Source organism: Schistocerca serialis, chromosome 2 (assembly GCF_023864345.2).
Source record: "Schistocerca serialis cubense isolate TAMUIC-IGC-003099 chromosome 2, iqSchSeri2.2, whole genome shotgun sequence".
Taxonomy (NCBI): domain Eukaryota; kingdom Metazoa; phylum Arthropoda; class Insecta; order Orthoptera; family Acrididae; genus Schistocerca; species Schistocerca serialis.
The window spans coordinates 849,703,453-849,847,631 of NC_064639.1; the positions used below are offsets into that span (position 1 = coordinate 849,703,453).

General features: G+C 41.2%; 2 protein-coding genes across 3 annotated transcripts; one reads left to right on the top strand and one right to left on the bottom strand.

The window, feature by feature from the left end:
- Window positions 1-21,000: 21,000 nt before the first annotated feature.
- On the bottom strand, window positions 21,001-66,735 carry LOC126458131 (superoxide dismutase [Mn], mitochondrial). The gene is made up of 5 exons (XM_050094973.1): window positions 66,545-66,735; window positions 34,614-34,804; window positions 34,421-34,534; window positions 21,735-21,914; window positions 21,001-21,423 (listed from the first exon to the last, which is right to left on the bottom strand). Exons 1-5 carry the CDS (start codon window positions 66,580-66,582, stop codon window positions 21,275-21,277), a joined length of 672 nt encoding a protein of 223 aa, XP_049950930.1. The 5' UTR covers window positions 66,583-66,735; the 3' UTR covers window positions 21,001-21,274.
- A 236-nt stretch (window positions 66,736-66,971) lies between these two features.
- On the top strand, window positions 66,972-107,000 carry LOC126458132 (pre-mRNA-splicing regulator WTAP-like). Of its 2 annotated transcripts, XM_050094974.1 has the most exons (6): window positions 66,972-67,161; window positions 67,298-67,491; window positions 82,561-82,685; window positions 92,527-92,705; window positions 94,733-94,887; window positions 105,811-107,000. In XM_050094974.1, exons 2-6 carry the CDS (start codon window positions 67,308-67,310, stop codon window positions 106,785-106,787), a joined length of 1,620 nt encoding a protein of 539 aa, XP_049950931.1. In that variant the 5' UTR covers window positions 66,972-67,161; window positions 67,298-67,307; the 3' UTR covers window positions 106,788-107,000. The 2 variants fall into 2 exon arrangements, with proteins under 2 accessions (XP_049950931.1, XP_049950932.1); XM_050094975.1 differs by lacking the exons at window positions 66,972-67,161; window positions 67,298-67,491 and adding an exon at window positions 79,043-81,205.
- Window positions 107,001-144,179: the final 37,179 nt, after the last annotated feature.

A 144,179-nucleotide genomic window follows, 5' to 3' on the forward strand; every position in this document is an offset into this window, starting at 1 on the left:
CTTTGTTTACATAACATGTGGAGTATTCTTTTATGTTTACAAGAGATTTTTATAGCTGGTGTAATCCAACTCTTGTTTCTGTTATTATTATTATTATTATTTATTCTTACTGGTTTTTGTGGAAAGGCCTCTTCAAAGTGGTGCATCATTTTGTCAAGAAATATGTTGAATTTCATGTTGACATCATTGGCTGTGTACATCTCCGTCCACTTTTCTTTACTAAGGAGGGCATTTAGCTTGTTCAAGTTCTCTTGGGTGAAAACCTTCATAAAGTTTTAGGTGGGACTGGGTTTGCTGTATCTTTGCTATCATTGACCTTTAGAATGACAGCTTGGTAGTCACTGAATCCTGCATTGTATACTTCTAGTTGGGTTAAGTTTATTTCTATTTGCAAAAATTTGATCTAGAGCTGTCTTGGATGTGGGTGTTATTCTAGTGGGCTCATTTACAAGGCCATGCAGATTATAAGTTTTTGCGATGTTAATCAGTGTTTCCCTGTTTCTGTTGTGGGTGAGAAGGTCTATATTAAAGTCACCACATATAATCACATCCTGTTTCTACTGGATGGAATCAAGTCCATTTGTAACAGAAAATCATTAATACTACTGGAAGGGGGACGGTGAATTGTAGCTACAATTAGATTTAGATCTGTAAGCTTTATGGCTGCACATTCAAAGATCTTGTCTGTTCCTATTTCCTTTAGGGTAGGAAGTGGGCTATATTCAATTTGTTGTTTGATGAAGATGGCAACCCCACCATGTCCATCATTTGATCTGGAGTAGTGTTCACACAATTTGAAGTTTGGTAGTGAGATTAACTTAACTACATCAGTGCAGAGCCAGTGCTTTGCTAGGCATACTACTGAGATATCACTGAGTTCACTGGTCAGCAAAATGCTTAAGTCATCAGTTTTGTTGCTCAAGGATTGGACATTGTGATAATAGATTTTCAGGTCTGAGTGGGGTTAACTCAGGGCCCTTATGTATCCTACCAGGCATGATAACAATAAACACAAATGAAACTAATGCAGCCTGGTGGCCATTCTACCTGCCACAGAGAATTGCAACTCTAAACATTTACATACTTGCCAATGGTGTACAATGAGTGCAGAGTAATATTGACATCTGACCAGGTCTTCTGGGCACTTCTCTTTGTTTGTCAGGCAATGCATAACATTGTGAACATTTGTCCTTAAAATTGTGGATCTCGGCTTGACATTTACTTTCCATAGCAACATCAATTTGATCAGCAAATGAGAACAATGGTAATCTACAGTTGAAGATTTCAGCACCCAAATCAAACAGGAGATAATCACACTCAGGTTCAAAACAACATTTTAGCAAACGCTGTGACATATAGGGTTCCAAAAAGTCGAGGTACCCCTGATGACAATCTTAGATGGGCAAAAAATATTTTGATTGGCTCCAAATTATGAAAACATGACTCTTTTTGATCGGTAAATGGTAGTCTCCTTTTCTGAGTCAGGATTTTTGTTTTATATGATGGACTTGTTGAAAGAACATAATATGGTAAGCGCAATATATAACATCAGTGAACCATAGGAAAGATGCTCTCAGCTGAACTGGCTGCAAGTCCATCCTCATAGTACATGTTCACCCATCCACTTATCAGGTTCTTTTCCTTGCTAAGGGTGAGATTTTTTTTTAGTAAGATAATGGGTAGAAACTTTGAGAAATACAAACGCACCGTCAGCATGTCAAGAATATTGCTCTGATATTCAAAATCTCCACATGTTAACACACTTCAACACTTGGGAACCATCTCAACTAAAGGGTTTACAGTGTAACTGAATTTATTGAGCCACCTCAGTCATTAGCTTTTGCAGTGTGAATCATTCACTACACACTCTTCAACAACATCAGGAAACATTGCAAGCAGCTTGGGTCTACACAAATGTTGAAAACATCTGATTTACTTCCAGGTTGTCTAAGAGAGTGTATAATTAATTTCTACATAGTGCATAATAGATGAAGTCTAAAGTGCTTAACATTTTATGTGAGACATCAACTTAGCTGCATATTGAATGTGTTTCGAATGCTATCGATATGCAGTATATGATTACAGGAAGTTGATAGTAACAAATGTCATCTAATGATGAGCTACAGAGACTAAATCAGAAGTGATCATTATGCAACTTATGTTCACTTAATTGCATAGTGACTATCCATGATCAAAATTTGTCAATTATTTTGTTATCAGCTTCTAATTCTGGAATAAGTTGGAAACTCAATGTGTGACAATCTCTTTTTACAATTTTGGGAAGTGAGGAAATCCCAAATTTTCTTTCTAACACTTATAGGCATATTAAAACTGGACTGCACAAGTACTCAGATCAAAATGTCTTTGAGCAGCAATTTCTTGGATTGCTCTGTACAGTGATAACAACAAGAATAATTTAAGAAGATAAAGCTTTTTACATCTGACAACTGCCAAAAAAGGAAGAGAAAATAAGTACGTAAACCTATCTTGAACCTCACGGTTGTTTTGATCACCAAAGTGCTTTGCCACATTTGTGTCGGAATTACAGAATTATTTACAGAGCAGTCCTTTACAGGGCATTTAACACAGCAATAACTATAGTGATCTGTTGATCACATCTATCATTCTTTTCAGTGTTGTCACAACACTCTGCTACTTCATGTGTTGGCTACCACATTTAGTCGCAGACTACACTTGTGGCTAGTAACATAATTGTTGTGATTAGCTTTGGTTGGTTGGTTTAAAAGGGGGGGAAGGGACCCAACCGCTTGGTCATCAGTCCCTTGTTCCTGTTAAAAAAGTCATACAAGGAAAAGAAGAAAACGAACGAGACATAGAGCACAATGCCGAAAGGAGGGAAATACAACAAGAGTGACAGAAAGGCAACAAACACTATAAAGAACAAAAGAGGACAAGAAAATGAGAGAGAGATGAAAGAAAGAGGAAGAAGAGATTAAAACAAGAAAGCAGATTACCATGGCTGGCTGAACGTGAGAATAAAAAGGAGAAGCCAGCCACTCTGCAACACATTAAAACCTCCACACTAAAAACACTAGGGGGGGGGGGGTGGGGGGGGGGGGAGGACACAGAGAGACAAAGGACATGTGCTGAAACTTAGATCAAATGATAAAACCCACCCTCACAAATAAAACATAGAACTAAAGCTGCTGTTGAAGCATTGTCGTCCAACACCGAAGGTAGGGTGCTGGGAAAGTTAAAAGTCTGCTGGAGAGAGGCTAAAAATGGGCAGTCCAGCAAGAGGTGGGCAACTGTCATTTGTGAGCCACAGTGACACTGAGGTGGGTCCTCATGACAGAGGAGGTAGCCATGTGTTAGCCACGTATGGCCAATAAGGAGCCGACAAAGGACAATTCATTCTCTGCCAGAAGCCCACAGGAAAGACTTCCACACATTCGCAGTCTCCTTAATGACATGCAGTTTGTTGTTCATACTGTTATGCCACTTTGTCTCCCAAAACTGAAAAACCTTGCAGCTTAAGACAGAATGCAGGTCAGTTTCAGAGATGCCCATCTCCAGAAGCGGTTTCTGCGTAACCTGTTTGGCCAGCCTGTCAGCAAGTTCGTTGCCTGGGATTCCGACATGTCCTGGGGTCCACACAAACACCACTGAACGACTGGACCATTCCAGGGCAGAGATGGACTCCTGGATGTTCACTACCAAAGGATGGCGAGAGTAGCACTGGTCAATAGCTTGTAAGCTGCTCAGGGAGCCAGAACAGAGAAGAAACGACTCACCAGAACAGGAACAGATGTACTGAAGTGCACGAGATATGGCCATAAGCTCTGCAGTGAATACACTGCAGCCACCGGGCAAGCAATGCTGTTCAATATGACCTCTGTGGACATAGGAAAAGCCAACATTACCATCAGCCATCAAGCCTTTGGTGTAAACAGCTTCAGAGCCCCGAAACACATCAAGAATCGAGAGGAAGTGACAGGAGAGAGCGGTGGGGTTAATGGAGTCGTTAGGGCCATGTTAAAGGTCCAGAGAAAGCTTCAGCCGAGATGTACACAATGGAGGTGTACATGAATGGGCCTCAAGTAGGGGTGGTAAAGGAAAGGACTCCAGTTCAGACAGAAGGGATTGCATGCGAACCACAATCATTAGCCCTGACCTGGGCCATCGATGCATGAGATGAACTGCCGTGGATGGGAAATATAGATGGTAATTTGGATGCTCAGGAGAACTATGAATGTGTGCAACATAACTGGCGAGCAGTTGTGCACATCAGATCTGCAATGGAGGGACTCTGTCTCTGTCCACAGCTCGTGGTCATGCAGTAGCATTCTCGCTTCCTGCGCCCGGGTTCCCGGTTTCGATTCCCGGCGAGGTCAGGGATTTTCTCTGCCTCGTGATGACTGGGTGTTGTGTGATGTCCTTAGGTTAGTTAGGTTTAAGTAGTTCTAAGTTCTAGGGGACTGATGACCATAGATGTTAAGTCACATAGTGCTCAGAGCCGAGCCGAGCCGACTCCGTCTTCCACCAGGACATTGGTCACTGGACTTGTTCTAAAAGCTCCCATTGCCAGGCGAACGCCATAGAGGTGCACTGGATTGAGTAAATGCAATGCTGAGGGCACTGCCGAACCACAAACTAGATTACCTTAGTCAAGGTGGGATTGAACAAGGGCTCTGTAAAGCTGCAGCAGTGTAGAGCGATCTGCATCCCAATTGGTGTTGCTCAGGCAGTGGAGGGCATTGAGATGCTGACAGCACTTCTTTTTAAGTTGATGAAGGTGAGGTAGCCAAGTCAATTGGGCATCGAAAACCAGTCCTAAGAATCGATATGTCTTCACTACAGTGAGTGGATCATCATTAAGGTAAAGTTCTGGTTCCAGATGAATGATACGACGCTGACAGAAGTGCATGACACACAACTTCGCAGCTGAAAACCGGAAGCCGTGGGCTAGAGCCTATGACTACGCCTTGTGAATGGCTCCCTGTAGGTGCCGCTCAGCAACACCAGTGATGGAGGAGCAGTATGAAATGCAGAAGTCATCTGCATACAGAGATTGTGAGACCAACGGCCCTACAGCTGCTGCTAAACCATTAATAGCCACTACAAAAAGAGAGACACTCAATATGGAGCTCTGCGGAACGCCATTCTCCTGAATATGGGGGGAACTATGGGAGGCACCAACTTGGACATGGAAAGTATGGAGCAACAGGAAGTTTCGGATAAAAATCAGGAGTGGGCCCCAGAGACCCCACTCATACAATGGGGCAAGGATATGATGTCACCAGCTGGCCACTGTGGCCAAACAGCTCTAGGCGCTTCAGTCCAGAACTGCGCTGAAAACTTCCATAACTGGCCACAACACTGCCTGGACTGAAGCACTGCTGCTAGTACTCCTCACCCTGTAACACCAAAGGAAAAGATCAGCGCATCAACTGCCGACCTCATTTATGGATGCCATTCCCTGTAATATATTGAGGAAGTTCAACTGTCTCATATGCCTCAGCATCATGCCATGGCACTGGCAGAGTGTGTGTACATGCTGATCTCCACAGCTGCACATACACCAGGTTGCACATCGAAGCACCGAAGTGGTACAGCAATCACTTTATCCACTGTACTTGGGACTGTACCATGTGATCACCCGCAGCAAAAGAGTGCTCAGTGTCGAATACAATAGCAGGCTGACTTCAGTCTCAATAGACCCAGTCAAGCCAGTTTACATCTTGATCACTCCAGCCACTCCTCAAGATCTGGCAATGAACGACGCTTCCTCTGCCACCGCTGAGGATAAGCCCACACCCAAAGCTGACACTGACACATGGATGCCACAAACTGTCACCATGGAGCCACGAGCACCTCATCCTCACCCATCTCACCCAGTCAGCCAGTACAACTGTCCAGACCAGCACCTAGGCAACCACACCACAGCTGTTGGTGCACTATGTCACTTACACTGGCCGCCACATCCACTTCAAATGCCCAAGCTGCATCATAACAATGGCCCACCATATAACACAGCCCACATGCACCCCAGCCAGCAAACAAGCTAGAATCTGATGCTCCAACTGTGCCTTCCCTAGGGACTCTGCCTCCAGTGTGCTGTGTTATCAGCAAATTGTCTCCAGTAGAGCTCCGTACATCACCTCACACTTCACTGGCTTCTTGTCTGTTGCAGCTTCTGGACCCACTTTGCATCCCTGTGCCTCCACTGCATAGGGCTATGACACTGGATTAACTTCCATGCCAATTTTTGTGTTCACTTTTCCACTGATCTCTGGACATCATCCTCTATGAACCAGGCTTGACCATCGCACTTCTAGTATCTGTGTTTCAATAGGAACGAGACTGTACTCATGTGAGTATAGATACTTCATACAGTATAGACACAACAGCTTTATCAGGTATCAAGGCCCGTGTCATACTTTGCCACAGAATGCGTCAGTGAACTCTGAACAGTGCAGCACATAAAAACTTGAACATTTGTGTTGTTTTGTGTTGCAAACAGTGTAGTTCTTGAATACTTAACTGTCAGCCAGACTCTGTTTTTGTATTGGTGTTCTCAGAGGCCTCACAGTCTCATACTACTATGGACATTTTGCAGTCAGAGCTGCTTGTCATTAGCTAGCTGTGCAAGGACACGCCCACAGTGCACTCAGCGACCCTGCATACTGATGTCACAGGCTGCTGCCCAATCACCACGGAATCACCACAAAGTGCACAAATCCTAAACATATGCTAGCCGCAGGCTGATCATAAACATATGACAGTGCCAGCCTGATTGCCTGCACTTTCTCTGATCACCAAGGGTAGATCTGTGTGCCAGCTGTATCACAGAAATGTGTGAATGGCAGAATTACAATTACAACAAGCCTAAAGCCAGTGGCAACCAGCAATTACGGGGTGCATAGATTTACTGTTAGACCATACTCTGGCAACAGTGTGGCAAACAAAGTGAGGCAAACAAAGCAATGTGAGCTGACGAACAGTACTGTGCAGAAGGATGTTCTTGAGTCAGAATATTCTGGCTGCAGGCAAGATAGGTTGAGCTTAATGCGAGCTCCCCACCAAAACTTATGAAAGTTAATTTGATGACGTCCATTTCATTTCGTCTTTCTTGTGCCCACAAAAGATATGGCACCCCAGGGGTTGAGCACAAAGCTGTTTGTTTTGAAGATGTGCCCATGTTTTCCCGTAGTCACACAATCCAGCAACACACTTGTATCACTGAGGAGTGTGTACCCACGAGGATTAGTGTTCGAGTTGAATTAGTTGTGCAAGTACCATTTACTATGATGAACAGGGTATAGCGTCCCCAGTGCTATATTACGAAAACACTTAAAAAACAGTATTTATAAAGAAGAGACATTTAAAAATTGAATAATATATTTTTATCATGTAGCCGTAAAATAATGATTTCTCTGGGTAGGTTTCGATTGCAAAGGAATAATTTATAACAAAATGATCTAAAGAGATGACAAGATACACTCTTTTGTTAATTTTTTTAGTCGTCTTCACTTCTTCTCTTGTCTTGGTTGTGTGTAGACGGACGTCTTGCGTGTGCTGGCAAATGTAAGCATATCTGTATGAGTTAAGCATATTCATTCATTCATTTCATTGTTGCCCTTATGGACAGTGTTTGAACTCGAAAATCACATGATGACACAATTTTCACTTCTTTCCTTTCTTCCTCTTCTCTTCCCAAAATCTCTTCATCCTTTGGCTGTGCTCCTGTTTCCTTTGCTCTGTCCATAATGTTCCTTTCTTCTTTCTCTCCTTTACAATAAATTTTGCACTCCTAACTTTGTTTCTGAAGTATTTCCTGTCTCCTATCATTTGCCTGTTGATCCCTATCTGCCTTAAGTCTTCGTCTATTTCATGATACCAATTTGTTTTCTTGCTTGAGCTGTTTACTACATCAAAAATTTTCTTTGTAAGTCGGTTGTTGTCCATTCTCTGTATGTGCCCATAGAAAGTTAATCTGCGTTTTCTGATCGCGTCTGTTAGTCTGTCAGTGTGCTGGTACAGCTCTTTGGTAGGTCGCTTCATCCATATGCCATTTCTGTGAATTGGTCCAAATATTTTTCTGAGAATTTTGCGTTCTATTTTTTCTGTGTCTATGATGAGTTAAGGATATAATATATTCATTTAATATTATTGTGCACTTTTAATTTGTAAGAGGTGATCCCGATTTCATGTCCGCCTTCCTTGAATTAACCTGCATTCAAGTAATTTACCGTTCAACAATCGCAGCGGCCGATGCAGCCAACGACGCCATTACGTGGCGATATTAACTTATGAAAAATTAGCGGAAGCGGAAAACTTGCCCGCTATTAACATAATATTAATTTTTCTCCACAGCCACCCGACGTTGCAGAAAATACGTAGCTTTAAGATTCTTATTTTCAGTACCATAGCCGACAGCCAGAGCCAGGACTCCGACTACAATACAATGGTTAACGGAGGTAAGAAAAATACTCTCGCGCGTGTGTGGGCCGCAATTGTAATTAATAACTAAAGATTTCTTGCTTTAAAGTGAACTGACTAGCCGAGGAAATTAATATGAAAAGTTTATTATATTGTTCAACTTATATGCTCATGTTTTAAGATTCAGCGAGTCTAACATTCATTAACATAACAAATAATTTGGGATTAATATTGTTAAAAAGGAGAACTTCAGGAAAGCATTTAATCGCAAATCAAAATTAAAGGAAATATCATTTTTATTAAGGCCCACCACGTAAGTCGGCAACAATCAAAAAATAATAATAACAATAATAATACATTAAATTACGACGGCCGACAGACACGAGAAGGGCACAGATATTACGAACAGAACTTATTGTCAATTGGTCATGTACTGATTTACTACAAATAAATATGCTAATTGTCAGACATACTCTATTAATTCCCCTCCCTATAGCTCCTTGTATCAAAGTAGTGCATAGGTATGGCAATAAAGTTGGCTCGCTGCATGACTGACGTGTAAGCAGTGATCCCCACACTTTCCCACTTCAGCATTTCTAGGTGTATTTAGTTTCTTTGCAGCTACCTTTTATTGCCACTTGATACCTTGTAGGTTGTTTTAATTTTTAACTAGTTTCCATAACTCCACTCTCAGAAAAATCTTTGCTACTCAGTAATTTTAAAAGCAATCTTTGAAAAGACAGCATGATAATCTGTTTCCCCACATTGTCCTGCTAAACTTTTATTCTGGAAGTTTTTCTTTCTTCTGACCTCAGTTTAAAAACTATTGTTTTGAGTTTTAGTATAGTCTTTTCTTTTTTTCTGTAAGCAAATATTGCATAGAATCTGCTTTTTAGTTTTTAAGATGTACTGACATCAATACCCACAATAGTACTCAATGGTTAGTGAACAGTTATCTCAGCTACAATAGCACCTTCTTTATTTAGGCATTATCTACCCACAGCTGAATGAAGGCCTCTTCCACACTTTTCCACTTCAGTTAGTTATGTCCGAGTCATGTTCACTAAGTCATGTCTTCTAACACCTTCCAGTGCTGCTTTTGTTTTCAACAAACTATCTAGAAACAAAAAAGAAAAAGGGTGAGGATGAGAGGGGGAAAGAGATAGATAGATAGGTAGATATGGTTTGTGTGTGTGCGAGTGTATACCCGTCCTTTTTTCCCCCTAAGGTAAGTCTTTCCGCTCCCGGGATTGGAATGACTCCTTACCCTCTCCCTTAAAACCCACATCCTTTCGTCTTTCCCTCTCCTTCCCTCTTTCCTGATGAGGCAACAGTTTGTTGCGAAAGCTTGAACTTTGTGTGTATGTTTGTGTTTGTTTGTGTGTCTGTCGACCTGCCAGCACTTTCATTTGGTAAGTCACTACATCTTTGTTTTTAGATATAGATAGGTAGATAGATAGATAGAGAGAGAGAGAGAGAGAGAGAGAGAGAGAGAATGAATTTGAAGAGTAAGGAGACTGTAAAGACAGTCTCATCTCAAAAAAAAAAATGAGCAGGCTTTCCTCCAGCACCCTCCAACTCACTGAAGGAAGAAAGACAATGACCAGCATGCACCTCTGCATTGTGCACACTGGAATTAATGAATTCTCTTGTTAGTAGGAGCCAATGTTTCTAGATGGCCAATAACTGGTAGAGCACAGGTGGGTCCAGTTGACATGCTATAGGGGCACACTCACTGCTTCTGCTATTTGGGGTGTGGTCTCCTTTACTCCTGAATTATTTAGACACATAGACTTTTTGTGTTTGGGTTTCTCTGAACATCCCTATTCATCAGAATTAACTGAAGCTTTCTGAAGCACTCAGACTCATTCTTGATAGAATTTCTGCAGTTTGGTTGGCTTTCCATAACTAAATTTTAATGCCACTATGAATGTATTCAGAAAGAGCTTCAATAGCTTCATGGCCAATTTTAACTGTGTAGGTGTCTGGACTTAGGACTGGAGTTTTTCCTATTTCATCTGCAGACTCATTGTCACAGTGGCAACTTTCAGATCTTGAATCACTGTTTTTAGTTCTGCCAGGCCTTATAAGCACACTAACTTCAAAAAATTATAGGTGTTTCAGGTACTGCTCATCAATATTAATCTCTCTCATTACCCAAGTCCATGCTTCTGAATACATCTTCCACAGCTGGGCTAGCCAACTTTGAAGTTATTGTGCATCCCCAGGAAAACTCTGTTATCTACTGAAGTACTGTCAATTTTGAGGTATTTACCTATTCTGATAGTAATTATCATTTCTATGTAAATGTGATCAAAGAATAATCTATACTTCTAACTGATATTGGCACTCTCAAGAGTTATCATGATTGTCAACATATCCCTCCAATCAAATGTGTTTTGGCTGTTAATGAATGCTACATTTATATTGCTGCTGTGTTGAATGTACTTTTTCAAGGGGAAGTCAAACGGTCCAAATGGGGTAAATTATCGAAAAAAATTGGTGAAACTTTTCTTGTTTGAATGGTTGGTAGAACTGCAGTTGCTCGGTGAGTCAGGTGGTTATAGCTTCAGCCAGAGGCTTGTAAAGATGTGTTAGAAGACTTACTGGGTGATACATTAAGATTTTCTCCATCCTCTTCTACTACTATAGCATTTTTCCAGGTATTTGGTTTGCTCTCAGATTTAACACATTTATTTATGAATATTGTTATAGCTTCTGACACATCTTTTCTTCCTAGATTTAGCATTTCACTTGTAACCTGATGCACACCTGGAACCCTCTTGTTTTCCACATTGAACAAAGAATTATCTACCTTTCTGAGTGTGTGGTGGTGGTGTTTATATGGTGCACCAATAGCTGAAATGTGCAGTAGAATCACAGTGAAAGTAATATCTTGCTTGGCTGTGACAGACTTGTCCTTCCTTGTTCTTAACTTATTATTTTAACCTACTGTCGGGTTCAAATTGATGCACCTCAAAGTACTGTAAATTATTTGTCAACGAGTGGCAGCACTGACGCCTACTCGCTAGTAGCTAGCCTTTTCCGAACACTTGTCATTGTTGTGTGCTTCAGCGTCGATACGACTGCTCCGTTGTTGATATATGTGCTGATTGATCTGTTTGATACACTGCGCCCGTTCATGTTGCATTTCAATAATTCATTTCTTTGATTATCAACATAACTTAGTAAGTAGTACAATGTTAATATACAATGTGTAATGCACTTATTTTCTTTTTGGACTGTTCAATTGTCAGTTAAGAATGTTTGAGTATCAGGTATCAAATTGATATACTGCGCCTGACTGCGTTATTTTATAGGAATTTTATCATTTTAGGTGTGAGACACTTGATCATGGCAGGCTACAGTAAGACGTACAACCTCCTTGACCCAAATCATGTTGCAGAAATAAAAAAAATGTTGTTCGAAGAGGATAATGATGAAGTTCAAGAGGATTTTGAAGATGAAGTAGACACAGATTGTGACGACGCAGTTGAAGTTCGGCAGGAAGATTCAGAAACAGAGGAAAACGACAGTGAAAACGACGAGGAAGTACTTGAAGAAAGCCAGCATTATTATACTGGAAGGGACAAAGAGACAAAATGGAATAAAGTTCCACCATCGCAGAGAGTACATTTCAGAGTCTACAATATTATTCGAAAGTTACCTGGTCCTATAGGTGCAGCGAAAGCATTGAGAATGCCTTTGGAATGTTGGAATTGCCTCATAGATGACATTTTGTCGATTATAGTTCTGTACACCAATCAGTATATTGAGAGCATCAAAGCTTCTTTTCAGCGAGAGAGAGATGTAAAACCTATAGATATTATTGAATTAAAAGCTTTTGTTGGTCTTCTGTTTCTGGCTGGTGTTAACAAAAGTAACAGACAAAGCTTAGAAGATCTGTGGGGAAGTGATGGGGGATGGGACTGAAAAATTTCGTCTCGTTATGAACATAAAACGTTTCAAATTCATCATGCGGTGCCTTGGATTTGACAATCGTGTGACTCGCGATGAAAGGAGAAGACTAGACAAGATAACAGCGATTCAGGAAATATTTTCTCTGTTTGTACAGAATTGCCAGAAATCCTACACCCTCGGAGAAAACGTTACAGTAGATGAGAAACTTGAAGGATTCCGTGGAAAGTGCAGTTTTCGCCAATACATACCTAGCAAACCAAACAAATATGGAATTAAGATATATGCTCTTGTGGATTCCCAAGTATTTTATCTCTATAATCTGGAAATATATGCTGGGCTGCAGCCAGAAGGATTGTACCATGTTAGCAATAAACCTTCAGACGTTGTTCTGCGACTATGTGACCCAATTTATCAGTCAGGTCGAAATGTGACAGCAGACAATTGGTTTGCTAGTATTGGTTTGATAGAAGAGCTAAGAAGAAAAAATCTTTCTTTTGTTGGGACGATGAAGAAAAACAAGGGTGAGATTCCTCTGGAGTTTGCCACCAGTAAAGGCAGGGCTGTCCGTAGTTCACTTTTTGGCTTCAAGAAAGGCTGTACTCTAGTTTCTTACGTTCCTAAAAAGTGGAAGTTCTCATGAAGATAATTCAGTAGATGCTGACACTGGAGATAAACAGAAGCCATACATTGCAACATTTTACAATAGCACCAAAGGTGGAGTTGACACTACAGATAAGTTGACCACTTCATACAATGTAGCAAGAAATGTGTGCCATTGGCCCATGGTCATATTTTTTTGCAATGATCAAAATGAGTGAAATCAATTCACAAGTAATTTACTATGGCAACAACGAGAATTTTATCCGAAGAAAAGGATTCCTGAAGCAACTCTCACATGCATTAGTTCTACCTCACTTGGTTTGTAGATGCTTGGACACCTCAGGAATTCACAGAGATCTTCAACCTTGGTTACAACAGTATAGGCCAACGTGTGAAGAAGAAGCAGAAGACACAAGCAGAAACGAAGAACAAGGGACTGAGATCAAGAGGAAAAGGTGTAATACCTGCACAGAAAAAAAAGAGTGACAAAATATTGTAGCAAAATTTGTCAGAAGCCTATCTGTTTGATACACATTGAACCTTTTTGCTCTGAATGCGGAAAAATTCCGCATTTGTTACCACAGTCAAAAAGTGACGATGAAACAAATGAATGAGTTGTAATACCATTGTTGTTCTGCTCCAGTCTCATAATAGCCTTTCTGTAAAGATAATTGTCATATGTAATGTGTTTTATTAGTGAAATATAATAAAGAAGCAAATGAAAAAGCGATGTTTTTATCATTTGTTACTAAAGCCCAACATGGACGATAAGAAATCTGAATGATGAATATTTCTACTGCAGTTGTGCTCGTATGTCATCTTTGTCTTTCTTTAAATATATTTGGCACTTATTATATGTTTTGTGAACAGAATTTAATAGATGATCACGTGAATAAATGGTGTGCTCAATTTGATACACCGTGCCCGATCTCGCTGCGACAAACACCGCGCCCGACAGAAGGTTAAATCTTCTGGTTTCCATTCTGGATTGCAAAATTTGTGCTTTGATTTGTTTCTGGAGCAGTCCACCTAAAGTATATAAATTGTTCAGAAGAAATGGGTAGTAATAATATCCCATAATCTTACTTCTGCAGAAGCCTTTTCAGGGGGTTTGGAAATCCTACATTCATTTCAAAAATTATGTTTCAATGATGTATTTGTCTTTTGTTACCTTATACCCTGATTCTTTAGACAACCCAGAAAATTCTCCTCCTTGATTGGATCTCTCGAACTCAATGAAGTAAAGTGTAAAAGAATTAAATAATATTCTATAGTTTGTATGATTTGATGGTGGTAAAATTTCTCTCTCATTCTTCTTTATTTCATTCCCGTTTGTGTTTTTGATAGCTTTATACTTAGCTGCATTTCTCTCTCAATTGTCTCTTCAGTGAGGTGGAGGGTGCCAATAGGAAGCCAACTGTTGTAGTTTTGTTTCTGAGAAAAGGTCAGCTTTGCCGTCTCCTGAATATACAGTTATTCTTTCAGGCAGTTCATCGAATTCTAATAATGTCTGATTTTCCATTCAGTCAAGCTTCCAAAACGCTTTGCCGTCTCCTGAATATACAGTTATTCTTTCAGGCAGTTCATCGAATTCTAATAATGTCTGATTTTCCATTCAGTCAAGCTTCCAAAAAGAGCTTTTTGGAATGATGCATATGTCACTCACATTAGGTCAGAAATGAAATTTCCTTCTTTGCTAATTCCGAGCCCACTTAGTTAAGGTTGAAGGTGAAAACTGGCTGAATTAGTCTGATCACTACCAGTGTTAAACTTGTTCAGTAAACATCTTTATAATATTCCTTTCTGTTAGGATTAAGTCTATACTATGTTTTCAAGGCTTTGTCAAAAATATGTAGTGGCTGCAGTCTGCCATGGTCTCTCTGTTCCACACTACAGCATCAAACATAAGATGGGTGCTCACACTAGACTGCTCTTGCCTATGGAAAATAGCTGGCAGTTTGTGGCAGGCAAGTGTGAGAAATGTCAGAAGAAACTGAAAGACTAATTGATTTGAACGTGAAAAACATTTTTTCTGATACACATTACACCAAATATAAAAAGCGTAGAAGAGTGCACAACATGAAAGGAAGTAGGTGCAAGTCTGAATCAAACAGCTATTAATTTACTTACAAATAAATACATCCTTGCATAATATATTGTGTAACATATAGTTCAATTGATAATATGCTTGCACTCTCAAAGACAGCAATTGTATGTCATAACTCATCCTTTGCGGAGACTAGGCTTGGACATAGCAATAACGCAATGCTATTTTGGAGGATTATTAAATAAAATTATGAAATGTCTTATTCTCTCTTCCCATCTTTTGACTAGATAGTTAATGATGCACAGCTGATGAGGAATTAGTCAAGATTTTATGTCTGATGAGCTTCTGTCACATTTCAAATTATTGGTGAAATTACGAAAATAACTTAAGAAACTGTCTTAACAAGTGCACATTTCCTTGCAAATACAGAGAAATTCTCCATGGTCTGCTAGTCTATTATTAATATGGTTCAACAACTTTCTTCATTCTCTTATGAAGAGTGCAATTAAAAGCAACTGTTTGTCATCATTGGCACTACTATTCATGTTGCTGCAGAGCAGCCGACTCTCTCCAACAAGCACCATTCAGATATCTTGATCAGAGACATGTCTGCACTTTATTTGACCACAGGCAACTATGGTTGGCAACCTGCTTGCTGGCTGAGCCTTTGGGGTATCTATCTTTTTGCTATTCCATTTTTGGACATCTATCATGATTGTTATAAAATGTGTCTTTCTGTGTTTTCGCTTTGGTAATGTCTTCATATAGCTGTTCAACTTCCCCCTCTCCTCAGCTGCTGGAGGAAGCATACACGTGGATACCCCGGATATAAATCTATGTTCAGGCTGAATATAACACACGACTGAAGACATATGCAGACCACTTTTGCAAAAGACTCTTTGTGTTCTTATTTATTAACACTGTGTATGGGTACATCTCATTGTTATGCAGGATGATGTGACCTGATTGGTTTCAGCATGTTCTCATCATAGTCAGTTTCACAGATCCAGGGGCATCCCATATTGTGGCTTATAGATCCTTTCTCACCCTTTCGAGGTCCCTCCAGAGTCTTGTTATTTTTTTATGATGCATATGTCATTACTGTTATATTCTGTTCTCAAATTTTTGCCTCACGAGAATCCTTGACATAGACTGTTGCCTAATAGTGTGAGATAATGACCAGGCCACTACTTACCCACAATATTTTCATTTGAAAACTCGCGCCCAAGTTACATGTACAGATGGTAAATGGCATTTTTCTGCCTTGTGCGTCCTGAATGGTTTGTACACACTAAAGAAGTAAGACTTGAAGAGAACTTTACTAAAACTCTACAGGTCCAGGTAAAGTAAAGTAAGGGTGATAAGTGGCAGGAAAATGACACAACTAAGGAATCACACCTTAATATCATCTGTGTCAGAACCCACCACCAGTTGGCCAAGGGAGACACATACAGAAAAAAGTTAGGAGTTTGGCACTAGAAAGGGAACTAATGCCAAAAACTCAGCTAGAGTAAGCTGATTGCCAAAGCATGTTCTGTACAATTTGCACAGCTTTCACAAAATTACTTTCCATTTTACATGATTTTAAATACAGTTTTTTCTATGCAATATCGATGTTCCAATTTCTACATGCTTACCCATATTTTCTAAAAGGCTGCCTCTCTCTCTCTCTCTCTCTCTCTCTCTCTCTCTCTCTGACATGTTGTTGTTGTGGTCTTCAGTCCAAAGATGGGTTTGATGGAGCTCTCCATGCTGCGAAAGCCTCTTCATCTCGAAGAAACTACTGCAACCTACATCCTTCTTAATCTGCTTACTGTAGTCACACCTTAGTCTCCTACGATTTTTATCCCCACACTTCCCTCCAGTACTAAATTGGTGGTCCCGTGACACCTCAGAATGTGTCCTACCAACTGATCCCTTCTTTTAGTCAGGTTGTACCACAAATTTCTGTTTTCCCCAGTTCTATTCAGTACCTCCTCATTAGTTACATGATCTACCCATCTAATTTGCAGCATTCTTCTGTAACACCACATTTTGAAAGCTTCTATCCTCTTCTTGTCTAAACTGTTTATCGTCCACATTTCACTTCCATACACACTCCATACAAATACTTTCAGAAAGTACTTCCTAACACTTAAATCTATACTCAATGTTAACAAATTTCCCTTATTCAGAAACACTTTTCTTGCCATTGCCAGACTGCATTTTATATCCTCTCTAATAAAACCAACCATCATCAGATATTTTGCTTTCCAAATAACAAAACTCATCTACTACTTTAAGTGTCTCATTTCTTAATCTAATTCCCTCGGCATCACCCGACTCAATTCGACTACATTCCATTATCCTTGGTTTGCTTTTTTATGTTCATCTTATATCCTCTTTTCCAGACACTGTCCATTCCATTCAAGTGCTCTTCCAAGTCATTTGCTGTCTCTGACAATGACATCAACAAACCTCAAAGTTTTTATTTCTTCTCCCTGAACTTTAATTCCTACTCCAAATTTTTCTTTGGTTTCTTTTACTGCTTGCTCAATATACAGATTGAATAACATTGGGGATACGCTACAACCCTGTCTCACTCCCTTCCCAACCGCTGCTTCCCTTTCATGCCCCTCAACTCTTTACAAGTGCCATCTGTTTTCTGTACATATTGTAAATAGCATTTTACTCCTGCCACCTTTAGAATTTGAAAGTGAGTACTCCAGTCAACACTGTCGAAAGCATTCTCTAAGTCTATGAATGCTATAAATGTATGTTTGCCTCCCCTTAACATGTCTTCTATGAGAAGTCATAGGGTCAGTATTGCCTCACGTGTTCCTACCTTTCTCTGGAATTCCAAACCGATTGTCCCCGAAGTCTACTTCTACCAGTCTTTCCATTCTTCTGTAAAGTATTCATGTTAGTATTTTGCAGCCATGACTTATTAAACTGATAATTCGGTAATTTTCAGACTTGTCAGGACTTGCTTTCTTTGGAATTGTTATATTCTTCTTGAAGTCTGAGAGTATTTCATCTGTTTTGTGCATCTTGCTCACCAGATGGAAGGGTTTTGTCATGGCTCACTCTCGCAAGGCTATCAGTAGCTTTAACAGAATGTTGTCTATTCCCGGGTCCTTGTTCTCACTTGTCTTTCAGTGCTTTGTCAAATTCTTCACGCAGTATTATACCTCCCGTCTCCATCTTCATCTACGTCCTCTTCCATTTCCATGATATTGCCCTGAAGTGCATCTCCCTCATATAGACCCTCTATATACTCCTTCCACCTTTCTGCTTTCCCTTCTTCACTTAAGACTGGTTTTCTATCTGAGCTCTTGGTTCTTTTTTCTCCAACGGTCTCTCTAATTTTTCTGTAGGCACCATCCATCTTACCCCTAGTGATATACAAGGTGTGAGGTGTGTTCAAAAATAAATAGCGTGCCAACTAGCAGAGAGAGCGTGTTGCAGCTACTGAGCGCACCTAGCAGCCAGTTTAGATGCAATTAGCAAGCGAACCACAGCCGCTGAAGTAAGCATATGTACAGCCCGCTTGTCGGGAGGGAGAGGGAGGGAGGGGGAGAGAGAGAGAGAGAGAGAGAGAGAGAGAGAGAGAGAGTGTGTGTGTGTGTGTGTGTGTGTGTGTGTGTGTGTGTGTGTGTGTGTGTGTGTGTGTAATTCTCCTACAAACTTGGCAAAACTTTCACAGAGACATCTCAAATTCTTATCCAAGCATACAGGGAGGATTGTATGAGTTGCATGTAGTGCTACGAGTAGTTTAAAAGTTTTCAACAGAGCAGAATATCGGTCTGTGATGATTCCAAGTCTGGACGTCCTTCCACATCAACAGATGATGATCATGTGGATAGCATTTGTGCTGTGATTCGCAGAAATTGTCATGTAACTGTTCGGGAAGTTGCTGAGGAAGTGGGCATCGGCATAGCATTGTGCCATCAAATTTTGAGTGAAAAGATTGAGATGCATTGTCAGTGCAGAATTCGCACGCTTGTTGACGGAAGATCAGAAATAGACCCATGCTGAAATGTGCGAGGAGCTGCTTGCTGATGTTACCAATAAATTGTGGCCAGACTCCACATCTGCACCTGGAAATGTCTTACAATTTAAAACCTGATTCCAAAACTTCTGTCTTACCATAATATAATTAATCTGAAACCTTCTAGTGTCTTCAGGTCTCTTCCATGTATACAACCTTCTTTCATAATTCTTAAACCAAGTGTTAGCTATAATTAAATTATGCTGTGTGCAAAATTCTACCAGGCGGCTTCCTTTTTTATTCCTTTGCCTCAGTCCATATTCATCTTCTACTTTTCCTTCTCTTCCTTTTCCTGCTATCGAATTCCAGTCCCCCATGACTATTAAATTTTCATCTCTCTTAACTATTTGAATAATTTCTTTTACCTCCTCATACATTTCCTCAATCTTCTCCTCACCTGCGAAGCTAGTAGGCATATAAACTTTTACTACTGTGGTGGGTATGGGCTTCGTGTCTATCTGGGATACAATAATGTGTTCATTATGTTGTTCATAGTAGCTTATCCATGTTCCCGTTTATTTATTTATTTTTATTAGACCCTCTCCTGCATTACCACTATTTGATTTTGTATTCTTAGCTTAGTATTCACCTGATCAGAAATCCTGTACTTCCTACCACCGAACTTCACAAATTCCCATTGTATCTAGCTTTAACCTATCCAGTTCCCTTTTTAAATTTTCTAACCCCCAATTAAGGGATCCACACTCTGATCCGTATTACGCCAGTTTTGTTTCTCATGATAACGATGTCCTCCTGAGTAGTCCCCAGGCAGAGATCCGAATGGGGGACTATTTTATCTCTGGAATATTTTACCAACGAGGATGTCATCATCATTTAACTACGCAGTAGAGCTGCACGCCCTTGTGAAAAATTACAACTGTAGTTTCCCCTTTCTTTCAGACATTCACAGTACCAGCACAGCAAGGCCATTTTGGTTGATGTTACAAGGCCAGTTCAGTCAGTCATCCAGATTGTTGTCCCTGCAACTACTCAAAAGACTGCTGCCCCTGTTCTGTAGCCACACATTTGTCTGGCCTCTCAACAGATACCCCTCCATTGAGGTTGCACGTATGGTACGGCTATCTATATCACTGAGACATGCAAGCCTCTCTACCAACAGCAAGGTCCATGACTCATCGGGAGGTTCTCTGATGTAATGAGACTTAAAGGGAAGGTTGTACTGATTATTAATGTATGCAAAAAGTTAATACATTCATGGAAAAAATCATCTATTTGAAAAGGAGCTTGTTATAGAGAACTTCAATTTTGTTGAATGCATTTCCTTACCTCCAGGCATGTTTTGATGTTTGTCAAAAAACATTTTTATTTAGACCAAATGCTGTGGCTTTGGAAATGCAATTAGAAACAATTGGTTTACAAAATTGCACTGTGCTCAAACACAGGTATCATGGCTACATGAATTTGTTACAATGGTACGACGATGTTCACACAGAAGAATTTCCCCAACAACATTTTCGATAAAGTATATAACTGCAGAAAGGTGTGATGTGAAATATTTTGTGAATTGTAACTTGCAAGTAAAAAGAAATTTCATGTTTCACAAATACAATAAAATGCTAGTATTTTTACTTAGGTTGAATTTTTCTGTTAAACATGACACTTTATAATTGTATTAATTTATTCAGTGTAAGTTAACTCCAAAGCCAGTATTGTTCTGTGCAAAGTGTTGACTGCCCATACATGTGCAGTCTGCCCAATCATCTGCTGGCACTCACCCCAGATCTAGAATCCCATAGGCAACTGTCTGGCTGCCTGCTCAGAAGCTGTTTTCTCACCTCTGCCTGTAGGTGCCCTTATCCCTACATATGCGGAATGGAAGCTGGAAGTTTGATTTAAAGGATTGTTTCAATTGAGAGAGGACTTGCAGCAGACTGAATATAAATATTTCTTAGTGAGACTTATAATACACCTTTGGATGAATTGGTATGATACCATGTAAGGAAAGTAATGATAAAAAAAAGAAAAACATTGAACAACATATTTTTAAATATCCCATGAAAATTTATTTTTGCTTAAAGGTAAATTTTATTTTACACTGTACAGAGCCTTCGGCATGTGTGTATCATCTTACATAACGTTACCAACATACACTACTCTCTCAATATAAAAATCAAATGTGTTCACATTTTATTGACGACTGTGTATATAGGTAAGACAAAAATAACAAAATGCATATAGCAACATCAGTTCAGTTGATGATGAGAAACATACAGAATAATACTATGGCAATTCTTACATGCCCATAGACAGTCTTAGCTACACTTCGCCTTTGCGTACCTTTCAGATACATCCTTCCAGTTGACTACATCAAAAATAGCCTTTACATAATCTGCTCTAACATTCTTGTATTGCAAATAATATGCATGTTCCCAAACATCAATACCAAACAGAGGTATCAGACCTGAGAAGAGAAGAAATCAGTAAACAGCAATTAGAACCAGGTACAAACAATATTTCAAAAGTGCTTTCTCACTGTAACTGAATGATATTTTCACTATTAATTACTCAACTAGTTCATCTGCTCATTGCAATCTCCAGCAGTATATATAAAAATTAATATTTTCACAAGTTAACATATGCTACTTAAAAACACACTGAGAATGTGAAACTTCTGAAACTTTGTTAAGGCTATCTCCTAAATAAGTTGAATGCCACTAACTCAGAATAAATTACCACATTCTACTTTAACAAAACTTATTAGCCAAGACCTACCAGTAGTAGCTTGTAGAGGGTCTTGGTTTGCACATGCAGCCAGCTGCAATCTCTGTGTTTCTTTATTGTAGCCCAGCCAGCCCCAACCTGAGCCCTGTACTCCAACAGCAGCAGCAGATAACTTTGCCTTCATGTTTTCCAGTGATCCAAAGTCTCTTTTTATTGCTTCTAACAGCTCACCTTTAAGCATGAAAGACATAATGTTACAGTTATTTACTACTATTACAATATTACAATAATTATGACACTTATTACATGCTTCAGTATATACCCATACCTGACATATGAGCTGAAAAACCGAGATGGTGGAAAGAAAATGTGACAGGATAAAGACAGCAGTCAGAATGTTATACCACATGCAGCTATCTCACAACACACAGAGAAAAATCTATCTACCTACTGAAAACACAGCACTGAGACAAAGTTTACACATTTTCTCTACAAAAATAAAGCAGCTTTCACACACAAATGAACGAGTCAGCTGAATAATTCCTGAAGAATACTCAGCACGAGGATTCAAGCATTGACTCCAAGAAGAATGGCATTTACAAAATAGTTAAATTCACGGTCAGATGAGTTGACCATTACTTGCTTTCAGGAGCCAATATCCAATATGGCCGACAGAAACACACAAATAGGTAACAGGCACCCTGGCCTCCACATTGTTTATTCAGCTAGGAAAAAGGAACTGTGATAAAAGCTGTATCTCTCATTCATTCAAATGGTGTTTTATTTTTCAAATGCACTTTAAACTATCAAAAGTACAACAAACACATGCTCTTGGTGTGTGTGTGTATTTTTTTTGAAAGTGAGACCTGCGAGTCAAAGCACATAATGTTTCATACTTAAAAGGGATCTAGTGTGTTATTTGCCTGACAACAGACAACTTTTATCACCCTATTTGTAAGATGCATTTCTATTAATTGGTGTTTTGTTGAGTTTGAAGCACTATACTCCTACCCCACCCCCACTATACTTGATAAATAAAAATCTGAATAAACTGAATGGTGTAATCACCACCATTTTCAGTGTGGTGTCATCGCCAGACACCACACTTGCTAGGTGGTAGCCTTTAAATCGGCCGCGGTCCGTTAGTAAACGTCGGACCCGCATGTCGCCACTGTAAGTGATTGCAGACCGAGCGCCGCCACACGGCAGGACTAGAGAGACGTCCTAGCACTCATCCCAGTTGTACAGCCGACTTTGCTAGCGATGGTTCACTGACAAAATATGCTCTCATTTGCCAAGACTATAGTTAGCATAGCCTTCAGCTACGTCATTTGCTACGACCTAGCAAGGCGCCATTATCAATTGCTATTTATCTTGTGATGCATGTACCGTCAGACCGATGTTCACCAATTATGGATTAAAGCTAAGTATTCCAGAAGCTACATACCTTTTTTGCTAGTCTCAATTCCTTGTCATTTTCCAGACCTCACGCCAGCCTGCGTGAGCTTAAACACGTGCCCTTCGGCCTCCCGTCCTCGTGGATTGGCTGTCTTGCCAGTCCACAAAATTCAGAATGTAATTATCAGCTACTGGTACTGATTATATGATGTTTTACAGTCAAGAATTCAAAAAACTTCTGCACACTTTAAGTCTTTGTTGGGTACCAGGTACCTGTCCAGGATTGTTATTTCTTTTGATGCCCAGTACTCCCCACCTAGTCTCCATGAACCACCTTCATGCCTTTCAGGCATGATTCTGTGTGCATGTGGTGAGATGGACTGTCCTGGTGTCGTATGGATGTTGTGTCTTGTATTGTGTTTGATTTCCTTAGAGTGAACCTGTTCTTGCAACATGTTTGCTGATTCTGCTGTGCACTCGTCTTACGGCTTCTATGTTTCAGCTATTTACATTCCTTCAATGGGAATGTATTGTCAGTTCTCTGTAACACTGCGTAAGTCAATTGACCTTAACTTCCTGACACTGCAGTGTTGACCATTAAGTGAAACAATCATGCCCCCTTTTGTCAAATGCTAGCACAAAATGTGTTCAGAAGTCTGTGCCTAATATAGGTTCTGAGATATTAGCAATAACAAAAGACCACATGAACTGACTGGAGAAACCACAGCGATAGCACACACCTTTTGTCCAGAGGTGCTGATTAATGAATTATTAACTGCACTCAACTATGGTTGAACATATTATTTGTTCCGAGATGCATGACTGACAGGGAGTCTTCTGATGTTGGAGCCAGTGTCTACAGAGAACCTCATACTGCTATGTTTGTCTGATGCATACACATTTCAACATGGTAGAATATGCATGCGAGGGTGGGTGTTGTCAATGGCATGTAGACACGGCACTGTTGCTGCAGACACCTTTGTCCTTTAGGTACACACATGCTGATGTGCATTTAGTGGCATCTTGGCCACAACACTTATGATACCAGCACACTTCACGCAAGTCTTCCCGCAGGTCTCATGTTTCGTATTTCAACATTGCTTGTTGTTGTTATATTTATCGTGCAAAAACAAGTAGAGTCATAAATGTCCATGTCAAAACTGCAGAACACGAAGACAAAGAGAGGAGTTAAAAACGACTATACATCAATTCCATCGACAGAAAAGAAGACAGCCAAAAACAGGGATGTTGAGAAAGGTCTATAAAATACGTCACATAGAAACGGAGGTCTAGAACTAAAAATTAAATGGCCTTGGTGATACTGTTAAAACAGATAAAAAGTAAAATGTGGTCCACATCCTGCGCACTGTTTGCTAAAACGGCTGATAACTCAGTCAACAAACACAAACGAGAACGTAAGCAATTAAAAAAAGGGCATTTCATGAGTAAATGGCGGACTGTCAAAAGTTGAGTGCAATGTGCACAAATTGATGGGGGAGCACCATTTAAAAAGTGGCGATGGCTAAAAAGTGTCCAATATGCAACCTAGTTAAAATGATCTCGCGGCAAGAGGGCCAAGAGGAGGTCGCCCAAGCCGCTGGGAGACGCTTAATAATCTGGAACTTGTTACCATGAAGGAAGGACCAGTGGTGATGCCAAAGTGATGCCACCTGCTGACAGACGGCAACACAGAGATCATTGGAGGGAATGTAAGAACTAGTGGGCTGAGATACGAAGACTGCAGCCTTGGCAGCAGTGTCAGCAGTCTTGTTTCCTGTCAGACCAAATAAACATGACAGTGGTTCCATCAAGAGCTAGCAAGTGACAGCATTCTTGGACCCATTGTCCTAAGGGATGGACGGTGTACAGCACACAGAGGCTTTGAAAGGCACTAAGAATCTGAGCAATGACGCAATTGAAAAGCCTGTGTCATTGGGTGTACTCCATGGCCTGATACAGGGCGAAGAGGTCTGCTGGTTGTAAATATCGAGCAGTGTTCCTGAAGCCAACACTGAAAAACATCAGCGCCAATGACGAAGTCACACCCAACACCACAGTCAGTCCGAGGACCATCAGTGTACACAGAGATACTATCGCAAAGTTCTTCATGAAGGTCGTGAAACTGAAGGCGATAGAGCAAGGCTGGAGTAGTGTCCTTCAGATCAAATGAAGGCCATGGTGAACATGGACTGACAAAGCCAAGGTGGTGAAGAGTTCAAACCCACCAAGTTGCACGTAGCGGGAGCAAGAGCCAAAAGCGAACTCCAGGAAGTAACAGAGAAGGGGGACGCACCCCATACTGGTGGTCAAAGGAGTCATCGAAGAAGGATGCAAAAGATGGGCAGCCATGCATGGCAATCAAATGGCATGCCTATCTGCTGACGAGAAAGTCGCGATATGTATAAGGCACCATTGGCCAAACAGATACTACGATGGTGGATAATATTAAGAAGGCATCAGACGGATGGTCGGGCGGATTCACAAACGAAACACCCATAATCTTCCTGCTCCCCAGGAAGTACCACTGAGGACACACAGAACACTGAAGGATCGCATACAGCAGTCTGCAAGGTAACACACGTGGGAGGATCAAGGAAGTTTCCTATAGAGCATGAACAGCAGGAATTTCTAAGTTTCAACGAACAGAAGAGCAACAGGCCCAAGATGTAAAGACGTTGGAAGAAACCAATTGTGGCGCAAGAAATCCATGCTGTTTTGTTAGTGGAAAAACAAGTCATTCTCAACGCAATGAGTAAAGACAATCGAGACACCACTGAAGACACCGATCACTGAGACAAGCCCGTGGAGAACTAAAATAGATGGCAAATTTGTCAACAAAAAGGGAGCTGGAGATGCCCGGCGGGAGACAGGCCATTATAGGGTTAATGGCGATAAAGAGGATGTCACTCAGGACTGAACACTTATGCACACTGTTTTCCTGGATATATGTGTCTGACAAGGCAAAACCCACACGTACCTTAAAAACTCTATCTTTTAAAAATTCCTGAAGGAAACGAGGCTTGTGGCCCTGGAAGCCGCATGTGTAGAGGGTATGGAGGATGCCAGTCCTTCAGCAGGTGTTGTACGCTTTCTCCGAATCAAAAAACATGGCCACAGTCTGGGATTTCCGCAGAAAACCATTCACGGTATGGGTGGACAAAGTGATGAGATGCTAAACGGCAGAACAGTATTCGAAATCCACACTGTGCAGTGGTTAGTAAATAGCTATACTCAAGCCACCATGCCAGTTGGTCAAGAATCATATGTTCCATCTTCATGCAAATACAGCTGATGACAGAAATGGGGTGGTAGCTGGAAGGAACGTGTCTGTCCTTACCAGGCTTACATATGGGTATGACAGTGGCTGCACGTCAACATCTGGGAAACATGCCCTCCAACCAGATGCCATTGAACGTATAAAGCAGACAGTGCTTGTCCGCAAGAGAAAGGTGCTGCAACATCTGAATGTGAACATCATCTGGCCCTGGGGCAGAGAATCGGGATAAATTGAGAACATGATTGAGCTCCTTCACAGTAAAGGCAGCACTGTAACACTCGTGATACTGAGAAGGGAAGGCTATCACCAGAACTTCCTCCACTTGTTTCCAATAGAGGAAGGCAGGGTGATAATGGGAGGAGCTCGAAGTCTCCGCAAAATGGCAGCCCAAGGTGTTGGAGATATCAGTAGGGTCCACAATGATGTCTGCTACTGTCAAGCCACAAATTGGAAAACAGACCTTGGTCCCAGAGAGCTGTCGGAGGTTGGCCCACATGACGGAAGAGGGAGTGGAACTGTTAAAAGAATTAGCAATTGAAATCCAGCTAGCTTCTTCATTATAGCAAAGAATGCAAGGACACTGCACGCAAATGTTTGCAATGAATGCAGTTTGCCATCATAGGATGACGGTTAAAAATGTGGAGAGTATGTGTTCACGCACGAATTGCGTCACAGCACACCTCAGACCTCCAAGGGACCGGAACACGGTGTGGTAAAGAGGAAGTGCAAAGAATGGAATATTTTGCAGTGGAAAGGATAATGTTTGTAAGATATTCTATCTGGTCATCACAACTGAGGTAATGTTGTTCATCGAAGGTCCCCAGGGAGGACTAAGCCTCCATCGGCCTTAGCAATCTGCCACATGGGTGTGCACGTAGGTGGGATAGGGGTTAGTAAATGGACAGCACACGGGAAATGGTTGCTCGAGTACCTGTCAGAGAACAGACCACTTGAGACGATGGGCAAGCTGGGCAGTGCGAAGGATAGGCCCAATACGACCAAACGGGAATTGGTGTATGTGGAGTCTGAAAGGAACGTGGGTGCTCCTGTGTAAGGCAGAGGAGGTTAAGCTGATTGAGAAGGTTAGTCAAGAGAAACCTATCTGACAGTTTCTGAGGAAACTTAGTGACATCAAATGATGGAGGGATGTAAATGGTACAAAGGGAAAAGGTGAAGTGAGTAAGGAAATGGCATACTGCAACAGCTTGAAGGCAGATAAATCAGGGAGATGGGTTGACTATGAACATCATCCGATTTGAGCAGCATGACTCCCCCATGAGATGGATTGCCATCCTTGGGGAGAAGGTAAAATGGACTGGGAAGAAATGCGAGAGCTCAAAGCAGTCCTGAGGACGCAATTTTGTTTCCCGAAGGCAAGAGGTAGATGCTACAATTGTAAGAGCACCCATAAATCCTCTTTGTTGGATCAAAGACAGCAAACATTCTATTGGAAGAGAGTCATGATGAGGAAAAAATGAAGGGGTATCACCTCGGTGGCTGCCGAGTACCAGCCTTCGAAGACTCGCTGCTACAGGGCACAGAGGCAGGAGGATCTTGCTCCGTGAGGTCTACACAAGTGTCCAGCATTCTTCAGTTGGCCTGTGGAGCCCAGGGCAGAAAAATGGTTGGTGGTGCGCACCGGCAACGCAGAGGTCGGCCAGGTGAGGATATCTAGTGGCGACACCGTTGAAGATTATCTTCGAGTCAGCGAAGGAGAAGACCATCAGCCTTTGTTTGACTTCTTAGAGCCTTTCCAACTGGCAGAGGAAGACTCATATGTCTGTTGGCTGGACGAATGTACGAAGTATTCACGCGAGTATTCCTTCTGTCCTTTCTGCCCTGCCAGTTGTGTAGCTGGTGACTTTGCTCCATGAGGCAAAAAATTGGTGGCTAGATGCACAGCTGGAGGAGGAGACAGGGATGCTGCCATGATGCAGGGAGGTTTCTCAACTGCAATGCTAAATTTCAGGTCACATGTCTGCGTGTCCATGTCCTCCGTGGAGTGAGATGTAGTAAGAACAGTACTGTAGGTGCCAGATGGTAGAATTTGGTTTCAAACTAGTCAACAACTTGTGAGCGACCTGGTAAGGCACTTTTTCCTTCACTCGGATCTCCTGGACAGCCAGCTGATCAAGATACACGGGAAAATCGTGGGAGGAGGTAGCACAGTCACCATTGCAGTTGGTGCAGTGGGGAAAAGGAGATTGAACAATCGCCCACATGGGCATCCCTCATCCCACCAAATGATACACATTTGGCTGGTTGTTGAAAAGAACCTAGAGTGCAGTTGTAAGGATGACACTGGTAGCAGCACATCGGGTTCAGAATATACTGTCTGACTGCGATAACTTCATAACCTACTTTGATCTTTGATGGAAGAGCCACACAACCAAATGTGTGTGTGTGAGAGAGAGAGAGAGAGAGTTTGGGCACTAAGGAGGCATCTACTTTTTTCATCACCTGATGCACTGCAATGACACCCTGATCAGAGAAGTATGTTTGGATTTCTGCCATGGTCAGAGCATCAAGCAGTCTAGTGTAACATCATGGGAAGAATTGAGCATTCAATGGGCCTTGACACAAACAGGACAGCCATGGAGGTGTGAAGCTGCAAGCAGTTGTTGTGCTTGAGAATCAGAAGTGGTCTCCAAAGGCAAAGTGCCATTGCGTAAATAAGAGCAGGATTCTACAGGGCCAGTAATTGAATAATAAACGGTTTTACCACAGCAAAAGGCTGACCATCTTAAGTACATGAATCCACAAGGACCCGTGGTGCAGGTCAGAGGGTCTTTGAATCGATAGCCCTATTTCGTTTACATTTTGTAGTCACTGACTGTGAAGATGATTGGCTCATTGTGAAAAAATTCCCCACGATTGCCAGTGTCTCCGATGGCATACTCCTTCCAACTGGGGGCCCCCTTCAGAAGGGGGTGCACCCACCTTAGGTGATTGTTCACACCTCAGGTCACACCTCCCGAACACCTGACAGAGGGACCAATCAGCAATTTGGGAAGGTAGGAACTCAGGCAGTCACCCCTCTCTAGACTTGGCCTGTGCCAGGGGGAACGTGTGAACTCTACCTGTTGACCCAGGGCTGGGAAGTACACGTTATGCACTCACCTCTTAAGCGTCAAACACATGGGCCGGCCTTCAGGAGTGCACTGGGAGGAAGAATGAAAAGAGGAACCTCAAATGCCGACAGGATACATTTCCAAAAACATCCCAGACATGTTCCCCAGGAAGGGGAAAAAGAACAGCAAGTAGATAGACATGCAGCATGGAAGGGAAAAGATGCTGCAAAGGCTGGGGCCTCAAGGTAGCCACGTACAAACCTGCCATTTAGAAGCAAGCCACTTGGGGGGGGGGGGGGGGGGTCAACATTGCTTGTTGGAACTAATCTCTATTTCTGTAATTTTAGAATTGTCATTGCTGGTGCATGAATAAATGCCTTATCAGTGCCTCCATTGTGGTTCTTAAGACCCTGATCTTATCTGAAACATTTCATGGGAATAGTAGTGATATTGAACACAGTCCAGTGTTTTAGTTTCAGTTGAGTTTGACTGATTGCAGTTGATTCCATTTGACACATCCGACAATGTAACTGAAGTTGACTTGAGAGCAACAAGCTCTATTTGCAGCCTGCAGTAATTTTCTGTACGATCTCTCTTCATATACTGCTGATGCAATCTGCTTTGGTGCCAGAAGTAGTTACAGCCAAACATGTAACAAGTAACTTTCTGAAACTGCGTAGCTGTCTAACAAGTTAAGCAGGTGTCGCCAGGACACCAACTGTGTTCTTTCATCTTGCTTTTCCTGATATAGCACCTGCCTGACTCTGAGCTCAATAGACTTTGTGCGGCAGGAGATTAGTTGTTCTTTCAGCTTGCTGTACGGTCCCTGCCAGTGTGCCAGTGGATGCACTACAATGTTAATGTTGTGGTTTGCTGGTTTAAGTTGTTTAAGTTGCTTTTAACCAAGGTGAACTGCTTGTGGTCACTGGTCAACTTCTGTTATCAGAATGTTTTCCATCACCACAAACTATGTGTGTTATTGAGAAGGTGTGTGCGATAGCAGCAACAGTTGCAAGTGCTGCAGGGGATAAATGCTGAAACTGATGAATTCACACTGTAACCTTGTCTCTGCTATAGCAGTCACCATTACAGCTGGTCATGAAGTTATATGTATTACCTGAGCCTGCAGATACTAATCTTGCTTATCATCATCCTGCACTCTGTCAAAAGTATCCGCTGTGTTGCAATACACGTGTCTCATTGAATTCACACTGTCTTTGTTGCCCTATATAGGTTTCACACTTGTATTTATCTGAATGACAAGTTCCAAAGCTTTTACTACATTATGTAGCCTGCTAATTTCCTCAGCAACAGTGTAGAGGTGCTAGCCATCTTTGCTCAGTATCTCATTCATAACTTGGCTGCTCACTATTTATGCTGTCTGCTGAACAGTATGAAAACTTTTAAATGGGATCATCAGTAATGTGACTTCATAAAACATCCACATAAATTACAGCACATAGTTCCAGAACGTACAGAATTCTTTATTACCGATTGCAAATGTTACAAACTGATAAAAAGAAAAAGGAAACTAAAACTATTAACCACACAGCTAATTATTAAGTGGCAGAGATCACAATGCAAACTTGATACTTCAGTTGTGCAACTTGGGCACCACTGCCACAGATCCAGATGTGAAACCGCATACCCAAAATTTAATGGCACAGTCGTTGCACCTTGAAAACACAAAGTGGCAGACCACATATGTTTTGTTCATAAACACAAGTTTAGTAGTTCAAATTGATCATGACTAATCAGTTTCTATGTAATAAAACATTATCGCCAGTCTTATAATTGCATTACATATATCAGTATCTTGCTTAGACAAACCCATTATCAATAGTGTCTGCACTACCACATGAAAAAACGAGGCATTGCGTGAATCTACCACAACACAATTAGTTTCTCTTTCCTCTATGAAGAAGGAACTCTTATCTCAAAAAGCTAGGAAAGTTAGTTAATATCCATTGTTGTGTGTTTTGAGTTGTACCTCCTGAAGAGGAATTATGGCCATCCCATAAGTATGTATATTATTTTTACTATTTTTAGAAGAAGAAAACAGTATAACAACTGAGAAGACTTCACTGTTTTTGACAATGGCCACAAAAGCTTGAAAACCTAAATAGTACAATGAAACTTTAGACACTGCAGGTAACTAGCAGTTATATTCTGAGGCTATCACAAAGGGCATTATTTTATGCAAAGCAGATCTCAGTTGATTGCAATGACTAATGCTTGCTCCAGAAAAGTGATAATCTTGATTAAAAAATACTGATAATCAGAAAACAATGAATATTGGTCCCATAGACATTCTTCTAGATAAATATAAATGCCTCAATAGTCATGGTTCTTATCTGGCTATGTGATGCTCTTCAGACAGGTTCTTTGCATTCCCAGTTGAGTCATTCTGACTGCCTCAAAATCTTTGTATTAGCAGTTTACATTTTGGAAACGTGCTGTGGCAGCAGTCTATGCTCTGACCCTCTCTCTGTATTTGACTTTTATCTCTTTCAACTATATACTAAAAAATGCTAATAATCCATCTCATCTCATACCAGTGCAACAGATCTTTCCATGCACATACATGGAATTTCAGATTTTAAACATTTGGATATACATCTTAGACATATTTCTTGTAGCTTCAGCTCACAATGAATGATATGAACTTAATTGTGAGGATGACAATTGCAACATTTTACTCGCAGTTACACATTTTCTGTTGGATTCAGATCAAGTTATTTGATGTGCCGGACATTGTGCAATGGGATGCCCGAGTGTTTGTCAAACTGAGACTGTAAAAGTAGAAGCCTGTGAACAAGGCTGTTGTCCTCTTGGAAGATGGGAATCTTGACAGCATACTCATCATGAAGATGTAGAAGAAAGGCCAGTACTTGGTCACCAAAATGTTGAGAAACATCCTGGTTCACATTCAAAGTAACCTGAATGTGTGGGTCAATATGTCTGAACTACACCCTCCACTCTCTGCAGTTCAAACAAATCTTTGTGCTGTTGGTGCTCTTGATATCTTGCATGATTTCGAAAGAGACAAAACTGTAACTCAAATGCCACACTACATGCATCAATTCAGCTGCTGCTGAATGTGTGTGTTGTTTAGCCACCTGAAGATGTGCCGTCATGAGGAAGAGCCTGTTACAAGGTATCAACCTCCAAATGTCCATTTCCTGTCATGTTTGAAACCATTGTTATTGACAAGTTGTGACAACTGTCTCTGCTCTCTGTCAGTTAACAGCCTTTTACAAACAGTGTTCTTATGCCTTGTTAGATGGCTGTAAGTGCTACTCCATTCCTAACACATTTGATAGTTTGCACTGTCAGCACTTGCCCGTCATGTATGATGGGAACAAAAGAAGATGTGTCAGCTGTTTGTGTTATGCAGCCAATGAGAGAACAGCAAGTAGCAGACATGCTTTGAAGTAATACATTTGGAAGAAAGAGTGAAATATTGCTGGAAACAAGAATTATAAATTTGATTGCTCCATGTTTGTGTCACAGATATTTAAACTGTGATAGTATCAGTAAACCAAAGACAGCTTTGCAACTCACGATACATTCAAAAAAGCAGTGAAACATTTCTCTGCTCTGTGTTGCTATGCAATTGATATGTGTGAGCACACTGAGTAAGTGGATCAATGCTTTTTAATCAAATCATGGGGGAAGGTAGGAGCATCAATGTTTATTAATGTATCGAACATGTCATTATTATTAACAACATTGATCAATGTACCTTCTCCCATGACTGAATTAAAAAACACTGATACATTTACTCTCAAGGTGGTAGCTTCTGCTAAAATAATTCAGGAAAATTGCATCTTCACCTCCAGTTTAAATATAATACTACTTAAAATAAGCTAACAGCATACCAATTCATTCTAAAACTACATTGCATTAATATGCAATTCTTCTGCCCACATCCTCAATCTTCAGTAAAGCAGTCCTTAATGCTCAATTGCTTTATCTTATGACAATGAATATTTCAATCTAAATTCCACAGCCATTCAGTATAATCATTCCAACACACTTCAGCTGTCTCCGTACAGCCACTCATCTATGTTATCACTATTTCATTCATCGGCACTTGTAAACTACAACAGGTGGGGTACCACTTGGAGACAGTGTGCACTGTATACAAGTGTTCTCAATGAAAAACATCTTCAGTTCTTTCATTTTGAAATTTAATAAGAGAAAAAGCTGTATTTATCAATAAATGTAGCTCCTGCATGTCACTTCAAGCTGAACATAACCAACATACAAGTAGTGATTCTTCTGGCAGATACCAAAGTCCCCATCACTTCTAATCTAATACCTACTTCTAATAAGTTCCCCTGGTACATCTTATATCACTTTAAACCTTAAAAAAACTGACTAACAGGTAACTGCAAGGAATCTCTTCAGGATAGCTTCTGGCTTCTGTAAAAGATCCACTTACTATCAGCACAGAGTTATCTCACACCATAAGATGCTCGTACAACTGAATGAAAGTAAGTAAGACCACTTATCTTCAAATAATCTTAAGAAATTAAAAGTATTTATTACAATAGCCCACAAGCGTATCCTCTCATCATATATATTTTCTGAAACTCTACAATGGCAAAAACAACAAAAAGGAAATTGGGTAAGTTTAGGTATAACAGCCCTTGCTCAGTCAAACAAGAATTGGAAAGAAATTGACCACGACCTTTCAAAAGAAATCATTCCAGCACATGCTGAAGTACTTTAAGAAAACTACAGAAACCAATGGCTGAATGGACAGATGCAGATTTGAACCCAATTACACCATAGTACAGTGACTTACCACACAGCACGGGCAGAAAAATTTATTCTATACTGTTCACTTATCATGAAATACTGAAGTGTGATTTAGTTACATAACACACTGCATATGTTAGTCACAAGGCAGAAATGCTATCACACACAAGATGCAGGTATTCATAGCAGGGGTAATACTATAATAAAGTGTGTAATGAACTCACCTTCTGCACTGCCACCACATGGAGACAGATTTTGCCAAAATATTGTGTGATTGATGTGGCCACCACCATTAAATTTCAGTGCTGGGGCTAAGCTTATTATTGTACTAATATCATCTGAAACCAACAAACTAAGTTTGATTCTACATTTATTTATTTTGGAATATTACTTCACTTCTGCAGTAAGTCAACAAACTTTTTGCCTTCGCTTCCTGAAGTTTCTCTTCTGCAACATTCAAATTATTTACGTATGTTGCATGGTGTTTGGAATGATGAAGTTTCATGATTTCTGCACTGATGACTGGCTCCAATGCATTGTAATCATATGGCAAATCTGGTAAAGTATGCTTTTGACGTTTCTCAGCAGACATCACATTTGCATTATATCTGAAAAATAAGAGTCCAGTTACATTTCTGTTACACCAGAAATACAAATGTCTTCATTAAGTTTGTTTTAGGCATTTTTCACATGTAATAATAGGAACTACTTTCCAACTACTAAAGGCATTGCTACCTTTACTGTCCTCCTGTGATGACAATGAGCTAACATCCTGAAATCTCACCTCAACCCTTCATTAGTTTCCCAGTTGTTGCTTACTCTAACAAACTCAACATATTTAAGCCAAGAAATGTTAATTACAAAAATTAAGCAAAACTCGAACACATTAATTACATTTATAAATAAAAATTCCTGTTATTAGCTAACAATGTAAATTTAAGTCCTGGCTAGAGTGACTGAAATACCGAACATTCGCTATTGGGTACTGGCTTTGACCCATGGCATCAGCAAAATGACAGACACAAGCAACTCCTGCAAACCCAAAATGGCAACCAAGAAATCACTGGACAGATGGTATACATAGGCACAAGAGAGGTAATAGAAGAAAACCTTCAACTAATTGATGAAAGATGGAAATACAAAAATGATTATGGAAAGAAAGGAGAGCAAGAGGAATATTCGATACTAGTCTGTGGCTTTGACCTGTGACAATTTAATGGGCGCTGTGACCTCACCTTTTAGTGTGTATTTTCACAGTTCGGTTGTTAGCTGTCAAAGCCAACGAATGTGAAAGCAGAAAACCTGGTGTGGTGACAGATTGGTCTGTAAGCTTAGCACCTTGGGGGAGAAAGGTGGAGAGATGGGGAGGGAATTGGTAATTATATCATGTTGCAGCTGCCATATTGTTCACAGCATTTGTTGCACATTTCTTATGTCACTGGTCAAAGGCAACTACTAGTATCACATATTCATCTTCATCCAGGACAGAAATGAAATAATATTTGTCAATTACAAATGAAATAAACAGGAAAAGTAGGGAAGCCAAGGTGAAAAGACTGCAGACAACACGGAAAAAAAAAAAAGTGATGTTAAAAGCAAAGGCTTTTATCATCTGTAATGCAAGATTAATTCCACTGTTAAACAGAGGAGTGATCAACTAAATGAAAAGTGTACACAGGCGGCCTCTCAGTGGAAGGTCTTGACTGACGATGTGATAGAAGATTTAATGGGGGCGGATACAGAAGGATCCAATATTATAGTCTTAGTTTAACAGAGCTGTGATCAAATAAGGAAGAAGGCACAGAATATTTTTTGGAATTTCTAGAGTCACTGGGGGAAGTAGCAACCAAATGACTACTGAAGTTGATGTGAAGAATCTGTGAGACAGGATGTAAAATTATTCATGCCACCCAAAAGACAGCAAGGAGAGATAATTGCGAGAACCATAGAGCTACCAGGTTAACAGCTCATGCATCCAAATTGCTAGCAAGAATAATGTACAGCACAATGGAAAAGAAAATTAGGATCAGTTAGATGATGGTCTATTTGGCTTTAGGGAGGATACAATGACCACCAGAGTGGCAGTTTTGTCGTTGTGCTTGATAATGGAAGCAAGACTTGAGAGACCTCAAAGAAATTTTCATACGATTTCTCAAACTAGAAAAAGGAATCGACAACCTAAAGTAGAACAAGATGTGCAAAATTCTCAGAAAAACTGGAGTAAGCTATAAGGAAAGACTGGTAATACACAATATGTATAAGAACCAAGAAGGATAACAAGGATGGAATACCAAGAACAAAATGCTCACATTAAAAACAGAGTAAGACTGGATGCAGTCTGTCTCACCCACTGTTCATTCTCTACACTGAAGAAGAAATGGTAGAAATACAAAAAAGATCCAGGATTGAGATTAAAATTCAGGTGGAAAGGATATCAATGTCAAGACTTACTGATGAAATTGCTAAAGTGAGGAAGAATTACAGGATCTGTTGAATGGAATGAATAGTCATGGAGCATCCACTGTGGACTGTGTGTATTATGAAGAAAGATGAAATAATGAGGAATAGCAGAAACAAGATTAGTGAGAAACTTACTATCGAAACTGGGGACCAAGAAGTTTGCAAAGTGAAGGAATTTTGATACCTTGGAAGCAAAATAACATGACAGGCAAAGCAAGGACAACACAAGAAATGGACTAGCCACACAAAGAAGGCATTACTGGACAAAAGACACCTAGTAGAATCAAGCAACAGCCTTAATTTGAGGAAGAAATTTCTGAGGGTGTGTGCTTGGAATGCAGCATTATATGGAAATGAATCATGGACCACAGGAAAATAAAGGAGTTCTGCATCTGGGATGTGGTGGATGCTATAGAAAGATGCTGAAAATTAGGAGGAATGATAAATGAGGTTTTACACAAAATCAGCAGTGAGAGAAACATGAGAAAAACACTGAAGAACATGGTGCAGAATGACAGGAGATGTTACAACATCAGGGGCAAACTTCCATGGTACTAGTGATAGCTGTAAAGGGTAAAGATTGTAGGAGAATACATCCAACAAATAACAGAGTACACTGCATCCAAGTCCTACTCTGAGATGAAGAGGATGGCACAGGAGATGAATTCATAACAAGCCGCACCAAATCATTCAGTAAACTGAAAATTGTAAGTCTCATGCAACTGTAATAAACACTAGACAACAGCAATTCAATCATAAAAAATATATTCATAATAATTTAAACACAAATATGACAACCCCCCCCCCCCCCCCAACTCCAATGAAACAAGGAACAAATATAAAAGTTAAAAAAGAATCCATTAATCTCATATGATAAATCTTTCTGTTCTAACCCAAGAATGCCAATTTATCACTCAAACAGTTCACACACAGGGAAGACAAGGTACAATACAATTAGCAATATACAACTAACTAATGGCCTATACAGCCAACAGTTCCAACAGGAGGTGCACCTGCCATATTGCACACGCACTGCAGTCAATATACAAACCAAATAACAAAAAATAAATAAGACTAAATAACACCACTTTCCCTCAGACAAGCAAGCAACAACACATTAAGTCGTGCAAACAACATTGTAACCTGCCAGTCAAATTTATTTAGAAAACAGCTTACTCTTGAATCAGAGCTGAGAAAACCATGGATATTTTTTAAAAACCCAAACCAATGTATAAAATTGGGTTTTTATGGGTTGTATTGTATTTTTTTCTTTTTTTTGTATTGACAAACAGTTAAGTTCAAATTCTTGTGATAAAGTTACTAAAATCACTAACCCATTCTTACAACTACCTTATTAGTGCCTCATTTCTTTCCCTACCGGCACTGCATCTACTGAGAAATTCTTCTCCACCTACAGACATGTTTGGCCAAAATCAATAAATGGCTGATTCCATGTGAAACTGAGCCTCAGACTTATTTTAATTCTCTTGACTTTAGCTTGGGAATGAGAAAACCCAATAAATACATCTAGTGACCAGTAAAGCAGTGTTTAATGTGCAAATAACTACATATAAGTGTTGAAAGTAAGTATATCCCATCTGGGACACTTTTTTTGTATTATTACTGAAATCTAAACCATTTAACACTCGGTATTTTTAAGTTACATTGCTTGGTGTAACAAGCGAATTAATGGTTTAACCAAAAATGACTTCTTATTTATTCAGAAAACGGGAAAAACAATGTCAGCACAAAACAGAGAGAACTTTGAGAAAAGTTCAGAAAGATGCCAGGAAAGACACCTTATCCATAAAAATAAAGAAAGAGACAATAATAGAAAAAGACGGGAAAACATGAAGACTAAGGCATCTTATTTCAAAAAATTTTAATTGAACATTGTAAGAACAAAGCTGAAATGAAAAGGAAGTACAGGCTTAAGTTAAAATCCACAGTGAGTGAAGATGAGTTGGTGACCTGAGCTTCTCAGGTATGGTCATATGTCTTCAGCCCCCGCCATGTAGTTTCTCGGGTACAGAAGGTGCTTCCTTGCAGCCACTCAAAAAAATCAGCTTGTATGGGAAAGCCTGCCTAGAAGGTAGCAAGTGGATTTTCTTAGGAGACAAGAAAACACCTTGTAAACTTACAGGTATTAATCTGCTCAGAATACAATACTTTTTCACAAGTGATTTTGTTACCTTGTACGAAGGGTATCAAGTCTATTATATAGGCCCAGCAGCTGGCAAAATAGTTTGCAGAAACATTACATGAATATGACAGTAAAGGAAGATTTTCTTTTTTTAAGTACAAATATCCACATATTGAAATCAAGTTTTTCAAATTACACCTGGAGTATACTCTCTCATCTACACAAATTCTGAGATGAGTGATGAACAACTATAATTTGAAGACTTGTAGACAAATTATCTTGGACATGTTACAGGTCAGAATCCCATGTCTACAAGATCATGCCAAGAACTTTTTGTTCGAGTTTCAAAATGCAAGATATCAGCCAAATACAACTGTGCAACTGCACAGAGGACTTTTCTTGGAGAAAACTGAGAAATACAGATAATGTGACAATACAATGAAAAGAGTAACCGCCACTCAGCATATAGCAAACATATTGAGTTGCAGGAAGGTACAACAATAAGACTGTCAGAAAAAAAGCTTTTGACCAACAAAGCCTTCATAAGAAATAGGCACCACACACACAAACTATGATATCAAAAGTATCTGGACACCTGGCTGAAAATGACTTACAAGTTCGTGGCGGCGCCCTCCATTGGTAATGCTGGAATTCAATACGGGTGGGCCCACCCTTAGGCTTGATGACAGTTTCCACTAACGCAGGCATATGTTCAATCAGGTGCTGGAAGGCTTCTTGGGGAACGGCAGCCAATTCTTCATGGAGTGCTGCACTGAGGAGAGGTATTGATGTCAGTCGGTGAGGCCTGGTACGAAGTCGGCGTTCCAAAACGTCCCAAAGTTGTTCTATAGGATTCGGGTCAAGACTCTGTGCAGGCCAGTCTATTACAGGCATGTTATTATCAAGTAACCACTCCACGTCAGGCCGTGCATCTCAATCAGGTGCCCAATCATGTTGAAAGAGGCAATCACCATCCCCGAACAGCTCTTCAACAGTGGGAAGCTAGAAAGTGCTTAAAACATCAGTGTAGGCCTCTGCTGTGATAGTGCCATGCACCCCAACAAGGGGTGGAACCCCCCTCCATGAAAAACACGCCCACACGATAACACCACTGCCTCCAAATTTTACTATTGGCACTACACACACTGGCAGATGACGTTTACTGGGCATTCTCCACACACTCATCCTGCCATCGGATCGCCACATTGTGTACCATGATTTATCACGCCACACAACGTTCTTCCACAGTTCAATCGCCCAATGTTTTCACTCCTTACACCAAGCAAGGCGTCATTTGGCGTTTACCAGCATGATGTGTGGCTTATGAACAGCCACTCGACCATGAAATCCAAGTTTTCACACCTCCCACCCAACTGTCATAGTACTTGCAGTGGATCCTGATGCAGTTTGGAATTCCTGTGAGATTGTCTGCACAGATGTCTTCCTATTACACATTACAACCCTCTTCAACTGCCCGCGGTCTCTGTCAGTCAACAGATGAGGTCGGCCTATACGCTTTTGTGCTGTATGTGTCCCTTCACGTTTCCACTTCACTATCACATCGGAAACTAAACCTAGAGATGTTTAGGGGTTTGAAAATCTCGCTTAAACATGTATGACACAAGTGACACTCAATCACCTGACTCGTTCGAAGTCCATGAGTTCCAAGAAGTAACCCATTCTGCTCTCTCGCGCGATGTCTAATGACTATTGAGGTCGCTGACATGGAGTACCTGGCCGTAGGTGGCTGCACAATGCACCTAATATGAAAAACTTATGTTTTTGGGGGTGTCCGGATACTTTTGATCTCACAGTGTATGATCCCTCTCTCTCTCTCTCTCTCTCTCTCTCTCTCTCTCTCTCTCTCTCTCTCTCTCTCTCTCTCTCTCTCACACACACACACACACACACACACACACACACACACACAGAGAGAGAGAGAGAGAGAGAGAGAGAGAGAGAGAGAGAGAGAGAGAGAGAGAGAGAAGACGGACAAGGTGGATAAAGGGTAGGGCAGCTAGGCAAGTCGGGAGGGAGGGGGTTGGTTGTAAGATGGGTGGCAGAATGCGGAGGGGGAGGGGGAGTAAGAGAAAAGGAGAGAAGTGAAAGGACAATGGGTGTGTTGGTGGAACAGAGGGCTGTGTTGTGTTGGAAGGGGTTAAATGGGTAAGATGGAGGAAACGAGGGTTACGGGAACATAGGATATATTGCAGCGAGAATTCCCACCTGCACAGTTGAGAAAAGCTGGTGGGTGGGAAGGATCCAGATGCCTCAGGCTGTGACGGCAGTCACTGAAATGAAGACATCAAGATGGGCAGCGTGCTCAGCAACAGGGTGCTCCAGCTGTTTCTTGGACACAGTTTATCGGAAGCCATTGATGCGGACAGACAGCTTGTTGATTGTCATGCCCACGTTGAACACAGCAGAATGGTTGTAGCTTAGCTTGTAGATCACATGACTGGTTTCACAGGTAGCCCTGTCTTTGATGGGATAGGTGATGCTTGTAACTGGACTGGAGTAGGTGGTGGTGGTGGTGGTGGTGGTGGTGGTGGTGGTGGGAGGATGTATGGGACAGGTCTTGCCTCTAGATCTGCTACAGGGATATGAGCCACGAGGCAAACAGTTGGGAGCAGGGGTTGTATAGGGATGGACAAGGATATTGTGTAGGTTCAATTGGCGGTGGAATACCACTGTGGGAGGGGTGGGAAGGATCGTGGGTCGGATATTCCTCATTTTAGGGCACAATGAGAGATAGTCAAACCCTGGTGAAGAATGTTATTCAGCTGTTCCAGTCCTGAGTGGTACTGAGTCATGAGGGGGATGCTCCTCTGTGGCCCGATGGTGGGACTTTGAGAGTTGGTCGGTGACTGGAGAGAAGGCATAGGATTTGTTTTTGATCAATGTTGCGGGGGGTTAATTACAGTTTTTTTTTTTTTTTTTTTTGGTTGGGTTTAAGGGCGCTCAACTGCTGAGGTCATTAGTGCCCAGTCACTGTTGTGAGAGCACATGGAATCTGGTAAAACTCAAGGGGATGGGGGGGACACCAGAAGGACCTGACAAAGATGCAGATAAAATAAGTAAAAAGCTTAAATGTCTTTGGAGAAGCCAGTTAAAGTTATAAAACGCAGAATACGAGCAGCTGCTCGAGCGTCATCAGCTAAAACATCCGGTAAAGTAGATGGCAGGGACAGGACAACACGAAATTGACTAAAACGGGGACACGACAATAAAACATGGCGCACTGTTAATGCCTGACCACAAGGGCACTGCGGGGCTGGGTCACCGGAGAGCAGATAGCGTTGGCGAAACCGGCAATGCCCAATCCGCAACCTGGTCAGAAGGACCTCCTCGCGCCGAGATGGTCGGGAGGATGTTGTCCAAGCAGTTGGGAGCAGTTTTACTGCCCGGAGCTTGTTTCCTTGGAGGGATGACCAAGCATCCCACCACAACGACACAAGCCTCTTACATACATCCGCACGAACGTCAGATGACGGGACACAATGGGAGGCTGGCCGAGGCAGGACGACTGCAGCCTTGGCTGCAGCATCCGCAGCCTCATTCCCAGGCACTCCTACATGTCCGGGAACCCACAGAAAGCTGACAGAACCACCATTATCAGCGAAAGAATGGAGGGACTGCTGTACCCGTTGGATCAAGGGATGGACCGGATAGGGAGCTCCAAGGCTCTGAAGAGCACTGAGTGAGTCAGAGCAGAGTACACATAATGAATGGCAGTGGCGGCGGGCATACTGAACGGCCTGATGGAGAGCAAAAAGCTCGGCCGTAAAGCTGGAACATTGGTCGAGGAGCCGGTATTTAAAGGTGGCGGCCCCGACGACAAAGGCACAGCCGACACCATCATCAGTTTTGGAGCCATCGGTGTAAATAAAGGTGTGACCGGCAAGTCGAGCGCGAAGTTCGACAAACCGGGAGCAATACACTGCAGCTGGAGTACCCTCCTTCGGGAGTGAGCTGAGGTCGAGATAAATATGAACCGGAGCCTGGAGCCAAGGTGGTGTCGGGCTCTCACCCTCTCTGAAGGTGGTAGGGAGGGCAAAATCCAATTGTCGAAGCAGGCGACGGAAGCGGACTCCGGGGGGCAGCAGGGCAGACACATACAACCCGTACTGACGGTCGAGAGAATTGGCGAAGAAGGACTTGTAAGAGGGGTGGTCGGGCATAGACAACAGCCGGCAGGCATACCGACACAGCAGTACGTCGCGCCGGTAGATCAATGGTAACTCGGTAGCTTCAGCATAAAGACTCTCAACAGGACTAGTGTAGAAGGCTCCGGTCGCAAGACGTATCCCCCGATGGTGAATGGAGTTGAGCCGGTGTAAGAGGGATGGCCGAGCGGACGAGTAGACGAAGCTCCCATAATCCAGCTTCGATCGGACTATGGACCGATACAGGCGAAGCAGGACAGTGCGATCCGCTCCCCAAGATGAACCGCTAAGAACTCTGAGGACATTAATGGAACGTGTACAACGGGCCGCCAAATAAGAGACATGTGGAGACCAACACAGTTTCCTGTCCAATGTGAGCCCTAGAAACTTAGTTGTGTCCACGAATGGGAGAACAACGGGACCGAGATGTAAGGATGGCAGAAGGAACGCTTTATATCACCAAAAGTTGATACAAACCGTCTTCTCTTCAGAGAACCGGAAGCCATTTGCCACGCTCCATGAGTAGAGGCTGTCTAGACAACGCTGAAGGCAGCGCTCCAGGAGGCATGTTCTCTGGGCACTGCAGTAGATCGCGAAGTCATCGACAAAGAGAGAGCCTGAGACATTAGGTGGAATGCAATCCATAATTGGATTGATCGCGATGGCAAAAAGGGCTACGCTCAAGATGGAGCCCTGAGGCACTCCGTTCTCCTGGAGGAAGACGTCGGACAATACGGAACCCACACGTACCCTAAACTTTCGATCCGTTAAAAAGGAATCAATAAAAAGGGGCAGGCGACCGCGTAGGCCCCACCTGTGCATAGTGCGGAGGATACCTCCTCTCGAACAGGTATCATAAGCCTTCTCCAAGTCGAAGAACACGGCTACCGTTTGGCGCCTTCGCAAAAAGTTGTTCATGATGAATGCCGACAAGGTCACAAGGTGGTCAACAGCGGAGCGGCGGCGACGAAAGCCGCATTGGACATTAGTAAGTAGCCGTCGAGATTCAAGAATCCAGACTAACCGAGCATTAACCATGCGCTCCATCACCTTACAGACACAGCTTGTAAGAGAAATGGGGCGGTAACTAGAAGGAAGGTGTCTATCCTTCCCGGGTTTGGGTATAGGAACAATAACGGCGTCACGCCAACGCATGGGGACTTGACCTTCGGTCCAGACGCGATTGTAGGTACGAAGAAGGAAGCTTTTGCCCGCCGGAGAAAGGTGTGCCAGCATCTGAACGTGAATGGCATCTGGCCCCGGAGCAGAGGACCGGGACAGGGCAAGCGCACGTTCGAGTTCCCGCGTAGTAAAGGGGGCATTATAAGTTTCCAGATTCAGCGAGTGGAAGGAAGGTCGCTGAGCCTCTTCTGCCTCTTTCCTGGGAAGGAAGGCAAGATGGTAATGGGCGGAGCTTGAAACCTCCGCGAAAAAGCGGCCAAAGGCGTTGGAGACAGCCACAGGATCAACAAGGACCTCATTACCTGAGGTCAGGCCAGGTACCGAGGAGTGGGCCTTAATGCCCGACAGCCGGCGCAGGCTACCCCAAACGACGGAAGAGGGAGTAAAACTGTTAAAGGAGCTGGTGAAAGAGGCCCAACAAGCGTTTTTGCTGTCTTTGATGACTCTACGGCATTGCGCTCGGAGTCGTTTGTATTCAATACAATTCGCCAACGTAGGATGGCGGCGAAAGGTGCGTAAAGCACGTCGTCGAGCACGGATAGCGTCCCTACAAGCCTCGTTCCACCAGGGGACGGAAACGCGACATGAAGAAGAAGTAGTATGAGGAATGGAACGTTCGGCACCATTGATGATAACAGCCGTGAGGTATTCGACCTGACTGTCACAACTGGGAAAATCGTGGTCCGGAAAGGCCGCCAGGGAGGAGTAAAGTCCCCAGTCAGCTTTCAGTATGTTCCAGCTCGAAGGACGTGGGGATGGGGTGTGGTGCAGGAGACGAACAACACAGGGGAAGTGGTCGCTCGAATAGGTGTCAGAAAGGACATACCACTCGAACCGACGGGCAAGAGTGGTAGAACAGATCGAGAGGTCCAAGTGGGAGTAGGTATGAGTAGAGTCCGAGAGGAAAGTCGGGGCGCCAGTATTGAGGCAGACAAGATTGAGATGCTTGAAGACATCCGCCAAGAGTGAGCCTCTTTGACAGGATGGAGGAGAGCCCCAAAGGGGATGATGGGCATTGAAGTCGCCAAACAATAAAAACGGCGGGGGAAGCTGAACGATCAGGTGCATCATGTCAGCCCGACTAACAGCAGATGACGGTGGAGTGTAGATGGTACAAACTGTAAAAGTAAAAGCAGAAAGAGTAATGCGGACAGCTATTGCTTGGAGTGGGGTGGTCAATGGGATGGGACGGTAATAGACATCGCCCCGAACGAGCAACATGACCCCACCATGAGCTGGGATACCGTCCACAGGGGTGAGGTCATACCGCTCCGAGGTATAGTGGGTAAAGGCAATACGGTCAGTCGGGCGCAACTTGGTTTCCTGGAGACCAAGGACGAGCGGACAGTGCAGGCGGAGGAGCAGTTGTAATTCCTCCCGATTAGATCAAATACCTCTTATGTTCCAATGAAAGAACGCCATCGCTAGTCAAAAAGTTGGGGGAACGAGACGGGGGAAGAGCTGGTCACCTCGACGGCTGCGGAGGGCCAGGGTGCGAGGGAACAACGCTACAACCGATGGGAGGCGGATCCGGTTCCATCGACTCGTCGCCAGCTGCGGCCGCTGTCCCTGGTTGTGTAGGAGGGGCAGCATCATTTGCCGACGAAAGGCCAGCTGAGCGCCTGGCAGCAGAGCGTCCCGGCGAAACTGAGGACGGCCGGGAGCAGCGACTCACGGATGGAGCGTCAGACGAAACGCGCCAGGGTGGAGAGGGGGATAGAGACTTCTTCTTGGAGGCCTTCTTGGAAGGCCGAGGAGGCACAGGGACGGTGGGCTGGACCCGAAGAAGGTCCTCACGCGCGGGGTCCGTTTTGGAACGCCGGACCTCGGAAGCCGGGGTCCGGAACGTTTCCCCGATGGTCGCCTGAGAAGAGGATCGCTTCTCAGGTGGTGTGGGGGGAGGAGGAGGAGGAAGGGTGGCCCCTGGGGCAGAGGGAGTGGGGGCCACGGGGGAGGAGGATTTGGAAGGGAGGGATTTGGGAGGCGGAGGCGGAGGCAGAGCCCCCGGATGGGCGGAGGAGGCGGAGGGGGGACAGGATAGGGGTGAGGATACCGCGGAAGGAGTGGACACTACTGAGGCAAACGAAGTGGTCAATGGCACGGGATGGAGGCAGTCATACTCCTTCCTGGCCTCAGAATAAGAGAGCCGATCCAAAGTTTTGATTTCTTGTATCTTCTTCTCCTTCTGATATGCGGGGCAGTCTGAGGATCTAGGCAAGTGGACGCCAGGACAATTGCTGCACCGAGGTGGTGGGGTGCATGTATGTTCCTCACGAAGAGGACGTCCACAATCGCCACAAAGGGGCTCAGCCTCACACCGTGACGACATGTGCCCAAAGCGCAAACACCTAAACCAGCGCATAGGAGGCGGGACGTAAGGTCGCACGTCACACCGGTAGCACATCACCTTTACCTTTTCCGGGAGAACGTCCCCCTCGAAGGCGAGGATAAAGGCCCCGGTGTCGATGCGACGGTCTTTGGGGCCGCGCTGGACTCGCCGGACGAAATGCACGCCTCGGCGCTCCAGGTTGGCCCTGAGCTCCTCATCAGATTGTAGCAGGAGGTCACGATGAAAAATAACCCCCTGCGTCCAATTTAGTGCCAGATGTGGGACAATGGATACTGGGATGTCCCCTAGGCGGTCGCACGCCTGGAGCGCCGCCGACTGTGTGGCGGAGGTGGTCTTGATAAGAACGGACCCTGAACGCATCTTGCTGAGAGCCTCGATTTCCCCGAAGATGTCCTCAATGTGCTGAACAAAGAACATGGGCTTGGAGGTGGCGAATGTCCCGCCATCGGTTCGAGAACAGACCAAATAGCGGGGGAAGTACTTCGCCCCAAGCCGGCGGGCCTGTCCCTCCTCCCATGGAGTGGCCAAGGGGGAAAGGGCAGGAGAACCAGAACTAGAAACGGTACCTTTTCTTTTGAAAGACTCGGCCGCAGAGCGACCTGATACGTGTTGACGTTTCATCTGTGAAACGTCCGCCCCGATACCACCCACTCCGACCAGGGGCTCTCCCCACGGGCGCCACCCAGCCGCAGCAAGGGCCACCTGGCAGGATGACCATTGCCGGGAGTCCTGATGCCCCAAGGAGACGGGCATCTACTCCTTGGCCGACGTGGGGAGGGTGCAGCTCAGGTATCGGCAGTACGATCCCTGTGTTGTCAGGGGACTACAACCTAGAGGGTACATGACGACCCCACCACAACGGGCTGGCTACTGTGCTGGATTTCTGGTGCCATGGAAAGTCCATCATGATCGCTGGTGCAGATGGAGATGCACTATGGGCGTAACTTGGACAACCCATCAGGCGTTTAGGCCCAATTTGAGGAATAGTGAGTATGGTTACAATGCCGGTGCAATGCTGAGTGCCAAGGTCTTAGTGCACTTAGGACCAGTGGTACACCACGTAAGGTGTCCTTCCCCAAAAGGCTCGTACTTCTGTAGAATTTTGAAAAATGGAGGTCAAACCCCAAGGGGGACCATCACATGGAAGGCCGAAACGGTTGAAACTCCTTTTAGTCGCCTCGCACGACAGGCAGGAATACCTCGGGCCTATTCTTACCCCGGACCCGCAGGGGGAATTACAGTTTGTGAAAGCCTCAGTGAGACACGTGGTATATCTCGAGAGGGACCATTCGTCACTACAATTGCAACAGCCACTGGTAGCCAGGCTATATGGACGGGACTTCTTCATATGTAATGGGTGGCAGCTAGCAAAGTGGATGTATTGATGGTAGTTAGTAGGTTTAATATTGATGGAGATACTGATGTGGCCATCTCTGAGGTTGAGTGGGGCCAGGTGTAGCAAATGGGGAAGAATGTGTTGAGGTTCTAAAGGAATGTGGATAGGTTGTCTTCAACCTCAATTCAAATCATGAGGATGTCATCAACGAATCTGAAACAGGTGAGAGGTTTGGGATTCTGAACATCTAAGAAGGATTCCTCTAGATGGTCCATGAATATGTTGGCATAGGATGCTGCCATGTAGCTGTAACCCAGATTTGTTTGTATGTGATGCCTTCAAAGGAAAAGTAAGGGTGGGTGAAGATACAGTGTCATGGCGACTAGGAAGGTGGCTGAAGGTTTGGAATATTTTGGAAACTGGGAAATTTAGTGTTATACAGTGGTAAGGCCATGGTATCAGAGATGTTAATGTAAATGGAGGTGGCATCAATAGTGATAAGCAGGGCACCATATTGTAAAGGAAGAGGAACTGAGGAGTGTCTGCAGAGGAAATGGTTGGTATCTTTTATATAGGAGGGTAGGTTGTGGGAACTAGGCTGAAGGTGTTGGCCTATGAAATCAGATATTGTGGCACAGTAACCAGTCGTGAGGGGATGTCCCGAGTGGTTGGGTTTATGGAATTTAGGTAGCATGCAGAATGTAAGAGTTGTGTTTGAGTGTGCAAGTGTGTGTGTTTTGTTTTTTGTTTTAGGATGCAAAAACTTGGGTCATTCGCGCCCATGTCACAACCATAAATACAAAGACAAAAAGGGAGTTAAAACTGAGTATGCATTACACCCAATTGATGGAAGGAGAGACAGCTAAAAACAGATACTAGGAGAAAGGTTCATAAAATACGCCACAGAGAAACAAGTTTCCTGAACTAAAGATTAAATGTCCTTCGCCATATTGCTATGATGGATGAAAGGCAAAACGCAGTCGACAGCCCGCACATCGCTCATTAATACAGTCAATAACTCAGACTGCAAACATAAATGAGAATATAAGTGGTTAAAAAACGGGCATTGCATCAGGAAATGGCAAACTGCCAAAGGTTGAGGGAATGAGCACATAGTCATGGTGGAGCACCACTTAACAAATGGCGATGGCTAAAAAGACTGAGCCCAATATGCAACCTAGCTAAAATTATCTCCTCACAGAGAGAGAGCCGGGAGGATGTCGTCCAAGCTGCTGGGAGAGGCTTAATTCCCCAGAGCTTGTTGCCATGAAGGGAGGACCAGTGGTGATGCTAAAGTGACACCACCTGCGGACAGATGGCAACATGAAGGTCATCAGAGGGAATGGAAGAACTAGTGGGCTGAGGTACGAGGACTGCAGCCTTGGCAGCAGTGTCAGCGGCCTTATTTCCCACCAGACCAACATAAATCACAGTGGCTCCATCAAGATTGAGCAAGTGACAGCTTTCCTGGACTCATTGCACTAAGGGATGGATGGTGTACAGCACACAGAGGCTCTGAAGGGCACAAAGAGAGTCAGAGCGAATGACGCATTTGAAAAGCCTTTGTCACTGGATGTAGTGCGTGGTGTGATACAAGGCAAAGAGCTCTGCTGTAAATAATGAGCAACATTCCAGAAGCCAATACTGAAAATAATCTGCACATATGACAAATGCGCACCTGACACCATAGTCATTCCAAGAACTATGGAAGTACACAAAGGTACTATCGTGAGGTTCCACGTGAAGGTCGTGGAACTTATGGTGATTGAGTGAGGCTGGAGTACAGCCTTAGAAAGCTAAGGAGGCCAAATAGAGCTTGGACCACCTTAAGAAGACAAGGTGGTGAAGGGTTCACACCCATCAAGAGGCAGGTAGTGTGAAGTTAAACTGCCAGAACAAGAGCCAAAAGTGAACTCCTGGAGGTAACAGACAAGAGGGACGCGCATCATACTGGCGACCAAAGGATTCATCAGAGGACACATAGGACGGGTGGCCGTCACGGTGGGATGACAATAGTAGTTCGGCACCTTCTGAATATGGACTCTCAATCAAACTAGTCTAAAGGCACCAGTGGCCAAACGAATGCCATGATGATGGATAGTATTCAGACAGCGGAAGAGGGACGGACATGCAAAGGCATAAACGAAACACCTGTAGTCTAGTTTCGAATGGACAACGTTTTGGTTTAGTTTTGCTTTAGGGCACAAAGACTTTGAAGGGCGCTGAGTGAGTCTGAGCAGAGGACACAATTGAAAAGGCTCTGTCACTGGCTGTACTCCAAGGCTTGATACAGGGTGAAGGGCTCAACTGTAAATACGGAGCAGTGGGCCGGAAGCTGATATCGAAAGACACGCATGCCAGTGATGAAGGCACACCCGACGTCATGTCAGTCCGGGAGCCATCAGTGTATACATAGGTACCATTGTGAAGTTCCATGCGAAGGTCATGAAACTGAAGGAGATAGACTGAGGCTGGATTAGTGTCCTTCAGAAACGAATGAAGGCCAAGGTTAACATGGGCAGCTTCACAAAGCCAAGGTGGTGAAGGGTTCACACCAACTGGGAAAGTTGCACGTAGTGTGATGTTAAGCCACCGTAGCAGGTGCCGAAAGCGGACTCCAGGAAGTAACACAGAAGAGGGACGCACCCCATACTGGCGATCAAAGGAACCATCGAAGCAGCAGCAGCAGAAGAAGAAGAAGAAGAAGAAGAAGAAGAAGAAGAAGAAGAAGAAGAAGGTATAGGATGGGTGGCCATGCATGGTAGTCAAACATCATGCCTACCTGCTGACGAGAAAGTCACGGCATTATGACAGCAGTAGTTTGGCAGCTTCTGCATAAGCACCCACAATCAAGTTTCAAGTGGACAAGGGGCCGGTACAAACAGAGGTGGGTGGTCCAATACACTATGCAGGAAGTACTGCTGAGTGCACGTAGGACACTGAGGAACTGCATGCAGTGAGCTGCCAGGTAACACACGTGGGAGGTCCGAGAGAGTTTCCTATTAAGCATCAGCCCCAGGAATTTCGTAGTGTCAATAAACAAAGAGCAACCGGACCAAGATGTGAAGATGGTGGAAGAAACCAACTGCACCATCAGAAATTGATACAAACGGTTTTGTCATTGGAAAAGCGAAATCCATTGTCATTGCTCCATGAGTAGAGACAATCCAAACGTCGCTAAAGCTGCTGCTCAAGGAGACAAGTCCATGGAGAACTGCAAGAGGTCCCAAAATCATCAATGAAAAGGGAGCCGGAAATGCCCAGCGGGAGACACGCCATAATAGGGTTAACAGCAATAGTAAAGAGGATGATGTTCAGAACAGAACCCTGAGGCACGCCGTTTTCCTGTATACAGGTGTCCAACAAGGCAAAACCCACACATACCATGAAAACTCCGTCATATAAAAATTTCTGAAGGAAACTGGGCATGCGGCCTCTTGGGCTCCACATGTAGAGTGTATGGTGGATACCAGTCCACCAGCAGGTGTTGTAGGCTTTCTCCAAATCGAAAAACACAGTCACAGTCCGGTACTTCCGCAGAAAACCATTCATGATATGGGTGGAAAAAGTGACGAGATGGTCAACTGCAGAACAGCAGGCTAGAAATCCACACTGTGAAGTGGTTAGTAAATTGCGAGACTCAAGCCAGGGATGAATCAAATGTTTCACCACCTTGTAAACACATCTGGTGAGAGAGATGGTGTGATAACTAGAAGGAAAGTGTGTCCCCTTACCTGGTTTAGGTATGGTTATGACAGTGGCTTCACACCAGCATGGGAAATGTGCCCTCTGCCCAGATGTGGTTGTACGTATAAAGCAGAAAGTGCTTGCCCGCTAGAGAAAGGTTCTGCAACATCTGAATGTGAACATCATCTGGCCCTGGGGCGGAAGTTCATTGTTAAGTGATAGCATGATCTAACTCCCTCATAGTAAAGGCGGCACTGTAGCACTCATGGTTCTGAGAAGAGAAGGGTATCGCCTGAAGTGGAGCCGGCAGCTAGGCTGTGAGAATGTCAGAAAGGAACACGCATGTGCAAACTGAGAAATTGTCCTCTTCCATGTGATTGGCATAAAATGTGTTACGAAAGTGATCTGATGACCAGGTCAAACGCGCAGGAAGTTAATGCGTGTGTACGTATAATGTCCTAGCTCGAGGACAATTTTATAGAACTATAGAACATGGATAGGCTTAAACTATATATGTGGGATAGCAAATTCCACGGATGGTCAAAATGCATGCACGCAGGACAGACAAAATACCATCAGCTAGAAGCAGGCTAAATATATGGGGGATGAATAACCCATTTTTCAATTACTTAGGGATGGTGATAGTATTTGATGACTATGGTTGGATAAGCGTGTAAAGTTACTATCTTAAATTCTAAGTGCTATTGACCAGAAGAGGGCCAAATCAGTATGACAGGCTTAATGTAATTGCGTGAAAGGACGCACAACGTCGCCTTCATCGCCCTTAATATCTAACAACTGACAGAGGTCATTTTGAATAGTGTTATGGGATACGAACCAAAACAGTGTAAAAAGAACCTAAAGCTAAACTTGTTTCTTAAAATCAGGTACTTGAGGTACTGAATCATGAGGCTTGATCAAGTGAGGTCTGTGAATGCTTATAGCATGGAACAGACAAACAACCTTTATGTTCTAATAGCTGTTGACGTGAAAGGTCAAATAATGTAACGGGCTTAATATACATGCGTGAAAGGACGTACAACATTGCTTTCATCGCCCTTATTATCTACTGACCGACAGAGGTCAAAGTGATTAGTGCTATCAGCTTTATAATCATTAGTAAAGGAAATCCAGCTAGCTTTTCTGCTATACTGAAGAATGCGATGACACTGTGCACACAACTGTTTATCATGAATGCAGTCTGCCACTGCAGGATGACAGTTAAAAATGTGGAGAGCATGTCTTCACGGGTGGATTGTGTAGCGGCACGTCTCAGTCCACCAAGAGGCCAGGATATGGCAAAGTAAAGAAGAAATGCGACGAACGGAATGTTTTGTGGTGCTAAGGATAACATTTGTAAGTTATTCTACCTGGTCATCACAACTGGGGAAATGTTTGTTGATCCCCAGGGAGGGGTAAAGCTCCCAGCTGGCTTAGTAAGCTGTCACTTGGGTGTGCACGTAGGTGGGATAGGAGTCAGCAAATGGACACCACATGGGAAATGGTCACTCAAGTATGTGTCTGAGAGAACAGACCACTTGAAACAATGGGCAAGCTGGGCAGTGTAGAATGAGAGGTCCAAACAGGAATAGGTGTGCATGGAGTCTGAAAGGAACGTATGTGCTGCCACATTAAGGGGATGAAGTTTAGGTGAACGCATTAAAGTCCCTCAGCAGCACAATGGGACAAGGGAGTTGCGAATAAGCTGGAGGAAGTTTGGCCCGTTGACTCCAAATGATGGAAGGTTGTGAACGATACGAAGGGAAAAGGTCAAGTGAGGAAAGAAAATGCAGACTGCAACTGTTTGATAGTCAGGGAGATGGGCTGACTACGAACATCAGCCTGGATGAGCAGCATGACGCCCCCATGGGACGGAATACTATCCAAGGAGGGGGCGGGCGAGGGGAGGGAGGTCAAAGCAGCCAGGAAGAAATGCAAGAGCTCAAACCGGTTGTGAGGACACAATTTTGCTCCCTGGACACAGAGAATAAGTGGACGCTGTAATTCCAAGGGCAGCTGTAAGACCTCTTTGTTGGATCAAAGGCCTGAACGTTCCATTGGAGGAGAGTCATGACGAAAAAAGGGAGTGGGAAAAAATGAAGGGGTGTCACCTCAGTGGCTGCCGAGTGCCAGCCTTTGAAAACTCATTGGTACAGGGGGCAGGGGCTGAAGGATCCAGCTCCATGAGATCTACAGAGGTGTCTGCATTCTCCTTCTGTTGGTCTCTGGGGTTCAGGGCAGTAAAATGGTTGGTGGTGCACACCGGCGACATGGAGGTCAGCTGGGCGAGGGTATCACATGGCGACACCATCAAACAGGATATCCGAGTCAGTGAAGGAGAAGACCGTTTGTCTTTGTTTGACTTCTTAAAGCCTTTCCGGTTGGCAGAAGAAGGCTCAGATGTTGGTTCATTGGAGTGATGAAGGAAGTCTTCGTGGAAGTATTTCTTCTGTCCTTTCTGGCCTGCCAGTTGTGTAGCTGGTGACTTCACCCCATGACGTGAAAGTTTGGTGGCGAGTTTCACAGCTGGAGGAGGAGACGAGGATGCTGCCACGACATTGGGTGATTTTATAATCACGATGCTGAATCTGAGGTCGCATGGCTGCTTGGCCATGTCCTTCGTGAAGGGAGATGTAGCAAGAACAGTACTGGCATAATCTGTATCACTCTAGGCAGGGGGTGGGATTACCTTCATAGTCTCAGATGTTACTGAATTTAGCATATGTTACAATTCAGGAGTAAGTAAGAAACAAGTATTTTTTTGTTTTCTCCAAAACTATTCCTGTCCCGAGATACCGACCTCCAAAGATGACACTCAGAACACCATTTTGGAGATGTGAATTTCGGAAATTTTTCTAAAATGTTTTAGCTCTGTAACAATTCTCGATATTTTGTCAGAGTTTTCTTTTTATTTGAAAGATAATTGCTTTATGATTACAATGGTATCCTCCGTTTGGACATATCTGTCAAACTTCTTTTATTGTCTCCTTTGGAATTTTTTTATAATTTACAGAAAACTTTTGTTTTCAGAAATGTCAATCCAGAAAAGTTAGATTTTTTTTCTGTCGATTACTACCATGTAGTACTATATTCCCCCTAAAGGAGAGCTTTCACTTTTAAGTTTGACAGGTTTTATTTTAAAAAATCTTTTTTCTTTTTAACTTTCAAGGGTAATATATATCTTCAATGAAGTTGTTTATTACTAATTTCTTTGTTACAATGTTTATTTCTATTGCCTTTGTTGCAGTTATTTCTTATCACTTTCTTTGTTGCAGTTATTTCTTTTCACTTTCATTGTTGCAGTTATTTCTTTTCACTTTCATTGTTGCAGTTATTTCTTACACTTGTGTAGTTTCTTGTCAGTTTCTTTTTCATGGTTGTTCATTGAAGGTTTCTGTATTGTAGTTGTTCAGTACAATGTGTTAACTGTAAGACGGCAGAGTTGTGAGGGGAGTGCGGGGAGAGGAGGAAGCAAGCATTGGCTGGTGAGGGGAGAGGAGCCGGGGGTGGAGGGAGGGGGGAGGGGGGGACAAGGCACGCCTACCAGTTGCAGTGCTGGCACTACAAATTGCGCGTCATGCTTACACGAAAGCAGACGAAAGGCTTGGAAGTAAAAGTCGCTTTAAATGTTGTTCATAAACGAAACTGAAATCGTCATGTACATTAAAATCTATATATATAAAAATGAATGTATGTATGTTTGTCTACTACGCGCTCACAAACCATTCATCCGATTGCAATGAAATCATCAATCATTACTTCAATTTCTCCACTTCTTTTCCTAAGTTAAAAGAGCGAGAAAGATTTATAAGAAAATGCCTTCTGCACTGCAAGTATTTTTTTTTGAATTTGGAAATGTACTGTAATATGAATGTGTTTCGAAATAATACAGTAACCAGTGGTGTTTCCATACAAAGCAATACGGTAGCAAGGAAAAATGAAATATAAGGTAATTTGGACGAAATAGGGGGCTTCTTCAAAGTGATCGCGAACAAAATATCTGAAATGGAAACTTACTTTTTCTTGCCAGGCGTTTGTGGTGATACGCCAGGATGATTCTTGGAAAACTGTTTGAATCTTCCAATGCTACGCATGCTTTGTCCTGTGTATGTAGCAGCTCTCACTGAAGATTTGTAAATGGGGTGAAGCAATTTTTTCTGCTCCCTTTCTCTTTAGCAGCATTCAATCACACGCAATATAATTTTGCGAGCATCACTACGTAATACTGGTTTCCTTCTAACTGTAGGCCTACCGGTAGGGGTTGTTGGCGACTCCCGAGATGGGCCAGCAACTGCCTCTTCATTCATTTTGATAATGTTTAGCACAATAAAAACACGCAGAACAGTACAGCGCAAAACAATAACGAAGCAGACGACAATGGCTACCTTGTACAACACAGTCAGCTACGTAATGTTGGCAGCAGTCGAAACTGCGTGCCTACCAAAGCCTCCCGACGTTTACCGACTTCTACCGATTCAGGACTAGGGAGAGGTCTGCCATCTAAAAGTTTACACACTGTACTAATTTGTTTACTGTAGAGGCTTCTAAGAAATCTGAGACCATCCAGTGAGTTCTGAGGAATTTGCCAGCTGACACAGTTGCAGTGTGTTTTGTGAAAAGGACTGTTTGAAATGTCTTCCGACTGGGGCCACAGGAGAGTGAAGTGTGCTGACTATTTGTATATCCATAAAAAAGTGATATATGTAAGACAAACAAACATACGTTGTTTAGGTTGGGAATAAGTGTTCTCATTTGAAGACTCTGTTCCAAAGTGAAGATGTTTCCAATGATGACTTTATGTGTTCTAAATGTTTTGACAGAACAACAACAATGATAGTATCTGAACAAGGTGAAGCCTTGCATGGTGCAGATTTTGCATCAATATAGGAAGAATTAAATATCCTGAATCATTCAACTACAGAGGCAGGTTTTAGTCCTGTTAAGAAACCGTGGTCAGTGAAATCGAGTCATAAGCTCTATGGCTCAAGAAAGTGCAGAGAAATTACTAAAGCTATGGATGAATACACTACAGCAAAACTGACCACACTCTTCAAAGTAGAAATTCCACCTTCAGAAGAAAATGAACCAAAGCACTCTTGCTCCTCTTGCCAGGTATTTTTCACAAATATCAATTCAGCTGTTTAATATTGTGCATACTACAGTGGAAAAGTGCAAGTTTTAAGTACTGTTCCAGAGACACTTTCAAAGGAAACAATTCTGAATCACGTTCCATAAGTATCAAAGTACATGGTAGACAAATCAAGAAATGTGAGGTCTGTCAAAGGAGTCTTTGGAAGACCAGATCCCTATTATGGTCATCCTGTGAAAGCAGCTCAAGTTCAAATAGTGCAGTAATTTTATCTGGAAGATAAATGGGACTGTTCTCGCCAGAGTGCTAACAAAAAAGACACTATAACTGTAACAGTTGAAGGTCAAAAAGTAGTGACAGTGAAGACCTATATGACTCACAGTATTAAAGAAACTTTTGCAATTTATAAGAGCAATTATACAACTTCACATGTTGCAAGATCAAAATTTTATGCACTAAAACCTAAGTGGGTAGTTCCACACCCACCTAGAGATGTCTGTTTATGTGTGTACAGCACGAATTTTGAACTTTGTGTGGTAAAGTTTGAAGAACTTACTGGAGCATGTAACAAATGACGCCTTCGATGGGAGTGTGAAGTCACTAGTAGTCTGTGACGTAAAGGGTGAGACTCTTTTGTTTCAAAAATGTGGTGTTTCTCTGGAAAGGGAAGAAGTGGCAGATAACTTTGCAGAAATTACATGTGCGACACGGGAGGAAAATAAACTAATTAAGAAAACTGTTGCCTTTGACAGTTTCATTGATGAACTTGGTAAATGGTCAGTAAAAGCAGTAACACACTGGCATCTGAAGAAATTGCATCTATAACGCATTGCAGAAGTGAAAGGGTATGTACAGGCTCAAGAATTATGTTCAGAGCTTCACTGTGATTTTGCTGAGAACTAGCCTGTAATTCTCCCACAAGATGTACAAAAGTATCACTGGAGTAATGACCCTGTTTCGATTTTTACAGGAGTGACATTGTTTCAAACCAAGACCACAAGTATATGTGATGAGACAGGACATGACTCAGCACATGCTTTGCTAGCAATGTGCAATTCTTCAACTGCAAACAGGGGCAGAGAAGATCATCATTATATCTGATGGTTTTCCTAGTCATTTTAAAAATCGTTACCAGCTGTTTGAATTGAGTAAGTCGCTTGAGCCAACTGACTGGGTATACAGTGTTACTGGTCATGGGATGGGGCCTTGTGATGGTGTAGGAGGCCTACTGAAGCATCATGCTACAAAACAATCTTTCCAGACCAAATACAGCTGTGATTCAGAATGCTGAGGATTTTATGAGAGTCGTGAAATCTTACACATCCACTGCCCTCATTCTTTTGTCCAAAGAGGAAATCAAAGAATTCCATGAGCAGAAAAAAGAAGAATGGTCCAAACAAGGAATTCAGATGGGCGAACTCATACTGCATGCACCTTAAAGAGCAAGAGAGAAGAAATTTTGTTCGTTTGGCCAACACCTCAGAAACATCAGGATAATATTCAGATTCACAACCTGAGAAGGTGTGTGTGTGTGTGTGTGTGTGTGTGTGTGTGTGTGTGTGTGTGTGTGTGTCTGGTGGATTGCACAGATGATGAGTTAAACGAAACAGTAGTGAACTTTATGCTACCGCATAGACCAGCTGCTGGATATACGTTTCCAGCTGAAGGACAGCAACAATGCCATCAGTGCTCATCTATCCACTTACAAACCCTACCTCAGTGTCCCAATTCCAGAAATCCAGTATGATCTCCAGTCTATCCTCAACCTTAGGCCCATCCCAGAACCTCTCCCCGGAGTCCATCTCTCTCCTTATCCCTGCCACTCCCCACACTCCTACCTCCTACATACTTCCTAAAGTCCATAAACACAACCACCCAGGATGCCCCATTGTGGCCGGTTACTGTATCCCCATTGAAAGAATCTCTGCTCTTGTAGACCAACACCTTCAGCATATTTCCTGTAACCTACTCTCCTATATAAATGATACCAACCATTTCCTCCACAGACTCTCCACAGTTCCTTTTCCTTTACCATATGGTGCCCTGTTCGTCACTAGTGATAGCACCTCCTCTACATTAACATCCCCAATGTCCATAGTCTTACCACTATTTAACATTACCTTTCCCAAAGTCCGATGGATTCCAAACCTACAATCTCCTTCCAAATTGTCATGATCCACTACATCCTCACCCACAATTACTTCTCCTTTGAAGCCATCACCTATGAACCAATCGAGGGTATGGCTACATGCACTCATGTGGCACCATCCTATGCCGATCTAGAGGAACCCTTCCTAAACACCCAGAATCCCAAACCCTACACCTAGTTCAGATTCACTGATGACATCTCCATGATAAGGATCAAGGGTGGGGACACCTTATCCACATTCCTCTTGAACCTCAACGCTTTCTTCCCCATTTGCTTCACCTAATCCTATTCAACCCAGCAAGCCACCTTTGATATTGACTTCCACCTCAAAGATGGCCACATCAGTATCTTCATCTATATCAAACCTACCAACCACCAGCAACGCCTCCACTATTCCATACCAAGACGTCCCTTCCATTCAGCCTGGCCACCTGCGGCCATCGCATCTGTAGGATGCGTGGTCCCTCTCAAAATATACCAAGGGACTCACTGAGGCTTTCACAAACCGTAATTACTCCCCCCCCCCCCCCCCCTGCATCCTTGTTCAAAAACAAATCTCCCATGCCTTATCTCTCCAGTCACTGACCAACTCTCAAAGTCCCACCATCAGGCCACAGAGGAGCATTCCCCTCATGACTCAATACCACCCAGGACTGGAACAGCTGAATAACATTCAACACCAGGGTTTGATTAACTCTCATTGTGGCCTCAAATGAGGAATATCCTACCCGCAATCCTTCCCACCCCTTCCTATGGTGGGTTTCCACCACCCGCTGAACCTACACAATATCCTCATCCATCCCTACACAACCCTTGCTCCCAACTGCTTGTCTCATAGCTCATATCCCCATAGTAGACCTAGATACAAGACCTGTCCCATGCACCCTCCCAGCACCACCTACTCCAGTCCGGTCACAAACATCATCTATCCCATCCCTGTGAAACTAGTCATGATCTACAAGCTAAACTTCAAAGAAGTGTTCAATGTGGGCAATGACAACCAACAAGCTGTCTGCCTGCATCAATGGCCACCAACAAACTGTGGCCAAGAAAAAGCTGGAGCACTCCGTTGCTGAGCGTGCCACAGAACACAACATTCTTCATTTCGATGACTGCTTCACAGCATATGCCACCTGTATCCTTCCCATTAACACCCACTTTTCTTAAGTGTGCAGGTGAGAAGTCTCCCTGCAGTATATCCTAAGTTCTCATAACCCTCCTGGCCTCAACTTTTGTTAGTCATCGTCCTTACCCGTCTAACCCTTTCCCTGTTCCCATTCCAGCATTACACAGCCGTCTATTCCACCAATGCACCCATTTCCCTCCCCCTCCCCACCCTCCTGCCTAACTCCCACCGTCCAGTTGCTTCTACCATCATACACTGCTACTCACAGTCTGGCCTCAGCAGCCAGATGACTCAGCATCTCAGTTATATGCTGATTATCAACTATCCTTTTCATAACACTGTCACATCCCATCCTGGATTTTCCATTGTTAGAAATACAGATTATATGTATGAGGTATCTAGGGCAATCAGTAAAGGTGTTCAAAGTTGACGAGGTGGATGTATCCCACATCAGGTTGGAACAACGTCTTGCTATTTCCCCAAATCTATGCATCAAACATCTGTGGAGTTCCTTATATTATGAATTTTCAGGAAATTTATACAATTTGCAAAGTGGAAGAGTAGTAATCTGCAAAGTTTTTTTAATTAAAATATGTAAGCACTCTGGACTTTATAGTAATACTGTACTGAAACTTATCATATTTACAGATAGCAAAAGTTTCCTACAAGACTACTTAAATAGGAAGTGACACCTAAATACGGCATCTTCTGATTAATCTATAAATTTATATAATTTTAATTAGTAAGAACAGATTCTACCTCACAAGTTCCACCCCTGACAATTCCTTGCCCCACACAAGATGGTCTTCAATTGCAATTTTTGTAAGTAAATATTAATAATACTACATTTATTGATATTTCATCACATTGAGAATTGTTTTAATAGTGTGAATTCAATGTTTTATAAAGAAAATGAGGACATAATTTGCAGAGTTTTTGTAAAGTGTTGATGGGCATCCAATGCTGTGTCTATTTGCTGCCTCACCTGTGGCAAAGTTTTTAAGGCAAGGTAAGACAACAATTCGTATGATCGATCAATCAATCAATCTTTACTTTATTTCTGTTTTGACTTTTTGTTATTTACGCTGTTGACTGCTGAAAAACATAACTATCCCAGCCATGACGCTGGAATCCCCCAAATAATTTTGGAGAGAAAAGACCAAAAAAATTAGTGAAGATCTATATAAATTTGCACATGCTTCCAAAAAGTTGTGTTAATTGTACTTTACCAGTTTACATGGAGTTCAAGTGTTTTTTTTTATTTCCTTTTTTTCTGGAAGCGTAAGTGTTCTTTACCTGTGTTTCTTATATCGCAAGAAAACTTAATATGATAGCTCTTTTTTAATTTGTGTAAGACTAATTAAGCAACATATTGTACATTAAATTTTTTTTTAAAAGGTACAGGTGTTTTTGGAATCAGATTAAATTACAACCACTCTGCCCTGTGTCCATCTTCACATATTGTGCTCCTGACACCGTTACCTAAAACCATTACAACTGTGAGGAGTAATTTTAACCACTTCCATAGGTTTTCCACATTTTTGACATATTGCACCAACACACCATATTTCTGCATGTCATATTAGTCATCTCCGCTGTCAAAAAATGTCTCAATAATTTATTGTTAGATCAATCACACAAATGATACACTCAATCAACTTTCACAAACACCAGTTCACACAACATCCCTGACATTTACCGTAAGACAGTATCACCTCAAGTAATCACCATCTACGGAAAACCCTCTTCTCAACACCAACTTTCAAGTACAATGCTCCTACATGATGCCACAGTGTCATTATGTCAATGGTCAAAGCTGACACCTCGTACTGAACACTTTGGATGACCCAGAATAGCAGCTCTGTTAAATTGAGAGAGAGAGAGAGAGAGAGAGAGAGAGAGAGAGAGAGAGAGAGAGAAGTGCACCATACATACTCAAACAATCCAGCTTGATAAGAAAGACAAACATCAGTGATAAGTAAACACGAATCTGCATCAGGACTCCACCTTCTTGATCAGAAGGACTCAGTCTTCTTGATGGCTGAATGAATGTTACTCATTATCTTCTTATAGTCTTCAGTTTATTATCCCTCTCAAGGAAATATAATATCCGATTGACAAATAACAGTACACGGCAAGGTAACTAAATTCTGATGGACAGCACATAAGCCCCAGTCTGCTTCTTACAAGCCTCTTTCGCCACTATCAGCTACCTCATCTTCTATATTGAGAAATGGGTCATCATCCCACAGAATTCAGTATCAAATACAGTACATTCATCAGGAGGAAAAATCTTTATGACACAATTATGGAAGTGGTTGCACAGTCAAGAGTGACATCTGGTTCAACCTCTGTGCAAATAGTCTCTGTTGATCCATTGTGAACACGGGACAGCAGCCGGTCAATTGTTTAACAAAGAAATTAGCCAAACAGCCATTTTTAAGAAGTTATTTTATTTTATTTTCACTACAAGTTTTGGCAATTTAATATCCCATCTGCTGTCAAGTCTTTGAAAGAAGCACTTGAGAATTCATGACATCTAGAAACATATGTCAATACTGATCATTTTTGAGAAGTGCATATGGGACTTGAAGGTTGCATATTGAATTGTTGAAACTGGAAGTGAAAATAATATAACTTTTCAACTCGCATAATTGTCTCGTGAATTTCTTTGTTAAGGTATGTGTTAACACGTTAAAATTACAGTACTTCTTCCCATTATAAAACAACAAAAGTATTAATGTAAAATCATTGTTTTGAGTACGGGTCATAACCCAGTACCTACAAAATTGCCTTAAGCTTTTCTTGCAGTTAGGCTGGAGACTACTCCAACGCCAATATGAGGTGTGTGTGCACGCCATCTGTGTAGAGAAGTTTTAGTTGCCCAGATCACAGCAACTACACGTATGGCCTTCTAGTTTCAATAAACTTTAATTGCTATCTTCAGTTCATCAACATGCATCAAACATTGTGCCACTATGTAGTGCACTCATCTAGTCATGAACATATAGGCACTAAACTCGCCGGAACAAATGCACCAGTGTAGTGTCAAGTACCAGTATAAAGACATAACTGTGGTAAACACAAAAGTCACTAACAAGATACATTTGGGACACACAAGGGGTTACTTGCTCCCTCCGTGCTAACAGCTGATTTGGACAGAGCAAGTAATACCTTCTGTACCAAATGTATTTTATTAATAACTTTTGTATCACTTGCTTAAGTGTACCAGATGTATTTTGTGTTTAACACAGTTATGTTTGTATTACTTGACGTATGACACTACACTGATGCTTCTGTTCCAACGAGTTTAGTGCCTATATGTTCATGACTAGATGACGGTGCACTATGTAGTGGCACAATGTTTGATGCCTGTTGACGAACTGAAGATGGCAAAGTTTGCTGAAACTAGTAGTCCTTACATGTAATTATGTGATCTGGGTGAGAAATCTTCTTTAACAAGAAGATTATATTTTTCTTAATAAAAGATTGCTCTCCTGGTGACGTCAGGTAACCGTATCTTAGTAGATGTGTGTTTCACTCGACTGGCAATGGATCTTGGGACTTTATTCACATTGGATATTTAACCACTCTGTATGAGGGTGGACAGCTGGTTTATATACAAATGACTGCAGAATGAATCAAAATTATATGTCTATTGTGTCCTGAAGAATTAGTATTGGATGGAAAGGGGATAAAACATCAACCTTAGTACAAAAATTAGATAGGATGCTTGTAACGTAACCCCAGAAAAAAATGTCACTATGATAAACCGCATCCAAAATCTTTTGTCCTTTGTCTTTGCTGTGGTTGGGTGCAATGTCTACTGCTGGGAGTGGCAAGACGACTTCTCAGCTCTTACTCATAAATATCTACTTCTGAAACTTTGTCTACATCATAGAAAAGTGTGATAGTATCCAAAAGATACACTACAGCCACACAGGTCAAGAGAAATATTCGATATTAGTCACAGGCATTGATCAGTGACAATGTTAATGGCTGCTGTGAAATCACATTTTGGTACACATGTTCACAGTTTGCTTATTAATTGGTGGAGTGAACTAACGTGAAAGCAAAAAACCTGATTGTGGTGACAGATTGATCTTAGCCAATATTTTTCTTTATCCAGCCACTTTACACCTATACCAGTATTTTCTTGCAGGTTTTCTCCTTAAATGAAATGCCTCTTTTGAATGGGACATTTGTGTGTTATATGCTTCATGATTGTCTCAGTATTGAATTTATTTGTCTGGGAGTTGTTGAAGACATAGGAACCATTATAGAGTGCATGCACGTACATTTACCTGAACTGCCCCCAACGAGTGTTTGCTTCAGATATACACATTTCAATGGTGTAGCAGAAGAATTAGTAATGCTTGGTTGCTGCATTGTTTTTAACACTTTAGTTCAAAATACAGTATAGGAAATATGAAGCATTCCACTTTACAGTATCTAAACCTTCCCTTCAGACACTGTGTATGGCAATTTTCTGTGCTGTATTTAAAGAGGTGGAAAGAGGGGAGGGGGAGGGAGAGAGGAAGCTCCAGCTGGCACCAAGGAGATTGGTACAGAGTGCATGATATAATCTTCAACACACTGATTCAGTGTTGACAACTGTTTTGGGCTTCATGCAGAGCACCTAGGAGTTAAATGACTACACAGAGGAGATTACCACTTCTGAGTTTCATTGACAGAGACCCATAATGACATTCCCATAAAAGAGAGGGGGAGGGGGGGAGAAAGCGAGAGCGAGAGAGAGAGAGAGAGAGAGAGAGAGAGAGAGAGAGAGAGAGATTTCACACTGGCGTGGCTGTTAGAGTATTATAGTAGTGTCTCAGATGTTGCTGAACCAAATTATTCTGCTATTAAATATCTAATCTTCCTCAGCCATATTCAGTCCAGAGTTTCACAATGTTCAAAATAATATAACTGTGAACTCCGTAAGTCACAATGGGTCCCAGTTACGTTTTTCTTCAGGAAGAAGGGTTGGAAACGGGTGGAGGCTGAACTGATACTCATCACAAAATATATTATGAACCTTTGCCTTGAATTTTACCTAACCAGTTTGTGTGTTTTAACAACACTTCTCTCCAAGTACAAAAATAAGATACTAACTGAACAAACAGTGCAACTAACAGGCTCTGCTAGCTTCTCTTGGGGAAATACGGAAGCGTCCGATCCCACCCGTCTGCTTTGACCCATGACGTCACAAATATGGCGGAAACAAAAACAAACACACACACACACACTTTCCACAAGAAGCCTAATGACACTAACGGGACAAGCGCGGGAAATGGGGTGTTTTGGGTGGGGGGCAAACTAAATATAAACAAATTTAGACGCCTTGCGTAGCTACAACGTGTAAGTGAAGACAGCTTGCATGAATATCCACCCACCTCCCCAGGGGTCGTAACCCCTGCAACCCATAGAAGATAAAGATGCTTCAGTAGCTGATTAGTGTTTTTTGTCTTTTTTAAAAAAAAATCTCACGGGATAGAACGAACAGATCAGAAAGATAAATATAATAAACTAAAACAGAAATTCGAGGAAACAGATAATTAAAATGAGTAATAAGTGTTTTTAAATTAAAAAAAAAAAAATCTCACGAGATAGAACGAACAGATCAGAAAAGTAAATAAAATAAGATAAAACAGAACTGGAGACAGCCACACTCAAACCAAACTCCGCGCCGTCATGACGTCACACACGACAACACCCTTACGTCACGGGTAAAGCCGACGCGTGGGATCGGACGCTTCTGTCGACCCTCTCTTGGGGGTATTTACTAATCATGTGCAAGAAGACAGGCAGTGTTTGCGTGTTGCCAGAAGATGGGACCATTACAATGTGATGCTTCAATTTGTTTTACACGCACTGTAGTAGAGCGATCACCTAAGATTTCTCATACCTCCCCTGAATATTTATTGCAATACAGCCCATCTAACACATAATTCCATGTAACTGTCCAAATGGCCACGTTCTCAGTTCTTGGCTGAACCTTGAGAGAAGCACAAGCTGCTCTTATCTTAAGTCAAAAATGAGAAATTCTTTGTCCCAGACTATTAAATGTTTATATTAGGTAATGCAGAAGCTTTTAGTGCAAGGAATCAAATAGTTTCCAGAGGCTCCACCGAACTATAAAACATTACGCGTCAAACTAAATACTTAAATATAGAAGGTCTTTAATCAATAGTTTTCTTGCTCAAGTTGGGACCTCGCCCTTTGCCCAACCGTGAGCTAAGAATCTCGGACTTTTACAATTTTCAGTAGTCTTAGTAGGCGTTCAGGTTTAATGAAATTCTGTCTCGCAGAGTGCCTTCCCCCTGCCTACTGACAAAATGTTTGACATGACGCACAGATTGCCATTTCTCTATTGAGTGAAATACGGTCCTACTCTGCATTGCCACCGGCACGAAAGCAAGCAACAGACGTAACGTCTCGATATATAGGCCTACGTTCTTCATGGATATTTCCCTACGACGATGGATTTAATAGCAATGCTGCAACAGACTTTAAAAAAAAGACAGGGACTCATCATTCTAAGTGTTGTGGAACTATTGATTTAATAGTGATTATATTTTCGACACATCAAACATTGGCACCCACAGAAAAAATTTGACCGCTGTATTACGCAATTCTGCAGTTTCCAGTAAGTCTTACCTTAGGAATGTTAAGGCAGACCGCCGACATGCCAACATTTTTAATATTCAAGCGAAATCGGTATCACTGGTGTACAAAAGCAAAAGCTTCCTTCGATCCCAACAATAAAAACCTACCACCTTCGATCTTACACCTTCCCCCACTCTATTCCTTTCGTCCTCCGCACTCAAACTTGAGTTCGACAGTCACTTGACCGATTACGAAAGAGTGCAACGGTAAAGATATACACTAGGGACAGCCAAGGATTTACTATCGACTACGGCAGATTTCCCAAAATATTTATGATTACGTATTATAAGTTAATATTGGCTGCGCTAATGTATTGGAAAGAACATATGAATGACTCAGCTCAAATATTGCTCAAGATTTCTTCCGTTTTTTATCTTTGCCTATGTTTTCAATATTGTTTGATCTCTGACTATCCAAATGTGTGTTTTTTACTTTGGACTGGAAAAGAGGGAAGAAAATGGATATAGTTTAATGATTGGTGTGTTTGATGGTGTGTATCGTGTATATTATAACTACGAATAAAGTTATCGAAGAGCTGACATGATGCACCAGTGATGGATAAAATCTGCAGTTTAGCAGCATAAAAGTGATTCTGCTGTGTTGAGAGTGTGGGTGTTCAAATACAGACCCTATATTTCATTATTTGCTAATGCCACGGCAAATATACCATGAACGTAATAAGGAATACTTTTCTACCCAACAAATTATTTAGTGCTCATGAACTAATTTCGCCATTTCACACAGGTTATCCATAATGGCAGACGAAGGAGGCGTTATTCTAACCTCTCCAGCGTCTGGAGTACATGGGCGCCACAGTCGAAGAATAAAATTAAGTGATCAGCAGTTGGAATCAATAACACGGGAAGAACTTGTAAGAAATTGGAGAGAACTGGACTCGTACGTCGATGTACTTGAATCTCAAGTAGCAAACCAGGAAGGTAGATGCATAGTCTGAAACTGAATTTTTTTTTTACTTGAAGTTTGTCGGGAATTAGCTTTTGTCGTGATTTGAGTGAACTGACGTTATTAATCATGTGGCAGATGACTGCCTTATTCATTCTATGTGTTACTGCAAAATATTTTGAATGTAAGAGTTGGCATTTATTGTGAAGGTAATTACTTTAAAAGAAAAGTTCGCCATCCTGTGCAGGATGTAAAGTCTCCTTCACAATTTGAGCTGTCAGTGTAAAGTTATATTTCTTTGTAACTGTATTTATTGGATTTCAGTTGGACTGCATATGACAGTGGTCATTGTAGAAATATATTGATTGTAATGGGTTCACAGTGGTGTGTTCACTTAATTAGTATTATATGATGAACTTTCATGGTCACTGATCCATTGAAGTTTAATGTGGAACTCAGAATTTTTGAAACAAAACAAGGAGCAGTTTGACAGTTGAACTGTCATCCACTGTATGTGTATTTTGAGTGACATTTTCCTACCACATTAATTTCACATATTCAGCTAAAGAAACTGTATTTTTCCTGCTTGTCTTAAAGTTGCATAGACAATTATGTTTCTGATACAGTAACAGCTGTTTAGAAACAATCAGGATGATGGCAGTATTGGTACCAAATTAGTTTTAGGCTCAGATATATGAGAACTGGGATATTTTGAAAATAATAAAATTACAGTATTAACTTTACGCGGAGGGTGCAGATTTGTACATTGTCATTCATCATGAACTAGTACATGTAAGTTATTCTACATTATTAGAAAGGTTTCCATCTATTCTGTTTTGGTGTTAAATAAACTTTCTGTTCATTGTTGAAAATGACACAGTTATTTGCCTAAGGAACATAGGCCTAGTAGTTCAAACCAGTGACATGTTCTTTTGATATTAATTGATCATGATAAATGCATAAATTCGAAGTATACCCATCACCAAGAGATGTTTTAAACTGTAATGCTAGTGGAATAATATGTTGACAGCCATCACTGTAATTAATTTCACAACTTAATTTTAAAAAGAGTGGTGATAGCAGCTCCTATAATTTGTAAATTAGGCCTACTTTACATTAGTTATTTTCCATGGATCCCATGGAGAGTGATCTCAGGGATATGGAAAAAGTCATGCAAGGAGGTGTAATTTTTTAGCTTAATCTACTATAACACACTGAACTAGTTCAGTGTGAAACTCCTTTGTTTAGGTGAATTTTGTAACTGGTTAAAATCACAATTTAAGATTTGTGTCACGGCCCCAAATTGAACTTTGGTTTCCTGAAATTTGTGAACGGTTGTTGACCATAGACTGTCCAAGCATGCCTCCTGGCATACCCCAAATTAAGTATCACTGAATGTTCCACTATGTGTCGAACACTTGTCTGTAGATGTTCCCTCATCACAAGATGAACACTACTGGAAAAGAACAAGTACAGAGGACCTTGGCTGATTTACAAAAACCTGTGTGTAACTGAGAGTAGTGGGGGTTGCACCATTTCTCTGCTGTGATTGCTCTTATATTTATTTTGCGGATTGTACCATAGGTAGCTCTTTACAGTGAACATCTTTAAAGTACTGTACCAAATTCCTGTACCATAAGAAAGGAACCTTTTAAATCTGTTGATCATCACTCTCGCATTTCGATTCTACTTAAAACTGATTGAAAACAGAAAATGTAGTTTACTGTATTCATTATTGTACAGCTTTGTGAGACATGTTATTGTAATGCAAAACATTAGTGTTCTTAATTGTAGCTGAATTTGTCGTATGGTTTCCTTTTCATTGAGGCACTATCAAAAAATCAATAATTTGAGAGAGTATGTACAGGGATGACAGAGTTACAGTTGCAAGATGCTTGTGGGCTTCATGAATTTGCCCTAAGGTAAAAGCCGCAGTTTCAGATCAAAGGCAGATCTCTTCTTTGTAGAGCGAGATGCATTGCATTGTACCCTAGGGTAGATATGTAATTGTGTGTACAGACCTTCTAAAATCTTTCAGTTCCAATTCACTTACTTTCAAGATCTTGGGTCTGACTCCATTTAATATTGGTTGATGTAGCTGCTAATAGTAAACAATATGTTTATTGGATCAACTGAAGCTACTGATACCAGATGTCATCCTTATCCCATGACACTGTTGTTGTGGGCATGTGATGTCATATGTGTGCAGACAGAAGGAGAACAGAAAACTGACAACATTGTTTTGAGTCTATTGTTTTTTTAGAATGTAAGTTGTAAGAGACTCATCTACAGCATAGCCTGAAGTATAGGTTACATTCAAAGATGACAAATAGGTTGTGAGTTTGTGGACAGGATCTTAGTTGCAGTGATATGATTATCTGCAGTGTTACCCAAGGTCGTAAGTTCGATTGAAAGGTGACAGTTTGGGTGAGAATTTGCGAAGCATTGTCAGAGGCTTCAAATAATCCTGTTTGTACATAGGGCCTATGTGAATTGTGTCATCTTGATCCACAAATGGTAAGACTTTTTAGCTGAGGAGAAATGTCTCTAAGCCTGGGGCAGTGATTGCAAACACAGTTGGAGATGAAGAGAAATATTTGGTACAAGTTGACTCTGACCAGTGAAGTAATTTTAATAGCTTCTGTGACTTTACATTTTGGTGCATGTACTCGCAGTTTTATTGTTTGTTGGCAAAGCCAATGAGTGTGAAGAAGGCAAAAAGAGCCTGGTTGTATTGACAGATTGATATGTAGCCCAAGGTCTAGGTTAGGTTGGAAGGTGACAGTTTGGTTGTGATTTGGAAAAACCATCAGTTCCAGAAAGCATTTGACCCAGTGCTCCATTACAGGCTGTTAACAAAGGTACGAGCATATGGAATGAGTTTGCAGATCTGTGACTGGCTTCTTAAGTTAGTGAACCCAGTATGTTGTCCTTGAGGCCAGTGTTCATCAGAGACAAGGGTATCTTCAGGAGTGCCCCAGTGCCTCAATATACATAAATGATTTGCAAGCAGAGTGGGCAGCAATCTGCAGTTGTTTGCTGCTGATGCTGTGGTGTACGATAAGGTTTTGAAGTTGAGTGACTGTAGGAACATACAAGACAACATTTCTAGTTGGTGTGATGAATGGGAACTAGCCCTAAATGTGGAAAAAATCTACGTTAAAGCAGATGAGTAGGAAGGATAAACCTATAATGTTCAGATACAGTATTACTAGTATCATGCTGGACACAGACAAGTCGTTAAAGTATCTGATTGTAAAGTTTCAAAGTGATGTGAAATGTAACGAGCGTATGAGAACAGTGGTAGGGAAGGCGAATGGTTGATTTCAGGTTATTGGGAGAATTTTAGGCCAGAGTGGGTCAACCATAGAGGAGACTGCATATAAGATACCGGTATGACCTATTCTTGAGTACTGCTTGAGTGTTTGGGATCTGTACCAGGTCCAATTGAAAGAAGACATCAAAGCAATTCAGAGCGGGCTGCTAGATTTGTTATTGGTAGCTTCAAACAACACGTAAGTGTTATGGATATGCTTCAGAAACCCAAATGGGGATCTATGAAGAGAAGGCGACATTCTTTTCGAAAAACACTCCTGAAAAAAATAAGAAAACCAGCATTTGAAGCTGACTGCCAAATGATTCTACTGCTGCCAACATACAATGCACATAAGGACCACGAAGGTGATACAAGAAATTGGGCTCATATAGAGGCATGTAGACATCATTTTTCCCTCGCTCTATTTGCGAGTGGAACAGGAAAGGAAATGACTAGAAATCGTATAGGGTACCCTCCACCACACGCTGTGTGGTTGCTTTCAGAGTGTCGATAGATGTCAACGTAGATTTAACCTTGCTTCATTTTTAAGTAGAATTGGGTTAGATTTCCTGCCTGTCTGCTAGGATAATTTATGCTTAAGAGCCAAAGAAACTGACACACCTGCCTAATATCGTGTCTGGCCTCTGCGAGCACACAGAAGTGTCACAACACAACGTAGCATGGACTTGACTAATGTCTGAAGTAGTGCTGGGGAGAATTGACACCATGAATCCTGTAGGGCTGTTCATAAATCCATAAGAATACGAAGGAGCGGAGATCTCTTCTGAACAGCATGTTGCCAGGCATCCCAGTTATGATCAGTAATGTTCATGTCTGGGGAGTTTGGTGGCCAGCAGAAGTGTTTAAACTCACTAGTGTGTTCATGGAGCCACACTTAGCAATTCTTGAAGTGTGGAATGTTGCATTGTCCTGCTGGATTTGCCCAAGTCCGTCGTAATGCACAAAGGACATGAATGAATGCATGCAAGTGACCAGACAGGGTGCTTATGTGCATGTCACCTGTCAAAGGTCATATCTAAACATACCAGGAGTCCCATATCACTCCAACTGCATACAACCCCACCATTACAGAGCCTCCATCAGTTTGAACAGTGCCCTGCGGATATGCAGGGTCCATAGATTCATGAGGTGGTTTCCATATCCGTACACATCTATCCATTCGATACAATTTGAAATGAGATTCGTCTGACCAAGGCAACATGTTTCCAGTCATCAGTAGTCCAGTGTCGGTGTTGACGGGCCCAGGCAAGAGATAAAGCTTTGTGTTGTGCAGTCATCAAGGGTACTTGAGTGGGCCTTTGACTCCAAAAGCCCATATGAATGATGTGTCGTTGAATGGTTGGTGGCCCAGGATTGAAATCTGTAGCAATTTGGGGAAGGGTTGCACTTCTGTCAAGTTGAACAATTCTCTTCAGTTTTCGTTGGTCCCATTCTTGCAGGATCTTTTTCCGGCCGCAGTGATGTTGGAGATATGATGTTTTACTGGATTCCTGATATTCACAGTACAAGCGTGAAATGGTCGTATGGGAAGATGCCCGCTTCATCGCTATCTCAGTAAGTTGCTGTATCCCATTGCTCGTGTGGCAACTACAACACCATGTTGAAACTCACTTAAATCTTGGTAACCTGGCATTGTAGTAGCAGTAACCAATCTAACTACTGCGCCTGACACTTGCTGTCTTATATAGGTGTTGCCAGTTGCAGCATCATATTCTGCCATTTTACATATCTTTGTATTTGAATACGCATGTCTATACCAGTTTCTTTGGCATTTCAGTGTTGATATTCAGCTTGTCGAACCAACTTCAGGTCAATGTGAAGATGCTTCCTACAGCTGTTTTGATTGATTTCTCCTTAGACCAGAACAAACATTTCAACTACTTGACTTTTTCCTTCATGGTGGGGAATTAGTGTCTAAGGCAGTGCAACTGATTTGTCCTGCTTTTCACATTGTCATAGAGGTGTACATGTAAGAAGACAACTATGTGATGTGTTCTGTACAGAGAGAGAGAGAGAGAGAGAGAGAATACTCTGCAGGATCACTAATCTTTCTCACATATCACAAGGTACAGCTGTTGCCTACCCTGATAACTGGCAGTGCTGCTGTGTGCAATACATTGTGCCACTATTTCTTCTTGTGACTACTCCTAGTAGAATTTATATGTTCCAGAAGCTGTCACTGTCACCTCTTTATCTAATACTTGCCATGTTTGCCTTATGCCATCATAATGAACATACTTAGCCCCTCACCACACCTACCCTACTACGAGAAACAACAATAATGCCCCCCCTCCCCCCCCCCCCCCCCCCACACACACACACTGAAGTGCATGCTGTAGCCAAACACTACAGAATGACGCCATTGGGTGGAGCATCAGCTGATGGCAGATAATGTTGTTGTTGGTGAGAAAGCTGAAATGCCAGGAAATTGCACTTAGGTAATGAAAGACCTGCGGAAGATCAAAGCTTGGCAGAGGGACAGAAAGTTGGCTCTCAACACGAATACACTGATCAGGCAGAACATTATGACCACCTACCAAATAGCCGGTATGTCCACCTTTGGCATTTACAACAGTGGTAACACATCATGGTGTGGAAGCAATGAGACCTTGGTAGGTCACTGGAGGGATTTGGCACCATGCTTGCACACACAAGTTGCCTAATTCTCATAAATTCTGCAGAGGGGGGGGGGGCAATGAGCTCAGACGCCACATTTAATCACACCCCAGATGTGTTCAATCGCCTTCAGATCTGGCAATTTGGGGGGCCAGCACATCAATTGGAACTCACCACTGTTTTTCTCCAACCATTTCATCACACTCTTGGCCTTGTAACATTGTGCATTATGTTGTTGAAAAATGCCACTGCTTTCAGGAAACACTATTGTCGTGAAGGGTTGTACGTGGTCTGCAACCAGTGTGCAATACTCTTCAGCTTTCATGTTACCCTACACAGACTCCACTGGACCCACACGTGATGTTCTCCGGAGCATAATGGAACTGGCACTGGCTTGTCTTCATCCCTCAGTACAGGTGTCGAGGAGCTGTTCCTCTGGAAGACAATGGATTCGAGCCCTCCCATTAGCATGATGAAGAAGGTATCGGGATTAATCAGGTCATGCAGCGCTTTGCCACGGTGCCAACATCCAGTGGCGATGATCATGTGCCTATTTCAGCATAGTTGTCAATATGTGTTAACTTTGGCACAAGCGTGGGTCATCAGCTATGGAGTCCCATCATTAGGAGTGTTCGGTGCACTGTGTGTTCAGACACACTTGTACTCTGCCCAACATTATAGTCTGATGTTAGTTCCACCACAGTTCACTGCCTGTCCTGTTTTACCATTCTGCCCAGCCTGATGTGCGACAGCTGTCATGAGGGGCGGCTGCCCGATACCATGATGTCTGGACGTGCTTTTGCCTCAGTTTTGTCACGTGTTAAAGACATTAACCACAGCACTCCTCGAACATCCAACAAATCCTGCAGTTCCTGAAATGCTTGTGCCAGGCCATCACAATCTGCCCTCAGTCAAACTCAGTCAGATCGCACATCTTCCCCATTCTACACACAGAAGCACGCTCACTGATACTACATGCACCATGTGTGTGTCTGACTAACAGTGGTTCATCATCAGGTGATGCTGCTATCACCTGCATGGGTTTATATCGATAGTAGGTCAGTGGTCATAATGTTGTGGCTGATCAGTGTAATTATTATGTATTGCACATAAATACACAGAAATGTGGATTATCATTTTATTACATTATTGGTGAGAAATCACTGGAAACAGTAGCAATAGTAACATATCTGAGAGTAACTGCCCTGAGTGATCCAAAGTGGAATGACCACATGAAACCAGTTGTAGGAAAAGCCATTGCCTGGCTGAGGTTTGTTTAAAGAATCTTAATGTAATGTTATTAACCTTTGACAGGTGTGGTTTATAATAACCTTGTTTGACTTATTTCTCTGTTTTGCTTATCAATTTTGGACCCTTACTGGGCAGCATTAGTAGCAAAGATCCGAAGAAGAGTGACACATTTTGTCGCTGATTTGTGTAGTAAGCTTGATAACATCATGGAGGGTATTCTCTAAACTCTAGTGGCAGGCAGTGCTCGAGATAATTTTTTTTTCTCACAGACAGATTTACTGTTAAAATTCCCAGAAGCCAGTCAACATATTACATCTTCCCACAGCTCGCCAAGTATTCATGATGTAAGAATCAGAGAAATTAGAAATTGAACAAAAACTTATCACCAGTCATTCTTCTTGATTCATGATTGATAGTGGTGCCAGAAGAATCTTTTGCACACGCAGGAAGGTAGCTTGTAGAGTGTAGGTGGTGGTGGTGGTGGTGGTGATTCAGTGTGGTTAAACAACCCGGTGCAAGCCTTTCAGTTGGGTGCCACTTTGGTAATTTGTATGCTTCCTACTCTACTCCACACTCATACTGGGATAAGGGACTGACAGTTCAGAACAGTGTCATGTTCTTGGTAAATCTTCACGTCGTTGAAAGGTGAGGACTAGGTTGAAGGCAGATTGGAATATTTCATGGTCCAAGCGGTGTTTGGTCTCACTATCTTTTGCTTCCAAAGTGTAGATGTAGATGATTTACATAGGATTTGAGCTCCTAATGAGTACACCATATGGAGTTGTATTGCATAACCTATCACCACCAATAAGGATTTGTTAGCATGACAGTGTTATGGATGAGTGTGCACTAATATCTGCAGTAATAATCTGAGAAAGGTATTTAAAAAAAAAATTGTATGGATTCTTTGTTTACCTCCCTATCCTTGTGTAGCTTGCTTACAGGAAATAATTTTTCAAATGGTGTATGTTCATTATATTTTTGTAAAGTATCCTGATACACTCTGCAAATATCCTCATTCTCAGCTAACAAATCATAAATCCCATTTCATTAAATTCTTACTAAGGCCACATGTTTTTATACCCCTCCCACCCCACCCCCATCCCCCTGTGGTATAGCATTGCACAAAGATTTTTACTTTGGAACAGGCAGCACAAAGAGTAAGAATAGTAGTAAATGGAAACAACATATTTGTTTATAAACTTCTGGATCACGTATAATAAACAAATCATCTTGTTAAATTTATTGTATGTTACATTGATGAATGGTGTCGGTTGCACCTAAGGGTACCCTATGTCTTTTACTATTGGGGTGTAATAATGTATCGTGCAATGTCACACAAGCACAAACAGAAAGAAAACAGAACTCTGACAACAATTTTGCATCTACATTATTTTTGGAATGTGGGTTGTTGTAATGGATTGACCTGTATTATAGTTCAATGTGTGCATTGGATTAAAAGATTTTTAAGATTTTCTCCTGTTGAAGTTTAAGCTCATTTTGTTTTGAGTTGGCGAAGCCAGTGTATGCTGATACGAAATCTTTGTTGTGGTGACATACTGTTCCATAGCATAGCCCAGGGTATATGTTAGGTTGAATGGTGACTTGACTGAGTGTTGACAAAGCAGTATTTTGAAGGCTTCTGTTGATGCAGAGGCTTTGCTGGCTACATGGTGTCAGAAACTTGATGTCAGTTCCATTTTTAACTTTAATTATTTATAGTTATTACTTCTTACTGTTTGGGTTTGTGGAATGTTGTTGTTGTGGTCTTCAGTCCTGAGACTGGTTTGATGCAGCTCTACCTGCTACTCTATTGTGGAATGTAACCATGGTATAATTTTTAGAGTTTTGGGTAATTAATTGTATTAATAGAACAAATATTCGATTTTAGGTGAAGCCTTTGGGATTGATGTAGTGTCATGTTCGCTGGTCTATCACAAGTAAACTTTTTTGTTGCCATACCAAAAGAACGTCATTAAAGACACATTTTTGTGTGTCTGCAGACCATCCATGATCTAATTAGCAGTGAGTCTGTAACTGATCCCTCATGAGCTTCTTTGCCCTCAGTTTCTGAATGCTTATGCATATTGACAAAATTGTATGTGCTTGGATGATTAAAATACCTTTGAAGGTTCCATATCATATGTTGTAGGCAAGCTTTTATACAGCTTTCATCACACACATAGCTCCTTATATATATGGCACCAGAACTAAACACTAATTTATTTTTATTCCACTGCAAATGGTTATCTACATAACAGCAATATATGTCCAGGGAAACTCCCCCAAGTTTTTGATATAGCAAAACTGAAAAACTGATTGTTCGTGTTGTAAGGTTGTGCTGTGGTGTTGCTGTGAAGTTATCTGCTGCACAACAGGTTCTGTATTATTTTTCTGTCTTTGTGGTTGACCAAATATCAGACTCAGAGGATACATTTTTTTAGCTTGATTAGGTGTAGTAAGTAGGTACACAGACTAAGTGCGGCTACTCATGGAGGTCCAGTGTGGGCTGCAATTATCATATGGCAGTGAAACTTGGTATAAATCGTTAATGGGAAACAGATTTATGCTGGAAAAAAGTTAGTTCCAATTTTGGCCACTAGATGCAAGTCAGGCATTGTGAATGCAAGAAAGATGTATAGAAATATTTTCATATGTAATGGTTTAGGAATGGGATATGGGCAGAAAAGGTCAAACGAGTAGAAAGGCATAATGTTAATTTTTGTCATTAAGCACCACCTATACAGTTTGTTCAATATGACCACCAGTGGTGTTGACGAGATGCTGTACAGTGCCAAATTTGCACCTGGTGGCCAAATTGTTACTAATTTTTTTTTTACAGCATAAATCGATTCCACATTAACGCATTAGCATATCTACAAAGTTTCACTGCCTTATGATAATTACAGTCCACACTGGACCTTCATGAGTAGCTGCTCTTTAACTATAACCACCCAGTTCTTGTGTACAGACAGCAATTACCAAACTTTGATCACCTTCAGTCCTGCTTTAGAATGAGGTATGGTGTTGAGCAATGTGAACTGTTAATGTTTGGATGGCAGGAGGCTGGTTCAGTTGTTCATCTATCACTTTGTTTCTATTAGTAGACTATCTTTGTGTATGACAGATGTCCAAAGAAGCATATACAGTGCATTACATGCTGTTGATAATATTTTTGTGATGATGGCTGTTTGCTTCTATGAGCCCCAGTTTTATGGCTTTCTATGGGGGCTTACATTTGCACTATGAACATCTGTGGTCAGTTTTTGGGAATAAGTGTGGTTCATACATTTTGCAACATGATTTGATGCAAGTAAATTGTGCACAGTTGAACAAATGGGTATGGAATTCTGGAAGCAGTTCGTAAGTTGGGTGTATCCATTCTGTTGTGAATTGCAGCAATGTAACAGTCTGAGGGTGGTCAAATTAATGTTGATAATGTATGTAAATGCATTTCTTGTCTTCAGATTACCATTTAAATGCTCATGAATATCATAAATCATAAAATCTCAAAGCATAAACAAACCTTATCATAAAATTATATTTTACAGAAGCAATTCTAATACCAGTCTTATCAGCTGTTTTCCAACTATCCCGTACCACTCACTTACCAGACAATTTTTCCTTGATATAATTCACAATTTTCAAAATTCTGGGTTTAGCAATACAGTTCTAGCACAAAGTATTTTGATGTTTTCTAGTCATTTCTGTTGAATGGGGTGGCACAGTGGTTAGCACACTGGACTCGATTCGGGAGGATAACTATTCAAACCTGCGTCTGGCCATCCTGATTTAGGTTTTATGCGATTTCCCTAAATCACTTCAGGCAACTGCCAGGTGGCTGCTTTGATAGAGAGCATTGCCTACTTCCTTCCCCAGCCTTTCCTAATCCGAGCTTTTGTTCGATCTCCAATGACCTCATTGTTGACAGGGCATTAAACACTAATCTCCTCCTCCTCCTAGTCATTTCTGTAAGGCAGTTGTTGACATCAGTTAAATTGCTCGGTGTCTAAGGCAGATAAATGAGTCGAGATAATGTGTGTGTAAAGTGAAGCCTGCAACTGGCTTAGGTGTGTCAGTATATCCACATAAATCATTACAGGAAGACCACAGATATTTTCTGGACCTCTCCTTCTCAACATCTCCAGCTTCTCTCAAAACAAAATATTGAAGCAAGCACATATTACCAGCATAATCATTTAGTTCACTTGTAGACCAGTAACCCTACATATTTAAAAAGTTCCTCAGTTTCATCTTCCTTTGTCATCACTTGTACCAAATTGATTGAAAAAGGTATTATGTCTACTTAGAGCTTACTTACTATGCATTATGAAGATTGTCTGCCTATTATAGTTAATAACATTATTATTTTTTATTTTGGTGATAGTGCAATGCTACATTCTGTTTGGTGATATAATGTGTTAAAAGATTGTAGACTTCAAACCAGCCTTTGACAATGACACAGGTTCCTCTTTCAACGTTCTGACATATATAGTTAAAACTTTATTTAAGACATGTGCTTCCTCTGGGGAAGCAATGCTGTTAGTGCACCATGTTATTTTTCAAGAACATAGATTACTTTGTAATTAAATTTTTAAAGTCTCCTAAAGAGTGTAGTCAACAGGAGGTGTACTTGTTCACACCCCAATTGAAAGTTTGAACCTGGCATTTCCCCTCTTATGCTGTTTTGTAGTGGTCCAGGTTCTAATTGTGTTCATTGGTATATTTGAAAGAAAGCAAGACAGCTTCACTTGCACTAATGTTTAATAATGCACATAATTGAAACTGCAGCATCCTTTTTCTTCTTTAATAGTATTGAAATTGGTACTTGTTAAAGTTGAATGAAATTATAAATAATGGATTTGTGAAATTTTGGAACTAGAAGAGAAAGTCACAAGTGACTAAAAATTTGTGTGTGGGTACCAGGTGGTCACGAAACAATGCAACTCCTCTGAGACTTTGACAATTGTAACTCAACTGCTTGCAGCACATTGTCAGTATATTTACAATAGTTTTCAGTTTTCATGTTCAGCGTTTGTGGAAATTTTTATTTTGTAACCTGTGTTCCTAACCAGGGATCATACTCATTTGGGGAAAGTGCTCCTTTAATTCAGTCTTCCTATTGTCACCAATGCATGACTTGAAAACAAGGAAAAATGGCACTCGAGGAGTTTACAAAGGCCAAATCACAGTATCCTTGTTGTACCTCATCTTCGAGTATGAGATTTCTTTTGCATACCTATTCTTAATAGGAAATTACAATTGTAAAAAAGTATTTGCATATTTCTCAAATTCCTAGAATCATGTTTTTTCCATTTCAATATTTCTTCTGAACAAACTGTGTGCAGTGTATGAAAAGGAACCACTGAGATTCTGACACTGCTATCCTCAGGTGATCTGATAAACAAAATGTTTCTGAGTACATCCATCAGAAATAGAGTTTTGTGTTGATCTATATATGAATAGAGGAAAAGTTACTTATTTTTAGGATGCCTGGATTTTGTACACATTTTCTCCCTGGAAGTAGCAACTTTTGCTCTCCTGAGAACCCGTGCTTTTTTTTAAAATTATGGTTAATCAGTCGGTTGATTGCAGCACTTTGCAAACAATACATTGTACTCTTGATAGCTAAATAAGTATTCCCTGCCAGCCGGTGGGGCCAAGTGGTTCTAGGTGCTACAGTTTGGAACCGCGCGACCACTACGGTCACAGGTTCGACTCCTGCCTCGGGCAATGTGTGTGATGTCCTTAGGTTAGTTAGGTTTAAGTAGTTCTAAGTTCTAGGGGACTGATGACCTCAGATGTTGAGTCCCATAGTGCTCAGAGCCATTTGAGCCAAGTATTCCCCTTACTTTCCACCTTTTGTTAAATGTATGATCGTTATAATCAAGATATATAGAGTGACAATTGCATTTTGTGCTGAAGAGAACATGGAAATGGATTTCAGTGTATTATTTGCAAAATTATTCACAATCCTTCCATTTTTGACATGTTCATTGCATGTCAAAGAACATTTAATACAATAAGTAGTGAAGAAAGGAAAAGGCTGAAGCATATTTACTCATTTAATATATCTGAAAATTTGTTTAATATGTATATACTTTTAAATTTTACATTACATTGATCTATTGTGTTTTGCAAAACTTTTATATGTATGAAATACAAGAAATGGAAGAACACATTGTCTCTCGCTGTTATGCTGCATTGGTTTGTGTTGTGACAAAAGTGTGGTGCTTGTTTGTTCTACTGTTGGGGGTAAAATGCAGAGGTGAAAGTGCATTGAATATGGTTTTCAAGTGGCATTTAAGTGATACCTACATAGATGGTGTACAGTGCAAGATATGGGTGCATGTGCAAAGCTGAAACATCATGAAGGCTTCGAGATTGCTGTGCCTGCTTAGAAAATTTCATCCTCTGTGAGCTGGAAGCCATCATACTTCAGTCTTATAGTACATTTATGTGTATTGGTGCACACATGGTGCATGCAGTTCCACGAAGGCAGTTGTGTGGCTGGGAAGTGAAACATTACCATACACATAAATGAAGTAAGTTGCAATTCTAATGTAAGGATTGGCTATTCAAGTAGTGCAATAGGTTATTGAGCATTTCAGTGGAGCTGCAGAACATTTTGAGTGTCATAGGAGAAACCTTTTTTTGGTAAAGGCTATAAAAACTATTTTTATTGTAATTTCGACATATTTATCCCAAGTTCATGTAGGGCAGGAAACAGCGTTGACTATCTGATTAAAAATGTTCGTGTTGTATTAGTTCCTTTATCTGTGCTTGGTGATATAAAGCAAAAAAAGTTTTAAAGTTTATGCCTAGCTTTCCTGCCATTATGTTAGTGGTTCTATATGTCATTCCTAAATTATTTATTTGCAAAAGAACCTAGCTCTAAATTAAAAAATATGAATAATATATCTTAATTGTTACTATGACACTATATATGTAAGTCAAATCCTTTAAGGAAAAAATTAGAACAGTTTCTTAAATGTCATTGTAAGTTTTTATTTGTAAATTTATCAATATCTTCATGTCTTCATTCTATTTATTCTCATGCAGACTGGTGTTAGGAGCCAGTGTCTTGAGGAGTTTTGTGACCTGTACTTCACACGTATGCACTTCGTCCTTCTGATTGGAATACCTTGTAAACATATTGTGTTCAGCTAGAAGCTACTTTTGTAATCCTTTACTTCAGCTAATTTTGTGGTTTCATATTTTGTATCCAGCAGAATCATACAGTTAAGTCAGAAATGTTCTGTTAATGTCTGTTTCAGATAAATTATAAGTTGAAATTACCTTCCAGATTTTAAAGATGCCTTAGAGTCGATTTTTAAACTGGCAGTGCATTTAGCAGTGAGACATAACCACATGAACTATTATTCCCTAGTATTTGAGAAAGTCTGGTTCTCTTGTTAATTATAGGAACAATAGTTGAAAAATATGGGTTCCTCATTTAGGTAATATGATGTGTAGGATGTAGGAAGGTATTACAAAGTAGGAAACAAGTGCTAAATCCATGAATAAATGACAAGGAATGTAGGAACCATGAAATGGATTTCATCTTTAAACGCATTCAAGTTATGAATATGTATTTAATGCTTATTTATGACTGTACTGAATGTGCCTTTACATTGCAAAGAGTAATCGCATTGTTATTTTCTGTTCACTACAAAGTGTATTTAACAATATAAAAAGGAAAGATATAGCAGTAAAAGCACAAAGACAGAAAAACATTCATTGGATAATGCTCAGTAAAGTTGGTGTCAGAATCTGTTTTGTGGTTGGAGAGGAAGAGAGAAAATAAGAAGATGTTCAGTTATTGTAAGACAAGCTATAATGTAATGTAATGTGATGTATTTCTCATGACTGAAAAAAAATTTCCAATTTTTGGTTTCAGCTGAATTGAATAATCTGCGAGAATCGGAGGATCGTATAAGACAGCAACATATTGAATCCTCGCACAGGGAGAAAGTTTTGGTGCGGCGACTTGCCACCAAGGAACAGGAAATGCAGGAATATGCTGTAAGTTATTTGAAAATAACAGGTTGTACTATACTGATGGTTTCTTCCAAATTATGTGTTAAATACAACTGGCAGCTACTGGTAAATTATATTCTGTACATTGTTCTAGTACTATATTTTGCAACTTTGTTAACTGCCGAGTCACCCTATTTAAGAAGTATGTATCTTCATAATTTATGTAGAGGAAGTATGGTACATCAAAGTCATAAGTATCTTTCAGTGACAACTGGCTGCAATCCCAGTTGTGGACCAATCAAGGTGATGCAGTGGATAATAGACTGGACTCGCATTCACGAGAATGGTGGTTCAAACCCACGTCCAGCCATCCTGATTTAGGTTTTCCCTGGTTTCACTAAATTGCTTCAGGCAAATGCCAGGATGGTGCCTTTGAAAAGGACATGGCTGACTTCCTTCCCTGTCTGTTAGTGACATATGAAATTTCAGATGATTCTACCACAGAACTACACCCACTACTGTTAGTTCCCTGTTTGAGGTTAGTTTCAACTTGGCATAGTCTACTGTCATACTTATCCAACCTACTTTCCATGTCTTCTACTTGGTTAATTAGCAGAAGAACATTTTTATCAGGCTCATCCATTTGTTCAGGCACAGTTGTTACTTCATTCATACATTTGTCAGATACAGAACTGATTTTACTGGCTAACACTTTGTGATCAGTTTCACATACAGGTTCTACAGCCACTATTTTAACCTGTACTTTTTGTATACCTTCTTTAATTTCATCTACTCTTTGTTTGTTTCCAACAGCAACTGTTTTCAGAGCCTCTGTTAATTTACCTTTTACAGTGCTGACAGATCTTTTGCAATTATTCTCAACTCGAGAAATTTTGTAATCTACTTCATTTTCTAATGATTTCAATTCATTTTCCCTCATTTCTTTTAAAACAGCAGTCTGCTTTTCAAGTTTTTCTTTAAACCCACTATTAAGTTGACTAATTTTTTCATTAAAAGCATTGTCAAGTTTACTAATTTTTTCAGTAAAACCACTGTCAAGTTTTTCAAGTTTACTATTAATTTTTTCAGCCAAATTAGTTTTTCCTTGTATAGAGCCCATTAAAGCTGCAAACATTTCCTGCATACTTCCAAGTTCCACTTTTGGCATCATTGTTTCTTGTTTATCTTGTTCCACCGGAACTATACCAAATTTGGTATCCACATTTGATTCAGTAACATTACCAACACTATCATCACACACACTATCAATCATCACACAACTGATCATTACTGAGTTCATGCTTAATGTCACTTTTGGGATTAGTATTATCCCCACTAATTACATTAACAGACATACTTGAAGCAGACTCAATTCCCCTGTCTGTAAATAACATAGAAATATCATCAAAAACATCCCCTCTTATTTTAACATCTACTCCTTCTCTCTGTTCAGGCGTGCTGGTGTGTGAAGCACTCACACTGAAAGAACGTGTCTTTCAGCACACAGATGTAACAAAGTTGACTTATCTTTTGTCGAATACTGCAGCCTCGGTGTGTTGAAACTGTGAGTACGATCCCCTGTGGCTGCCTTAACAGTTTCTGGGCCCCCGCTCGCGTGTAGGCTGGCCGCGCTGCCCCGTTGTACTGCTCACCACCACTGCTAAGATGCCACCTGCTGCTTTGCTGTGTTCCCGTCGCTACTGCAGCCATTGCGGATCATCTTCTTTCTTGCAGTTCCAGCAACTCAAAACGGGTTCCGTTCAAGCTTCTGCTAGTACCGGTTCACTAAATTCTTTTCTCTAATATTCACTGTGCAGTCCATCAAAATCTTTCTCTCAACTGCGGATTCAAAATACTACGGCTTTAGTGTTTCCCAGCCGATGCAACACATGCGGCAGTGTGGTTCCATCTGTCCCTTTATGATGAACCTGCACCTACCTGTGAACATTGCCTCAGCAGATCATCGGTAGGGAAGCCGAGTGAAACCTACTGTACTTCGACGTGAACCAGGCTGCAATTAGTCACTAATCCGTGTTTCGGTAGAAAGTTTTCACATGAAATGAAAGGTTGGAAATTTTGTCCTTAATTAATATATTCTGAAACTTAGGTGAACAAGTATCACTGCCAAGCCTGTACTAGTCTTAACACAGTCACTCACAATCCCTTTCACTCATGTTAGCAAATTTATGGTGTTGCATTTGCCGAAAACGTAATAGCTACAAAATATGGATTGTTTTTGATTGAGAATGCTCGACAAATATTAAAGTCTGTCGGTACCTAATGCAGTCACAGTTTTTAGCCACGACCTGATCAATACGCCACACGGAATTTATGTTTTTCTCGTCACAAAATTCACTTAAAAATTCCGAAATTTCTACAACCCATCGGAATAATTATGCTGTCACTTTACAACACTTTTGATTTATGAAACACTGCTAGATCCGGCAACTTATCATTTCCATCGGAACTACTACTACACACGTCCGAACTGTTTCATGGCTAGGCTCCGACTCCTCTCTAGAATACACTAAGTCTTCTCTACCAGCAGAGAAAGGAGCAGGAAGAATATTGCTTTATTTTATTCAACAGCCAATAGCAAAACAACATTCTCGCGTGTCAGTCTGTGCTTTTCATCAGTAACCAATCACAAAATAGTAAACCTAACGACTGCACTTTTTACCAATGTAATTATCTAATATGCTGAAGTTTTGTTTATGCATAAAGTTATTTACTATTGTTATTTATACCTGAATTAACTTTCCCTTTACCATAAACTTACTATACAAATCTATTCTACAAAAATCCCCGTTGTCCACATCCATACTTCTTCGAAATGTTCCCACACTAAATCCCACTACATAACTCGTTAAACAACTATCTTCATACTAACCTTAAACCACACTCAAGCATAATTCATACTGCTAAAACACATTTATAACAGTTTACATACACAAAAAGACATAATAACACTTTATGAAAATACTAGAACAGTTTATGAAAAACATTCTATTACTTTAGTGCACTCTAGTGGGCATAATTGAAACCAAATCACAGTCCCCTATCCAATACTGTCCTATCTCGACTGATACATAAACTACGTGTGCGTCCAGTCTCGCGTCACCATCTGTCACTATCCAGCTCTGAGACACATCTCCCACTTAACGGCCTCCAAGGCAGGATCGGTATACGGCGCTACGCCTTAAGCAATCCCCTAAAGTGAGAGGGCAAGCAGACAAAGAAGTCTGCTAAGAAAAAGGACCCTTCAGTGGCCCCAACACTACCACTCCCTACCAGTTCTGCACCTGAGGATAAGGTGGAGATCTTAGCATCCCCTGAGGACCTGAAGCTCACTGATGCCTCGTCCACAATAGGAATGGATACAAATACTCAGTCGGTGGCAGCAGGTGACCCTGAGGCATAACCTGCTGCCTTGCGTGCTTCATGCCTTTCCAGCCTCATGATAATGTCATCCTCTAGTTAAATTGCTGCGGTTTTTTCCACCACCTGGCTGAGCCACGGCAACTGTTAAACTTTACACCTGCTTTCTGCATTGCCCTCCGGCAAACCTGATTCCTGACAATGCGGACCCCTGCCCTCCACAGCTGTAGGGGATATTACGAGAACCATAGCGACTATAATAGTGTGTCAGGTGGAGTTTGTGCCTATGTCCTGAACTCAGTATGCAGTGAACCTGTGCCCCTTCAAACCCCTGTTGAAGCTGTGGTTGTCAGGGTAAGGGCAACTCAGGAAATAACTGTCTGCAACGTATAACTTCCTCCAGATGGTGCAGTATCCCTGAACGCATTGGCTGCACTGATTCATCACCTCCCTAAACCTTTCCTACCTTGGGAGATTTTAATGCCCATAACCCCTTGTGGGGTGGCACCTTGCTTACTGGCAGAGGTAGAGATGTCGAAACTTTCCTGTCTCAACTTGACCTCTGCCTCTTAAATGCTGGGGCCCCCACACATTTCATTGTAGCTCATGGCACTTACTCGGCCATTGATTTATCCCTCTACAGCCCAGGACTTCTCCCATCTGTCCACTGGAGAGCCCACGATGACTTGTGTGGTAGTGACCACTTTCCCATCTTCCTGTCACTCCCCAAGGACCATTCCCCCAGTCGTCTACCAAGATGAACTTTAAGCAAGGCATACTGGGAATCTTTCACCTCTGCTGTCACTGTTTAATCTCTCCCACACTGTACCATCAATGTGGTAGTTGAGTGGGTCACTAGAACGATCGTTTCTGCGGCGGAAAAAAGGATCCCTTGTTGTTTAGGGTGCCCGCGATGAAAGTGAATACCTTGGTCGCTGGAAATCGCTGAGGCCATTAAAGAGCGTCATAAGCGGTATAAGCACATAAGCATCACTCTTCCTGGAGCACCTAATAGCTTTTAAACAGCTCCGTGCCCGCGTTCGTCAGCTTATAAAAAGACAGAAACAGGAATGTTGGGAGAGGTACGTCTCGACCATTGGGTGCCATACGTCACCTTCCCATGTCTGGACGGAGATCATGCATGTTTGTGGGTACCAGATCCCGACAGGTGTCACTGGCATTAACATCAATGGTGTGTTACCTACTGATGCACATGCAGTTGCTGAGCGCTTTGCTGAGCACTATGCTCGAGCCTCCTTGTCGGAGAATTATCCCCCAGCATTTCGCACCCTCAAAAGGTGGATGGAAATGAAACCCCTCTTGTTCATTGAATGTCACAGTGAACCTTATAATGCTCCATTTACAGAGTGGGAGCTCCTCAGTGTCCTTGTACATTGCCCCGACACAGCTCCTGGGCCAGATCGGATCCACAGTCAGATAATCAAACATCTCTCTTCTGACTAAAAGTGACATCTCCTCGTCATCTTCAACTAGATCTGGTGTGATGGCATTTTTCCATCGCATTGGCGAGAGAGCACCATCATTCCAATGCTCAAAACTGGCAAATACCCGCTTGATATGGATAGCTATCGACCCATCAGCCTTCTTTGTAAGCTGTTAGGACATACAGTAAGTCGGTGGTTATGTTGGGTCTTGGAGTCATGTGGCCTGCTGGCTCTATGCCAGGGCGGTTTCTGCCAGGGTTGCTCTACCACTGATAATCTAGTTTCCCTCGAGTCTGCCATCCAAACAGCCTTTTCCATATGCCAATGCCTGGTTGCTGTCTTTTTTTGATTTACGAAAAGCTGACGACGCAACCTGGTGACATATCCTTGCCACATTTTATGAGTGGGGTCTCTGGGCTTCACTTCAGATTTTTACCCAAAATTTCCTATCGCTCTGTACTTTCCGTGTCCAAGTTGGTGCCTCCCATAGTTCCCTCCATATGCTGGAGAATGGGGTCCCACTGGGCTCTGTATTGAGTGTATCTCTATTTTTTGTGGCCATTAACGGTCTAACAGCAGCTGTCGGGCATTCTGTCTTACCTTCCCTGTATGCAGGTGATTTCTGCATTCTGTACTGTCCACCAGTACTGAATGTTGTTGAGCGGCGCCTCTGGGGAGCCATCCACAAAGTGCAGTCTTGGGCTCTAGCCCATGGCTTCCAGTTTTCAGCCCCAAAGTCATGTATCATGCACTTCTGTTGGCATCATACCGTTCATCTGGAACCAGAACTTTACCTTAATGAGGAACCACTCACTGTAGTGGAGACATATTGATCCTTAGGACTGGTTTTCGACGCCCGATTGACATGGCTTCCTCATCATCATCAGCAGCACCTCAATCCCCTGCACTGCCTGAGCAACACCAACTGGGGTGCAGATCGCTCTATGCTGCTGCAGCTCTACAGAGCCCTTGTTCAATCCTGCCTTGACTATGGGAGTCTGGTTTATGGGTCGGCAGCGCCCTCAGCTTTGCATTTACTTGACCCAGTGCACCACTGGCAACAGGAGCCTTTAGGACGAGTCCGGTGACCAGCGTTGTGGTGGAGGCTGAGTCCCTCCATTGAAGGTCAGGTGTGCACAACTGCCCGCCAGTTACGTTGCACACATTTGTAGTTCTCCTAAGCATCCGTTTCACTGTCTCCTTTTCTCACCCATGGCAGTTCATCTCCTGCATTGGAGGCCCAGGTGAGGGCTAATGATTGTGGTTGGTGTCCAATCTTTTGTGTCTGAAATGGAGTCCTTGGTTTTCCCACCTATACTCGAGGTCCATTCATGTACACCTCCATGATGTACACCAAGCCCGAAGCTTTGCCTACACCTTCCAAATGTTTCTAAGGACTCAGTTAACCCCAGCAGCTCTCCTCTGTCACTTCCTCTCGATTCTTGACATGTGCCTGGACCATGAAGTGGTTTACACCGATGGCTTGATGGCTGATGGTCACATTGGCTTCGCATATGTTCATAGAAACATATTGAACAGCACTTCTTGCCAGATAGCTGTAGTCGTTTCACTGCAGAGCTGGTGGCCATTTCTCGTGCTGTTGAGCGCATCCGCTCATGCCCTGGCGAGCTGTTTCTTCTCTGTACTGACCCCTTGAGCAGTCTACAAGCTATCGACTAGTGCTACCCCCACCATCCTTTGGTAGCGACCATCCAGGAGTTCACCTATGCCCTGGAACAGTCCAGTTGTTCCGTGGTGTTTTTGTGGACCCCAGGCCACGTCAGAATAACAGGAAATGAACTTGCCGACAGGGTGGCCAAACAGGCTACACGGAAACCATTTCTGGAGATCATCATCCCCGTAACTGACCTGCAATCATTATTACGCCGCAAGTTTTTTCAGCTTTGGGAGACGGAATGGTATAATCTTAGTACACACAACAAATTGTGTGCCATTAAGGGGACAACGAATGTATGGAAGCCGTCCATGCAGGCCTCTCGCAGGGACTATGTGGTTCTCTGCCGGCTCTGCATTGGCCATAAGCGCCTAATACATTGGTACCTCCTCCATCGTGAGGACCCACCTCGGTGCCACTGTGGCTCACATATGACTGTCGTCCACATCTTGCTGGACTGCCCACTTTTAGCCGCTATGTGGCAGACCTTTAACCTTTCCAGCACCCTACCTTCGGTGTTGGGCAACAATGCCTCAACAGCAGCTTTAGTTTTACGTTTTATTCATGAGGGGGTATTTATCGTACCATTGAAGGGTGGGCATTTAGCCTTCTCTCAGAAGCTGCCACCCTTCCTCCATTTTAACTCTGTCACACTTCGTTTGCATTTGTTTGTCGTGGTGGTCTCTTTTTTCCCATCATATGTTCATCTCGCCTTGTCTTTTTGGAGTGGGCATTTTAATGTGATTCAGAGTGGCTGTCTCATCCTCTATTATTGTGATCAGCCAGCCCAGACTATCTGATCTATGTTTTTAATACCTTCTTCTACTTTTCCTTGTGGTGTATGTTTTCCCCGTTTTTCTTTTTAGGTGTGGGTCCCCATTCCTTTTCCCCCTTTTATTTTCTCAAATGTACTTTGGGTGTTTTTGTACCTTGAGCCTTGCTTGCATCAGGAAAAAGGGACTGATGGCCCAGTAGTTTGGTCCCTTTATACCCCCAACCAGCCAACCAACAATAGTAACAGGGCACCAATAGAGATTAAAGATCGTAAAGTAAGGATGCAGTCCTTCTCCCCTGTTCCTCAACTGTATTTTGTAGAAGCAATGAAGAAAATAAGAGTAGCAATAAACTTAACCTACAAATTGGAGATAACATGAATTGGAGGAATTCTTCTGCTTTGGAAGCAGATTAATGAATTACAGATGAAGCAAGGACATAAGGACTAGACTAGCACAGCCAGAGGAAGCTTTTTCATCAGATCATGTCTACTAATATCAAACATAGTCCTTAATTTGAGAAAGAAATCTCTGAGAATGTGTGTCTGGATTACAGCATTGTATGGAAGTGAAACCAGGACTGTGGGAAAACTGTAAAAGAAGAGACTTAAGTGTTTGACATGTGGTCCTCTAGGCCAATGCTGAAAATGAAGTTAAGAATGAGGACATTCACAGCAAAATTGTATAGGAAAGGAGTATGTGGGAAACACTATCTAGAAATAGGGACAAGATGAGAGGTAATGTGTTAACATTCAGGTAACAACTTCTGTGGCTGCAGGTACTAGTACAATTTCTGTAATATTCAGTGTTAAAAACTAATGTAATGTGTGAGGTGAAACTTACACAGAAATAAATATCACAATAGTGAATATGGAAAAAAACCACTTAGAAACACAGTCTAAACGTAACTAAATAAAAGCGGTATGAATACATACACAAACATACGTACAACATAATTTTAGCCACAAAAAATTATTGCAGAAACCTGGTCTCTTCTCAAAGACCTCAAAATACTATCTCAGTAATTTCTTTAAGTCATCTCTGTATTGGGCATCCAGATGGTGTCACTACCAATTTTGTCCCAATTACCTTATGAATCCATAGTGGTACTTTATTCTGAAATGGCGCACATCTGTGATGGGGTCCATACCACCTGTAATTTACCTGCTTATGTTGCAGCCCATGTCCAGTAGTGGGTTTCAATAATTTGATCACAAGATTGCAATCACCTAACCTCAAACCATTTATTTGTCCTTGGATAAAGTCAGACTTTGTCTTACTCCCCGCTCAGCCCCCCCCCCCCCCCCCCCAAAAGAGTCCACTGTTCCACAATACCTGGTAGTTTGGTAACAAACTCCCAAAAAATGATGCTGAGATAGGCAGTTTTGTCCTGCTACACTAGTTAGAATCCCATTTGTCTTACTAAGGATCACTGACTCTTTTGTGTAGACTTCTGCTCAGGTTCAACCAGAAGTTAATACTCCATCAGTTTCCCATGGTACTGAATCAATCATATCTTAAGATACATTCTCCCAATTCCTATGTTGACTATATCTACAGGGTCCTTCTACTCGTATTATTTTCCCTGTAGCCGAAATTCAGTTTTCTCTTGATTGTCCTTATATTCTAATGTGTATCGTGTTTGTTCTGCCTGCTGTTCATAACTTTTTGGTCTTCAGTTACTGTATCCAAGTCCATATTGTTGCGTACTGTACCATAGTTCATTTGTTGCTCGATTCTGTCCAGGGCTATCTCCCTGATCTTAATTTCCGTGCCACTCTGGCTGTACATCAAAACAACTACCCTCCTCTATTCTGATGCCATGCAATTGGCCATATTGCCGTACTCACATGTAACACTGTGATTTTACGATTGAATTTGCAGCCAGGAGTGCATCCTGTTGCTACACCATGAGACCTAATTAATCGAGTATAACAGAATAAGTAAAGTTGTCAACATTTGACATTGTGTAAATTTCTGCTAGCTATGTAACTGGAGTGGATGTGCACACAAATGGCTCGTTAGTTGATACTTATATATGTAAAGAACCTGTAGAATTCCTCATACTGAAGTAAACCATAAATTTAAGCTGTAGAGATTGTAAACAAAGTCACAAATTTTTATTCGATTTACGGTTGTAATCATAACGTGTGAAATAATTGATTTCTTTAGGGTTTTGACAAAACTTAGAGAAATTGTAACTAATCTTATTGCCACGAAGGAAAGGAACTGAGGTTCCATTCTGATGATGTAACAGTATATACCTTTTTTTATTTCAGACAGCAGACAGCTGATTTAAAATGTCTAAATATTTTTTAATGATATTGAAGTATCATCTATAATAAGTACATGCCAGTCCACTCGATTTTGCTTAAAACAATATATTCGAGAAAATCGCATAAGCAGCTGTAAGGTTCTTGAAGACCTGTCTGCTTTGCTTTTTAATTAGTAAAAACTTCGAGTATGTCTCAGAAATTGTGTAGTGTATTCATGCTTAGCAAGAAAAAACTATAAAAATCAATGAGCATTCTCATATTTACAAGTGCATGATAATTATACCATCAGTTTAAATAATAATAATAATAATAATAATGATAATGATAATAATCTTCCAGAATCAGATTGCTGAGCTGAAAGCTGCCCAAGCTCCAGGAGCAACGGCTCTGCGCACTGCACTTCTTGATCCTTCAGTGAATCTGCTACTTCAGCGGCTGCGCCAGGAACTGCTGTCCACAAGGGCACGCTTGGAAGAGACACAGAATGAGCTCAGTGCTTGGAAATTCACACCAGACAGGTTAGGTTTGCTACAGACATACTCTATACAAAAGCTCTTTATTAGACCTTTATAGTGTATTACTTTCCAGATACGTTCAATAGATCTACATTTTCTGATACAAATAAATATTAATAAAATATCCAATATCTTGAACAAAATGAAATTGTTGACATTTTTTTCAGAATGTTAAAGATAGTTGCCATCATCATTTATAAACATCTCTCAGCTTGATAAGTAAATGACAGAAAATCACTGAGCTCAAATAATTTAAAATACATTGACTTCTTGCTCCATAATCATCCCACATGAAATTTACACTAAAGAGCCAAAGAAACTGGTACACCTGCCTAATATTGTGTAGGACCCCTGTGAGCACGCAGAAGTGCATGACGTGGCATGTATTAGACTAATGTCTGAAGTAGTACTAGAGATCTCTTCTGAACAGCACATTGCAAGGCATCCCAGATGTGCTCAATAATGTTCATGTCTGCGGAGTTTGGTGCCTACTGGAAATGTTTAAACTCGGAAGAGTGTGCCAGGAGCCACTCTGTAGCAATGCTGGATGTGTGGGGTGTCGCATTGTCCTGCTGAAATTGCCCTAGTCCATCAAAATGCACAATTGACATGAATGGATGCATATGATCATACAGGATGCTTACATGTGTGTCACCTGTCAGTCATATCTAGACATATCAGAGGTGCCATATCACTCCAACTGCACATGCCCCAGATAATTAGAGAGCCTGCCCCAGCTTGAACAGTACCCTGCTGACATGAAGGGTCCCTGGATTCATGAGGTTGTCTCCATACCCATACACGTCCATCCGCTCGATACAATTTGAAATGAGACTCGCCTGACCAGGCAACATGTTTTCAGTTGTCAACAGTCCAATGTTAGTGTTGACAGGCCCCGATGAAGCGTAAAGCTTTGTGTTGTGCAGTCATCAGGGTACCGAATGGCCCTTCGGCTCCAAAAGCCCATATCGATGATGTTTCATTGAATGGTTTGCATGCTGACACTTGTTGGTGTTTCAGCATTGCAATTTGTGGAAGGGTTGCACTTCTGTAATGTTAAACAATTCTCTTTAGTTGTCATTGGTCCCATTTTTGCAGGATCTTTTTCCAGCCACTGCGATGTCGGCGATTTGATGTTTCGCCAGATTCCCGATATTCACGATGCACTTGTGAAATGGTTATACGGCAAAAATCCTCCTTCATGACTACCTCGGAGATGCTATCTCCCATAGCTCATGTGCCAACTATAACACCAAGTTCAGACTCACTTAAATCTTGATAACTTGCCATTGTAGAAGCAGTAACCAGTCTAACAACTGTGCCAGACACTTGTTGTCCTACATAGGTGTTACCAACTACGTCACCATATTCTGCCTGTTCAAATCTCTCTGTATTTGAAAGTTCTTACCTGTACCAGTTTTTTGGCACTTCCGTGTAGATTACTGTAGTCATAAAATGTATTTAATTCACTACATGTTAGAGTCCCCATAGAATTATTGACAATAGGAGATACTTACGATAATGAATAGATCACAGCATACACAGTCTGCAGAACAGTTTACATTCATTCATTTCACTGTGTCCTGCGTATTCCAGGTAGGTTCTTATTTTGCTGGTGTTAGATGGTTCGAATTTCAAGGGAAGTTGTGGAGGAATTTATTTCCATTCACCCTGAAACTTTGTAAATAGTTCCTAGATTCTCAGTGAAATTGATGTGACAACCCGTTTGTGCTCTAATTTGTTTTAAAGCTATTTGATGGGGGTTCAAGTCACCATTTTGGACTGTCCAGTCCAGCAAATCCATCCGCTTTCCTTTGAAGCATATTACAACTGACTGGGACTCATATATGACATTGTTTAATACCTATATCTCGTATCTTGTTTGTGAACTATCTGTGTGTGTGATCGAACATGTACTAATGACCAGAGTGCATAAGGGAAAGTTTTAAAATTTAGTCTATAACAATGTATGCCATACTTTTAAACCAGATTTTTTCTTTTTAATTAATTATTTATATTATTGGTTCTAGCAATACTGGTAAAAGGCTAATGGCCAAATGCAGGCTTCTTTATCAAGAGAATGAAGAACTGGGACGTATGATTTCTAGTGGCAGACTTGCAAAACTTGAGGGAGATTTAGCACTGCAAAAAAGCTTTAGTGAAGAAGTGAAAAAATCCCAGTCTGGTAAGTATTTTTAATTTCCTGAAATGAAATTGACATCAGAATGTTTCTTATAACATTAATATAGTTGGTGGTGGTGGTGTTGGTGGTATGTGTAATTAGTATAAGTTCTTTCAGTAAAGAAAAGCCACTCATTTAGACATTACTTACATTTGATATGAAAATTCACATTATTACACCCTGTTAAAGTGTTGTTCGACACCTATATACTTCTTGTGAACAAAGAAGTTTAAAACACAAAATACGCCTATTCCACCACACACACACACACACACACACACACACACACACACACACACACACAGAGGAAAACTGTTTCTGGTTTTGAAGCACTCCTTTCAGTGTCAAAAAATTTAAAACTAAGGGTCGACAAAAACCTGCTGTCTTTCTGTATCTCAGACATCAACATGTTGCAACTTCCTGACAGATTGAAACTGTGTGCTGGTCCAGGACTTGAATGTGGGATCTCTGCCTTTCATGGGCAAATACCCTCCAACAGAGCTGTCAAAGTGCAACTCAACCCACCTTCACAGCTTTACTTCCACTAGTATCTCTCCTAACTTTCAAACTTGTGAGAAGTTCTCCTGCATACCTTGCAAGACTTACTATTTCTGGAGAAATGAGTCGATATGTTGAAGTTTTTTACATAACTAGAATTGTGCTGAGAATTAGTGGAAGTTTGTTTTTTAGGTTTCTTTTAACATTCAGAAGAATGTTGAGCGTATGAATTTCAGTAGATTTGGGATTCAAATATACCAGGTGATATATAAATTTTGAAAACTTAATAAACCACTAAATAATGTAGATAGAGAGGTAAAAATTGACACACATGCTTGGAATGACATGGGGTTTTATTGGGTGGGGGCGAGGGGGGAGTATTGCTAGACACGTGAAAGATCTCTTGCGCATGTCGTTTGGCGATGATCGTGTGCTCAGCTGCCACTTTCGTCATGCTTGGCCTCCCAGGTCCCCAGACCTCAGTCCGTGCAATTATTGGCTTTGGGGTTACCTGAAGTCGCAAGTGTATCGTGATCGACCGACATCTCTAGAGATGCTGAAAGACAACATCTAATGCCAACGCCTCACCATAACTCTGGACATGCTTTACAGTGCTGTTCACATTATTCCTCGACTACAGCTATTGTTGAGGAATGATGGTGGGCATATTGAGCATTTCCTGTAAAGAATATCATCTTTGCTTTGTCTTACTTGGTTATGCTAATTATTGCTATTCTGATCAGATGAAGCGCCATCTGTCGGACGTTTTTTGAACATTCGTATTTTTTTGGTTCTAATAAAACCCCATGTCTTCAGAATGAGATTTTCACTCTGCAGCGGAGTGTGCGCTTATATGAAACTTCCTGGCAGATCAAAACTGTGTGCCCGACCGAGACTCGAACTCGGGACCTTTGCCTTTCGCGGGCAAGTGCTCTACCAACTGAGCTACCGAAGCACGACTCACGCCCGGTACTCACAGCTTTACTTCTGCCAGTACCTCGTCTCCTACCTTCCAAACTTTACAGAAGCTCTCCTGCGAACCTTGCAGAACTAGCACTCCTGAAAGAAAGGATATTGCGGAGACATGGCTTAGCCACAGCCTGGGGGATGTTTCCAGAATGAGATTTTCACTCTGCAGCGGAGTGCGCGCTGCAAGGTTCGCAGGAGAGCTTCTGTAAAGTTTGGAAGGTAGGAGACGAGGTAATGGCATAAGTAAAGCTGTGAGTACCGGGCGTGAGTCGTGCTCCGGTAGCTCAGTTGGTAGAGCACTTGCCCGCGAAAGGCAAAGGTCCCGAGTTCGAGTCTCAGTCGGGCACATAGTTTTAATCTGCCAGGAAGTTTCATATCAGCGCACACTCCGCTGCAGAGTGAAAATTTTATTCTGGAAACATCCCCCAGGCTGTGGCTAAGCCATGTCTCCACAATATCCTTTCTTTCAGGAGTGCTAGTTCTGCAAGGTTCGCAGGAGAGCTTCTGTAAAGTTTGGAAGGTAGGAGACGAGGTACTGGCAGAAGTAAAGTTGCGAGTACCGGGCGTGAGTCGTGCTTCGGTAGCTCAGTTGGTAGAGCACTTGCCCGCGAAAGGCAAAGGTCCCGAGTTCGAGTCTCGGTCGGGCACACAGTTTTAATCTGCCAGGAAGTTTCAAAACCCCATGTCATTTCAAGCATGTGTGTCAATTTGTACCTCTCTATCTACATTATTCCATGATTTATTCAATTTTCGAATTTATACTGACTTTTTGATCACCCGGTATAACTGAGAACAGCACACTTCCCCTAAGTATTTACTGGCAGCAAACACATCCTTGGAAATACATCTTTCCTCCATATGCACCCTCATAGCTAGTTAAAACCTCTCTTCTACATTATCTGTGGGTAAGCTCCTCTTGATGTAGAATAAAAAAATGTTTATTGTTGCAATACACTATGTACTGTTAAGGATGCTAGACTGGCTTACAAATTCCGTGCTTCTATCCAGATTTAGGTTTTCCATTGTTTCTTAAATTTAGCAGGCACGTGCTGGTATGGTTAATTTGCAAGACCACATAGATTCCTGTTCCATTTCTCTTTAAACCAAGCTGCTGTTCCATACCTAATAAAGTCATTGCTGATGTGATCTTGATCTTCCATTTCCAAGTGTTAATGGTTTACTGACAAAACCATAAGATCAAAATGAATACACAAGAAGAATGTGTCTGTAATTGTGAAAGTGATTGTGGCAGCATATGTTGACAACAAACACCATGTGCTCTGTATCAGATCATAGTTTATGATCAAGCCTTAGATTTTTCTCATTTGTCTTAATGAGAGATAAAATAACGTAATGTATGTATATCGTTTAGAAGAGCAGGTATATTGTTATCATTACCTGAAACTGAAAAATAATAATATTCCTATGCATCTTTAAATGTGTAGCGGTAAAGGTAAAGGTATCAGTCGCTGCTCCTCCAGCAAAGTTCTCTCTCTCTCTCTCTCTCTCTCTCTCTCTCTCTCTCTCTCTCTCTCTCTGTGTGTGTGTGTGTGTAGATAGATAGATAGATAGATAGATAGATAGATAGATAGATAGAGAGAGAGAGAGAGAGAGAGAGAGAGAGAGAGAGAGAGAGAGAAATTTTTGTTGGAGGAGCAGCGACTGATACCTTTACCTTCACCATGAGATATCTACACTCATGCTCATAAATTAAGGATAATTACAGAATGTGGTGCCACACAACGTGGCATTACACAAACTGGTGGTAATAGCATAGGCACATAGGGAACACACACAACACAGATCTGTAAATCCACAGTATTGGTGATAAGTTGAGAAAACCGTCCCGAAACATGTGCTACAAAACGCCACTGTTTCCTGTGCATGTACCCCGACATCAGTATGGGATATGATCACCATTCACACGTACACAGGCCGCACAACGGGTTGGCATACTCTGGATCAGGTGGTCGAGCAGCTGCTGGGGTATAGCCTCCCATTCTTGCACCAGTGCCTGTCAGAGCTCCTGAAGTGTTGTAGGGGTTTGAAGACGTGCAGCGATACGTTGACCGAGAGCATCCCAGACGTGCTCCATGGGGTCTAGGTCTAGAGAACAGGCAGACCACTCCATTCGCCTGATATCTTCTGTTTCAAGGTACTCCTCCACGTTGACAGCTCAGTGGGGCCGTGCATTATCATCCATCAGGAGGAAGGTGGGACCCACTGCACCCCTGGAAAGGCGGACATACTAGTGCAAAATGACGTCCCGATACACCTGACCTGTTACAGTTCCTCTGTCAAAGACATGCAGGGGTGTACGTGCACTAATCATAATCCCCCCCCCCCCCCACACACACACCATCAAACCACAACCTCCATATAGGTCCCTTTCAAGGACGTTACGGTATTGGTATCTGGTTCCTGGTTCATGTCAGATGAAAACCCGGCAAGAATCACTGTTCATACTATACCTGGACTCGTCCATTTTACTGTGTGTCTGGAGACAACTGTTCCAGTGGCTGGCGTAAGGTCCCAAGCAAGGCTACCTGCAGTACTCCGTGGCCGTCTGAGGGCACTGATGGTGAGATATCGCTCTTCTTGTGGTGTTGTACACTGTGGACGTCCTGTACTGTAGCGCCAGGACACGTTTCCTGTCTGCTGGAATTGTTGGCATAATCTTGAGATCACACTTTGTGGCACACGGAGGGCCCGTGCTACGACCTGCTGTGTTTGACCAGCCTCCAGTCGCCCCAGTATTCTACCCTTCATAACATCATCAACATGTGTTCTTTGAGCCATTTTCAACACGCAGTCACCATTAGCACGTCTGAAAATGTCTGCACACTTACTGCACCGTACTCTGACGTGCACCAAGACACCTCTGTGTATATGGACTGCTGCCATTACCACCGTGCGATGATGTCAGGTCAAATGCACCATGTATCAGCATTATCCTTAATTTATGAGCATGAGTTTACCTACCTACCTACCTACCTACCTACCTCTCCGAGGCTGTTTTCTGCATCAGCATGTAGGTTTTGTGATAAACTCAAGTTTCATGTTACATTAAGGCTGGATGCTATATTCAGACACAATGAGACTTTTCTGATCATTGAATGGTACATTGTGTATTCGAAGCTCATTAGGAAAAAATTATTTGTTTATTTGGTTTAAAAAATAGTTTCTAAAGATAGGCATGATGATAGTTTTTTCTCTGTGTTTGGTGAGAGTATGACTTTTTTGCCAGATGTTTCTTAGAAAGGACAAGTTTTCTTTAATTTATCATATTGGCTTATTAGATTACTCATTCTTTGTCTGAAGTAGTATTGATTTCAACAATTCACATACTGCTTCCTTTGGCATGATTGTGATGTGACTAGTTTCACATTTCAACATTACCTTGGCTAAAATAGTCTTCATTTCATTTCTCCAAAAATTCAGAATGCTAATTTTACATACACTGTGGTTTAAATTGCTCGCTTGAACTACAGGCATGTGTAGTGTCTGTCATTAGGTATGTCCAAGAAATGTATGATACCAATGTTTTCCTGTTTCATGTTTTCCATTGTGTGTGTGTGTGTGTGTGTGTGTGTGTGTGTGTGTGTGTGTGTGTGTGTGTGTTTGCTCTGTGATATACAGACTAGTTGCACAGCATTTCATCAGACAGCAAGCCTCTTGCATTTGGTTTTCCCTATTGGATTCTTATTAGCATGTCTTTGTTTCGTTACTCTTATTTGTCGCTAATGTAGTGCACTTGAAAGTGTTTCTAAGTTCTTCTAAAATTTTGTCAGTTCTTAGAACAATTTACACTAACCAGTAAAATTAGCAACTCATTTGCAACTTTTTGTCATTGAATTGCGATGTAGTTTGTGTCCGTTGATAATACAGTGGTGTGTTTTGCATGATCTGACAGTTGTTAAACAGAAATAGCCTTCACTTCGTCACAGCCAGACAAGAGCCCATATTCATTTTTTTCCCCATTTCTAACTTCTAGTGTTGGAGGTCGCAAATTCCTTTTGTTATGCTAGTATTGTTGGTCATCCAGATACTGATGTTCCAAGCTACTAGGTGGTACTGGTACTCCTCTATGCAACTGAAATGTGTGGCACTGTGGTAAGACAATGGAATAACATTTAGAAGCACAGCAGCTTAAATCCCAATCCAGCCATCCATTCATTTTCATAAATTGTTCGAGGCAGATACGAAAATGTTTTCATTTGAGAAAGAAGCATATGATTTGCTTTGTCATCCTTCCACATCCTCAGCTTGTGCTTTGTCTCTGATGACCTCAACATCAGTGGGATGTTAAACCCTAATCTTCCTTACTTTCTTCCCTTTATTAGAGTTGACATTATAAATAGTACTAATTTTAAAACCAGAGTGAAATGCTCAAAAGTTAATACAGAAGCAATGATGGGTGGTAACGCCAGTTTGTAATCCTGAGGAGCAAAGTTAGTGATATGTTCCAGAAAGTATTTCATATTCTGAGTGTCTTGTGGTGCTCATTATTCACAGCAGCTGTGTATAAATTACAGTATTTACAAGAAAAACTCCGTTTGCATGGTGCTAATTACTTTTTTGTTTTATTTATCCACCCAGCTATTTTTGGTTTTTTTTTCACAAGGCATCTTCATTGTGTGTCCTGAAGTACTATGTGTGTTTTTGGGTCACTTATTGGATATACATTTAAAACCAGTTCATGGCACTTTCTTTATAATAAACTAGAGAAATACCTACAGTAAACATGTCATAATTCATTATTTAAAAACTATGCAATTTCTCTTCATGTAGGAAACTAATTGAAAGCCTCCACTTTTTTGTGTAGTCACCATGGTTTTTATAACAACATTTCAATGCATTTTTGATGTCTTATGTCATTTGCTTTTGTAAGTGTTGCCAACTTTCCTGATTCTGGTGTGTGTGTGTGTGTGTGTGTGTGTGTGTGTGTGTGTGTGTGAGAGAGAGAGAGAGAGAGAGAGAGAGAGAGAGAGAGAGAGATATGCACATTTCTTTTTAATTATATGCTTATGAGGGAAATGTTATTTGTGATCATTTAGTAGGATGTTTATCAGTTATGTATTGTGTTGGTGTTTGCATTGAGTACTTCGTCATATTCGCTTGATCTTTTAGTAGTTGTTTCTTTTCTATCTTTGTTTTGATTATGTGGTAATTTTCTTGTAAAGTTATCATTAGCTATCTTTCATTTTTTATTCTATTTTCATGTCTTTGTCTCTTGTATTGACTGGTGATTCATTTCTCTTGAACTTTGTCAAAAAGTTGATTTTCTTGTCCCACATTTTAGTTCCTGGGGTAGGAATCAAGATCTGGGAATGTCAGATGGGGTGACAGGAGGCGACAGTGGGTAATGTGGGAAATATATCAAGGAGAGGGAATTTAATGTCAGAGCTTGATTTGAGAAAATCATAGACTTGTCGAAGTAGATTATTGATGCCTTGGTGGTTCTGAGTGACAAGGTGGCTGCTTCTAAGACTTTTTACAAGTTTTAGGGCAAGAGGTGGTTTGTGCACTTGTTGTGTGAAAGGAAAGCCTGGTTGAGATGATTAATGTAGTTGTTCAGATATTCAGTGGCGGAGCAGAGTAATTCACCATGGATGCTCCAGGTGAATTTGGAGTGAGAAAAGTGAGTTTAGCTGTTGCAAGATGTGGAGGAGTTCTTGACCATGAGTCAAGATCAGAAAAATATCAATGAATATGTAGCTATATAGAGTGAAGAAAAATTCACACACTTGGACTTTGCAGTGCAATTCTTCACATACTGACAAAACAAAAATGTCTCACCAAATTTCACCATGTGCATATTTTGGCCAGTAAATGGACATTAACGGCTGGCAATTTGGTTGCACTGTAATCGCATGTATACTAACTACTTTTGTCAGCATATAGAGCAGTGCTGTGCAGTGGGTTAGCATGGAGGAGGTCAAAGATTCAGTTCTGGGTCGAGGCTTATTTGTTTTTATTTGCTAAAAATAGTCTGTGTGGTACAGTATCTGGTGCCTTAGTCGTCATACAGTGATGACCAATGGGTCTTCTACAAAACATTCGCAGTTACATACTGCATACACAGAAATGAAAGTACAATTGTTTTCATGTATCAGCTTTTAAAGATGCCTTTTGCATGTCATGGATGCGAATTGTTTCACACCACTGCATCTACTAGATTCCAAACCTGTTTTCTGTGTACCTTCCCCCAAATGGTCCCATCAAAATTATGTGCAAAGCACGTTGCTAGCCCTCTTGATGACGTAAGGCTCTAATGAAATGTAATGGTTCTGAACATGGCAAGAGTAATAGTTGGTATTAATCAGTGGGACCATTGGGGGAGGGTACACACAAAACAAGTTTGGAATCTAGTAGATGCACGGGTGTGAAACAATTTGTGTCTACAACATACTAAAGGTTTCTTTAAAAGCTGCCAATGAAAACAATTGTATTTCCATTTCTGTGTTCATAGTACGCAACTGCAAATATTTTGTAAAAGACATGCTGTAATCACTGTACGATGATTAATATGCCAGATACCGCACCATGCAGACTATATTTACCAAATAAAAACAAATATGCCTAGACTCAGAATCGAACCCTTGACCTCCTGCATGCTAACCCAAAACACCAGCCACTAAACCAATTGCACAGCACTGCTGCTATATGCTGACAGTGGTAGCTACTGTACCTGTGATTACAGTGTTGCCAGATTGCCAATCTTTAACATCCATTTACTTCTCGAAATATATGCAGGGCAAAATTTGAGGAAGACATTTTTGTATTGGTAGGATGTGAGAAATTGCGCTAAGAAGTCAGAGTGCATGAATTTTTCTTCGCCCTGTATATTCATCAGCATTTAGTAGTGACATGTATGACGCTAAATGAAAATGCATTTATCAAATAATGTATTCTTGACAAGAGCTTAATAAAGGAAGAAACAGTAACTCCACTAATGAGAAACTGTGAACAATGTGTTCACGCGCAAATCTAACACATCTTCTCATTTGCCTGTTAAAAATGAGTCTGCGTTCCTTCATAGTGAAGATTTTGTACATCATGAGATAAAAATGTTGATATCATCCTGGACAAAGATAGGGTTAAGATGTACAAATGTGCCTGAGAACAAAAAATGTATTTTGTTATTCATTTTTTATTTCAGTCGTTTTTAAATTAACCTGTACTTCAAATTACTGAAATAGTCCTGCTAACCATTATTAAAATATAATGTAACTGAATAGATAAAGAATTTACTCTTTTTTGTCAGTACAGTTACATTATGTTTTCAAAAATTGATTCTTTTTGTTGGTATATTGTTTTTGCCTGATTATAAGATGAGGTTTTTTCCCAAATTTGTCATTCGAAAAATACGGGGTCGTCTTACATTTTCAGATTAAATTATGGCTGCTGAGATCAATTTTTTTTATTTTATTTTTTATTTTATTTTTTTTATTGTGTAATAGTTTAATTAAGGGGCATCTTATATTTACAATTGAAGTTTTGTCTACTGCGGTTTCATACAAATTTATTTTGAAGAATTCTCAAGGGTAGAGCTTAGCAAACAATGCTTTTGTTCGATAGGCTTGAGATTTTTCGATATGCAGAATCATTCGATACAGTATCGTACTCGCTCAGATAATCGCTTGACACTTGACTTGCAGTGGTAGGACAAAGGATACACATGAAACTATGAACTAGCCACTTTGAACAGGTTTACAATAAAGGTCCTCATACATGTGTGGATACCATATACATACATTTACGCTGGATTTTAAGTAAAGGTAACATTCAAAGGGGAAAATCTTGTTCTCCAAAAACCATTACATGATTCTGAACCCAAGTCAGTATTTTATTTGGGTATGAGAAAGTGTAATGATTTTGCATGTGGGTTGCAAGTGACAAATTCTGCCGTTGTTCACATAGTAGAAACTGGGGAAAAATGTCACCAGCTTTTAATCATCTTTAGAACAAGATGGTGACAGATGAAACAAGAAAGAAAATTAATCCAGAATTGACTGCTAACAAATGAAATAAATCGCATTGAACTGACTACAGTTGTTATCGGAAGAATAAATTACAGTGGAAAGTCATGTTGTGGAGGTAGTACCAACAGACGTCACTAGATCGCAGGCTGAGCGAAGTTAAATTGGACTGAATCATGATTGTGATCTTTTGTTTATGTACTAGTCAACAATAGCATACTTTTCTCCAGGAGATGCTAAAAGTCTAGATTGGGTGCAGTGGCGCGCTTGCGTATTTTATGTAGCAATGTTATCAGCACTCGCCATTAGGTATGATGAGAACAATGGGGGGTATGTCAGCTACTGGTTATACGCAGCTAATGGGGCAGCAGCTGGCAGATGGTATGTTTGGGAACAAGGGACAGAGTAACATTCTCAGATGAGTATAGAAGCGAAATCTGCTGTGTGTTCAGAAAAAACGTGTTGTTTCCTCAGGTCCAACCGTAACCATAACCTCAGAAATAGCAACATATTTGGAAGAAATGGCCAAATATTTGTGACAATGGAGATATATGTTTCACAGCTGTCGTGTTGGGATGACGTTGATTATGATTAAAAATAATGATACGACAGATGCCAGCAAACAAAAAAAGGCTGTGAAGATAATGTAAACCATTTCTTTTTATTTTATTTCTCCTTGTATTATCAAAATTTAGACAGTGAATAAAGGCATAAGCTTAGAGTAGATGCATTGTTAACTTTTTAGTTAGATATGTCAATAAAAATTTGTAATTCTGATTAATCAGAATATGTTAAAACTAATTTTTCTCAAGGAGCCTCTTAAAAAAGGGGAGAGGGTCGTGCTATATTCAGGGTCATCTTACTCTCGGATACATACTGTATTAGATCTTGTAACCATTATTGAACTGTGTTTTAGTTGCTTTAATAAATGTAATCTGTTTCAGTTATCTTTCAACTGTCTTGGGTGGTTTATTGTATAATATTATTTCTTTATATAAAAGGCCATCGTGACTAATTAATATTTTTAACTTGAAAATGTAATTGTGTGTGGAAGTATTATGTAATATTAGGAATGTTTTTCTTAATAGTGAGATAATTATTTTTGGCAAAGAACAGTACATAGGGAAAAATGTGTGTATAATGACTAGTTTTTCACAGTTCACTTTTGTAAGTGTGCTGATTCTTTTGAAAGAGCACTATGATGCGTGGAGTATATAAGCTGAACAGAGTCAGATGTATGTTTTATCTGCAACAGAAACCTTGTGGATTTGTGAGATATGCAGGGGTATCCCTTCAGTTGTGTTCATTTTAGTGTTTCAAACTAGCTTAATTGCTACTGTACCACCAAACATACAGCTTAATTAGTGTTCATGCCAGTTGATGTTTTATTGTTTATTTTTTCTCCATCCAATTTACCCACTTCCACATTTTTCCCGATTGTTTTGTTCCTAATATTCTCTTTTTTGCATTTTTCCAGAACTAGATGAATTTCTTCAAGATTTGGATGAAGACGTGGAAGGAATGCAGGGTACAATATATTTTTTACAACAGGAACTGCGTAAAGCAAAGGAATCAAATGCTGCCCTACAGCAAGAGAATTCTGCTTTGAAATCTGGTGGAGTGACAACAACAGAGCATAATACTGGTTTACGGACAAGTGAGGTGGGAAGGGAATCGAGGCCACGGACGCCTTTGTGTCATAATGGGATAAGGGAGAAAGGGGAGGATGACTCTAGAGGTTGGGATGAGCGGACTCAAGGGTCAGATAGGCCACTAACCAGGGACACATCCTCATCCCAGTCACCAGGTACTGAAAATGCAGCAGACCGTCCGGCAGGCCGAGATGGGTCTCATCCACCACAGCAGCCACCTCCTGAGGAAGACAGTGTGTCTTGTGATGCTAGGTCCCCAGAAGATACCCGTCTGTCCCCTCAGCGTAGACCTCATAGTCAGTATGAGGAATCGAACGATTCAACGAATGTACATTCCAGCATCCCCCCTAGGACGTCTCAGAATAGTGAGAGGAACTGGCAAAAAGTTATCGTTGAGCAAGATGACTCTTCTAGTGACTCAAGTGAATTAATACTTAAGATTGAATCTGAAGACATCGCTGATGATGATTTGGATCCCCAGAGTTCTGATGCTGGAGCTGAAACCAACAAAGTGGGTAACAGTGTGAATGAGAGAGACAGGAGTGTGCCCATTAGTGCAGATAGGACTGCAGATCGTACTGATGTCATAAAAGAGCAGTCGAGGGATGGCAGAGACTCCCCATCATCCAGGAAAAGAACATGTTCAAATGATGACAGCAGTAATGATAGTGACAATGTACCATTGATAAAAAAGGTACGCCGTGATTCAGAAATTTCCCTTCATTATAATGAGGAGGAGGATGATGCAGGCCTGACAAATGGAGAGAGTGGTGTTTCAGGTAGTAGGACTAGTGGGAAGTAATGCATAATTATTTTGCATAATCACATGTGTAGTATTTATCAGCATAACGTGATATGTTTTATTCCCAGTTTATTTAAGTGCAGTCTCACAAATTTTATAATATGTTTTGAACATCCAGATTTATTGTGGTAGAAAGTTGTCAGCTATAATTTTGTATACAGTATGTGTAAAGTTACATGCAGATGTAAAATAAAATGTTTTATGAATATTGAACAGCCAGTTTTACCTTCAGTGTTAAAACTGTAACATATGAAGGTCATAATGTCACAAACTTTCACACACACATATAGTTAATTTAATCATATTTTAGAATCTTTCTGTTGGTAGAACACCATTAATTTGTGTCTAGTTACATTTTCTGCTCATCGTATTTGGTCATACAAAGTCTTCAATAATTACTTTATCATGCAAAGATATAAAGCAGGCAATCTTTTAATTTCTTGCACAGGACTTTATAAATTGTGTTTTAATATGTTATGTGATTTTTCACTGTATTGTTGCATCCCTTCTCAGTAATCTCCTCCTAAGAGAAATTGCATTACTTATTCTACAGTGCACATGTATGCACCAAGTGGAAAGCAGCTCAAATATCTCCTTACACCCTTCTCACAAGTACAGTGGATTTACAAACATTGGAAATGCTGGTACAGACCAAAATCGTCTTTCAGTGAGAGCGTGACTGTAGAGTTCTGTCGCATAAGATGTGACTACAGAATGGAAATACAGTCATGGGGCAATTTACTAGAGGACATCTGTGACAACACCCTTGAGCAAATGTAAATATCCCCTAAAAAGCATCATATTACACTTCAGGGCCATATGTATCCACATTCCCCCCCCCTTTCCCCTTCTCCAGGAAAAATCGTCCAATCGTAACCTCTCCTTGTATGAAATTACACTAAAAGTGATCTCAATGCTGTGAGTGCATACTGTGAAAATCATTTATGTACTCCTGGTCGGATCTCTTCTCATGAACAGCCTTTTTTCTCGATACGATCTCTCACACTGGACATTTGTGGAATAAAATTCAGTGAAGAGAAGTAGTATTCCACTCCCCCCGGCTGTCTTGAATTGGAGGACTGGATGTATCTGTGCAAAGGAGGCTCTTCTCTTGTTGAGAGCCCTTCCTGGCCCAAAGTAACAATGCAGACGTGATCAAAACGCAGTATTGACCATCTAAGCATAGTTGAACTATGGTCAACACGAGCCGTGTACCTCCTTCCTGGTTGAATGACAGGAACTGGTCAGCTGTTGGACCCCCTCTGTCTAATAGTCGCTGCTCATGCATGGTTGTTTACATCTTTGGGCAGATTTAGTGACACCTCTGAAAAGTCGGACTGTCTGTGATACAATGTCCACAGTTGACATCTATCTTCAGGAGTTCTGGGAACTAGGGTGATACAAAACTTTTTTCCCACGCGCACACGCAAAACTGTTCTGACTTATATGATTATGACTGTGCTCTACCTCAAAGTTTGAAACCAAACTGCAGTACATGCATTTTAATTGAAGATGGTAGTGAAAATTGATCTGTATAATAGCTTGAAATAATAACTATTCAGTTGATCTTTAACATGATCTTTTTGCAGATGTAGTTGACTGTATTGCGTGGTCCATAATGGATGAGTGTCATCTGTCTGAAATTAATCAGATAAGCTGAAGTATTGTGGTATGAGTGGGGCAGTGCAAAAATGGTTTAATTCATGTTTAACTGGAAGAATGCAGAAGTTTGAAATTAACAGTACAGGCAATCTGCAAAAAGCAGCAGAGTCTCTAATTGGGGAGGTACCAAAAATGATGTCCCACTGGGTTCAGTCTTGGGTCCCTTTTTGATCTTAATATATATTAATGACGTACCACTCTATTTGATGAAGATGCAAAACTATTTCTTTTTGCTGATGATACAAGTGTAGTATTCATGCCTAACAAGCAAGAATTAGTCAAGGAAATTGTAAATAACGTCTTCCAGAAAATTATTAAGTGGTTCTCTACAAATGGACTGTCACTAAATTTTGAGAAAACACAGTATATACAGTAAATGGCATGACACCATTGATAAATATAAACTGAACAGCTGTTGCTAAGGTAGAATATTCAAAATATCTGAGTGTGTGCACTGATGAGAAATTGAAGTGCAAGAAAAGGCTAGGTTCAGCTACTTATTCTATTAAGGTTATTGCAAATTTTGGTGATAAACATATAAGTAAATTACCCTACTATGCCTGCTTTCATTCACTGCTTTTATATGGCATCAAATTTTGGGTAATTCATCATTAAGGGAAAAAGTATTCATCGCACAAAAGCATGTAATCAGAATAATAGCCGGAGTCCACCCAAGATCACCTAGAAGACATTTTTTTAAGGAACTCTGGATATTCACAGCACCTTCACAATACATATAAGTTTGAAATTTGTTACTGACAAGCCAGCCCAGTTCAGAAATAACAGTGATGTGCATTGCTACAACACTAGAAGAAAGGATGGTCTTCACTATTGTGGGTTAAATCTAACTTGGGCATGGAAGGGATGAATTATGCTGCCACAAAAATCTTGTAGTCATTTGCCAAATAGCATTAAAAGTCTGACAGATAGCCAGCCAACATTTAAAAACAAATTTAAAAAATTTCTGAATGGCAACTCCTCCTATTCAATAGATGAATTTTAAGATATGTTCATGATATATGGAACAAGTATTAATGTAATTTAGCGATGAATTATATGCTTTATTTTTATTTTATTTTATTTTACACATCTAGTTCCGTAGTACCAAATTGAGGAGCAAATCTCCAAGGTCATGATACATGTCAGTACATGAAATTACAACATAAAAGCAAAAACAGATAAAATGAAATGTTTATTAACCCCAAAAAAGACAATCAACAATGTAACATAGGAATCAGCTTAATTTTTCAAGGAACTCGTCGACAGAATAAAAGGAGCGATCCATGAGGAAACTCTTCAGTTTCGATTTGAAAGCATGTGGATTACTGCTAAGATTTTTGAATTCTTGTGGTAGCTTGTTAAAAATGGATGCAGCAGTGTACTTCGCACCTTTCTGCACAAGAGTCAAGGAAGTGCAATCCAAATGCAGATTGGATTTATGCTTAGATTAACTGAGTGAAAAGTGCTAATTCTTGGGAATAACCTGTTATTGTTAACAAAAAACGACAGAATATGTATATATTGAAGGCCAGTGTCAGAATACCCAGACTAGTGAACAGGTTTCCACAAGAGGTTTGCAAACTTAAACCACTTATTGCCCGTTTGTGAGCCAAATATATCCTTTGAGAATGGGAAGATGCCACAAAATATAATACCCTACTACAAAAGCGAATGGAAAATAAGCAAAGTAGATTACTTTTCGTGTCAAACTATCGCAAATTCAGATCCTGTTTGAATAGTAAAAATGGCAGCATTAAGTCTTTGAACAAGATCCTGAATGTGGGCTTTCCACGACAGTTTACTGTCTACCTGAACACCTAGAAATTTGAACTGTTCAGTTTCACTAATCGTCTGCCCATTTGCTGAAATTAAAATGTCTGGTTATGTTGAATTATGTATTAGAAACTGTAAAAACTGAGTCTTACAGTGATTAAGCATTAATTTATTTTCTACAAGCCATGAACTTGTCATGAACCGCACTTTTTGAAACGGAGCCGATGTTGCAAACATCCTTTACCACCAAGCTTGCTTGTGTCATCAGCAGACAGAAATATTCTGGAATTACCTGTTATACTAGATAGCATATTATTTATATAAATAAGCACTGATCCCTGGGCAACCCCCATTTAACCGTGCCTCACTCAGACCCCACAACACTGAATAATGCTCTTTTGATGTCTGTTGTTAAAGCAAAAGGTGAATCAATTGTAAGCTACTCCCCATATTCCATAATGGTCCAACTTCTGGAGCAATATTTTTTGATTCACACACACACACACACACACACACACACACACACACACACACACACAGGCACCTCAGTTAATTCAAAAAAGATTACCAGCATTCGAAAACTTTTGTTTAATCCATCCAGTGCCTCACAGAGAAAAGAGAATATAATTTTCAGTTGTTAAACCACTTCTAAAACCGGACGGTACATTTGATAGCGAATTATGTGAAATAAAATGATCAATTATTCTTACATATGCAGCCTTCTCGATAACTTTAGCAAACATTGATGACAAAGAAATAGGTCAAAATTGTCTGCATTATCCCTTTCTCCCTTTGTATAAAGTGGCTTTGCTACTGAGTACTTTAATCATTCAGGAAACTGACCATTCTTAAAGGAGAAATTACAAATATGGCTAAGTATAGTGCTAACATGTGCAGCACAATACTTTATATCATGCTAGGCACTCTAATCATATCCATGAGAGTCCTTAGACTTCAGTGATTTAATTATTGACTCAATCTCCCCATTGTCGGTACCACAGAGGAGTATTTCGGACATCAATCTCAGAAAGGCAATTACCAAGAGATGCTGAGTTGCAGATAGGGACAACAAAAAGACACTCAAATTATAGCTTTCGGCCATTAAGGCCTTTGTCAACAATAGACAGACATACGCTCACGCACGACCACTTGAACGCGCGCCCGCGCGCCCACACACACACACACACACACACACACACACACTCGACTGCAGTCTCAGGCAACTGAAACCACATATCCTTCGTGTGGGTGTGGGTGCGGGCGCGTGCGCGCGCTCACGCACATGCATATGTCTGTCTATTGTTGATGAAGGCCTTAATGGCTAAAAGCTATAATTGTGAGAGTCTTTTTACTGTGCCTGTCTGCAACTGAGTGTCTCCTCTATGTGATTAGTTGCAACTTTCCTTCTCACAATATTGTTACATTCCATCCTGGATTTTCCATTGTTTGAATTTCCAAAAGAGTTATATGATTCCCTGTAGAAACTAAGATTTTATTTAATTCACCAGCAATGCTCAGAAAATGATGTTAAATACTAACAGAAATATTTTTACTATGAACTGACTACATTATCGACCTTGTGCTGCTGACCACACTTCCTTCGCAACTGACCACATGGCTGTAATTTTATCCTGTGAATCAGCTGTTCTAATTGTGACACTATGTACTCTTTGCCTTCCTAATAACATTCTTAAGCATCCTACAATACTGTTTGTAATGGGATACTGTAGATGATTGTGACTACTTCTAACATGTTAATGTAATTCCCACTTTGTTTTCATGATATCCTCATCCCAATCGTCAGCCACCCAGGCTACCTTTTACCGCTACTACCATGTTTAGAATGTTCAAATGGAAATCAACTGTAAAAGAGCATGAAAAATGTGTTAAGGAAATCATTATATTTGGCATTTATATTATCGGCACTATAAACGTCCTGCCACTCTTGTTCCTTAGTGAGATTTAACAAAGTATCTATTGCCATTGGATGTTCCAGAGACATATTAAGTCTCAACTTTATCTAAGGTACCGGTGGGATTATCCCCATTTCATTCAGTGCTATTCCAGTGTTGGAGAGTCTCTGCAATACTGATATGAATTAAGATGGGGAACATGAAGATGGGCTGAGGTGTGAATTACAGTTTGTATTAGGGAGGGTAATCCATGCAGCTACGTTAAATGCAGTGGCAGCGTGGACTGTAGTTAGTGCATCTGCCAAGTGAGTGGCAGACCTAGGTTCGAATTTCAGTCTTTGTGAAAATTTTAATTTATTTGAAATATGTTCACAAACAACTCTCGTGTGAGATTAACAAATGTAAAAGAATGGACCTGCAAAATTATGAACCAGTATCCTTAATATCAGTTTGCTGCAGAAATCCTAAGCATATTCAGAGTTAAAGTATATTAAATTTCCTTGTGGGAGAAAACCATACAAAGACAGATCAACACAGATTTATAAAGCATCATTTGTGCGAAATTGAAATTGCTCCTTTATCAGTGATATCTTGTGGTCCAATTTATGTGTATTCCAATCTCGGTAGCAAGTCTAGTAATTTTCTCATTAGTAGGAGATCTGTTTGTACTTCCTCAGTTACTCCTGACTGCTGCCCTTTTTTTTTTTTTTTTTTTTTTTTTTAAAAAAAAAAAAAAAAAAAAGATCGTATTAATTCTTTTACACAGTACGATTTCGGTATGATCTGTGCTTATTATGAACAAACTCAAGGGGAATGGGCTGCTGTGTGTAAACTGCTGCAAGCTGTGTTGGCCACAGTCGACAGGCTTCTGGCTGCCGCTAAAATCTGCAGTGACATCAGGATGCCAGTGACGAAATCTGCAACACCACTGGTGCCATTGGAATCCCTGGTGACCTTGTTGTCGCTGCATCTTCTGATCCACAACATCTGAATGGTCTGTCTTCACTCAAGAGTGAGTGGCAGACAATGATGGGTTTATGCTTCATAAGGTGGAAGACAAAACAGGGAGCAGGCTGCAGAGCTAGCTCCTTACACTTTAGCGACATGTATGAGGTGCTACTCACTTTCGGAAACACTTCTGAGCAGCACAGGACACCTCTCATGTTGGGCCAGCAGCCGATTTTCCTGCCCAGTCTGGAAGGTGCAGAGGCTGGATATGCTAGTCACTGGGAGCTCCAACATTTGGCAGGTAATGGAGCCTCTTAGGGAAATACAATGTAGGGTAGGAAAGAATGCCAGGGCGCACTCATTATGTTGTGTGTGCATTTGTCAGAGGTGGAGGAGGCTTTGCTGGCGACTGTCGAGCACAGTGGGTGCAACCAGCTGCAATATAGTGGGATATGTAATGACAAATTACTCTTACCATGTGTAGTCTGAGGTTCCTCTAGCCAGATGTCTGATTTAGTGAGGGCAACTAGTGTCGCACAGAGGGTGCTGGCTAAGCTCACTATTTATACCACCATACTTAGGGTAAATCATGGCCCTCTATTTTGGAGTAGTGGAAGGTGTAAACCAGAGGCCCAGACAATTCTGCGACAATACCAGATGCAAATTTCGTGATCTTCACTTTCAGACGGAGTATTATAGAGATTCCCTTCACAGCTATATAACCATGTGGTGTTCAAGGAAAGCAATAGATATTCAAGGGAGGACAAGGTGCACTTGTTACGTGGATCAGTCAAAAACATTTATCAGCAATAATTAATGGCTAGGTTCATGAGAGAAAGAAGGAATTAGTCCACATTGAGAAATTCTTTGTTTCCAGTCTGAACTCTCAAATTCGGAAGTTATAATTTACCTCAGGATTCCTACTGTTTCATCTGAAGATATGCCTTTTACTCTTATCAACCATCAGAGACATTACATATGAATCAGTGAAATGGAGATGAACTGTCCCATAGTCACTGATTGTACTCAGAATGATTCCAATCACACACAAAATATTTGTCACACAACAGTTAAGCTGTATGACATTCTCATTTTAACTTATCAGCAACAAAACACTTTATAGTTGTTACAGCCGTAGATCATCCACAGATACTGGACTCCTTCAAATTTTTGTGTAACAACCTTTAATCAGTTTAATTGTTCAGAGGCTTGAAGTGCTTTGGGTGCTGTTATTTACTCAATCATTCTTACTATTCATTAGTCACATTTCACATCTTACATAATAATTAAATAAAAGATCACACCTTCCAAATCAGAAAGATTCAGTTTAGCAACACAAAATAATTAAGATAATGGTGTTTGTACTTGAAAACATAGAGCGCAGGGCTCCTTCAGTGAATAAATCTACAGCACAAGATACCTACTACTACTACTCTCCAACTAAATGCCACCTGCACTAGTTTTTACCATCCTACAGGCATGTACATACTCTTTTACATCTCTTGAGAAGGGAGATGAAATGTCTTGCCTTTGCAATAGCATCAGATCTTTATCATATTGTTGAATTTCATTAATACTTTGATATTCTTAAGAAAACTTAACTTAAATGCTGAAGTGAATCTCTTTCTCTGCTTAATAAAGTTGAACATCTTTTCAGAATGAAATTTTCACTCTGCAGATGAATGTGTACTGATATGAAACTCCAGGCAGATTAAAACTACATGCAAGCTGGACTGAGACTCAAACTTGGGGTCTTTTGCCTTTCGCTGGTAAATGCTCTACTCACTTAGCTACCCAGGCTATAACCTGTCCTCATAGCTTTATTTCTGCCATTACCTTGTCTCCTACCTTCCAAATTTCACAGAAGTTCTCCTGTGAACATCATCACTTAGGAAAAGAAATAAAACTTAACACTATGTAATATGAAAGTTATTTAAGATAGTATTCATAAAATTGCTTAATAACACCTAATGACGATCTTGGACATTTATGAACTTATTATCAATAGTACACACAGATACATAAAACATAAGATTTATCAGTGAAAGGAACATTAGAAAATCTACGTCTACATACATACATCACAAATCACCATAATATGCATGGTGGAAAGTACCCTGTACCATTACTAGTCGTTTCCCTTCCTGTCCCATCACAGGTAGAGCAAGGGGAAGATGACTGTCCATATGGCTCCGAATGAGCCCTAATTTCTTGTAACTTAACTTTGTTGTCTTTACGCAAAATGTGTGTTGGCAACAGTTGGGTCACTCCACAGTCAGCTTCAAACAATAGTACACACAGATACATAAAACATAAGATTTATCAGTGAAAGGAACATTAGAAAATCTACGTCTACATACATACATCACAAATCACCATAATATGCATGGTGGAAAGTACCCTGTACCATTACTAGTCATTTCCCTTCCTGTCCCATCACAGGTAGAGCAAGGGGAAGATGACTGTCCATATGGCTCCGAATGAGCCCTAATTTCTTGTAACTTAACTTTGTTGTCTTTACGCAAAATGTGTGTTGGCAACAGTTGGGTCACTCCACAGTCAGCTTCAAATGCCCTTCTCTAAATTTTCCCAATAGTGGTCCTTCAAAAGAACATCACTTTTCCTCCATGGATTCCCATTTTAGTTCCCAAAGCATCTCCATAACCCTTGCACGTTCTTCAAACCTACTGGTAACAAATCTAGCAGCCTACCTCTGAAATGCTTTGATGTCTTCCTTTAATCTGCCTTGGTGCTGGTCCGAAACAGTCGGGCAGTACTAAAGAATAGGTGTCACTAGCATCGTATATGCAACCTCCATTACAAATGAAACACACTTTCCTAAAATTCTCCCAATAAACTGAAGTCGACAATTCGCCTCCCCTACCAAAAGCTTGACATGCTTATTCCACTTCATATCACTTTGCAACATTACACCCAGGAATTTTAATGATGTGGCTTTGTCAAGCAAGACACTACTACACTATTAATGCTGTGTCTGTATATTACGGGTTTGTTTTCTCTACTCATCCAAATTAAATTACATTTTTCTACTTTTAGAGTTAGTTGCCGTTCATCATACCAACTATAAATTTTGTCTATTCATTTTGTATCCTCCTACAGTTACTCAACTTCAAGCACCTTCCCATACACCACAGCATCATCAGAAAACAACCTGTCTTCCATATCATTTTTGCAGGTGGGGTAGGGTAAGCCTGTGACAGGCTGTAATAGGAAATGCTGGATGGGTGGATTGGGCAGGTCTTGCACCTGATTCTTTCACAGTGGTATGAAGCCTATGGCAAGGGGCTGGGATTGAAAGTGGTAAAGGGATGGGCAGGGATGCTGTGAAGGTTGGATGGACAATGAAACACCACTTTAGAGGGGTGGGAAGGATCTTGGGTAGGGTGTTCTTGTTTTCAGTGTTTGATGATAAATAATAAAAGTCCTCATGAAGTATGTGGCTCAGTTGTTCCAGTCTGGGGTGGTGCTGGCTGACAAAGGGAGCACTCCTTTGTTGCTTTTCTATGGGGTGGTGGAAGGATTGGAGGTGTGAAGGGAAAAGGCACTGAAGTTCTGTTTGCAGACCAGGTCTGGGGGATAGTGTCTGTCTGTGAAGGCCTTTGTGAGACCCTCAGCATACTGAGCAAGGAATTTGTCACTGCAGATACACAGTCCCTGGGTGGCCAGGATGTGTAGGAAGTATTTTTTGGTGTGGAGGAGATGACAGCTTTCAAACTGCAGGTACTATTGATAGATTTAGTGTGAACAGAGGTGTGGATGGAGGCATCAGAGAGGATATGATCAAAGTTCTGGATATTGTCATGCTGGGTTGAGGAGGGCAAGGTGAAGGGCTGGGAGAGAAGGTGTTGAGGTTGTGAGGGAATGAAGACAGAGACCCTATCCTTTGTCAAGGCCCTACCCACAGAAGCTGCCAGTTACTATTTTTAGGCAGCACTGAGGACCTGGGATGCACTTACTCCACGATTAAAGGTTTGTACTCTCAGTCTTTTATTATCTACAATTTTTTTCTGTGACAGGTCTTTCTGTGGGGTTTACATGTACAGTTCGTACTTTCTCTTCCCAGGCACTCTCCTTGATAGGAACTTTTGGGACCTTATTTATCCACTTGTTTTGTTCTTTAGTCTTCTACATTAGTTCCACAGGCATAAAGTGTGTTGTAGTATGCAGCAGATTATTGATGTTCTCCTCAAACTTTGCTAGATAATCAATCCATTTCATTTGTTTTGCTTGGCAGTAAGTCCTCATAAATCTGTTGAGTTCCCAGAAGATTCTCCAGACAGGATTACTTTTGGGATGGTATCAGGACATAAGGATTCAACAAATCATGTAACGTGGTAAGGCATTCCTCGACAAGGAGGATGTAAATTTGGTTGCATTGCTAGATAACACTGCTTGTGGTTTCCCAATGCACAGAACAAAGTCGTTAAATAGATTCTTCAGAATAGGTGAACAAGTTGCAGATTTCAATGGATATAGTTTTACATACTTGGTGAATACATTAAAAAATGGAATAATATATTTGCAGCTGCCTCGTGCTCTCAGTACAGGGCCATAAGCATTGACACAAGCAATAAAGGCTTTTCCAAAATGACAGATTGTCATGGTCCTTTGCTACCATGATTGTTTGGTTTGTTCTTTTGACATATCTGACAAGTCGTAATTTCATTTTGCATTTTTGTCCTATTGCTGGGGAAATACCAGTATGCTCTTATTGGTAGTCTTAAATGTCCCTATGAAAAATATGTGCACTGGCTGAGTTTTTGTTCATAATCTAGTGGAATGCAGACACGCCAATTCTCTGCTTTTCTATGGAACAGAACATTCTTACTAATTTTGAAGAAATGGTGAAGTTTAGGATCTCAGTTCTGGTCCAGGTTCTAGTTACTGTTGACCAGCATGGATGTTGCTCTTATAGTGCAGACAAATTTCTGAATAACTCAAGACAGTATTTTCTGTTGGTCTGACCATGCATAAGCAAAATAGGGAACTTCTGTGTTCAATCTTCTGAACTTGTTTCTTGATTAAAACCCTCTGGCAAACTTGATGGATCGTCAGCAATAACATTCTCCTGGCTGGTGAACTATTTGATTTTAAAATTGTGCTCTTGAAGTGACAGTGCCTGTTGAGCTACTCATTTGTGCAGGAGTTTACATTTCTGCAGAAACATTAATGCTTGATGATAACAATATACACGTCTGGAATCCGTATAAATAATAACTAAATTTATCGAAATCCCATACTCCAGCCAGTGCCTATGACTCAGTCCTGGTGTATGATCTTTTGCATGACGTTAAGGCAAATGCAGTCAGATTGAATGTGGGAGTACCATTGATTACCCTTGTCTGAAAATTCATGGCCCAGTCTGGGGGCCAAACCACACAATAACCCTGAAAGAGATGTTCAATGTGGGGCGGCGGAGGGGCGAAATGGAGTGCGGTAGCTGTCGTGGGGTTGTGGACCACTGCGGCTGCGGCGAGGACGGAGCCTCTCCATCGTTTCTAGGTCCCCAGTTACCACACAGTACAATACAATATATAGAGAGAAATGATGATCCTAAAAGAATAATGGAAATCAGAGCTCACACAGAAATACAGGGTTATTACAAATGATTGAAGCGATTTCACAGCTCTACAATAACTTTATTATTTGAGATATTTTCACAATGCCTTGCACACACATACAAAAACTCAAAAAGTTTTTTTAGGCATTCACAAATGTTCGATATGTACCCCTTTAGTGATTCGGCAGACATCAAGCCGATAATCAAGTTCCTCCCACACTCGGTGCAGCATGTCCCCATCAATGAGTTTGAAAGCATCGTTGATGCGAGCTCGCAGTTCTGGCACGTTTCTTGGTAGAGGAGGTTTAAACACTGAATCTTTCACATAACCCCACAGAAAGAAATCGCATGGGGTTAAATCGGGAGAGCGTGGAGGCCATGACATGAATTGCTGATCATGATCTCCACCATGACCAATCCATCGGTTTTCGAATCTCCTGTTTAAGAAATGCCGAACATCATGATGGAAGTGCGGTGGGGCACCATCCTGTTGAAAGATGAAGTCGGCGCTGTCGGTCTCCAGTTGTGGCATGAGACAATTTTCCAGCATGTCCAGATACACGTGTCCTGTAACGTTTTTTTCGCAGAAGAAAAAGGGGCCGTAAACTTTAAACCGTGAGATTGCACAAAACACGTTAACTTTTGGTGAATTGCAAATTTGCTGCATGGATGCGTGAGGATTCTCTACCACCCAGATTCACACATTGTGTCTGTTCACTTCACCAGTAAGAAAAAATGTTGCTTCATCACTGAAAACAAGTTTCGCACTGAACGCATCCTCTTCCATGAGCTGTTGCAACCGCGCAGAAAATTCAAAGCATTTGATTTTGTCATCGGGTGTCAGGGCTTGTAGCAATTGTAAACGGTAAGGCTTCTGCTTTAGCCTTTTCCGTAACATTTTCCAAACCGTCGGCTGTGGTATGTTTAGCTCCCTGCTTGCTTTATTCGTCGACTTCCGCGGGCTATGCGTGAATCTTGCCCGCACGCGTTCAACCGTTTCTTCACTCACTGCAGGCCGACCCGTTGATTTCCCCTTACAGAGGCATCCAGAAGCTTTAAACTGCGCATACCATCGCCGAATGGAGTTAGCAGTTGGTGGATCTTTGTTGAACTTCGTCCTGAAGTGTCGTTGCACTGTTATGACTGACTGATGTGAGTGCATTTCAAGCATGACATACGCTTTCTCGGCTCCTGTCGCCATTTTATCTCACTGCGCTCTCGAGCGCTGTGGCGGCGGAAACCTGAAGTGCGGCTTCAGCCGAACAAAACTTTATGAGTTTTTCTACGTACCTGTAGTGTGTCGTGACCATATGACAATGAATGGAGCTACAGTGAATTTATGAAATCGCTTCAATCATTTGTAATAGCCCTGTATATAGGTGTTCGTTTTTCCCATGTGCTGTTTGAGATTGGAATAGTAGAGGATAATTGTGAAGGTGGTTCAATGAACCCTCTGCCAGGCACTTAAGTATGATTTGCAGAGTATCTATGTAGATGTAGATGTCAACAATCTTTACACATCTTTGTACTGGAAGAAATTGTCCTTTTTTTCAAGCTCCTCATATTACCACTGACTGTTCCTCCAGAGCACCTAATGGTCGGCCTTAGTTTAATGAGATAGGTCCCTGCTGTGGAGCATGTTCGTCTGTTACCTCAGTAATCACAGTTGTCGACCCCCCCCTAATTCTTGTCACTATTCTGGGGTTGTGGCTCTGAATTATTGGATCGTTTCCAATGTTGTTAATTCTGGTTTGCATTGTTATCATAAAATGGGTTAAACCTTCCCTCTAATTGAATGTTTCTCTCTTGATTTTGTTGGAGGCTTAATCCATTGCTATTCTGTTTATTATTTTTATAACCATTTGGTCTATTCCCTTTGTAACAGTTATTATTATATGAGTGATGCTGTTGTCAATTTCCATATGAATTGTGCACCTGATTCTGGTTACATGCTCATTCATCCAAAGTGCTTGGGCCTGGTGATTTCCATTATTTTGTGCATCTTTAGACTTAAAATCTTCTTAGATTAAGTCTATGAAATCAAGTGTGGACATAAAGTCTTCTACACTTTCTTCATTCATATGTATAAGCTTCTCCCTGACTTCCTGTGTTAATCTGGCTTTCAATATCCTTAATAGATCTTTGTGAATAATTGGTTCCTCCCAAAATTGTGCTCTGTTCATATAACTTTCAAAATACTTCCTGAAGTTACCATTTTGGTATGAGAATGGCTCAGGATTAAACACCACCTTTTTTAATCTCTCCTATACACTTCATTACCAATAATTTGCAAGAAATGCGCTCTTGGTTACTGTGTACATTTTGCATGTATCCATCATGTCGGTGGCACACAAAGAGGCATTGCCTTGGAAGTAGCCTGCAACATAACTAAATTTTTGGTGCCTGGTCCACACTCTCGGCAGTACTCATCTGAAACCTCTTATAAAAACAATGGGGGATTATTGCTCTTTTATCTGATGAGAATGGCAGAAACTGTTGTAAGCTTGTTGGAGAGAGAACACCCTGTGCTAACTCAGGATTTTGTTTTGTAAATGTTTCATATGCTCGTGCATTATTGTGGTCAGAGTCAGTGCCTGAGGTCTGCAGTAATTCATCAGCTGGGATAGCACAGCAAGCATTCTTTATCAGCTTTCAGTCACCCTTCAGATCTCTTCTGAGTCTTGCAATACATTTTCAACCTACTGAGCAATGTGGCTCCTGAAGAAATGTTACCAATAATATTACTTATTTGATTATCCTGCCTGGTCCTCAGGTCTTGAAATTCTTGAGTAACCTTTGAAATTTCGCTAGAAAAATTTTCTTGAGTAAGGTGCAGTTGCACAAGCTCATTCTAAAATCCTTCCTGCTTTTAGCTATATCCAAAACCTGAGCAGTCACTGCTTCTAAGTCTTGTTCTGTAACCACATTCTCAACTTTTAGGGATGATTTGGATTTGTTTGACTCAATATCTGATACTGTGGTCGACAGATGCAACTGTCTCAATTCTGTATTTGATACCATGTTCGACATCTCAGCTTGAGCCTTCAGCATCTGTGACTGTCTGTTAGCTAACAGTTTCAAGTGCTTAAGAATTTCAGTGAGTGGGCCCATCCCCCTTATCTGTGTGGACACAGATGGTTCACCTTCACTAGAAACCTCAAATGTGGTTCCTGGTCACACTCCATTTTAAAATATTTACCCTGAGATATTATCATAATCCATGATCCTGCTTTCAAATAAACAGTTACCCTGTTAAATAAATGTTGACAAGAATTCAGTATGTTTAATACACTTTTAATCAAATAGGCACAAAATTTCAATTTTGATGTAATGCAGAACACTAAGCTACTGGAGCTACTAATTATGAAGTTAAACAAAACTAATACTCATAGTAAGAGATTGCTTACAGACTGGTACAGCTGTAATTCAGTCAAAGAATAGCAATAAATGCTTGCCTGTTGCTATTTCTGCTGCTGGAGGAAATTTGTTTGTTAACAGACAATGTCCTATCCAGCTCATCCATGAATAGATCTTCCATGTCATCTCCTCCTCTGACATCAGTAATCTTGTTAACCAGCCACCAGAAGTGCTCTTCTAATCACTCAGTATCACCTTGGTCTTGAATAGCTCAACCACATCCTTCACCAGGACTTTGGCTATCTTTCATCATGCTCTGAGATGAGATATATCCTCACTAAAATCCCACCCACATCATCCATAGTAGTGTTCCTAGGGTTGCCATCCATTCTGATATATTGAGACCATCATTGTTATGGCCCTCTTTTCCCAATATCCCAATAAGACCCAATTTTGTCCCAATTTTCCCGGGTTCGATTCCCGGCGGGGTCAGGGATTTTCTCTGCCTCGTGATGACTGGGTGTTGTGTGATGTCCTTAGGTTAGTTAGGTTTAAGTAGTTCTAGGGGACTGATGACCATAGATGTTAAGTCCCATAGTGCTCAGAGCCATTTGAACCATTTTTTTGTCCCAGTTTTGCAAAATACTGTTACAAGCCTGGCTCCAGTGTCAAAGTAATGCCATCTGTTAGTGCAGCCTGTAAATCCAGTCTCAACTATTTTTATTTATGTCAACACGTTTATGTTGCATCTCACAGATGGCATTGCATGTTGTGTATCCTGTACTTATGATGTAAGTACCGACTTGGTCTAGCGCCCTCATTTGAGAAAATACTAGACTTCTCCAGTAGTATGGGGGTGGAACTATTTAAGTGGTGCCACACTGAAGAATTGGGCAGTTACCCTTTGAATAGCGATCTGATAAGACGATTCTTTCTAAATGTAATATAAACAGTGAATTCAAATTAGTAATGTTTGAAGTGTTTACTGTGGGTACACAGGGCATGAAGTATATAGTGATGTGTACTTCAATGACTAAAGTGGTATTGTTAACTGTTTACCATCTAATAAACTTATTGCAGCTTACAAAAATGCCTATGGATGGCAAGATGATGATTACACAAAAGAGTGGTCTTTTGTCAAGAAAGGACATATGGATCAGGAAGCATTTTATGAGATTTGTGGCTGTTTCATCTCAGTAACTCACGGAGGTAAGGCAGATGTGAGGCATCACATTTCATGGTACCACTGACGTTAAAGCCTATTTCTACATTCATTATTAAAAAAGATGCCCAGGGAGAATTGCTCAGTGCTGATGCAGAACTAACAATGGCTTATAAAGTTGTCAAGCATCGTCAATCCTTCAGTTGTCTTGACTTGTGTAAAACTGAATACCACAATGTATCCTGACTCCAAAGTCACTGTAAAGCAGTTTACAGCCAGGATGAAAGCTACAGCAACTGTTAAAAATATTCTGGCACCATGCTCCATGCCTGAATGCATAAAACCCAATTGCAAGGAGTTTTATTTTATGACATAGGCACCGCTGCATCAAACCGTAAGGCTGAAAAAATGTTTCCTTTACTTGTTCAATACTTTACTGAAACCGACAATGAAACAGAGACTGTTGAAGTTTGATTCACTGAATAATGAAACATCAGAGACAACTGCAAAGTTTTGTATAGACAGTTTAAGAAAACTTCAAATTCCATTAGATAAATTAATCGCTTTTTGTGGAGACAATACCAGTACCAATACCAACTTCAGAGGACTTCATCGACGCAGCCAGCTGAATGTGTTTCACCATATTAAAAAGAACTAGGAAAAAATATAGAAGGAATTAGATGCGCTGCCTATATTCTCCACAATACTATATCAGCTATACTGTTGGAGTCTTACCTGTCAACATAGTAATAATCGTCATGAAAATATTTAATTATTTTTCAATATATACAGTAAGGACAGAGAATATGAAAGAGTTCTGCTTATACATTGATGTAAATCATCAGACTCTCCTACCTCACTCGAAAACAAGGTGGTTGTCATTAAAGCTTGCAGTTGAGAGAATTCTTAAGTTTTGAATTCCATTAAAACAAATTTTTGATGTTGAAGAAAGGCCACCTTAAATAATTTCAGATTTTTTTCAGTAGTCCAATCAGTCCAATCAGTGAAATTTACTCCATGTTTCAAGCAATCGAAAATCCAGGATGGAACGTAACAATATTACAGACAGCAAAAAGACCAGCAGTTTTTTTGTCGTGCCATCTGTGACTCAGCATTTCCGCTATATGCTGAGTAGCAACTATCCTTTTCCTAATATTGTTACTTCATGTTTCTACAGTCAAACTTGGCTGTGTTTGGAAAAAAATATAAAAAATGGGGGATAAGAATAAAGTCTCAATAACTGAAATAAGAGCTGTATTAATTGACACTCAAAGGTCTCTGAATGAGAGGGAGACTCCCAATTTTATTGGCATGCAATCAAAATGAATATGAACAAATTAAAGAATGAGCACCCTAACCAGGAAATAATTGATTTAATTTTGAAATCTGAGGAAGAGAGAATTGATATCCATACCATAGGATTTGATTACTTAGAGAAATAGGCTATTTCTTTTAATAAGTATTAAATATTTGTTTGGATAATGCTATCTGAAACTCCAGATTGGGAGATGACTGAAAACACTATTATCTACCTAACGATGGTGTGAAGATTTCATGCGACTATTGTACTCAGGAGTATTTGTATCTGAACAGCTGTTTAGAGACAAAGCATGACTCAGAAGAATGGAAGTCTAAACACTCTGTGGAAGGAAGGTGGATTTACTTTCTTAAGGAAGCTGAAAATCCTGGATGCAAATGCCAACTACTAAAACTGTGAGTATTTGTTTTCTATTCCCACACAAAATGCCATTGTGGAAAGAGTATTTTCTCTGATGTCAGCCCAGTAGACTGATGAAAGGATTCGACTGATGCCAACGACTGTGCAATCAATCTTACAATGCCAATTTAACTACAGCCTGACTTGCATGCAGCTTTATAACTATATAAAAGGGGAAAAAAGGATTTGCTGAAAAAGATTAAATCTTCCAAAAAATATTGTATACAAACTAGTATAGCCTCAACAAGTTCCATGTAATTGTGTTTATTTGATCACAAGTTGTCTTCATTCCCTTGTTGTGTGAACTGACTGTCAAAAAGTTAAGGCTGTTGAAAAATGGCCACTTAGAGCTTAAAAGAGCTGCCACCACTCTTGTAAATACATGATGCTCTCTCTTATCTGTTGTTCTCTGACAATCATTCCTCTGTCTTTCCTTTTTTTTTCCTACGAAATTTTTGCCGTATTTGTAGATATTTACCCAAACAAAATTAATAATTAATATTGAAGGTTATGATGACAAACTTATATTATTACCACTACTCAATATTATTATTTAAAATTAATAGTACATTATTGCAGACTCCTAACAACTGGAGAAAATATCGAGACATGGCTCTGACATTCAAATTAGAATTTACAGTCAGGTTGTGCAGTCAGCTACTAGAGTGTTGTGGGACTGCTCCAATCACTCCACAAGAGACTACCTCCTGATTAGGAATTTCTAAAGACTACAAATGATTTCTATAATGTATGGAAGTTCTGAAATGCGCTCAGTGCTGTTGACAGAAACATATTTGTCTAAAATGTCCAGAAACATTTGGCACAATGTTTTATCACATTTTTATTCAATCATACTCCAAGTAGTTGCAGATGCTCATGTGAAATTCATTACAATCAATTTTTGGAGGATATGGCAAGCAGAGTGATGGTGGTACATTCCACTCTTGTAGTGTATTTTGTTTGATGCATGAAAGTAACCTTAATATTGGTGATAATAATGCACATGGGATTTTAAAAGAAGAAAGAGGGGAGTGGGGGGAAGGCATCCAAAAATTGGTAGTTAACGCAAACCAAAAGAAAAACAGTGGTGCCACTTTTAAACAACATCAACATTGTGCTAACAGCAATTTAATATTGTTGTGTGGGATTTTTTCGTTAGCACAACTCTCTTCAGTTCAATAGAATTATGGCGTCAACACTGTTTCCCTTCCCTATTTATTTATTTATTTTCTTTTTTTGTGGTATGAAGTACGTTTATAGCGCCAGTGGCTGTTTACACAAATAAAGGCAGTCTAGTGATCTATTTTTCACATGGGAATGACAGCATATACGAAATTGTATAAGCTATGGGTGCTGCAAATTTGCAATGAAGTGATATTACAATACTACACTGAAAGAATTGAAAGATTTAATTGATAATAAAAGAGCAAAAAGTTACAATGGTCAACAGATGGGGTTCATTGTTCTGTGCATCAATAAGTGCTAAATTTGTAGACAAGCAGCATGTAAAGAAATTGGTGGTATGAGTAGCAACATTTCTGAAGTTGCATGCATTATTCCACGGTCAGTTGCAACAGTTTTCAATGGAACTGAAGGTTGGGTATGGAGACTTTTATATGTTACTACAAAGTGTGTTGGTTAATTCAAGGGGCATGACTGGAATGATTTTTTGATCTATAATTCACTATTATTTAACTTATGAAGGACAAACAGTGTAGGAATGAAATTAGAACATCAGGAATGGATTGCAGACCTCACATTTTAAGTGGACTTGATTACACACTGTCCACTGTTACACATTGCAGGGCGAGAAACAAATTCTTCCTGATTTGATACGGATGCATTTAAAAAGAAAATAGCATCATAAAATGGGGTCAAAAAAAACGTGAGGCTTGAAGAATTCATTGTGAGCTTGAACAAATTACAAGTATAGTTCCCTAGACATCTTGAAGACATTGGCAATGTTACATTTATTTTTGATCTGTTTTCAAGACCTTTAGCATGTGCATGTGCAGATGTATCTGATTGGCCTGCAAGGTATTTCCCATTTTAATGACAAATCTTTTTATGTTAAAACTGTCCAGGATGTCTATGTTGCTTAGAGTTTCCCTGTCTCGATAATGAGGTTGCAAAAGTGCCCCAGTATTTCAGTTGACACATTTGTGCGAAAGACCTATTCTCAATTATGAAGCCACGTAAGTCATATTTACGTGGCAACCTTAGTGCAAAAATCTGTGAAATTGTCTGTGTCTGTACATATGCTGACAGCTTGTACCAAATAAAAATTATGTCTTCAGCATGCCAAATATAATTAAATAATATTGAACTGCCATTTAAATGCTGTGTATTCACTGTTTCTCCTTTTTACCTCCCCCCCCCCCCCCCCCCCCCCCTCCACCCAAACCCTGTCCCCATAGGGATACAGGATCCATAACAATATTGTTCGTATACTTTGTACTGTTGTCAAATGTATTTGGGTTGATATGACTCTGATTTATTATGTACACTGCCACGAAGGCAGCATGCAATAACCTTCAAAGTGGTATAATACACACTACGTGGTTGGATAGGCATTAGCATTTCAGTGCAACCATGCCAAGTACGTAAGAGTAACGACATCTACATTCTGTATGTAAGGAAAAAGAACACTGTGGGCTTCTCATTCAGAAAACTCTTTCGAATGTTAGTTGTTTCTCAGACCATGGTGCTATGATTTGTGTGAGGAGGAGAAACATATACCAGCAAATGCCCAAATCAGTTGGTGGCAGGTTCAAGACCTATCAAGAGTGCAGTTTGTTGTTCTGCATTATTGCTGCTCACATTGGCTAGGATTCCAGACTGTCATGACTGCGAAAATGATGGCTACAGGAAGGCCATACTAAATGCCTTGTAGGTCCTCACTAGCACCAAGTGACAAGTGTCAGAGAAAACAATATATGCTGTTCACTTGACCACACACAATCATACCATGTCACATACTTCGAATCACGAGAAAGGCTTGTTTGTAGCATGACAAGTATCCAAATGGATCCTCTCCAGGGGACACTGTCTTATCCTAGCACTGACTGCGCAGGTGGAGAAGTTTGGGCATTTGTGTGAAGCAGAGGTCTATGCCAGTGGTGGCATATCTATTGGCAGGGTCTCTTAAGCCGGACAGATCTCAGTGGATGAACCTGACAAACTGTGTCCCACAACACCCCATCTCTTCTTTTCCACAGTCCTTTCCCCAACACCCTAGGTGCGCAACCCAAGATTTGGTGCAAACCGTGATGAGGGGCACATGACACATGGGAAGATGTGTCATGAACAGAGCCTCAGAGATACTGGGCGACCTCTCTGAGCAGTTAGCCTTACATCTGTGTGGGACTATTCTACTGTTGAGCTAATATATTCACAATTATTGTGGGACAAAATTGGAGAATGTAGAAACCAGTTTAAAAACTGAGGGACCTGATGAAACCACAGAAAACCAAACATCAGGTGTTGAATCAGTGGAAACTATTTCCACAGCTGCATCATGTGACAGACCAGTCCAAGGTGAGCAAAATTTCACTGAGAAGATGGACTAGATTATGATCAAAGTCTTGTCTAAGGCACAGAGGAGGAAACTTCTAAGAGATTAGAGAGAAAAGTAAGGAAAAGAATGACTTCCAAAGAACAAATGAAGGCAATTAAAAGATCTTGAACTTACAACCTCCAAGAAAAGACTGTATGAAATTGAAGGGGATAAACAGACCACTCCCACTTCCAAAACAGGGAGTAAGAGAATGAAGCAGGAGTTGTTACTCCCACTTCTCAGAATAACTGGGTTCAGATAAAGCCAAGGCAGGAAACAGGGAAACAGACCTATAATACCGCCATATCAGTTTTTAGGATGGTGGTAATCCAACAACGATATCCAATTGTCAACGTCACCTCACAGCAGGATGAGCTAATTCAGATGATTCTCTTTGAAAAGACTGGGGAAGATCCACATCCAGGCCCCACATTCAGGAAGGTCAGTCTGGACAAAGGTGCTGCAATCTTTGTCTGTGAGGGAATGGGAATAATAGATTGGCTGAAGTCGATGGTACCTAAGATATTTCTGTGGACAGAAGTAAAGCTGGTGGTCAAGACAACAGAGAAAATCTTAAAGACCATGAAGATAAGAGTATTAATCAGGGTGCTCTAAACTACTTAAGGATGTTGCTCCAAGGACTCTGTTTGAGATAGTAATGATGCAGGACCAGGAAGTCTTGACACTAGGGAAGGGCAATGGTGCGAGTCTACATGGACACCTCGTGAGATGCTGGATGTGCTCCTCAAGACTTGCTTCACCCGGTCCATTCTGGCAGATAAAACAGATCAAGAGTCAGCCCCTGCTTTAAAGGTAACCAAAGACAGAACTGGGAATCTGTCAAAGAATGTGCCGATTTCAAAGAAAAATCAAGTTGGCAGTGGGAACATTTCAGCCATTCAAGTCACCCAATGCTGATGGAATCTTTATGTCTCTATTGCAACAAGCAGGAGATGGACTAACTTGATTACTATGCAGACTGTTTAGTCAGTTCAGCAGGAGTTCTTCCCAATGCTTGGAAATTCGATTATAATTACTTTCAGTTTAATAGCAAAATGTAGGAGCAACCATTCTGCTTGCCCATTAGTTGGTATCTTATCCGACATCTTTGTGAATGCGTTAGAAGAATTTTTTTCAAAAATAATCCTGTGTTGGGTAATATGATTTCTTTCTATGCTCGTTATGTTGATGACATACTCATAATATTTCAAGGGAGTGACCAAGATCTGTAACTAATGTTTCATGTTTTTAACAGTTTTCACGAGAAAATGAATTTCACAAAAGAGATGCAAAATGATGAGAGAAAACTCAATTTTCTTGATTTAAAGGTTAAGTTAACTGACAACACAATTAGCTTTGACATTTTTCGTAAAAATACTTTTTCTGATAATATTATCCCAGCAGATTCTTGTCGTCCACCAGCTCACAAAATTGCCTTCTTTCATTATGCAGTTCATCATGCTGTGAGCACACCTTAGAACAGGATTGTTTAGAAAAAGAAATATCTTTCATAAAGTCTATAGCTACCAACAATGGATATGAACCTAAGTTAATTGACCAAATTGTTAGGAAAAAACAACTGTAAAATGTTCAAACTTAGGAGACATAAGGGCGAAAAAGAGTGAGTGTAATAACTTTATTTCTATTCCATTTTTGGGGAACGTATCATACAAGATAATGAGACTTCTACTGAAGCAATACGGTTACAGAGTTGCCTTTTCCGTAAATAATAGTTTGAAACAAAGAGTGATTCATACTATTGGGGCACGGGAAGAACTTGGCACTAAATACGGAGTTTAAAAAATTACTTGTAACGACTGCCCCAACGATTACATTGGACAGACAGGTAGGCCCATTGAAGTATGATATAAACAAAACATGCAAGGTAAAAATGTGGGAAACGTGTAGAATTCCACGTTTGCTGAACATGTGTTGCTCTTACACCAAATGCCACGTAAACTGGATGACGTCGAATTGCTACACGAAGTGAGTAAGGGTTACAAACTGGACCTGTTCTAGGAATTATAGATTTTCAAGCTTCTGTCTCAAAAAGATGGTTTTATTGTTAACGAACATGTGCAGTTTAGAAACAAAATTTTTTTTGGATAGTTTCGAACCCCTCCTTGCTCTAACGTAATATAGTCTGGCTGACTAGAAGTTAGTTTACTTGTCAGTTGATACTGGTGAGATGCTCCTTTCCTGTCTTGTTGGGATTTTACGTATTTTTGATGTTTGCTGTTCGCAGTTTCCGATGTGTATGTGTGGTTTAAATGATGCTGTTATGTTTTTTTTTATTCACGGCGGCAGATGGTTTCGATTTACTACAACATTTTGTTCATTTTCGCTAGCATGTATCCTAGTCTTAAATTACGCGAGATTGTTGCGCATAACACTAGTGCCCTCTCTTGATAGATGTGTTCCTTAGCGAAAGCTTCATCTGATTGACACCAGGACTTGCTTTCATATTTTATATTGTATGTAGGTGTCTTAAATGGTTCTGATATGTTTTATTTATTAAGACAGAGGGTTTGAATTAGCACAATTTTTAAAATTTTGATGCGCATGAGTATGTAACCCTGGGTTTTAAGGTGCGCGAGTGTCTCGCGCATACCACAAGTGCCCTCTCTCGGTGAAATTGTCTGCTCTATGGCTTCCACACCCTCCTCACCTTAGTTCACAGGCTTTTAAGTACTTGATGATATGCTGTGTTTGCATCGGCCTTCTATTCATAATTATGCTGTACAAATGGAGGTGATATTTTAACTACTGACAACACCTTTGACACGATTGTTTATGTATCTCCACTGCAGGATGTGATTTTAGTAAGTGGCTAAAAGTTTTTGTGCTTGTAATACTTTGGTAATTTTACGGTTACTTAAAGCTATAAGTGTTTTTTCTCTCTCAGTTACGGTGCTAAGTTTTTTGTTAATGATTGGGTTCACCTGTGCAGGTGTACTTTTGCTTCTCATAATGGTACATTTTGATATACCGAAACCGTGGTCAAGGGTTTCAATAAATCTTTATCCTGCAACTGTTTGGCTGTTATTATTTACCGTGAAGATTCTCAACAGTTGCTGCTTCCGCCATGTTTAAAATTTTGAGGATGTAGGTTGCAGTAGTTACTCAGATATGAAGAGGCTTGCACAGGATAAATTAGCATGGAGAGCTACATCGCACTGGTCTTCGGACTGAAGATCGCAACAGCAAGAATATTTGGCGAATTGGCAAGTACTGTTAGAATTACAGCACAGTGTGCTCTGATCTAAGGGATAGTCCAGGAAAACTGTTGTAACACCATTCACAAGGAAGCATATCCAGAATACGTATTGGAATATTACTGTTAATGGGGTTTTGAAGTGCCTAGAGCTAAACATGGATGTGAAATAATTTAATCACAAGGAAGCATATCCAGAATACGTATTGGAATATTACTGTTAATGGGGTTTTGAAGTGCCTAGAGCTAAACATGGATGTGAAATAATTTAAGTTCCAAGCCAAAAGGTGATATCATGTGCACTAGAAGGGTCTTCGGTAAAAACTGGCATTTAAGTCCCAGAACCATGCATTAGAGATACACCTCTGTAATGTCAGGCCTGGTGGTCTAGCAGTAACGTGTATTCCCAGAAACCAAAGGTTGGTAGGATTGAATCCCATTCAGACCACTGATTTTTCAGTCTGCCTTTTATTGTAGCACTTACGTCTCATTGATATGGAGATTTGCCAGAAATTATGTGTTGTTTGGATTCAACATTAAACTGTAGGTGCCCTTTCCCCAGCTGGAAAAACGAGGTAGCTTAGGAACACACAAGCCGTCAAAGTGGTGTCCAATTGAAAGACTTGCACCAGGCCATTTAGCAACACAAAATTATTATTATTGCATCTTTAATAACACCTTTTATAACTTAAAAGGCTACAGTAAGTTGGAATAAAGTGGAACAGAATGTGGCTGCTAATGTGCATGGGAAAGTGCAGAGTCTGGACTGCTAAGTCATAACAAGCAGAATTAGCAGTCCAGTCGCTGCTAGAATAGAGTCCATATTGGACACACCCCCATTACGTTGTTGGGTTACAATGGAGGCAAGGGCATACTGATTGAAAACTAGAAACCTTTAGTACATCCAGAATCCCACACTAACATAATTAATGTGGTAAATATAGGAATGGTTGGGAAAATGCTGACTGACTATACACTATCTTCCAGCTGCTTCAACAAACCTTTCAGGATTTACATCTACATCTACATGGATACTCTGCAAATCACATTTAAGTGCCTGGCAGAGGGTTCATCGAACCACCTTCACAATACTTCATTAATCCAAACTCGTATAACGTGGGGAAAGAACGAACACCTATATCCTTCCGTATGAGCCCTGATTTCCCTTATTTTATCGTGGCGATGGTTTCTCCATATGTAGGTCGGTGTCAACAAAACATTTTCGCATTCGGGGGAGAAAGTTGGCGATTGGAGTTTCGTGAAAAGATTCCATCGCAACAAAAAACATATTTCTTTTAATGATGTCCAAACCAAATCATGTATCATTTCTGTGACACTCTCTCCCATATTTCGCGATAATACAAAACGTGCTGCCCTTCTTTGAACTTTTTCGATGTACACCATCAGTCCTATCCAGTAAGGATCCCACTCCACTGAGCAGTATTCTAAAACAGGGCGGACAAGTGTAGTGTAGGCAGTCTCCTTAGTAGATCTGTTACATTTTCTAAGTGTCCTGCCAATAAAACGCAGTCTTTGGTTAGCCTTCCCCACAACATTTTCCAATCCGCAGCTCGTGGTCGTGCGGTAGCGTTCTCTCTTCCCGCGCCCGGGTTCGATTCCCGGCGGGGTCAGGGATTATCTCTGCCTCGTGATGACTGGGTGTTGTATGATGTCCTTAGGTTAGTTAGGTTTATGTAGTTCCAAGTTCTAGTGGACTGATGACCACAGCTGTTAAGTCCCGTAGTGCTCAGACCCATTTGAACAACATATTCCATGTGTTCCTTCCTATTTAAGTCGTAATTGTAATACCTAGGTATTTAGTTGAATTTACGGGTTTTAGATTAGACTGATTTTTGGCATAACTGAAGTTTAACAAATTCCTTTTAGCACTCATGTGGATGACCTTACACTTTTCGTTACTTAGGGTCAACTGCCAATTTTCGCACCATTCAGATATCTTTTCTAAATCGTTTTGCAATTTGTTTTGATCTTCTGATGACTTTATTAATCGATAAATGACAGCGTCATCTGCAAACAACCTAAGATGACTGCTCAGATTGTCTCCTAAATCGTTTATATACACTCCTGGAAATGGAAAAAAGAACACATTGACACCGGTGTGTCAGACCCACCATACTTGCTCCGGACACTGCGAGAGGGCTGTACAAGCAATGATCACATGCACGGCACAGCGGACACACCAGGAACCGCTGTGTTGGCCGTCGAATGGCGTTAGCTGCGCAGCATTTGTGCACCGCCGCCGTCAGTGTCAGCCAGTTTGCCGTGGCATACGGAGCTCCATCGCAGTCTTTAACACTGGTAGCATGCCGCGACAGCGTGGACGTGAACCGTATGTGCAGTTGACGGACTTTGAGCGAGGGCGTATAGTGGGCATGCGGGAGGCCGGGTGGACGTACCGCCGAATTGCTCAACACGTGGGACGTGAGGTCTCCACAGTACATCGATGTTGTCGCCAGTGGTCGGCGGAAGGTGCACGTGCCCGTCGACCTGGGACCGGACCGCAGCGACGCACGGATGCACGCCAAGACCGTAGGATCCTATGCAGTGCCGTAGGGGACCGCACCGCCACTTCCCAGCAAATTAGGGACACTGTTGCTCCTGGGGTATCGGCGAGGACCATTCGCAACCGTCTACATGAAGCTGGGCTACGGTCCCGCACACCGTTAGGCCGTCTTCCGCTCACGCCCCAACATCGTGCAGCCCGCCTCCAGTGGTGTCGCGACAGGCGTGAATGGAGGGACGAATGGAGACGTGTCATCTTCAGCGATGAGAGTCGCTTCTGCCTTGGTGCCAATGATGGTCGTATGCGTGTTTGGCGCCGTGCAGGTGAGCGCCACAATCAGGACTGCATACGACCGAGGCACACAGGGCCAACACCCGGCATCATGGTGTGGGGAGCGATCTCCTACACTGGCCGTACACCACTGGTGATCGTCGAGGGGACACTGAATAGTGCACGGTACATCCAAACCGTCATCGAACCCATCGTTCTACCATTCCTAGACCGGCAAGGGAACTTGCTGTTCCAACAGGACAATGCATGTCCGCATGTATCCCGTGCCACCCAACGTGATCTAGAAGGTGTAAGTCAACTACCCTGGCCAGCAAGATCTCCGGATCTGTCCCCCATTGAGCATGTTTGGGACTGGATGAAGCGTCATCTCACGCGGTCTGCACGTCCAGCACGAATGCTGGTCCAACTGAGGCGCCAGGTGGAAATGGCATGGCAAGCCGTTCCACAGGACTACATCCAGCATCTCTACGATCGTCTCCATGGGAGAATAGCAGCCTGCATTGCTGCGAAAGGTGGATATACACTGTACTAGTGCCGACATTGTGCATGCTCTGTTGCCTGTGTCTATGTGCCTGTGGTTCTGTCAGTGTGATCATGTGATGTATCTGACCCCAGGAATGTGTCAATAAAGTTTCCCCTTCCTGGGACAGTGAATTCACGGTGTTCTTATTTCAATTTCCAGGAGTGTAGATAAGGAACAGCAAAGGGCCTGTAACACTACCTTGGGGAACGCCAGAAATCACTTCTGTTTTACTCGATGACTTTCTGTCAGTTACTACAAACTGTGACCTCTCTGACAGGAAATCACACATAACTGTGACGATATTCCATAAATACGCAATTTCACTACTAGCCACTTGTGTGGTACAGTGTCAGAAGCCTTCTGGAAATCCAGAAATACGGAATCGATCTGAAATCCCCTGTCAATAGCACTCAACTCTTCATGTGAATAAAGAGCTAGTTGTGTTTCACACGAACGATGCTTTCTAAACCCATGTTGACTGTGTGTCAATAGACAATTTTCTTCGAGGTAATTCATAATGTATGAACACAATATATGTTCCAAAATCCTGCTGCATATCGACTTCAATGAAATGAGCCTATAATTTAGTGGATTACTACCTTTCTTGAATATTTGTGTGGCCTGTGCAACTTTCCAGTCTTTGGGTACGGATCTTTCGTCAAGCGAATGGTTGTATATGATTGTTAAGTATGGAGTTAATGCATCAGCATACCTAACTGGTATACAGATACAGTCTGGACCAGAAGACTTGCTTTTATTAAGTTATTTAAGTTGCTTCACTACTCCGAGGATATTTACTTCTACGTTACTCATGTTGGCAGCTGTTCTCGATTCGAATTATGGAATATTTACTTCATCATCTTTTGTGAAGGCATTTCAGAAGGCTGTGTTGAGTAACTCTGCTTTGGCAGCATTGTCTTCGAAATATCTCCATTGCTATCGCACAGGGAAGGCTTTGATTGATTCTTGCCGTTAACATACTTCACATACGACCAGAATCTCTTTGGATTTTCTGCCAGGTTTCGAGACAAACTTTCGTTGTGAAAACTGTTATAAGCTTCTGACATTGCAGTCCACGCTAAATTTCGAGCTTCTGTAAAAGATCGCCCTTCTTGGGGATTTTGCGTCTGTTTAAATTTGGCATATTTGTTTGATTGTTTCTGCAACCGTGCTCTAACCCGTTTTGTGTACGAAGGAGGATCAGCTCCATTGTTTGTTAATTTATGTGGTATAAATCTCTCAATTGCTGCCAATATTATTTCTTCGAATTCAAGCCACATCTTGTCTACACAGATATTATTAATTTGGAACGAGTGGAGATTGTCCCTCAGGAAGGCGTCAAGTGAATTTTTATTTGCTTTTTTGAATAGGTATTTTTCGAGGATTTGGGGATTACAGTATTCAATCTCGCTACAACAACCCTGTGTTCACCAATCCCTGAATCAGTTTTGAAGCTTGTTATTAACTCAGGATTATTTGTTGCGAAGAGGTCAAGTGTGTTTTCACAACCGTTTATTATTAATGTGGACTCATGAACTAGCTGCTCGAAATAATTTTCAGAGAATGCGTTTAGCACAATTTCGGATGATGTTTTATGCGTACCTCCATAATTTAACATGTATTTTCGCCAACATATCAAGGATAAATTAAAGTCACCACCAACTATAATCGTATGAGTCGGGTACATGTTTGAAATCAAAGTCAAGTTTTCTTTGAACCTTTCAGAAACTGTATCATCTGAGTAGGGAGGTTGATAAAAGGATCCTATTGTTATTTTATACCGGTTGCCAACAATGACCTCTGCCCATACTAACTCACAGGAAGTATCTACTTCAATTTTGCGACAAGTTAAACTACTTCTAACAGCAACAAACACGCCACCGGCAACCGTGTTTAGCCTATTCTTTCGGAACACCGTTAGGTTCTTCGTAAAAATTTCAGCTGAGCTTATATCCAGCTTTAGTCAGCTTTCAGTGCCTATAACGATTTGAGCATCAGTGCTTTCTATTAGCACTGGGAGCTCTGGTACTTTCCCAACACAGCTACGACAATTTACAACTGTTATACCAATGGTTCCTGTATCTACGTCAGTGGTTGCCAACAGATGGTCCGCGGACCCCCAGGGGTCCGAGAGCTATGCCAGAGGGGTCCGCAAGATGCTATTAGAATAAAAAATATATTAAATATATTTCGTATGATAACAGATTTTTTGTTTTGGCCGCTTCCTGCATGAGCGGAGCTTTAGCGAACGCTAACTTCTGCGTCTAGCGTCTTCCTAGAGCCAACTGATACTAGCACACTGTACCGAAAAACTAGAATTAGATAGAGGTAAATAGTTCTGCTGTATGCCGTTAGGCTTCGCGCGCTGCCTCTTTGCAGCTGACAACTGACAGTCACTTTACACAGAAACTCGCATTTCAGACAATTGGCCATTGTTAATTTATTGCCAGTGCTTTCACAGACCGTGTTGTTTACATATTCAATTTTCTGTATTAAAACAGTAGTGTTTGTAAAGGGTTGTTTTTCGCGGAAGCTACAGTTCGCGTGGTTAAAAATGGACCATTGGTTAAAAAGTGGTTCGTTGAAACGAGAAAGGCCTACAGATGCATAGGCAGTTAATGATTTGATGTTCAAACAAATAAGTCATTGACTCTTGAACCGAAGTTGTTAGTGTCCATTGAACATTAAATCGGCGGCGTCTCTTGAACCTAACCCTTCCAAGATAAGTGTTGAGCTTACTGGAAAAATTAGAAAATATAACAGTGATTTCTTGGAAATCGGTTTTACGTTCAGTGGACCTGAGCAACAGCCTAAACCTCAATGTGTAATTTGCTATGAAAGCCTTTCGAATGAATGTGTGAAACCAGCAAAACTCCGGTGCCACCTTGAAGCAAAGCACCCAGAGTACAAAAGAAAGTCATTAGATTTCTTTCAAAAATAAATTAGGAGAGTTGAAAACATTTCGTAAAAGAATTACCAAACACTGTGGTGCAAATGTAAATGAAAATGCAACCCTTGCGCCTTACAAGGAGGCTCAGCTTGTTGCTAAATGTGGGAACAACTATACATACAATTGCTGAGGAAATTATACTACCATCAGCAATAATACTTTGCAAGAGAATGTCAGGTGATGCAGCTGCTAAGGTAATAGGCACTGTCTCATTCTCAAATAATTCTGTTCAGAGACGAATTACTGATATGGCAGTTAACATCAAAGAAACATTGCTGGCTTGACTTTGCACGAGTGACATGTACGCTCTACAATTGGATGAAAGCACAGACATATAAAAAAAAAAAAGCTATAAAGTTGGTTTTTGCACGATTCTTATGGGAGGACCAAGTGTTCGAAGATTTTCTTTTTTCATGCGAACTGCTGCATATAACAGCAGACGATATATTTACTGCATTAAATAATTATCTCAATGACCACGATGTCACCTGGAAAAAATGTGTAGCCTTGTCGACGGATGGAGCAAAGTCAATGAAAAAAAAAAAAAAAAAAAAAAAAAAAAAAAAAAAAAAAAAAAAAAAACCAGGACTTCTAGCTCATATCAAAGCAGTAGCCCATGAGATGAAGTGGACTCACTGTTGTATCCATTGTGAAGCCTTAGTAGCCAAAAGATTGCCTGAACCTTTGCAAAAGATACTTAACGAAGTAGTTAAAATCATCAACTACATTAAAACTCGACATCTGCAATCCAGATTATTTTCTTTGTTGTGTAAAGAGATTGGCAGTGAGCATGAGCAACTTCTTATTCATACAGAAGTAAGATGGCTTTCTCAAGGTAGAATCTTGTGAAGATTTTTTAAACTTAAAGACAAGGTTCGTGTGTTCCTTCTTGACACAAAGTACGCGGACTTTCTCACTAACTTCTCTTGGCTTTGCTCAGTTGTGTACTTAGCTGATGTGTTTGGACACTTTAATGTGTTAAACTTGAGTTTACAAGGAAAAAATGTGGACATGTTCAAAGTTGAGGATAAGATTAGTGCTATAGTCAAAAAGTGTCAGATCTGGGCGTCAAGGATAGAAAACGAGTCACTAACTAACTTCTCTACTTTAAAACAATTCATGGAGTCATCAAAAGAGAGTTTACCGGACCATATCAAGATCAATGTAGCCGAGCATCTCTGCAGCCTAGCCACCACGTTTAGAGAGTATTTCCCTGAACCTGACCCTGATGGCAGATGTATTCGAAATCCCTTCAGCTGTGAAGAAATAGGCAAAATCCAAGGCCTCACTGAATATGAGCAAGATCAACTTGTGGATCTGTCCAGCTGTAGTACGATGATAAAAATTTTCATCGGTGATAAAATTACAGACTTCTGGGCATCAGCACACAAGGACTGCAAGAAATGTGGACATAAGGCAATGAAAAAGATCCTTCCATTTGCAACTACATATCGTTGTGAGCAAGCATTTTCCTCTATGTGTTTCATGAAAAACAAATATAGGAATCGGCTCGACATGCGGTCGGATTTCAGAGTGAAAGTTTCAAGTTTGGAACTTAATATTTCAGAAATAATGTACTCAAAGGTCAGATTGAACTCATCTCATTAAGAACTGAAAATTAAATCTAACTGTATATTGATGGAGTACTCTGTTGTAACTGTGTTTTTTCAAATAAATAATACCTTGTATGAAATTAGTGTTTTCTTATTTTTCACGCATGTATACTCAATGCAATCTCAAGTGCAGTACACTTGAAAGACCAATACACTAAGTTTTAATTTTTTCCTGTCATTTTCAGTTCATACTCAATTTTTTTAAGGAGTTTGTTATACTAAACACCCAGATTTGAAGACAAAGATTTTGAGCAATAATCAGAAATTTAACAATAACAATGATGGCTAAATTGAAAAAGTTTTAAGCTCAATATTTTTCAATAATGAATATGTCAATGTTTTTTCTAAGTACCAAAAATAGAAAACTTATAAAAAGACTCTTAATTTGGCTTTTTTAGGTACTTGATACTGTGATATGACAAGGTACCAATTATACTCGATGAGGGGGTCCTCAAGAAAATTTTGTTGGGAACCCCTGATCTACGTTCTTCCTGTGTGCAACCTGCACTCTTTGTGACTGAAGCCCTTCTTGTGTTTTCCCGAGACCCTCTTACCTAAAAAAAACCGCCCAGTCCACGCCACACAGCCCTTGCTAGTCATGTAGCCGCCTCCTGCATATAGTGGACACCTGACCTATTCAGCGGAACCCGAAACCCAACCACCCTTTGGCGCAAGTCAAGGAATCTGCAGCCTATGCGGTCGCAGAACCGTCTGAGCCTCTGATTCAGACCCTCCACTTGGCTCTGTACCTGAGGTCCGCAATCGGTCCTGTCGACCATACTGCCATTGGTCAGCTTGCAAGCAAGACTGGCAGCCTTTACCACTTCTGTTAGCCGCTCGAAACCAGAGAGAATCTCTTCTGATCCAAAGTGACACACATCGTTGGTACCAACATGAGCAACCACCTGCAGTTGGCTGCACCCTGTGCTCTTCATTGCATCCGGGAGGACCCTTTCCACATCTGGAATGATTCCACCTGGTATGCACACGGAGTGCACATTGGTTTTCTTACCCTTCTTGTCAGCCAACTCCCTAAGGGGCCCCATAACGCACCTAACGTTGGAGGTCCCAACTACCAATAATCCCACCCTCTGTGATTGCCCGGATCTTGCAGGCTGGATGGTTTCCTCTGAAACAGGACAGGCAACAGCATCTGGCTCAGCGACAGTGTCAGCCATGGACAGCACCTGGAACCTGTTTGTCAGACAGTCTGGGGAGGCCTTGCATGTGGCCACCTGGGAAGTCTTTTCCTACCTGTTTCACCCCGGGGTGACCTCCCACTCGACCACAAGTGAAGGGTCAGCCTCATTGCGAGCAGTAACTGGGTTGGCCACCAATTAGGACCAATCAGAGGACTCTGACGTGATGGACATCCGTTGAATCTCCACGGCTGGCCCACAACAGTCATGCCCATCCAAGCTGTGTAACCGAAGCCATCACAGCCTGAAGCTGAGAGCAAAGTGTCACCAACGCGGCTCGCATCTGCACACAACAATCACAGTCCCTGTCTATACTGAAGACTGTGGAAAACTAAACTATGCAGATAAACAGACTTGGCATGTGCTGCACAACTCTACTGTAGACCCTGATGAAAATGCAGGAAGCGTGTCCAATAATACGCAAATATTCAAAAACATAACTACCAAAGCATTCAGGTGAAACTAAATAATTCACTCCTAATTTGGAACTTGTAATATGTCACAAAATCAGTTAACTTTCCGACGCAAATGGAAACGCAAGAACTGTGCCTATTAGATATTAAATTTGCGTGCAGAAACTCAAGTAACTAAACTATTAAAGCACACAGATGATATAATAAAATTCACTGCTGGTTAGGAAGTCGTAAATGTCACAAAAGTGGTTACTTCCCTGTTGCTGCGTCTGTCTCGGTTGACTACTACTGCCTGACAAGAAGGGAGCAGTGGAAGAAAGTAGCACAATACTGTTCAGAAGATGTAGCCTCATTTACTGGCAGATCAAAAACAGATGAAGGTGGTGGGGATGGGGTATATTGGATACAGCCTACACTAGAGAGCAAAATCTCTGTAGGATAGCTGACTGTGGTGTTCCAGGTGGATATATTCACACTCTGTGTGTGCACAGAGGATAATGTATGTAGGTGCAACAAGGATCTACATTCATTCAGGCAGCCAAAGCGCTCTGAAATCTGTATCTGCCCCTACAACAAGATGAAAGAAAGTCACAGGGTGCCATGAATCCACTGTGAGACTAGAAGAAGCAAAGGGTAAGCTTGCTGTGGTTCCCTTGTCATACAGGAATTAGCAGTAATAAACAACTTGGTAGGTTGTCCAGGGCAGGGCAACAACTCCATTTGTTGGACCTGAAGCTATCTTAATTTTCTCTAAAGTGATAGTAAAATCTAAACTACATAGCCAGATCAGGAGGCAGCATGTAGGATATTAGACTAAGAAACAAAAACTTGGCGAGCTAACGATGCCGAAATCATGTTTTAAGAGAACTTCTGCAACCCTGGGCTTCCTATGCACTGGAAATGTCTGTTCATGGGTTGCCAAGTGACTGGCAAGCCACCACTCACCAGCCAGTACCACTGTTGACTTCTAGTACAGAGCTGAAGGCATCGTTGCACCTACACTCTGCAAGGTGCCTTCCAGGTTGGTATGATGGTTTTGGTACCATTATCTTTTTCTTCCCCATGTCATGTGAGGGAGGTGGTAGTCCAGGTGGCAGGGTGAGGAGTGACAAGAGTGGCCGTAAAGGTACTTATCATAGACGTTGAGTGTCAGACTGGGGCTGACATGAGCCCTCGGTGAAGTGGAGGCATCAGGATTCATCTGAGTAGAGGTGATCTCACATGGTTTCCTATTGGCTGTTATAGTAGGGAACTCTTTGGGTGGTAAGTGTGACTTGATGGCAGATGGTTCCACATCATTAGGTAGGTTGTAAGTGGTGAGAATTGATGGGTAATGAATCTATTCTTAGTTTGTCATTTGGCATGACACCCCACAACCAGCAGAAAGTTATCAACTAGATTGATGTGTAGATCAACTGGCAGAAAGTGTTGGACATGGAGGCATACTTTGAAGATGTCAGATGTGAATGTGTTGGCAGCCATGGCATCCAGCTATGTCTAGGTGTGACTGCATGGGTTGAAGCAGGTGGTGCATTGTCATTCAAAGTATTGTCACAGAAGGTCCACACTGGCTGAGCCGATTGATCATGACTATAATAGGCTTGCCATGAAACAAGATGTCAAGTGTGTGGCCCCCATGTTTGAGAATGTTTTGAGGCCCTGTACACAATGGCTGGAGTGCCAGCCAAATGGTATCATTGCAGAGCTTGACAAAATCACAGTCGGCCAGCACCTTGTGGATGAAGGTTTTCAGATGCTGTGTGGCTGTGGAAGGGGCATCCAAAGATACCGTATGCTACGTGCTGTCTGATACATGCACTGTGGGTGGACATAACTGTAGCCAATATCGATGATGCCTGGAGCATGAAGTCTGCCAGTAGAGTGAGTGCTTCACCATACAAGACCTCTACAAGGAAGATACCAAGATTGTCCTAGTGTGCAGAGCGAATGCCCGACAGTACCCACAGGATGGCCATGGCCCACTCACCCTTATGACACAGGAAGGCAGCTTTCAAAGTTCAGTCCTTGCATTTGATGAGGCTATTATTTTATGGTTGGTTTGTGGTGGTGCGGTACTGACAAATTCTGCGGAGTTTATAAAGTTCATTGAACAATGCTAATTCAAACAGCCAACATTGATTGGTGTTATGAAGGCTGGGCAACTGAAACAGTATATCCAAGTGTTGAATAAAGCCCTGGGCCATCAATTCTGCTGTGATGTCTCTAAGGGGTATGATCTCCACTCACCATGTGATGTAGCCAATGACCAAGATTATGTATCAGTAGCATTCAGAGTCAGGTAGTGTCCCCACCAAGTTGAGGTGTATCACTCTTTCAGTACCTCAAACTGAGCAAGTGGCTGCTGTGCATGATATCCGACTTTGTTTTGTTGATAACCCTCTCCCCCCCCCCCCCCCCTCCACACACACACACACACACACACACACACACACACACACACACACACACACACACACACACACACACACACATATACATACATATCCATTCTCTGGAATGCTTTTCTACATTAAGCCACACAAAGTGATCCATGATGAGTCATGTTGTCAGCTGGATGCCAGTGTGCACAAGTTAAATGAAAGTTGTTCAAAGATAGACTCCCACAGTGACTTGGGTACAAATGGACAAGTGGTATTTTGTGAAACATCACATGAGAGGTGTTTATCTGTGCTCAGAACTTGGCATCATTCCAGATGAATGTGGTCATGGTATTATGGAGTAAATCCATGAATTGTTGATCTTTTAGCTCTGCCTCTTCAAATTTGTCACAATCGATCTGCGCACAGAGGGTGTACATGCATGACAGATAGTCCACAACAGTGTTTTCTAAACCTTGCAGATGTTTAACATTGGTTGTGAACTGTGCTGTATAATGAAGATGGCGAGATCATTGAGGGCATGTATCCTTCAAGTCTGCCAAATGTCGATGGTTGGTGTAGATGACAAGAGGTCTGCCTACCACATCAGCTCTAAAC

What these genes read in the sequence shown, in the direction of transcription:
- LOC126458131 (XM_050094973.1), bottom strand. Translation starts at nt 66,582, where the DNA reads ATGTTGGCATGTCGGCGGTCTGCCTTAACATTCCTAAG. An exon ending in TCTGCCTTAACATTCCTAAG is followed by an intron (nt 34,805 to 66,544) that starts GTAAGACTTACT and finishes CTTATTTTTCAG; the next exon opens with ATATAATGCAAATGTGATGT. An exon ending in ATGTGGTGGCAGTGCAGAAG is followed by an intron (nt 21,915 to 34,420) that starts GTGAGTTCATTA and finishes TCATGCTTAAAG; the next exon opens with GTGAGCTGTTAGAAGCAATA.
- LOC126458132 (XM_050094974.1), top strand. Translation starts at nt 67,308, where the DNA reads ATGGCAGACGAAGGAGGCGTTATTCTAACCTCTCCAGCGTCTGGAGTA. An exon ending in TCAAGTAGCAAACCAGGAAG is followed by an intron (nt 67,492 to 82,560) that starts GTAGATGCATAG and finishes TTTTGGTTTCAG; the next exon opens with CTGAATTGAATAATCTGCGA. An exon ending in AGGAAATGCAGGAATATGCT is followed by an intron (nt 82,686 to 92,526) that starts GTAAGTTATTTG and finishes ATAATCTTCCAG; the next exon opens with AATCAGATTGCTGAGCTGAA.